The sequence below is a fragment of the Neopsephotus bourkii genome, unplaced genomic scaffold (genome assembly GCF_033783945.1).
Source record: "Neopsephotus bourkii isolate Nb327-2 ecotype Australia unplaced genomic scaffold, CSIRO-AGI_Nbou_v1 NB_1131, whole genome shotgun sequence".
In the NCBI taxonomy this organism is placed as follows: Eukaryota; Metazoa; Chordata; class Aves; order Psittaciformes; family Psittacidae; genus Neopsephotus; species Neopsephotus bourkii.
In genome coordinates this window covers 195807-336197 of record NW_026901617.1, presented here as the reverse complement: position 1 = coordinate 336197, position 140391 = coordinate 195807, and the positions used below count along the sequence as shown (strand labels likewise).

The window sequence follows — 140391 nt, the reverse complement described above, 5'->3', positions numbered from 1 at the left end:
TTATAAAAGGTGGAAGCAAGGACAGGCGGCCTGGGAAGAGTACAGGGACTCCTCTGGGAAGCTGGGGATCAGGTCAGGAAACCTAAGGCCCAGTTAGAATTAAACTTGGCTAGGGATGTGAAAGATAAGAGGAAAGGATTCAATAATTACATTGCAAATAAAAGAAAACTAGGGACAACGTGGGCCGTCTCCAGAAGCTATCAGCAGAACTGGCTACCCTGGATTTTTAGAAGGCTGAGGTTCTGAATGACTTCTTTGCCTCTGTCTTCTGTAGCAAATGCTCTGACCACACCACCCAAGTCTATGAAAGCAGACACAGGAACTGTGAGAATGAAGACCTTGGGCCCACTGTAGGAGAGGATCTGGTTCAAGACCATCTGAAGAACCTGAACGTACACAAGTGCATGGGACCTGATGAAATCCATCCGCAGGTCCTGAAGGAGCTGGCAAATGAAGTTGCTAAGTCACTGTCCCTCATATTTCAGAAGTCATGGCAGTCAAGGCGAGTGAAGTTCCCGATGACTGGAAAAAGGGAAATATAACCCCCATTTTCAAGAAGGGGAAAATGGATGACCTGGGGAATTACAGACCAGTCAGTCTCACCTCTGTGCCTGGCAAAATCTTGGAGCAGATTCTCCTGGAAGGCATGCTAAGGCACATGAAAAACAACAAGGTGCTTGGTGACAGCCAGCATGGCTTCACTAAGGGGAAATCCTGCCTGACCAATTTGGTGGCCTTTTATGATGGGGCTACAGAACTGATGGACAGTAGAGCAGTTGATGTCATCTACCTGGACTTGTGTAAAGCGTTCGACACTGTCCCACACGACATCCTTGTCTCTAAATTGGAGAGACATCAATTTGATGAATGGACCACTCGGTGGATAAAGAACTGGCTGGATGGCCACACACAAAGAGTTGTGGTCAATGGCTCAATGTCCAGCTGGAGACCAGTAACGAGTGGTGTCCCTCAGGGATTGGTGTTGGGACCGGTCTTGTTTAACATCTTCGTTGCTGACATGGACAGTGGGATTGAGTGCGCCCTCAGCAAGTTTGCCGATGACACCAAGCTGTGTGGTTCGGTTGATACGCTGGAGGGAAGGAATGCCATCCAGAGGGACCTTGACATGCTTGTGAGGTGGGCTGATGCCAACCTCATGAAGTTTAACCATGCCAAGTGCAAGGTCCTACACCTGGGTGGGAGCAATCCCAGGCACAGCTACAGGTTGGGCAGAGAAGAGATTCAGAGCAGCCCTGAGGAGAAGGACTTGGGGGTGCTGGTCAATGAGAAAATGAACATGAGCCGGCTTCAGTGCGTGCTTACAGCCCAGAAAGCCAACCGTATCCTGGGCTGCATCAAAAGGAGCATGACCAGAAGGTTGAAGGAAGTGATCCTGCCCCTCTGCTCTGCTCTCGTGAGACCTCACCTGGAGTATTGTGTGCAGTTCTGGTGTCCTCAACATAAAAAGGACATGGAACTGTTGGAACAAGTCCAGAGGAGGGCCACGGGGATGATCAGGGGCTGGAGCACCTCCCCCGTATGAAGACAGGCTGAGAAAGTTGGGGCTGTTCAGCCTGGAGAAGAGAAGTATTTGAAGGGGTCCTAGAAGGGTGCTGGAGAGGGACTCTTCCCTAGGGACTGTAGCGATAGTACAAGGGGTAACGAGTTAAAACTTAAACACGGGAAGTTCAGATTGGATATAGGGAAGTTCTTTACTGTAAGGGTGGTGAGGCACTGAAATAGGTTGCCCAGGGAGGCTGTGAATGCTCCATCCCTGGCAGTGTTCAAGGTTAGACAGAGGCTTGGGTGACATGAGGTGTCCCTCCCCTGCAGGGGGGGTGGAACTAGATGATCTTAAGTTCCTTTCCAACCCTAACTGTTCTATGATTCTATGATTCTACTCTTCTTAGCCTTGCAGGATTGCTTTCTACATACATAGTGGTCCATATGTTGAAGGCTTGCTGCATGGGGAGTGAGAAGGTGAATCATAAGCAGCAGATCTCAGTTCACACAGAGGAGCACTGAATGCTCTTTGTCAGCACCTGTTACTGTACTGCGCTTTGGGTACTGGGGAAGGACAGGGCATGTTATATACTGCCCTGCAGTTTTACTGCTGCCTTTCTTGAGATTGCTCACTACTGACTGGCATCCATTACAATAAATACTTAGAAAGATGCTTCCAAAAGTCCAAAAGAGTGAAGATATGGATGTACCACATCCAGAACTGTTTAGTGACAGCTTAATTGAAGCAATTTCTGTTCATGCAGTTCTGAGTGGAGGAGACCTGCTAATTCTGACCACTGTTCCTGCTGCTACATTTTGATGTTAGTGAAGACTTTAAAACAAAGATGTAGCTTCAAAAACACCAGTCGAACTTTTGCCCATCAGAAAATTTCAGTTTTTTTCATGTAATGACACAAAAAAAATATAAGAATTCTCCAAGAAAATAAAATGGTTTGTTTCTTTGTTTGTTTTCCCTTGCTGGTCAAATCTTGTCAAATCTGGGCTAAATGGTTGAATATACTCCTTTCAGTGCCTTCTGCCTGCTTGTTCAGTCCCCACACATTTTTCACTGCCTCCTCTCCTCATAGGGCACTCTGCCACCAACTTTATGCTCCCCTTTGGAGTGGAAAAGAGCTGAGTGATGTGCAATCAGTTTATCTTGTCCCTGTTTGCAGCAGGGGTGTAATACATGAACCTGCTGTGGATCTCTTGTGGATAAAAGGGAGGCTGTGAGAAAGGATACTGGTGCAGAAACAGTATTCTTGCTGCTATGACAGAGGTGCATGACATCCTCCATGCAGGTAACAGTGCATTTCCTGGCAGTGCTGTCTGTTGTACAAACCTGTGGCTGCATACTCTGGGTTTGCAAAGGCCCTGATGTTCAAGCTGTGCTTCTCCTGAGAATCCAGAATCACCCTCCCAGGTTTCATAGAGTTATAGAACAGTTTGGGACCTTCAATATCATCTAATTCCAACCTCCCGCCATGGGCAGGGACACCTTCCACTAGACCAGGTTGCTTCAAGCCCGTTCAACCTGGCCTTGAACACTGTGCCCCAGGGATGGGGCAGCCACAGCACATCTGGGCAATCTGAGCCAGTGCCTTGCCACGTTCATATAAGATACATGGGTTCATTTCACTGGTTCCCCATGGTTCCACCCTCACAGGGAAGAACTTCTTCCTGAGATCTTTTCTAAATCTCCCCTCTATCAGCTTAAAGTCATTACCCCTTGTCACTATATGCCCTTATGAAAAGTCCCTCCGTTTTTCTTGTAGGCCCCCTTTAGGTATTGGAAGACTGTTAAAAGGTCTCCCTGGAGCCTTCTCTAAATTGAACAAGCCCAGCTCTCTTGGCCTGTTTTCCTTCTGTTTCCTTTGAGACACGAAGCAGTGGCTGTCTGGATGGGTCAGTTAGCTGTGCAAATACCTGGCAAGTTTAGTTTCCTCTGATAGAATTTAAGGATCTTTGTGTATTAAGGTGGCAACCCACTCAAGCTGCTTAGTGTTGTGTTCAAGGACAGGTAGGAGAAGGACTCAGGTCAGAGCTTTCGTATGACAATGACATTTTTGAAGCAAGCAGGAGGTGCCAGCCGCACATGCATGATGGCTCTGTGAAAAAGCTAGGTAATCACGTCCCACTCAGTATACATGCAAGTGCCTGTGCATCCTAGGGACACTATGAGAAAGAAGGCTGCTGCCTTGTGTTTTGCACTGTTATAGGAAATATCCACATCTTCTGAGAAGCTTATTGTTTGACTCAAACCTTAATGGTTTACTAAAAGGGCAAGGTGGTTAGTTTGTTGTTGGTTTTTTTTTTCTTTTAGCATTCTGTCTGTAGTTTTTTTTTAAGCATTTATATTTATTCTTAAAGGTTTTCCTCTTTGTCCCGTGGGATAAGAGACTTTATCTGGAAATTCTGTTTTGTGAAGCACAGCAGACTTACAGAAAGGAAAGGCTGTCCTTTCTGCAAAGGAGTGAAAGATGTGGGGCAGGGGCAGAGGCACATAAAGGTAGAGAGAGAACCAGTGAACAGTTGATCGTAATGCATCAGCAGCTGAAGCAGGTGTCTGCTAGGCATCTGGAGAGCCGCTTGTGAAGAAGGACCAGTTGCAAGCAGGGCTTTCCCTGTGGCTCATAGGGGAACGTTACAGCATTTGAAGGGATGTAGGAAAGCCAAATGACTTTATGCTACTGAGAAGAGTCTAAGTGGAATTCACAAGATGGTTGCAGCTACACTGTTGCATGAGTGTTACAGTGTCTACAGAGCTGACTGTCGGAATCGGTGGAATACGAAGGCTCAAAGGAAACATGCTAAGCATAGACGATGACTGCTTAAGCCTTGTTTTGTATGTCCTATGCGTGTCTTTCAAGGCTGCAGAATTCTTATGTTTCTATTTGGTCTGTGGTTTCTTCCCAGTCACTCTCTGGAAAGGGAGCAGATTTCCCATCCTATAAGCTTTAGTTTTCTTCAGAAAATAGCATTTAACTGCAAGGGTAGTTGTTTTTGATCAGAGATGCTGCTCAGAGCCAGTTACAGCAACGGTGTGGCTGAAAGAGCAGTTTTGAATTGTGTTGCATAAGAAAGAGCAGCCAGGAGAATACTCAGTGAAAGAACTCCTGAAGGGTTGAATTTTATGGACCTCTTTTTCTGTCCATTGCTGTGCAGCCAGAAAGTGGGCCAGAATGGCTTCCTGGGAGTGAAAGAGACATCAAGAAATGTTGATCCTGTCCTCTCATCCTTGTTAGAATATGTGAGTTAGGGAGAGCATTTTGAGTTGGGTTGGTGCTGATGAAAAGAGGTGCAGTTTGTGTTGAGATAAAGTTTTGGCCTCATTTCTGTCAACTTCCAACCATCTTGTTTATATATTGTGATTCTGTAGTAGCTTACTAATGTACCTGCTATAGCATAGCTCCTGCAATGGACCAGCAGCACACTGTCCTGCGTACTGTCCTAGCGTAAGAGACAATGTCCCCAACGTGCAGAACTTACTGTCTGAGCAGAAGACACAAGAGTGGAACTCAGGACATACAAATCTTGCAAACTGACCAGAAGATACAGTGTAAAAGGTGGATAGAATAATTCTGTTTCTTTGCTGAAATACTGTTGAAACACAAAGAGTTGATATTCTTCATGGCTTCTTGTAGATGAAGATCTATTTTCTGTTCATTTTGGTTTGGCTCACTTTCAGCCCAGTGAACAGTTCTTTCCAGTGTTTGAATGAGTAAATGAAAATGATATGTGGCTATAGGCTTTCTGTATTTTAGAAGGCACAGTGTTAAAGTGGCAAATTTCCTCTGTCTGGTTTGATAGAGGAAAAGTGGACTGGTGAGTTCAGTTTGGGGTCTGGAAGCTGCCCTTGCCTTTACATCTTCAAAAGAAGGGATGTTGTTAGGTGCAATTTAAATTGCCATGAATTAATCAGATCTGAGCCAAACCTTTTTAGTTCTGCAGTTCTTCAGTTCACTAGGACTAAAACCACTCTGTTAACAGCAGGAGGTACACACAAGGAGCAGGTTGGGTGAGCAATTATTTTGATATTGATATTACTTTTATAATTCCTGGAACCACATATATTTGCAGAGTACCAGGATGAGTAAACATCAGTACACTGGACCATATTTGTCATAAACAAATTTGAGTTGATGACCTTAGTTTAGAGACTTCTTCTTCTAGTGCAAACAACAGTGTTCAGCAGCTTGTGCTGGCCACTCAGTTTCTTGCTTCATTACTACTGTCTGTAGAATTCCTGTGACTCTATCAATCCAAGAGCTAATCTCTCATAGTGAGGAAATACACCAACGCTCTGCCTCCCCAAGGCAGACAAGATTTGGCTGTAAACCTCATTGTTGTGCCCTGAAGTGTTTGATACAGATAAAGGCTGTGTACTTGTCCCTGAAATGATGGTTAATGGAAGAAAGATGTCTATGTTGGTAACACTTGCCTGTACATTGATCAAAGCTTATCCTTCAGAGATCCCAGACTAAAATAGAGAAAGGCTTTGCTATGACTAGGTATAGCAGCTTTATCTTGTTGAGAAAACATATAACTTGATCCAGAAACCATGAAAAAGGACTGCAGAGGTTACTGGTTCATTGTCTGCCACTATGACCATCAACATGGACTAACAAAAGCACCGGGCATGAAAGACTGGTTGGGCAGGAGGAATCATAGTGTTACAGATGTTAACGTCTTCTGTTAAAGAACATGGTCTTCCCAAGGTGCCAGTGGATCTCTTCATTGTTTAAAAAAAAAAAAAAAAAAAAAAAAAAAGTGATTTTGTGTTGGTAATTCTGAAAAGTGCCTAGAAGATTTCCTCAATCTTTTGTCATTCTGTTTTCCTGTGATTTCTGTCACTTTCAGGTAAATGGAAGATTTGGAGACTAACTTAATCCAGACAAGCAAAGCATGTAGAATAGAGCAAATGGTAGCAAAATGGCTTCACCGCGCTCTGGATGGTGCATCAAGGTAAGCATGTTTTCTGTGAAAGAAACATATGTGGATCACCTTTGATCAAAGACAGTGCAAGCTTGTTCTCAGCAGGAACAGGTTTCAGATCTTACTCGTTGTTTAAGCTGTTTGTGGGAAATATGCATACAGTAGTCCCTAGGGTCAGGAAGGAAAAAAAAGAAGGTGGATTTAAGCATCCCTCTTGGCTTCCAGGGACAGATGTTCCTGCTTTAAGGCATTCTTGTTTTGCAAGCCACAAAATTCTGCAGAAATACAACATTGCTTAATGTAAAATGTGCTTTTCTTGAAGGAAGGACTGTACTTCTCTTTGTGTCTTGCCATGGGCCCATGTTTTTAGCTCAAGACTGAGTTACACTTACAAGGGATCCTGGCCCACAGCTCCCTTACTTTCCTGAAGTCTGTGAATCAAAATTAAGGTAGAACAGATCCTGACAGAAGCAGAGACCTGTAAATTTTGGCACTGCCTTGCTGGTTAAAGGTGTTGCTGTGATCTTTGGAGGTCAGGGCTTACTGCGGGGCACACCTAGATTTCTCCCTCTGTGACCACTGGGTTGGGGTGGCTAGAATAGTTGTGGTTACAACCAGCTAGTGCCACTGGTTTTTTACCTTAAGCTTTCTGTGGAGCCTAGAGGATCATTTCTGGCCTGCACATTGCGGGGCCACCTGTGGGTACCCAGAGAAGTGCTGGCCTCTCTGTGTACTGACGCAGTCCACTGAAAATGCATGTGGATCTATGACCCTTCTATAAAGTATCGTCAGATTGTATCCTAATGACCAGTTTTGTGTCTCACAGGGGCAGCGTGTCTGTGACAAACAGCAGTAATGATGGCAGTAGTCAGCCTGCCAGCCGTGTCAAAATTACTGTCACAGTATATAAAGATTTGGTCCTCCATCATTATGGCTTTGAGATTTGTCCAAACCTTCCTCTTACAATTGCCTCTGTTACTCCAGGTAAGCACCATTTCCTTGTCCCTACAATCATAAGTATGAGAAGCCTGAATTGTCCCAGTTGGCCTTAGTGATGAACTCTGGCCAGTATTTGAGTTTTTCAGGTACTTCTGGTTCGCATGTAATCCCTGAATTTTAAGGGCAAAAGCCTGTGTGCCTATGGTGTGGAGAGTGCTTGAACATCTACTGCATTCGGATGGCGTGGAAAAATCTAAACTAATGGCAACTTCACTGCCAATTTTTAGCCTGCACTCAGACACAGCTGATCATCAGGGACGTGAAGATCTGTTTTAAAGCAAAGTTCTTTCTTGTGTTTTACCTGAAATACAAAGGAAGAGTTTAATCTAATCTTAGGAGTTTTTATTCCCTAGGAACTTATATCCGTGTAACACAGAGATCACTGCTAGTTACAGGCAGTCCAGGTGAAATTCTGCTTAAGTTGGGCAGATCAACTCTTCCAGTTATAAAAGGTATAACTCGGCTTTTAAGTTGGCTTGGGGGTTTTGAATAAAAACCTGTGAATCTGGTTTTTTTTTATATACCTTTTTCTTTTTTAATGAATGCACAAAAATGTGTGCTTTTTTATCTGTTGGTATGAGTGTGACATCCAGAGAAAGACTATGCTCAAGCTGGGCAGGTAGGTGCTGGGAGGGTGGCAGGAGGGCTGGCTTAGGCTCTGCCTCTAGCTGCCCAGTTGGGCTGTGGCATCCACCATCTGCCTGAGGGAATGGCCTGTCCAAGCTTGTGCTTGTGGGATGTTTATTATAAAGGCACTACAGTGTGGTCTCTGTCCTTTCACAGTGATTTTGAGTGAAATTTTCTCTTTTTGCCTCTTCCTATGGGAAACATGGATAAATTAGCTGAGGGTATTGGGGTCTAAGAAATGGGGAAGGAGGTTTTCTGTCACACTTTTTTCCTAATCAGAAAGAATCAACATTTTGTTAAAACTGAGGCATGAAGAAACCTGTCCATTTAAGTCCTGTCCTTTGCTGTGGGAGTCCATGGCTAAGAGCCATTTGTTTAATTCTAGGTGAGCGTGTTTTGCCTTTCATATATGCTATCTGGCCCTGGGATCTCCCTGAGGCGCAGGTGGAAGGTGCTGCGGGTTGCATGCTCAATCATTCATCTCAGACCAGAGGTCCACCTGCTCCTTAAACCTCTGGCATTTTCAGCTGCCACTCTCCTGGAAAGCAAAACTCAGAAACCATCTTTTCCCCTTGTTGTGGGTTCTCCCATCAACCAGCGAGGTTATGAAGACCTCCTCTCCCAGGTTGCACAGGGGGATAACCATGCTGGAAATCAAACCCACATCTCTCAAGGACTGCTGCATCAGTCTGGATGGTGGCATAGATGGTGAATCCTTGGTCTCGATAGTGGCATGCCAGGAGTGCCAGGCCCTGGCCCATGCACTGTATGTGGTCAGCCACTGGGATGTAACCAGCACGGTCAGGCCAGGGTGCAGATCCCGCAGAGAGGAGCACCATGGTGTGCTCCAGAGGCCTCTGTGTGCCCAATGCCTGCAGGCAGGTCAAGGCACTGCTTCTACCTCCCAGTCCTCCTGTGGTTATCCAAGAGCCTGTGAGCTATCCTGCTGCACCCTGGGCAGGGATGTGTGTTGGGCTGCAACAAGGAAAAAGGCAATGCATGAGAGTGATTTTCTGTGGTGCAGGGGCAGCTCATGGAGCCAGAGAACAGCCCAGGAGAGGTGGCATGGACATGGTCAGGGGTATACTGGCTCCCATCAGGATCCAGCATCCTATGGCCCCTTTTTATTTTGCCATCCAGAGGCAGTTGCTGAGGCAAGTGTGTTCCAGGCAGGATAAGGAGCTCACAGTGAGCATCCCTGATGGGAGGAGGTCTGCTGGTATGGTTCTGTCATGAGTAACCGTGTACCACTCACTCACAGGGAGCACTGCCGAAGGGAAGCTGCAGCCAGGTGACCAGGTCCTCCTGATAAACTCCACCGTGGTGGATGACCTCTCTGTTGAACGAGCGGCTGACATCATCAGGTGTGGTTCCTCATGGCCTGCAGAGAGGGCTGAATGGAGAGGTGTAGGGATGAGTTCTCACTAGGGGTTACAAGGGTGCACAGTGATGTGGGGCTGGCTCAGTGTGGGCCAGTCCCACAGGAACAAGTCTGCCCTGCAGCTGAAGGGCACAGCAGCCCAAGAGAGTGGGTTCCCTCACTTTTATCTGTCTTGGTTGGACTCTGCTGAGAGCCTTCCCTCACAGTGGGGATGGAGGGGCTGGAGGCCTCACTGGAACTATCTGCCATGAGACTGGGGGGAAGGCAGAGGCAGCTGCTGGCCCTGGCTGACTACATGTCTCTGTTACAGGGCAGCCGGTGATGAGCTCCTGCTAACGGTCCTGCGCTGCACGTCGGTAAGTGGCCTTTCTTCAGGCCTCAGCACTCCCAGCAGCACTGCTGCCGTGTGGCCCACAGGGAAGATGTGGCGGCTGGGCTGGCACACAGGGTACAAAGGCCTGACCAAAGCTGGAAGAGAGCTGCACAGGCTCTCCCCTTTTATGCATGCCCTTTGAAGAGGTTTTGGGGAGAATCAGTTGTAACTCCTCATAGCTCACCTGGGTGAAGAACCATGGTGGCTTTCAGAGCCCACCACATGCAGAGGCTTGCTGAACTGTTTAAGCCCATACTCATTGGAGCTGGAGGCTCCATCAGGAGCTGTGAGAGCCTGACAAGGCTCCATAGGGGACAGGAGGTCACAGTGACTGGAGCACAGGCAGGTTTCTTCAGCAAGCTGTGACCAGCCTGCTAAGAACAGCCTGGTGTGCTCCCCATGTGATGGAGCTACCTGAGACACGGGGACCATCCTAACATGAAAGATAGGTGCCAAGGCTGCAGGCCCAGCATCTGTCCTAGGTGCTCCTTGGAAGCTCTTGAGATTCTCCTTTTGACTGCTGGAAAAACTATTTTCTTTTTCTCCAGGCTCCATGTGGTTAAGGGCTGGGAACTGGGATTGGCTCATACTTTATTACAAAGCTTTGTTATAAAACTTTGGTGCTGACTGCCCATTTCTGTAGCATTAAATTCCCCAGAAGGCATGTACTGCCAATATGATGTGTTCATCCATGTGGATTTCAATGTGTATGTGTAAACACTGAGCTGCAAGGCAAGGTCAAAATTGGGTTTGTGTGCTTTTTGCTTTCTTGTGATGGCAAGTGGCCTGAGGGGGGGTTGCCCTCCACACCCTGGAAAGCATTCTGGGAGTGGTTTTTGTTTGTTTGGGGGTTTTGGGTTTTTTTAATTTATTCCTAGAAACAAGAATGAGAATTCTTTCAGAAGAGTTACTGAAGTTCTCAGGCTTAATGTCACGAAGTTTCTTGCCCGTTCAGTAAAGATACATTAAAAAAAAAAATCTCTTCAATGAATTTTTCCTGCCCAAAGTTTCCCATTCAACAGGTTTGCACAAAGCCAAAGTAACCACAAAAACTTTAAGCAAACCCACTTAACAGTGGCTTCCCTCTTTTGTTAATCTAATCTCCCTTGCATAGTACATTGACTGTCAGTCTTGCCAGGCTTGATCTGGCTCTGGAGACCAAGGGAAAAATGAATGAGTTTTATGAGGCTTAAATGCCTGCCAGAAGGGTTTCAGAGAGAAAAGGGTTTTGAAAACCCTTCATAGGATTTGGAACACCCTTCATGCATTGTTGAGAAGCAAATGGGGCAGAAACCCCTTTTTGTTTTTCCCTTTGCAGGTCATTTAAGGACACCTCTAAGTATGGTCAAGGCTGATCTTTGTTTTGGGGTTGTCTCTTGCCCCACTCTGAAGGCAGCTGTGCTTAGAGCTTAGAGGTAACGCCTCTCATCAATGGATACCAGACCCTCTGCTGGGGCTGCACTGGCCATACTAGAAGAGATATGGGAGGCCTTGGCACTCCTCAGGGCAGTTGTGGGGCATGATGCTCCATACAGCCCAGCAGACTCTGGAAGGGCTTGCTGGCCAAGCACAGAGAATCCTGCCTGTCTCCCGTCCTCTGTCCTTCCCAAATGGCCTCAGGGCAAGATGGTGCTGTGTCAGGTTAGGAGGTACCCGCGCTTCTGACAGGAGTGCAGGGATTGAGGGATACTGCTTCTGTTCTTCTTAGGGAATGACATGTTTTAAAAGATCTGGACATTTGCGAACAAGAAGTCAGTGGTTCCTAGAGTCACGTGGTGTATTGTGAGGTTGGTAGACCCCTGTCATGGTGAAAGCCTGGTTATGTGATATGGTTATGTGACAATAGTGTAATGGAGTCAAGTTGGCTTTTTAGTCTTGGGCAGTTTTCTTAAACATTTGCAACATGAGAGTATGGTCTAGAAACCCCAGCTGAGCTGGGGTATGCTGCATACATGGCTGTGTTCTTGTGATACACTGATAGGGGATTTTGTCTGTCACTGCAAGGCACTCTGCATGTGTTCATTTATGGTGCTGTGTAGCCTTACTGCAAGCCAGCTGTTGGTAGATAAACAGTTGTTCTGCAGGATTCTGGCTTCCTTGCAGGAGCTGGGGAGATGTGTAAACACAGTAGCTGGTTAACATGCAGTGAAATCAGGAGTGCAACAGGATGTGTTGCATGTGTCCACTTGGTGAACAACTGGGTCTGGGCTCATAAGGCAGCAACCACCCAGGTAAGTCTTGTAGCCCAGATAGGTTTTGCCTGTAGCAAGCCTGGAGGCTGAGAGAGTCCCAACATCACCTGTTCCTGTAAGTGTGCGGCAGTGTGGTGTGAGCAGCTTCAGTGTGGGCTGTGCTCGCACCCCTGCGTGTGCTGTGGGCCTATGCATCTTGTACCTAACCACAACAGACTGAGTTGCCAACCAAGTGCTCTTATTTTTTGTCAGGGCGGGCCCAAGTCATCATTTCTTACTGCAGAGAAGAGGGCAAGGCTGAAAACAAACCCTGTGAAAGTACGGTTTGCAGAGGAAGTGCTGGTGAATGGACACACACAGGTCAGTAGGGTATTGCTACAGCTGGATGCCATGAACAGTGCATGCTGGGAAGAAATAGGTCCCATCTGGGGACCGATACCAGGCTGGCTTAGTGTGGCCAAGACCTACAGAGTATCTGCACCTGGATATACATCCAGCCGTCTGGTGCCAACTTGTTTCCTAGGCCCATCTGCGATCAGGGAGGAAGCACTAGAATCTGTAGAGGGGCTCATGTTTTGTTTGCTTACTTAGACTAATGGAAAATACCTAATGAAGAGTCCCTCTCCAGCATCCTTGTAGGCCCCCTTCAGATACTGGAAGGCTGCTATGGGGTCTCCACATTCTCCATCTGAACAGCCTCAACTTTCTCAGCCTGTCTTCATACGGGAGGTGCTCCAGTTCCCTGATCATTCTCGTGGCCCTCCTCTGGACTTGCTGCAATAGCTCCATGTCCTTGTTATGTTGAGGACACCAGACGTGTACACAGCAATCTGTAGGTGGAGCTTCACATTAGTATCTGCCTGAGAGCTTCCATGGAGCTGTTTCAGACAGAGACTGGGCACCGGGGTTGTAGCAAGTGCAGAGGAGGGAGACAATCAATATGTAGTTTGTCATTCATTTAATGAGAAATAAAGGTTAGAGAAATTCATTTGTGTGTTGGGGTCCCACCGGCTCCAAGGTCAGGAGTGTTGTGTCCCAGCTAAAAGGATATGCGGCAAGAGGGCCAGGAGGCCTCTGTGGATGGATAAGGAGCTGCTGAGAAAACTTAGAGGGAAAATAGAATCTTACAGAAAGTAGAAGCAAGGACAGATGGCCTGGGAAAAATACAGGGATGTCATACAGGAAAGCAGGGACAGGGTCAGGAAAGCTAAGGCCCAGTTAAAACTGAGTCTGGCAAGGGATGTGAAAGGTAACAGGAAAGGCTTCTATAGGTAGATTGCAAACAAAAGACAGATTAGGAATAATGTGGGCCCTCTCTGGAAGCTAATGGGAGAACTGCCTACCATGGATTTGGAGACGGCTGAGGTTCTCAATGACTTCTTTGCCTCAGTCTTCACTGGCAAGTGCTCTGATCATGCCGCCCAAGTCTATGAAGGCAGACACAGGGACTGTGAGAATGGAGACATTAGGCCCGCTGTAGGAGAGGGTCAGGTTCAAGATCAACTTGAGAACCTGAATGTGCACAAATCCATGGGACCTGATGAAATCCATCCGCAGGTCCTGAAGGAGCTGGCAGATGAAGTTGCTCAGCCACTGTCCATCATATTTGAAAATCATGGCAGTCAGGTGAAGTTCCCAACGACTGGAAAAAGGGAAATATAACCCCCATTTTCAAGAAGGGGAAAATGGATGACCCAGGGAATTACAGACCAGTCAGTCTCACCTCTGTGCCTGGCAAAATCTTGGAGCAGATTCTCCTGCAAGGCATGCTGAGGCACATGAAAAACAACAAGGTGCTTGGTGACAGCCAGTATGGCTTCACTAAGGGGAAATCCTGCCTGACCAGTTTGGTGGCCTTCTATGACAGGGCTACAGAACTGATGGAAAGGGGCAAAGCCATTGATGTCATCTACCTGGACTTGTGCAAAATGTTTGAATCTGTCTCACATGATATCCTTGTCTCTAAACTGGAAAGACATAAATCTGTTGGATGGACCACTTGGTAGATAAAGAATTGGCTGAATGGCCGCACACAAAGTGTTGTGGTTAACTGCTCAGTGTCCAGCTGGAGACCAGTAATGAGTTGGGTCTCTCAGGGGTTGGTGTTGGCACTGATCTTGTTCAACATCTTTGTTGGTGACATGGACAGTGGGATTGAGTGTGCCATCAGCAAGTTTGCCAACAACACTACGTTTTGTGGTTCAGTTGATACACTGGAGGGACCTTGACGTGCTTGAGACATGGGCCTATGCCAACCTCGTGAAGTTCAACAATGTGAAGTGCAAGGTCCTACACCTGGGTCAGGGCAATCCCAGGGACAGCTACAGGTTGGGAAGAAAAAAGAGATTCAGAACTGCCTGAGGAGAAGGACTTGGGGATGTTGGTCAATGAGAAAATGAACATGAGCTGCCTTCAGTGTGTGCTCACAGCCCAGAAACCCAACCGTATCCTGGGCTGCATCAAAAGGAACGTGACCAGCAGGGCGAGGGAGGTGATCCTGCCCCTTTATTCTGCTCTCGTGAGACCTCACTTGGAGTATTGTGTGCAGTTCTGGTGTCCTCAACATAAAAAGGACATGGAACTGTTGGAACAAGTCCAGAGGAGGGCCATGAGACTAATCAGGGGACTGGAGCAGCTCTCGTATGAAGACAGGCTGAGAAAGTTGGGGCTGTTCAGCCGGAGTATAGAACGCTGTGTGGAGACCTCATAGCAGCCTTCCAGTATGTGAAGGGGATCTACAAGGAAGCTGGAGAGGAACTCTCTATTAGGAACTAAAGTGGTAGGTCAAGGGGTAATGGATTCAAACTTAAACAGAGGAAGTTTAGGTTAGGTATCAGGAAGAAGTATTTTACTGTGAGGGTGGTGAGGCACTGGAATGGGTTGCCCAGGGAAGTTGTGAATGCTCCATCCCTGGTAGTGTTCAAGGCCAGGCTGGAAGAAGTCTTGGGTGATGTGGTTTAGTGTGTGCCGTCTCTGCCCATGTCAGGGTGTTTGATCTTAAGGTCCTTTCCACCTCTAACTATTCTATGATTCTATGGTGTTAGCTTCCCTTTTCAACAGTTGGATACACTATAATATTAGCATGAAGGAAGAGTAAATAAATGTGTTATATATTTATGACTATTTCTGGAAGAACACTGTTCATCATAGACAGCAGCTACTCTGCTTGAGTGTTCAGAACTGTTCTCCTTTCAGTGGACTGATGTATTAAGACAGCCAAAGTGGGTATTATGGCCCCGAAAAGCTGCAAAGCTTCCTGTTTCAGTAAATAGACTACTCACTACTCTTGTCATCTTAATGGAGCATTGCTAAATGATCTCTGTGGCAACTGCAAGGAGCCCAGAGGCTGTGTTCTGCAGTTGAAATCTGAAACCCCAGTTTGGGAACATAAATTGTTAATAAGCCTCAATGCTACACAGCCTTCATTTTCTATTGCAAACTGATTATGTATTTCTGTATAATGGAATGATATGCAAGACACAGGTCCCTCAGGATCCTCAGGCAGCATCAGTCAGTGTGTTATTAGAAGCTGTGGGCCTAGCTGTAACATGGAGTAAATCAACCTTGCACCAGACAAAACAGGAGGGGTACATCTGCTTAAGACATAGCAGAAGCTTTCAGAACTAATTCATAGTAGACTATTAGAACCTCAAAAATAGAGAGAAATCCCATGTGGGTGCTCTGGCCATCTGATTGGATCTGGCAAAGGGAGTGGTGATACTTAATTTGTCTATGAATTTCTATATAGATTTTAAATTCTTGTATGTGCTGACTGTAGAAGGCCTCATTCATATGATAACTTGTGACTGTGGGTCAACCAGAGAAAATGTGCAGTTAGTGTAAACCAGCATCACTTTTCTTAAATTGATGGAGGACCCAAAGCCTGTTAAAGATGTGATGTGTTTGTGCTACTCAGCATGCAGTTACAGCTTGGTCTCAGGAACAGTGGCAGTGTTCACTCTTTTTTCCTCAGTGATGACTGTAAGCAGCTTGAATCCCATGAAACACGGAGGGGAGGAGCAAGATTCAGATGTGGCTTATGTTTGTTCTGGTAATACTTCCAGGGTATATGCGCTCTCTGTCAAGATAGGCCAAGGTTGTGAGATTTACAAGGTGTTGCACAGAAAATGAACATAGGAGAGATCATCTTGGGAATGTGTTCTCAGCCTCGACACTGTAATGGCAACTAGATAAAGATTGGAGGAACATGCTTGTCCAAGAACATAAGAAGGACGTCCTGAAAGGGAAGTCCAAGGGTGGAGGAGTAACTTTCTCAGCACTGGAAAACAATAACACTGAAAACAAGAAGGAATATGCAGATGAGTTGTTCTAAAGAAGTAAGGTGGAAAGCTAAAGGTTGCAGCTCTCAACAGCCCTAGAAGGACAGAAGCCAAGTTCCCAAAATTTCAGAGCACCCAGTGGAGGTGCTTTTGTTATGGAAGTCAGTGCCTTTTCTAATGCATTTGAGATCCATCTCAAGAAACTCTGGTGGTATCATCTCCTGTTTGGGAAGCCCCAGAGACACAAATCCTGAGGGAATGCTCAATAAAGTAACTTGCATGTTTAGCTGAATCCTACAGCTTTCTTGTGGTGTGCAAGATCCATTCATGGAGTGTTTAGGTAGCTCTGAACTTGAAGTCATTTCTTCTGCTATTGGGAAAGTGTCAGCAAGGTGTTTAGTGCTGCCTGGTGCCCAGGAAGATGTCTTTTCTGGCAGACATCACTGCTTTTCTGGTAATGGAGTTGCATAATAGTCCGGGTTGAAAAGGATCTTAAGAGCATCTAGTTCCAATCTACCTGCCATGGGCAGGGACATCTCACACTAGACCATGTCACCCAAGGCCCTGTCCAACCTGGCCTTAACACTGCCAGGGATGGAACATTCACATTCCTTGGGCATCCTGTTCAGTGCCTCACCAGCCTCACAGTAAATAACTTCCTTATATCTAGCCTGAACTCCCCCTGTTTAAGTCTGAAACCATTAGCCCTTGTCCTATCACTACAGTTGCTGATGAAGAGTCCAGAGAAGATGGCCCTCAGCTTTCAGTATCTGCCAAATCTTCCTATATCATGTGGGAAGTGACCTGCAAGCATGTATAGGCTATGTGTATCTGTTGCACTGGCTGGAATTTTATGGTAAAGGCATTTTGTTATGCTCTTTCCTTTGTTCCATGCCATAAGCATCATCAAGGAATAAAGCTTGGTTCCACATAAGAGGTTTGCAAAAGCAGATAAAGATTTTCGTTTATACTAGCATGTGCTGTGTCATGCAGAGCAGACTAGTGCCTCGAGGCTTAACATCCAAGGATTAGTACTGTTGATTTTGTTCTGCAGGGGAATTCTCTTCTTTGTATGCCCAACGTTCTCAAAGTATATTTGGAAAATGGACAGACGAAGGCTTTCAGGTTTGAGACAAGCACTACTGTCAAGGTAACAATGCTTGGTTGTCTGCCTTTATTCCCACCATCTGAATTCAACCCAGTAGTAAAGGTACATCCAGTGGAATTTGCAACCTCTTGGTTTTATTGGCCAACTAGTGAAACTGGATTGCCAGCTGATGCTGAGCGTACTGGATTTTCCATGTTCTCTGTGCAGAGGAAGTGTTGCTTTAATTGACCACTCTTTTCTTCTCAGCAGCCAATTTTCGCAAAACTTGCAAGAACTTGGCTATGAGACCATTACACTTCGTGAAGTGTGATTGAAGTTGGGCAGGAGTATATAGGTTGGTGGGAACTGGCAAGTCAGCAGCTGTCCACTCTAACATTGATTTCTTTGGAAACCACGTGACAGAATATAGAGGAAGTTGTTTAATATAGCAGTGACAATGTGCATCCATGAGAGGGAGAACAAGACCTAGAATCTGAACAGTGGAGTCCAGGTTTGGCTATCATGTGGATATCATGTAAATTCAGCAAGTGCAATTGTGATGGTTGTTCCTTAAAGTTCCTGTCTGTGCAGCCTCATTTTTGCACTGGTGAAATGTTTATGTTTCCCTGTGGAGACATAAAACCTGATTAACCTCTTGAGGGGGAAAAGCAGTACCATCTACCTAAAATCACTTGTGCTTGGAGGCATAATAGACAGGTTACTGCCATTCTCTTCAAAATACAAGGTGCTGCTTTCCAGAGCCACTAACAAGCACTTTCCAGAATTTCCATGCTTAGACATAGACTTACAAACCTTAAGATTTTCTAGCCTGATCTTCAGAGTTGATTGGAGTTTATGTTGGAGTTAATAATATTTGCCTGTGCATAGTGATTGAAGGCCATATTTTTTTTAAAGGATATATGATGTCCTGCAGCAGTGCAGTTACTGTAGAAAAAATACACCATAGACAGGCTTTCTGGAGTTATCAGGCTGAAAGAATATTAAGGGGAAAAGCAAGGAGATTTTATTTATAATGCACTGAAAACTTTTCTCAGAAAGGAGAAATTTATTGTCTAGTTCATCCAAACTTCACATAACTGTTGTGGTTACCTATGCAAGTAAGTCTATGCAAGTCTTGTGACTTCCATGGCAGAGAAAAAGAAAATAATGAAATAAAGCAGGGAGACAGTAAGGAAAGGGGAGATGAGTTGTAAAGAGAGATCTGAATGACCACCTGCAAGGGATTAATTTCCAAAAGATGGATTAGCTCTTCATGTTAGGTTCAATTTGCTCACCTCTGATCTGGAACAAATTTTTCTGTACTGGAATTGAATGCAACCCTCACTAGCATCCTAACAGAAACACACAAATGGGTAAAATGCTTCCCAGGTTAGGTGCTTTCAAAAGTTCCTCTGCTGTTTAAGAGATCTTTGCTTAAAACTGAGGTGAGTCAAATAGTTGTGCTTACCTTAACAGTCTTGACTGAAGAAAGGGACTTCTCTTTCAATTCAGTCAAGCCTTTTATAATGTTTTCTGTTTGCCAAAAACAAACCCAGTTATTTTCATGAGACTTAGTATTCCAACAGAATTCTCCATATAACAGGAACACCAATTTCAATCAAATTAGGTAAGATTTGTACAGTTATGCTCTCAAATTCTTGTTTATTGTTGGGCCACCAGTTCTTTGCAGTTTCTTCAAAAAGTGTCATAGAGTTCTAGAAAGCTGGAACAGTCAACAGCAAACACTTGAATCAAGGGTGACAGAAAGTGCTCAACACCACCAAACTAAAAACTGTAAGGCTGAAACTTTCAGCATGGCTGGCTCTGAACACCATCCTGCTGACTGCCTGGCTGGCATGTTCTTGTGTTGCTTAGACATCTGGCTGGGATAGCATAGCAGCCAACTGCCCAGCTTGTGCTTGGTGTCCCAGAGAAGTTGCCATCTCCTGTATCTCCATTTCTGATGAACTTGCAGGCTTTCACTAGCTTTGAGACCTCTGTGGTTTGTTTAGGTCAACGTGCTCAGAAACCGTTAGTGAAGAGGGAAAGGCAATACATAAAGGCACTGGTTTCCTGTGAAACAGTGCTAAAAATTTCACTGTGTTGTAGCACCAAGCATGTTCTTGGCTGCAGAGAATTTTGTCTGGCCACTGCCCTTTCAGAGCTTTTCCACATGGCTGCCAGCAGCAGGCTAGAATCATCCACATTCATGCGATATACTAGCAGTGTTCAGCAGCTCTGTCTAAATTCTGTTTGACTAGCTATGGACTTTCCCTTCCCAGGACATTGTTCTCACCTTGAAGGAGAAGCTCTCAATCCGGAGCATTGCGCACTTTGCCCTTGCTCTGGAGGAGCAGTACAACGTGACAAAGATCCACCTGCTGCACGAGGAAGAGTTCATCGAGCAGGTGAGAAGAGCCCCTTGCATGCCCCTGCAGTCATGCTGTGAGGGGGAAGAGGGATCACCAGCACAAATTAATTTTGGCCAGTGAAGTGCAGAGAAAACTTGGCTCTGCAGGTATCACAAGAGGGTGTGAGCTTGGCCCCATCTCCAGAGGTGCTGTCCTCTCCCTGTTGCATGTGTTACTACAGCATTAAGTAGAGCTCCTGGAGAAATGACACTTTCAGAAGTGTCTCACTCCATTCAGAGTGCTCACAGAACGATACCCACGGGCTGTTTGGACTGCGTAGAGCAATTAAAGGGATGAGCATGTTTTGTGCCACCTGCCAGATAGGCCAGTCTACAGAGGACTGTTCCAGAAAATCTTAAAATAGCTGTGTAGCCAGCTGTTTACTGTTTCCTAGGTGGTCAGAGAGTTAACCCAGCCAGGTGCCACTTTGATTAAATTCTAAATCAAAAGCGTAACCTCTGCAAACATGAGGTTAGTTCTCTTAGTAATTCTATTGCGCTGCTACTAATTCTCAACTAATCTAATTTGTGAGAATGTGCCTACCTGGGAGTCTTATGTCCATGCTGTTGACTTTGTTGGTCAGTGTTACACTGTGATGCAGAGAGGTTCAGTAGCTAACGCTGTCCAACCACTGAGCATGTGTGCGTGAGAATTTCTGCTTCATTTCAGATGGTAAGTCTGCATGGAATTTTCCCAGACTAAAATATGCTAATGTGTAACCCAGGGGACATTGTATTGATATTATGATGAAGATCCGAGTGTCTATTTAGGGCTGCTGTTATCTTAGACTGAACATAAAAGCAGGGAAGCTTTGACCTTTCTCTGTCATTATCATATGGCCTTGCAGCATCTGTCCTGGTTATACTGCAAATAGATGAGATCAATGGATATTTAACGAAGCTTTGCTTTCAAAGAACTTCCAAGCTACCACAGGGAGAAGCAAAAACCAGGACAAGAATCTAAGATAAAATTACAAACATTAGCAATGTCTCCTTGTATTTGCTGAGGACAAATGGCTAATCTGCAGTCATCCCACTTGACAGTATCTTTAAATTATTTCTGAGTTCATACAAGGCAGAGGCTTACTATGCATTTATGAAGTGAAGAACTACTGCAGTCCTTTGGCATGATGCTGTTTGTCTGTTGCAGGTGGTCCAAAAAAGAGAATCTCAGGACTACCGGTGCCTCTTCAGAGTTTGCTTTGTCCCAAAGGATCCCTTAGACCTCCTGCAGGAAGACCCAATTGCCTTTGAATATCTCTACTTGCAGGTAAAATCGAGGCAGTCCGTGCTTTTGGATCTCTTCTCATCCAGTTCTCATTTCTGCTTTAAACCAAAACATACTTCAGGCCAGTTCATTTACATGAATGTGAAATGCAGAGCACTTAGGAACAGAGCATTCGGATTCAATTTGTCTTAAATTCTTAAATCAATTTACATTCTTGTCTTTTTTAACAGAATGAGATTGAAATTAGCTGAGTGGCTCCCTTTATGACTTACAATAGTTATATCAGAGGCCTTAATCTCACTTCTTGATCTCACATCATCATGCTAACTCAGCCATATTTGTTCCAGAGCTGCAGCGATGTGCTTCAGGAAAGATTTGCTGTGGAAATGAAATGCAGTGTGGCATTACGTCTGGCTGCTCTGCACATACAGGAGAGGATCTATGCTTGTGCTCAGCCACAGAAAGTATCCTTGAAATACATTGAGTAAGTTCCCAAATTTCTGTGCTATGTTGTAGCTAAGTCTGGCAGAACAGGGAGCCAACTAAAAGTGGCATCAGCTCTATGTTTACCTGTGTTTAGCTCTGGATAGAAGCCTGTCCCTGACCCAGAAAGACTGCAATCTCTTAGTTGTGCCAGTCATTTTAGGTCAAGGTGGCTTCAGAGCCTGTCTTTAGCCTGCTGAGCTGCTTGAATAATATGTACAGTATAACATCTGGACATATGCCTAAGCAGAGGGAGATTCTGATCTGTAGATAGAGCAGGGACATAAAATCTCTCAGTTATGGTTACTCAGGCTGCCCCTGCCACTATACTAAGATTTGCATGCAGTAGTTGAGAGAGAGGATATTAATCAACTCTGCACAGCCACTACACCCTTTCATCCACCATAACTGTTTTAGAAATATCTAATTTCAGCATAAGTAGTAAGTCCTGTGAAGTAATGGGATCTAGAAAAACAAATACCGAAAAATGCTTTCACAAGCAGTGAGTGTGCTGTGCTGCATGTCCATGATGTTAGACTGCACTTGCAACCTGAAGAACAGCCCTGCTTTAAGAATTTGTGATGAGCCAATCATTAAAAACAGACATTTGTGTCTGCCTCCATCAGCCTGGGCAAGTGCTGCTGATGCCTGCATACAGGCAGACATACCCAACAGTGTGCAGTTAATGAAGAGTGAGAAGTGACTTCAGACAACTGCAGCATTCTTAGTTCCTGGATATTTAGTCCTTGGGCTGAATAATGATCTACATTTTTGGGTGTAGGGAGCTGGAGATGTTACATAATGATCTTGTAACCAAAGTAAAGTTAAAGAACCTTCATCCTCTGGGAGGCACAGACAGACTGGGACCATTATGCTGACAAAGCTTGTAGATTGTCTCCTGTATAACCATGTAAAAATGGCCATTCTGCATGAAAGTGCATGTTCCTCCAACCCATCTCCTGTCTCAGTAGCAGAAGCACATAAAAGTGAATTTGAGTAAGGTAGTCATGTTCCATGAGCTACACCCAGACATGTTACAGCACCCTGATCTAGTTGGAAGATGTCCCTGCTCATTGCAGGGGTGTTGGACTAGATGGCCTTTGAAGGTCTCTTCCAACACAATCTATTCTATGATTCTATGCTTCTATGACTGGCATGGTGCCTTTGCCCTTCTCTGCCTCTGGTCAGCTGTTGTTCTGCACATTGTTGTGTTGCTGGGGGACAGCACAGCTGGGACCCCCTTTGCTCCCTTCCCATTTTTCTGGCAGGAGGGACTGGGGAATTGAAAATTTCATCTCACCAACTCTGCTTCGAAACATGAGAGGGAAGGATATTAAGAAAGCCATCAGCTACCACTTGAAGCAGAACCAGATGCTACTGGACCCTCGGCAAAAGGTAGCGTTTGTTCCCTGGGTTCAAGGTGTCTCCCAGGATGGAGGCAGCATCTCTCACAGTCAAAGAAGCAATGTCTTTTCTCCATGGGTCTCTCCTATGTGGGATCACTTGGGGTTTTTCTTCTATCTTTTCCTCTTATAACTTCTTTTGCTGTGCACACACTCTAATTTCCCTACAGAGTGTGTTCTGTTGTGGGGTTGCCACATGGCAAATGTGGTAATGTGGGGTGGTCCTGTACAGATCAAATGCTTATCCAGACCAAGCTAAATGTGTTGGTCAAATACTAAGTCCTGTATGAAAAGAACATCTTCTACCCCATAGGCTACCTGGAAAACCTTGTTTGTCTGTCATGTTTCTAAACAGTATTTCTTCTCTTGCAAAACGAAGCATATGCTCACAGCAGTCCAAGTGCGCCTGACCTACCTGCAAATACTGGGAGACTTGAAGATGTACAATGGGAAGATCTTTAACGCCACCCTTATGGTACGAGTGCATTTATTTATGCAACTGGGCTTTGGCATACTGTCTTATTGCCTTGCTTTGTGCATCTCCTATTGTACTTGGACAACAACGGCAAAGATAAGGACACAAGAAGGAGTTTTAACCTTTTTATTTCACCAGTGTGTAAGATCGTATCTTAACCAAAGCAAACCCTATCTAAGGCAGAAATGTTTCCATATTTTTCTTAATTGACTGTTGATGTGAGACTAGCAACCTTTTACTGAGTCTCCTCACTGTCTTTGCTTTGATCCTTGTAGAAAATGTAACATTAGCTCTGGTGGTGCTGTTTAAGACAGTTCAGTCACACTACTTTTCCCTACCCTGGGACTTCATGAGAAGTATTGGTAAGGGACTCTGCTAGGATAACTGAGCATAATTCTATTGAAGTGAATAACACACCAGCCTACACAATAATTCTCCATATTTTTTCAAGTTGAAAGCTGTGACTCTTCCTCTTCAGATGACCTCTGTTTATATTTTTTATGTTGTAAAGTACTTAAGAGATCTGGGGATATTTCAAAAACTCTTGAAGAGATATTGTCTATCTTTAAAGCTTACTGTAAAAAAGAACACTGCTCTTTTCACAGTCCCCAAGAGTTTCTTGCGTTGTTGTTTGCGTTTTTTTGCCTGTCCTCATTTGGATCTCTACTGAACTATAGACCACAATCTGTTTTGTACAGCACACCAAGCAATGTATCAGAGGAAGACCTTACTGAGGGGTTACAGTAATGCCTAGGTTTACAGTTCTGTGCAAATTGAAATAGTTTTGCCAAATTATTTGAGTGTTAATTTATTTCTAAGTGTCTGATCCCAACATAAAGTGTTAGGAAGAACTTCGCAAAGTTCTTCCAAAACCAGAATGCCTTCCTGAAGTTTCTAGCCAAATCCAGTAGGTCTCACTTGGTCCATCTGGCACAGCCTGCCAGGTGATAATTCTGATAGCAGTCTGCTGCTGATCTGACCTCTCTGGATCTGCTAGATGGCTGCTGCTTCTCTGGGACCATCTGCCTTGGGGGTACAGGAAACTGGTGGTCCCCAAGGCAGAGAAGAGAACAGCTGGGAGCAGGTGACCTGAAAGCCTGTAAGTAACAAGGGGCTCCCTTTGCAGCTGGTTACAGCACAGTTGTGAAGAGAGTCCAGTGTTAAAATAGCACACAAGATCAGGTGGCTGAGGAGTCCCTGCCCAGCACAGGCGATTTGGTTCGTGATCAGATTTTGGTTACAGATTTAACCTCTCCTCCTTACAGCTACAGGACAGAGAATCGTATGTTGCCTTGCTGGTGGGTGCCAAGTATGGGGTGAGCCAGATTATCAATAATAAGCTCAACATCATAACAAGTCTGGCAGAGTTTGCAAACATCAGCAGGGTGGAGCTTACAGAGGAGTCTGAAAAAGTGAGCACTGTCAAAATCTATCTGCAGGATCTGAAGGTAAGTTCTTGATGGTCGTGTCAGGGCTAGAGAACAAGTGAGGAGTCATCCACACCATGTATTCTTTTCAAAATCTGACATTTAGCTGGTGGTATCATCAGTAAAAAAGGCTTAGAGCAGACTTGGAAGGGGAAGCTCATAAAAGGAATATAAAATTACTGAAGAAAGGTGATTCTTCTTGCTATCCTCCATCAGTGAGACATATCAAAGAAACAAAATATGAGAAAACCAATGTATCTTGTCCCTCTGTGCCTCATGCATAAACAGTGCTTTGGAACGATGGTGGTATGGGGGAGAGGGAATGTCTTTTCAGTGTGCACCATGTTCCTGCAGATGGCGATACAAATAGCGATATTTGTAAATTCTAAAATATTTTTACTGTTCTCTTCCCTCCATGTCCTTAAACAAACAACAAGCTGCTGACTCTGCTCCTGGAATCCAACAGTGCAAAAGACCTTGTCTGTCTCATCATTGGCTACTACAGACTGTTTGTGGATGCAAATGTCTCCATATTTACCTGGGGGGAGAAAAAACAGCAACTGCACCGTGTCTCAGCCGAAGAAGGTTTAAAAAACCCAGCTTGTTCGTTTGTTTGTTTGGTTGGTTTTGGGGTTTGGATATTTTGTGTGTGTGTGTGTGTGTGTGTGTGTGTGTGTGTGTGTGTGATTTTTTTGGGTGGGTTTTTTTTTGTTGTTGTTGTTGTTGGTTTTTGGGGGGTTTTTTTGGTTTTTTTTTGTCAAAGGATGGGGAGAAAGTGGGTGGATCCTCCAGCACTGGAAGTGTTATTTCCTCCTGGGAATAGTGTCATGCTAGAACAGTAGCCCAGTGGCATCTGCAAGTTATTAAGACTGTCAGCCATGGTGCAGGCAGTGTCAGGTTTCCATCAGCCCCAGACTGTCAGACAGCGGAAGAGCAGCAGTAATTGGCAGCTTTTCCCAAGAAGAGAAAGCTGAATGCCTGTCACCGAAACGGCAGACATATCACTGAGCACTTGTGTTCTTCTGCCAGCCTCCTGAACAACTCCCATCTGCTGGCACCCCTCTGCCAGGAGGGAGAGGATCCTTTTGCCATGCTGTCCTGTCCCTTGTCAGGATAATTGCAGCGTCATAGGGGTTACAGACTGAAGCTTTAGGCAACGAGTTAGCTGGCTGCTGTTCCACAGCTCCCCCGGTAAAACCAGGCAAAGCAGGCAGGAGGGACCAAACCTCCACTGACAGGTTGTGTATGGTCCTGGAGGTCTGATTGCACCTTCATCTTGTTTGCTAATGAGCAAGTGAGGGCAGAACTCTCTGGGCTTTAAGGCTCTGCTCTGCAGACAAGTTCATAACCCTTGTCTGGCCGTGCCTTCTTGCCACTGTAAGGGACAGGCTGATAGATGTGTTTAAATCCCAGGATACGAATCTCGAACCTGCAGTGACTCTGAAGACTCCTGGGAGCAGGATTCCTCTTCAGACCATTGCTTGGACACTCCTACAGCACACAGCAGTGCCCATCCTGTGTGCAACAAGGAGGAGCTGGGAGAGCTCCACAGTCTGGAAAAGGACAGCACAAAGCCCCAGTCTGAAGGGAGTGAGCAGTATGATGCGTGTGACAATGCAACAGACAGCGCATCTGAGGCTTCAGATTCAGCCAACACTGAGAGCCGAGGATTTAAGACAAGTGGCTCCAGTGACTCTATGGATGCACTGGAGGAAGATGAGTTGGAAACGTGCTCTTCCTTCAGGCCAGAATTCTTCCACTTCTACATACCAACAGTTCAGGAGATGAGCCACTCAGACAAGAGCTTCTTCCCCATTCATGCTGAAGGAGGCTCCATCAGGGCAGAAAATGGAGACTACTTCTGCTTCTTGCAGGTACCTCATGCAGAGGACCTTGGGTGTGAGAACAGTCCCTCTGAGCAGAGAGGGGAGGACATTGGTACATCTGTGGTGAAAACCAGATTGTCTGAGAAAAACACCATGGACTTCTACAACTTGTGCTACAGCATATACCCTGCAGGCAGTGTGGAGAGGAGCAAAATCAGCCACAGCCCTCAAAGAAGTCCTTGGAAAGATGAGTCTTCCCAGGAAGGGGCACCATGTGGAGCAGATGTGACTGCAGAGGCAAGCGACCCCATTTTGGAGCCGCCCCCAGGCTTTGGTGACACCAGCTCTGAGGAGGAGGAGTTCTATGATGCTGCAGACAGGCTTAGCCCTCCAGACGCCTTGGCAGGTAAAAGGTCACCTATATGCTGCAGGCCACCTTTCTTTCACCCCATGGACTAGGGTGTTGCCTTTTTCCCATGTCAGTCTTCCTAGAGAGATCATCTTTCAGCTGTTCATAGATTTCCCAGGATTTTTAAAGGACCTTTGAACACCCATTCTTTATAAACCATTATTTTTTGGGGCGAGGAATATAGAACAGTTGTTAGAGGATGTAGGGAGGCAATGAGGACAACTAAGGCCTCCTTGGAACTTAATCTTGCTAGTTGGGTTAAGGACAATAGAAAGGGTTTCTTCAAATACATAGCAAATAAAACTAACACAAGAGGCAATACAGGCCCACTGCTGAACGAGGTGGGTGCCCTGGAGACAGAGGATATAAAGAAGGCAAAGGTGCTGAATGCCTTCTTTGCCTCTGTCTTTACTCCTGCAGACTCTCCCCGGGGGGCCCAGATTCCTATTGCCCCAGAAGGAGTCAGGGCAAAGGAGGAGTTTGCTTTGGTAGATGAGGATTGGGTTAGGGATCAGCTATGCAATCTGGACATCTATAAATCGATGGGTCCGGAGGGAATGCACCCACAGGTGCTGAGGGAGCTGGTGGAGGTCATTGCTAGGCCACTCTCCATCATCTTTGGTAAGTCAGGGGAAACAGGAGAGGTGCCTGAGGATTGGAGGATGGCAAATGTCACACCAGTCTACAAGAAGGGCAAGAAGGAGGACCCGGGTAATTATAGACCGGTCAGCCTTACCTCCGTCCCTGGAAAGGTGATGGAACAACTTATTCTTGACTCCATTTCTAGGCATATCGAGGATGAGGGGATTATTAAGAACAGCCAACATGGTTTTATGAGGGGGAAGTCATGTTTGACCAACCTTATAGCCTTCTATGAGGAAGTGACTAGGTGGAGGGATGATGGTAGAGCAGTAGATGTGGTTTTTCTTGATTTCAGTAAGGCATTTGATACTGTCTCCCACAGCATTCTCATAGATAAGCTAAGGAAGTGTGGGCTTGACGATCAGGTAGTGAGGTGGATCAAGAACTGGTTGGAAGGAAGAAGGCAGAGAGTTGTGGTCAATGGTGCAGAGTCTAGCTGGAGATCTGTGACTAGTGGAGTGCCTCAGGGGTCGGTGCTGGGACCAGTGCTGTTTAATATTTTCATCAACGACCTGGACGAGGGAACCGAGTGTACTCTCAGCAAGTTCGCTGATGACACTAAACTGGGAGGAATGGCTGACACACCAGAAGGCTGTGCTGCCATTCAGCGAGACCTGGACAGGCTGGAGAGTTGGGCGGGGAGAAATTTGATGAAATTCAACAAGGGCAAGTGTAGAGTCTTGCATCTGGGGAAGAACAACCCCATGTACCAGTACAGGCTGGGGACTGACCTGCTGGAAAGTAGCGAAGGGGAAAGGGACCTGGGGGTCCTGGTGGATAGGAGGATGAACATGAGCCAGCAATGTGCCCTTGTGGCCAAGAAGGCAAATGGCATCCTGGGGTGCATTAGAAAGGGTGTGGTTAGTAGGTCAAGAGAGGTTCTCCTCCCCCTCTATTCTGCCTTGGTTAGGCCGCATCTGGAATATTGCATCCAGTTCTGGGCCCCTCAGTTCAAGAAGGACAGGGAACTGCTTGAAAGAGTCCAGTGCAGAGCCACAAAGATGATTAAGGGAGTGGAACACCTCCCTTATGAGGAGAGGCTGAAGGAGCTGGGTCTCTTCAGCTTGGAGGAGACTGAGGGGTGACCTCATCAGTGTTTACAAATATGTAACGGGTGGGTGTCATGATGATGGAGCTAGGCTTTTTTCAGTGATATCCAGTGATAGGACAAGGGGCAATGGGTGTAAACTGGAGCATAGAAGGTTCCACGTTAACATCAGGAAGAACTTCTTTACTGTGAGAGTGACAGAGCACTGGAACAGGTTGCCCAGGGGGGTTGTGGAGTCTCCCACATTGGAGATATTCAAGGCCCGCCTGGACAAGTTCCTGTGTGATGTACTCTAGGTTACCCTGCTCTTGCAGGGGGGTTGGACCAGATGATCTCTTGAGGTCCCTTCCAACCCTTGGAATTCTGTGATTCTTCAGCAGAAATACAGCGGATGTGCACATAGGGGTCAGAGCTGCAACTCTGCAGGGAAATCTGTCATCGCATCCAAGCATTAGATCCCAGAAAAAGTCAGTTTTCAAATGAGTTTGGCATTCTGGAAGGTTCCCAGGTTTCTGCAGGAATTCCAGAATACTGATGTATGGCTCTGCCCAATTCTGAAGCCAGCATGCTGCATGAGTAAGTTCTGTGCATCCTTCTATGTAGGCTGAATCTTCAGTGATTAAAAGAGCGTTGCACTAAGAGGAAGCTTTATGGTAAATATTCCCACTGGCAGGCAGCACCTTCACTCTCCTACCTTCCTTCAAGCTGAGGAGAGCTAAAAGCTGTAAAACATTATTGTCCCATGTACCCACAATATAATGATCTTTTGGGGTCAGGAGCACATTACATAACTGGGTCAAGGAGTCCTGTGACTGAGCAGCTCCCTGGTCATTGTATTTTCTTGGAAAGGATTTTTGTTTCTGAAATAATCAGCTCTTTCAACATTAACTGATCTTCTTCATTTGTTTTGTGTATTTAGTACAATTTTACATTTTGCATTCATTCACAGTAACAATACCATGTTCAGACACAACACTGCAATCTCTAGAAATTTTTATCACCTAAGTATCCAAGCTGGAAATTTCTGATCATGTTAATAAATCTCCAGCTGTAGGCACTACTCACTGTAGCTGCTGTTAATACCACCAAATTAAATTTGGGAATTACAGATGTACCTGCAGTCAGGTTAAGTGGCTCCAATAACCAAAGGGTGAGACTACCCTTTATCACTAATGCTGGACTTCAGTCTTTGTAGCCATAGGCACAAATTCTGTTTTTCTTGACATATCTGATTCCAAGATGGTGCTTGATTGTAAGAGACAGTTTCCTTTGGCACTTGGGACCCAGGCTTTGCAACCAAACATTTACATCTGCAATTGCAGGACCTGTGTTAAGAGCTTTCTGGCTCACTGCATAGACGCATGGATATTCTGCTGCCTGGGGCTATTTTCTGACTTGCATGGTTCTTTTTCTTGCCAACAGGCTACAGTATCACGTCCCAGGAGAGTACAGACAACTGCTCCAGCATGCTGAAGCAACCAAGGTGTTACAGCTTAGGAGAAAGCCTGATGACAAGGCAGACAGCAAAGGAGAAACACAGAAAGGAGGAGATGACATATGCTAAGAGCCTGAAGAAGAGGAGGTCTTTCCTGAAAACCGATTACACCTCACAGGTCACTTTTCCCTTAGCTTTACCAGGCCCTCTGCAAAGCTGCTGCTCTTGGCCACCCACACCAGCACTTCTTGCTCAGCTGCCCTCTTCACCCTCCTCAGAGAACATCAAGAATGCAGAGCTTCAAGTTCCTGCTGCAACCCACGCCCAGAGAAACAGTGCTAGCCCAAATCCATCCTCTGGCCTGGTGGAAATGGAGCCTTATACCATGGAAACAAAATCAGTGACTGACTCGTTGATTTCTTCCATTTCAGCTGTTCGCCTGCAGGGTGTTGCCATGCATGTGGACAGCAGCCTCCAACCTACACATGCTGTATGTCCACCTTTCCTGTCCCTGGAGGAAGGTGTGCCCCTTCCTGTGGGCACATCTTGTTTACAGGCTGTCAGGTCACCTGCTCAGGGAAGTTCCTCCATGAATAATGGGTTGCTGAGTGAGGAGAGATGTATGGACACCAAAGGCTGGCTGGCCCAAGTGGCACAGGAGGAGATGGGTGAGGTGATGGCAGCCCAGCAGGTTGGTGATACGCACCCATGCCCTGGCCAAGAAGTGACTTGCCCTGCTAACAAACACACACTGCCAGCTCATGGCTCCAGCATGGGCTCTCCCCATGAGGTGGACAAGGACCAGGCCCAGGAACCGCTCCTCACTGCTGAGAGGGAAGCAGTGTGTAAGGAGCCTGTCCCAGCTCTTTGTGAAGAAGAAAAACCTAATCATGACAGCTGTGCTGAAAACAGCAGTGACAGTGCCTTGTTACAGGCAAAAAGCAGACCAGCGATAAACAAGGAGGCCTTACAGAAAGCGAACAATAAAAAACACATAGGTTTTCCAGATGCAGCTCAGCTCTTAACAGATAGCAGCAGCACTTCTGGGGTTGGAACTCACCTCTCATGTGGGCTGAGGACAGACCTCACATTACCCAGCCCATCTCAGGAAAGGGTAGACATCCCACTAGAGCTTTTGGCCTCTGAGAAGACTAGTGGGTGCCTGGAGGCTGATGCTGTTGGAAAGGAGATACAAACATCCCCAGCCGGAGCACTGTTTGCGAAAGAGTTGCTAAGCAGCCAGGAGCTGGATGGAGACCCTAGAAAAGATGCAGGAAATGTGGCTCTCACACAGCCACAGCCTATTCAGACTCTTCCCAGAGAACAGTCTACTGAGGCGGGAAAAGACTCTCCTATAACTCCATCTGTAGTGCTTTCCACCTCCTCAGGCCCAGTTTCCTTTGGCTTGCTGGAGAAAAAAGCAGACCATGGGGCTTCAAAGCACTCCTTACTCTGCTTTAACCACAAGGAGGATGAGCAGAGTCCTTCTGACCCCATCATGACCAGGTCCTTGGGTTTTTCCACAACGAAGAGGACATCTCCACCACAGCTTGGGATGGACAAATGCAGCTGTCGTCTGTCCTATATCAGCTGCTTCCACAGGTCTGATGACAAGGGGGAATGTGAAACTACCATCCCCATGTGCAACACATTTCTGGGGCCCCTCACCACTCCACCGTCCAGCAGCTGCAGTCTTCCTGGGACCCCTGTGAGCAGTTACCCAGTCTCCATTGCTAGGGACATGGCATGGTGGGACCCTTACGTCCAAGCCCTCAGCAAGCTGAAGGACCAAGCACAGAGGAGCCCTGAAGATTTTTCCTGCTTCCTGGCTTACACCACAGAGCTTCAGGAGGTTGTGGGGAAGCTCTCCAGGAACCAAGCAACCCATCTGCAAGGTCAATGTTCTGAGCAGGGTGCTGAGAGCAAGGGTACCCTTGGCTTAGTCTCCCAGGATCTGCTGTCCAGTTGCCAGGAGCTCCTGAAAACAGAGCAGCCCCTAAAAGAGCTGCAGGGTGTGCTGAGGGTGATGTTCAACCACCTAGTTCAGCTGGCAGTGGCCTGCTTCCAGGTGACACACTGCCAGCTGTGCAGGCAGAGGCAGCAGAGGCTTGGGGCTGCACTCATGGATGTGGTGGGAACCTACCAGCAACTTGTGCAGGCTGGTCACCAGCAGCTTTGCAGTCAAGGCTGCCCGGATATGGGTGCCAACCTCCTTGCCCGCCAACACACAGCCCTCACAGCTTCCATCTTTTGTCTTCTGCATCAGCTCAGGGAACCCCCGTTGTCGTGATGGGGATGTTTGGTGGCACAAGTGCACTGGGTGGGAAGAGCCCAGCCATGTTCCTTCTGTTCACTATCAGGCTCTTCCCTACAGGGCATTTAGCCCCACAGTTCAAGAATCGGCACAGAAGCATGTGTCCCTGGTGTCAGCTTAGCTCCACCAAGAGCCACGCCTGTGCAGGGGGTGGTTATGATGCAGGGTGTACTGCCCTCCAGCCTAGCTTTGCGCAATTTTGTGTACGCAATCTCTCTATGTAATATGCAAATTCATAGAGTACTTCAGTGGCTTATGTATCTTGCCTGGGGCTTGTCCCTCACCTCTCAAAGGCCTTGCAGGTGGCTGGTCTCAAGGTGTTGTCTTAGCCTTCTGTCACCTGTGAAGCCTGCCTTTCTTGCCACTCCATACTCTCCAGGCAGTTTCCGAAATAAAATTATGTCAGATGCCAACCTGGCCCCATGTGAAGGAAACCAGGATACTTTGTCCACCACGTGTGGCTAAGGATGTAATGGAAATCTCTTTGGGAAACAAACCATGCTGTATTTAACTGCCTTTTCTTGCAGCCACAGAAGAGGCTTGTCCCAGGCAATGTAGGCAACACCATATCCTGCTTTTCTGATCTGGTTTCTGTGTGTCAGCCAGCTCTTCTATTTACATTTGCTGATGCTTGAGAAAGTCCCTAACACTCCCCTGCCCCTGGTCTGGGCTAGCATATGTTGCTGCATAGCAAACTCAGGGGCTCAATTGTAAAGTTAAAGGCTCTTACATGGAGCTGAAGTGCAAACCTCTAACTACACACCAACAGCTAATGAGAGGGGGAATGTGAAGACTAAGAATTGGAAGGACACATAAGGCACAGCAGAGCTGCAGGCACTGGCAAACACAAATTCAGCAAAAATGCGGAGAAAGGCCTGGTGCAACAGGTGCTACTGATACTGCCTCATGGCACTGAATTCCAGGTGTTGTAAAAGGCTCTTGATATGAAAGAAAAATGAAAATACATATGCAAATGAGATAGCAATTTACCTCAGAAGACCTTCAAGTCCTTCCACTGGTGGTTGGAGCTAGTCATTTACAGCGACATGGAGGCTGTTTGGTGGTTTGTTGGGGTTTTGGGGATTTTTTTAGCAATAATGGCTGAGGTTACATATCAACTTAGATGCATCAAAGATGCTTTCTGCTGTGGCTATGAACTATATCTGTTCTCTTTGTGCAGGGCAGAGTCAGATCCCAGATACCCTTCCAGGAGGAACTTCAGGGTTAGTGAACTTCGCATGTCAGTGTGTGATGACGCATAAGTAACCATAAGGATGCAATGGGAGTTTAAGAGTAAACATTTTATTTTAGGTTTTTAAAATAGAAGCACAGGATTAGCTATAGGCTTCAACAACTCCCCGAGTCTTCAACTGATTTAAAGTTGTCAGGACACAGTGCACCTGGAAACAGTTTCTCCATCTGGGAATCCCATCTTGTGCTCCCCCATCGGAACAGCATTGTCCTTTTCCATGGGAAGAAATTTTCCTCACCAGGGAGCTTTGCAATTCTAACTTCACCTTACTTACTGTTTTAGCAAGATGAAAGAAATATATTAAAGCACTCCTTGCTGCCCCAGAACAAGTGTAGATGCAAGAGTCAGAAACACTCTAGAAGCATCTGTAAAGAAGTAGAATTGAATCCCTGTCAGTTTCCACTGGATCCCAGGGCTCCATTAGCTTATGTTTTATGTTCAAGAGGAAAAAGTATTTTCCAGCATTGTACTGCTGAGTCGAAATGCGTCACTCTTGATAGGGTCCTTGAACAAGATTTAAGCAGAGCTATCCTCTCTATGCATATTCATGCTGGTGCCTCTGCTCAAAATTTGGAGTTTGTCTCTCTTGTCTGCACAGCTCTTTAACATTACAAAATAAAGAATTTTCTTGTGCATTATCATGCTGAGGTATTTTCACTTATTTCATGGCCTCTGGTAGCACATAGCCTTTTCCAGAAGAAACTCCAGCTTTCAAGGCTGCTGGCCAGCTTCGAGTCTCATAGTAAGTTGATAAGATATCAAAGACTGTCAAGAAGAGATGTGATAACGGTATCAATAGCAAGCTCTATTAATACACACCCCATTGGCTGCAAAGCATCAGGAAGTTACAATAGCTGATGACAGAGAAGGTTAGCATGGGATCTGGTGGTTTGCCTTCCTCTCATTTAAAATCTGACACATAAGTGTTTGAGGCAGCTTCAAAACAGCACATGAAACCATTTTGAAGATTACTTTGGGGAGCTCTGGGTAGGTAAGGCAGAGGCTGTGTCAACTATAGCAAGGTTCCCCAGTCACCGTTTGACTAACCTGTACTACCCATTGCTGCTGACCATGATGGTGGGTTATACCTACTGCACTTCCACCATTGTTTCTCAGATGCTGTGTTTCCACATCTCCACATGGTGGTCTCTAGCAGCTATGCTTGGTCCTTTGCAGGGCCCTCCACCACCTCCTCTGCCTTGTGCTGATGGAGATGGCAATGATGTCCTCACGCCAGAGGTAAGAATTTACTAGAGCTGGCCTAGGACACCTCTCTGCTCCGTAATCTATAGCAGAGAGATGTTCACATTAAAAAGCCACAGACTGCCGGTGGAGGTAGAGCATGGACACATCCACTGGTGTGACTGGGTGGCCCAAACCATAATCATGACATGAAGCCATCGCAGTGGTGGAGCACATCACATCATCCTGGTGTTGTGAGCCTTGCCTTGACTGAGTCTGACACAGGCAAGACAATTTCTGTTCTCCCTTGCCTGGGACCTTGTATGACTCATAGCAACAGCAGCCTCCTCACATCTCCCTCACACTAAATGCTCGCTGCTTTGTGCAAAGCAAGTCCTGTGTCCCTGAGAATGCGCTGATGCAGAGAAGCACACAAGACCTTTAAAAAGGGTTATCAGGAATAAATCCTATTAAGAGAAACCTCTGATCCCAGTGCTTCCCCCATTACTCAGCAATGGGAAATAATTCTGAAAATACCTGGCTTCAGTGCTTGATAGCCCCCTCTCCCTGCCCAGTCAAGTGAAAGGACATGGTTCAGCCTCTCACCTTGATTAATTGCCAGGGTCTCTGAGTGGTAGTTCTTGGTGTTAACAGCTTTCACCATGTACTCGCGAATGGGGAGACGGGCTGTTTGCAAGGACTGCTCTCGTGCCCTTTGCAGAGTCAGCTTCTGCAAAGGAAACAATAACAAGGTGCCCCATGTGCACAAACTTGCATATGCACAGCATGCACAATATTTTGGGTGCAAGCAGCTACGAAGCTAAAAGCTGTCCTGGGGCATGTTTCACCCAGACTGCCACAGTCTCTCAGCCTGGCACTGGATCCAGGCAGAACCTTGGGGAAAAAATGTATGGTGGCACAACAGTGATGTCTCAAATCACGGCAGCAGGAGCACTGGGTACTACAAGTGGGATGTCTCTGCTCTCAGGAGATAATGGGGGAGACAGCACCTTCAGGTTCCAACAGCCTGCTACCCACCTTGTGAATACTTTCATCCACCAGGCCTCCGAGGATGTATACTTTATTTGGATCAATATCTTCAAGGACTAGAAACAAGATAAGCACTCGCTCACCACCATACAACAGTAAAATCCTGTGTTACACCATTTTCCAAGCAAGAGCCCACTTCCAGTAAGAAACTGTGGCCAGAGTCTCCCTTTACCCTGGAGCCTCAGACCATGCAGGAGGCTGAGACTTCAGAGACAGACGTGTCTGCCTGAACCTGCAGGCAGCGTGAAAGGGAGAAATGCTTTTCTCAGCCTTTTCAGAAAGGCTGAAAGCACAGAGCACCACAAATATCATACATTGCTCCCTTTAACCACTGTTCGTTATAAGATGTGGCTAATTTGGTCAATCTGATCCCAATCTGCTCCAGTGTTCCCACTACCAGGGTTCCCTACTAAAACCTTCGCCCACCAGTCCCAGATAATTTAGCAGAGTACGGCACTTTTGTAAAACAAGACAAGGGATCTATGCCCTCAGCAACACATGGCAGGTTAGAAATAGAGGAAGAGGAGAAAATAAACACAGTAGCAAATTAAGCAATAAAGAGAACATAGTTGCTGCTGCATTTCAGAGAAAGATGTCATTTAGACTGTAGCCAAAACTGCCACAGCATCTCTACCACTTCCTAGTACTACAAGCTGCAAAGGATGTACACGCAAGTTTTAGTTAAGTCTGCTGCAGATCACACACAGCCCTAAGTTGAAACCTCATTTCATAAAAACAGATTGAGATAGGAATAGATTGAGCATCAGATTTAAATACAAAGTACATCTCATACAATTTGAGACAGTGAATACATGGAATTGCATCACATGAAGTATTAAATAGTCTGAAAAAGAAAAGCATAAAAAACACCCATTTGCCCTAGCTCCCCTGTGCCTAAAGCATGTGAAATATTTACCATTCTCAGAGTCAGGAGTGAGATAAACAATTGCATCTAAAGGAAACAGGTCCAGGTAACTTTCTTGGGTCGTATCCATCTGAAAAATGCAAGACATGGAGAGAAGAAGCCCATGAGGCCAAAGTCCATTTGCCAGAGCAAAACTCACTCTCGGACACAGCAATATGCGGATGATACTGCCTTAGGTGTTTACACTCCTGGAGATAGTGGATTTTGTCTTAACTGAAAAATGTTTCTATATGAGCATTGAACAATACATATTTCAAAATCCCTTAAATTCTTTTCTAATCAAAATCACTATTCTTTAAGGAAAGGATAGCAGAAAAAAAATCACCTAATTTTAAATGAGATTCTAATTCTTAAGAAATTCAGGAATCTCCACCTTGGTTTGTCCCCTCACTGTTACCAGGTGCAGACCCCACATGTGCTGTAGAACACACAGCTTAATGTCACCACCATGTGTGTGTGTCTTGTGCTTGAGTCAGACCAAGCTCAATGAAAAAACGCAGGACATGAATATGTGACCTGCCCAAACCCTGATCAAGCATATACAGCTGCCTGTCCCCAGTATCACAGGTCTTTTTACAGAAGTAGCATCTGGAGAAGGAATTCTCCTGCAAGCAGGAAGGACAGGAGCTCTAACCTGAAGCCTTTGTACATTCCCCATTATCTGTCAGTCTTCATCTCCTGTCAAAAGGTAAGAAGATCTGAACTTAACCATTGCCACTAAACTGAATTCCCACATAACTCCCAGCTCTCATCTGAGCGCACCTCAGCCTGTTGTGGGTCAACACTGAAGGCCAGGAGCAGCTACAGGGTGCTACAAGCCTTGAATGCACTGTCATCAGAGACCCTTACCAAATAATTGGAGAAGCCGTCGTTCATGCGAAAACACTCCTCATAGATCAACGAGCCCACAACAAACTCCGTCAGACAGAGCCAAAATGGCTTCTCAGCCCGCCTGTTGGCCCCATAGAGTCTCCTGATCTGGGAGGCGAGGCGGCTTGTTTCCTTCCAATAAATAACAAGCACAGTGACCCACAAGTCAAGGGGCAGGGGGTAACACGGCTCTACTCAGGATCTGCAGACATCCATGATGCCCGAGTCACCGACTGCTCGCTGAGGCTCTGGAAAGGCTGTTCCTGTGGAGCACAGTTCAACTGCCTCAAAGAAACACAGAGTTGGGTGCGCAGCCAGCCAGGAAGCCGCGTGCAGGCTAAGGGGGTGTAAGGACAGGCAGGGATGCGAGGGGACAGCATCCCCCTAGAGGCTGAGCTCAGGTGAGCTGCTGTGTGGACCCTTCTAGTTGAGCTTCAGGTCAACTAGATCCTTCAGCTCTAGTTACGCTGAAGCACCGGTGCAGAGGACGCAGCAGGCAGGGTGCCCCGTACCTTCTCAGTCATGCGGTCGGCCACCCCGAGGTCCACGCAGAGCCGGGGCCCCGAGGTCTTGGCCTGCAGAAGGCGCTCCTTCGCGAGGGCGGCCGGGACCTTCCCGCAGTCCCGACTGGCAGCTCCTGGGAGGCAGAGCAGCGAGAGGCCAGCCTGAGCCCCGGCAGGCAGCGGAGCCACGGGCGGACCCCGTTCCCTCGGCCAGGAGCCCCTCGACGGGGCCACTCCGTACAGCGCCGTGCCGTGTCGTAGCGCCCCTCACCTGCGCCACCAGCCCGCCGGGCCCTGCTCCGCTCCCGCTCTTGCGGCCTCTTGCTCTTCTTGGCCGCCAGCACCCGCTCCCAGCGCCTCCGCTTCCGCAGCACATTTCTCTGTGGGAGCAGCGGGGCCTCAGCCCTACGGCCTCCTGCCCATGAGGAGGCCGCGGGACCGGCGTCAAGGCGGAGCTAAGCCCTGCCACCCCTCGCCCCTCCCGCGGCACCTACCGAGCACCGCGCCGCGCCGCCCGCCCGCCCCGCGCCGGAGCTGACGGCCGAGGGCTCGATCCGCAGCAAACGGAGAGCCTCGCAGGCTACCGCCGCCTCCCCATCAGGCTCCAACGACAGACAGCCGTCATCTACGCCGCCACCGGCCATCGGCGCCACTCTCCCTTCCCGGGGTGGGACCTTCCGCGGGAGGCGCGGGGACCGAGGAGTGCTCTCTTGTGGCGCCGCGAGAGCTAGCGAGCGGGCCCGACAACCCAGTGCACGCTCGCAGCGCTCGGAGCAGGCTCCTGGACGCCTACCCGGGCCCTCCCGCCTCCGAGGCGGGGCGAGGCGGGGCGAGGCGGGGCGAGGCGGGGCGAGGCGGGGCGAGGCGGGGCGAGGCGGGGCGAGGCGAGGGAAGGCGCGTTAGGTCAGGTGGTGCTCCGGCAGCCGTAGTCTGTGGCTCGCAGGGAGAGGACGGGCGATGAGGAGCTCTTTGCTGCGGGGCGTGCGGTTGTGCCTCGGCTGCCCGCCCGTGAGTAGGGGCTCGACCGGGGATCCCCGGGGGACGGTGGGGAGGCACCGTCTGGAGGAGCCACTCCTCCGGGCCGCCCGGGGCCTGTCCACTGAAGGAGTGGTGAAGCGGGAAGGGCTCATCGGCCTCTACGGTCTCCTACCCTTTCATCGTTTCATCTGTAGCCTGAAGCTAAGATGGTGCATAAGAGGGGGTCAAAGGATGCTTGCTGGATGTCCACACAGCAGCCTAGGGCTACAGCCAGGAATGGGACTTGGGTTTCTGTCTTCCAGAGCACAGATTCCTTTGCTCATGGAGCACCAAATGGCTTACAGAGGTGCCCCTGAGTCCTGCCAGGAAAACAATAGTAGCTGAGGAAAAGTTCTCTCTCCTCAGGCTGCCAAGATGGTAAGTGGCCCTCCAAATAACTTTCCTGCCTCCTTTCTTCCCAGTTTCTGCCTCTTCTAGCCTCAGGGGGACTCCAGAGGCAGCCCTGGGTGGAATACAGCACCAAGGAAGAGAACACTGCAAGGTTTGTTGGGCGGTACTGATACCAGGAAATAAAGGGTTAACATTGTGCCTGCTTGCTTAAGCAGTCGCTGTGCTTGGTGAAGCAGAACCGTAGGAGTTAAAGTTGCTAGAATGGTGAAGCAAAATTGTAGTGTTAGAAAAAGAGTGAACTTTTACGTTGAAATGATTACATAAAGTAATAGAAGTGATTATATCGGAGAAGTTTTCGAATCAAAAGTAGACTTCTGTATATTACAAGAATGTTGTAACTTTGCTGTTCTGTATTTTAGTTACTCTGTAACCAAAAATATCACAATGGTAGCCTTAGCAGTAGAAACTAACATAACCACAAGAAGAGCACGGGCTGTCTGGCCTAAGACTTTGTGGTTTTAAACAAGGAACTGTGCATCTTGATAATACAAATGTTCATAATCTTTGTATTGCTTAAAAGGAAGCTCTGTCTAGAAATAGGGACTATGTATCTTAAGCAGCAGACAAATTTGTAATCCCTGCAATATTGATAGCTTTGCGAAATCATTGCAACATAGAAACAGCCAAGTGAGGAAGTTAGAATGCTGGCGTCCACATAATGGTTGGGGCCTGTCCAAATAACGGAAAGGTGAAAAGCATAAGGTGAGGAAGGCTCCTTACTTCATCAGGACGACCACCAGAGGGGCTGCGCAAGCGCAGAGGAGGCTGATGTAATGAACTAATGAAGTAATCCCTGATGCATATGTATTAGTTAACGTAGCAACCCATGTTGGATATACATTAATTGCGAAACCTTTATGCCTAAAGTGCGAACGCGATGTGACGGGGTCGGAACCGGATTTGGGTGCGTACCCCTGGTTCCCAGTGCCTCAATAAAAGCACCTCATATAACCATTCCGGTGGTTATGTGTCAGTTCTTACGCTAACAGTAGGAGTTACAGCTGCTAGGCAGAATTGCAGTGGATAAGATTCATAGCTTAATATTTAAGACGTTCTTGTTCAAATAGTATCTTTAGAAAGAAAAGGAACAAAAGCTAGCCAGAGTAACAAAATTTACAAACTTGACAAGTTTCTACTTTAAGAGACATAAAACCGGCTTGTACCGAAGCTGAGGTTTGCACAGGAGCCGAAACCCTATTGAGTCTGCGTGAAGGCAAGAGGTTACTCGCGGTGATGAAGGGGAGCTACAGGCCTTCATCCTCACGACCCCCTAATGATCACCACAAGGAGGCACTGCACAGGTGCACCAATGGGACAAATGCCAGAAAACTAATTATAGTACTAGACAGGAATAGGTTTTGCATATATATTAGGCGTGAAGCAATCTCATGTTTAGGTAATCATTATATGTAATATAAACGAACTGAGTGGCAAAGAGGGGTGCACATGCTTTTGTGCAGGAGGAGAAACCCCTATGCGTCTCAGTGCTGAATAAAGCATACCTACTTTACAACTCTTAATGAGTTGTGGAGTCAATCCGCGTATCAGTACCCAGTACCCAAAAAGAAGGACATGCCATATGACATCACGGAGCTCATGGAGGAAGTAGAAAGGAAGGTAAAAGAGTTGCAAGATTCTGTCAGTGGGAAGGGTACAAAACCTGGGTAGGTTACACACAGTAAAAGAGAAGTTCTTATCCACTCTGGTACAGAAACCTGACAGGAAGCTGAAGTGAGGAGCATTTCTTGCAAAGCTCCTTACAGTGTACAGGTTGTAGATTTTACTGGAAATCATGCAGTGTGTTGAAAGGGTTGTAAGTCTGCCTGGTTCCACAAGACTAGTGGGTTGTTTCAGATGGGTATTGCACATGGGTTAAGCTGGAACGCTTTGAAAAAAACTTTGTTTTTCTGGGAGAGCAACTGTGTTTACTTGAGACACTATTAGGAGTATTTTTAACGCTTTTAAAGGAGAAAAAACGAGAAGCTGTTTTGATGACAATATTAAAAGGCTCAGGAGCTATTTCTGCTTTTGAGCTTTGACATTTTTTCCCCAAAGCTAAATGGGCTGCACAGTAACAGAACAGTAAGCCTAACACAGAACTGTGTATAAAAGGAAGAAGAAGGACTTGGACAAGAGTGTCCTTCCCTACTGCTGCAGAGGAGGAATGCCACATAGTCCTTCCTGATGTCTAAAACACTCCACCAGCTACAGCTGTCTGAAAACTTCTCTCTCCCAAAAGCTTCTTTTCAGGCAAGTGCTGGTCCATCCCTCCCTATCATTCCCGCCACCCTGTTAAATCTGTGCTCTGCTACCATTGCAGTGGCCTGGTGAAATCTGCGTCATGAAAGGAGTCAGCAAACTGGAGGGTAAATGTGGTATACTGGGGAAGAGTAAGCTCAAAGTTCACACAGTGTGACACAAACCTTTGTGTGTCAGTGCACTGATGGAGTCAGAGAAGACCTGCATATAGGATCCAGTTAACCTGCTGGACTCAGACAGCTGACCTCTGTTGCCAGAGGTTCCTGAGCAAACTAATAGGTTGTGGATGAAGAGGATAGAGCTTCCCCTTGGTTAACTAACAAGCAGACAAGTGAAACAGGAGGAAGGTTCAGGCAATTGTGTGGCAGTGACGGGAGGTTGCCAGAGAGGTCTGTGACACCTGAGCTACTCTCCTTTTTCATTTACTGAAGAACTCGATTCGAACTTACTCGATTACTGAAGAACAGCAGCTGGTAAGCTAATGGCATCTGTGGGCAGTTACCACAATCACAGTGAATCTAGCTTGTTTAGTAGAACTGCAGTGGGCAGCCTGGCACTGAGGCTGATAAATGCCTGCTGCTGGGACCCAGACACAGGTGGGTGCAGCATCGGCTAATCCTTCATATGAGAGGCAGCAAGCCTCTGTGAAAGGCAGCCTCAAAGACTATCAGGTAGACTGGGCACTGGCACTTGTCAGGGGAGAATGGGGAGACAAGCAGAGCAGCATTGTTGTGCCAGCAGATATATCCACTGTATGCTAGCACCTCAAAAGATGTGCTGTTCAGATTGGGCCAGCCATGTCCTGTAAACTTGGAGGTAAGAAGAGAATTAAGAAGGTTTAGGATGGTCAGATGGGCATAGCAGCATCTGGGCAGGGACAGCAAGTAGAGGCACATCATTACATGTTCAGTCATATACATAAATGGGTTCAAAGGGCAAGAGAATGGGTCTGCAGAGATTCCCCAGCACTGCTGTGCTAACAAATTGTTCTTTAAGCCTAGTGCACAAATGTCACCTCTGTGCTCTGTGTTAAGTTGCAGCTCTTGTCTTGTTTTTCCTTGAACAGACTGGATTTCTGCCCAGTGTGTTCAAAGCCAAGTCTCATCGACCTGCTGAATTCAGAGCTTTTTTTGCTTATTACAACACCATTATGAACAAAGACACAGGTAAACCATACAACCACTACATTGCCCTTCCCTATATAGATGCAAAAATTTACAGATATATTATTTCACCATGCCTTCCCCCAGCCCATAACAGTGGCTGGCAGAGGCTGGAACTGCACACAGGTGCTTCTGGCTTTGCTTGTACTGCCTACAGCTTCATACTCTTTAGCTTGTGGTTAAAGGCAGCTCGCAAGCCAAGCTCTGCTGCCTCACTGCACTGTACTCTGTGTCACAACAAAGAAAGGACAGGCTGCTGCCTATGGGAAGATGAGCTGGGAGCCAAGTGTGCTGGAAGGGCACAGGCAGAGGCTGGGGTTTCATGTGCAAGGCTGCAGCCCTAGACTATAAGAGTGAGATTAGCAGGGCCGGTCAAGCAGTAGGGACCAGGGCCAGCCAGGATTTCCCAGCCAAGTCCATGGTGACAAGGCTGATCCAAGATCAAGCCAGAAAGTCATCCTCAAACAGGTCACTCAGGTTCCAAACCAGTATGGTTACGCAGCCAGGCAACACAGTATGGCTCAGATCAGGTCACAGCCAAGGATCCAGCATAAAACAGCTCCTAAGGGAGAGGCATGTCTTTGCTGAGCCTGTCTGCAGCTCTTCCTTCACAATGGTTCTTGGCAGTGAGCAGCCCAAAGCAGTGGAAGAATTTGTGTGAGGGTGGCTGTGCCCTCTGGCACCTCATGTGCTGCATCAGGGACTTTGAACCCAGGGGTATCTGTCTCCTGCAGCAGCAGGGAGAGGAGCAAGGTGCTTGCTGTACGCTAGGATGCCTGTGCAGAGTGCCCTGGTGTAGAGGTAAGAGAGGGCTGGCTGCAGCTGCTGGACAGGGCTGTAGGGAGCTCTGCATAGCTCTCCAGCTTTTGAGGAAATGCAGTTTAGGTTCTGCCCGTTTCTCATTTCCTGTGGTAGCCTGTGGTAGAGGGCACCAAGAGGTCTCTTCTCATTGCTTTGACTCTTGAAGATACTGTAGTAAACCCCAGATTTTGTAAAATAATCTGGTGCATGCAGACTGCTCCCTCTGCATTTGGGAGGTGTGGGCTAGGGCAAGAGTGTCTCAGCAAGTTCTAGGGGCAGTGAGGAGTGCAACCTTATTGCATCTCTCACATGGTATGTGCAATCTCTGTATGAAGCTTTCTGATCTGCTTATGCTGCTGGAATGAAGCCATGCCCCTACCTGTACCAGGGTCTCTTTTTCCCTTCTCATTCCCATGCTTCCTTTTAATCTGATTTAAAGAATATAAATACTCTGGATCCCATCCTCTTGAATATTTCTCCTGCAGCATCACAGCGTTGCCGCTTTCTGAACTGAAGCAGAGCAAGAAGGCCTCTCCTGACTCCTTAACTCAATAGGTTTTAGCATTGTCTTTCATGTTCTTAGAAACACTTGTTTATGGAAATATTTTCAAAATCCAGTAAAGCAGTAGTTTTTGTGGGGAAGGCTCTTGACCTTCCCTGTGAAAGGTAGTTTTTAAAGAAAGGTAGTTTTTAAAAAACCCTTCTGCTAATTATCTTTAAAAAGGCAAAGAGCAGCAGTGGTGATGTGCAGCCAGGCAAGTTCCTCAGGTCCTGTGCACAGTCCTGTTGTGGATCTGTTTGTGAAAATAACTGGGATTCATTCTGAGTATAACAAAGCACAGTCTTCTTTTCCACAGCTTCTTTAAAGCAGTCACAGAGATAGACACTCTGTAGAAGTCACAGTTTGTCTGTCTGGTGGTCACTAGGACTACTCAAAACCACAGTCCTAGGGTACTTCATTGTTCCTTTTGTGGAGGCTGTTTATTTACTTGCTGAAACCTTTTTAGTGGGTTTTAGAACACTACACTTTTCTGTAAAAGCAGCAATAAAGTATCAGAAAATGAACAGACAATACCCTTCCTAGCCATTTGCCTTTGAGGTGTACAAAGAGAAGTACCAACTGAGCTGCCTACGCAGTGAGCAAGTAATTTTGCTCCTCTGAATTTTCCTGTTACGCAGAATTGTTGTGTACCTGTTGACCAAATCTCATGTACCTCATCCTAATTAGGTGCCACATAAGCAGCTATCCAGGTAAACTGGTTGAGTGGATGGATAATTATAGAATCACAGAATGGTTTGGGTTGGAAGGGACTTTCAAAGGTCATATAGTCCAGTGTCCCAACTGCCATGGGCAGGGACACCTTCCACTACATCGGATTTCTCAAAGCCTCATTCATCCTGGCCTTGAACAGTTCAGAGGTGGGACACCCACAACTTCTCAGCACATACCTCTCTCAGTGTCTCACCATCCTCATTGTAAAACATTTTCTCCTTATGTCCAACGTAAACATACCATATTTCAGTTTAAACCATTGCTCCTTGTCATGTCACCTGGGAGCTTTGGTTGCAGGACCCTGATTGCTCTCTGGACCCCATCTCCTATGCTGTAGTGTAGGTGCCGCTTATACACAGAGCACTCCTCTCCCTGTTTCTCTAATGGTACTTGCTGTGATGGATGTTTTAATACAAAAGTGTGTCAGATCTTTTGCTCTTCCTGTAGGAAAACTCAGCAAGGCAGACAAAGAGCTCATAATTGTGGCTACAAGTGTTGTGAACAGATGTCCCTACTGTGTGATTACACATGGAGCACTTCATCGGATATATTCCAAGCAGCCAACACTGGCTGACCAGGTCAGTAGGATTACAACAGTGTGCTCCCCACTTCCTTGGTATAGTCCTTTGGGAGGTGGGAATAGTCCTCTTGTGTCTACTTTTTCACATGAAATTTTGATCCTTAAAGTCTATATGGTTCCCAGCAATCTTGACATATCTGAGGCCCTAACTCTACCTGGCTTACTGGTGAGCAGTCAGCCCAGTAGCCAGTAGGGTAGGACTTCGAGGTAGGGGTCTATGTATTGTCATCTACCTTCCAAGCAAGATGCAAGGAGGGATGGTTGGCCTGCAGAGCATTCATGCTGCTGCCCACATTCTTTTCTGTTTTAATCTGGTTTGTGGAAGAACTTGCTAACAATGGGGAGATGATGTGTGCTGATGGCATTGGGTCATTTCAAGAACTCCTCCATAATTTGCTCAGCAAAACTGTCATAGTCCCTGAAACAAGAAGGGTGATAAAATAGATGAGTTTTCGTTTTGTTCGGGTGCTGAACCCTGCACCCTGTGTATTGCCACTCTTTGGTTTGCAAAGCAAGAGGGTCAGCGAGTTATTTTTTGCTGGGCCCATCCGTGCTGCCTCTCATTTTTGCTTTCTCATAGGTCACTGTGAACTGGCAACTGGCTGACCTGAGTGACTGGGACCTGGCAATGCTGGAGTTTGCTCTTGCAGTCTGTTGAGCTGATAGTATCACTGAAAAGCATTTCCAGAAGCTGGAGAGGCATGGTTTTGACCGCGAAGATGCCTGGGACATAGGCATGGTTTCTGCTTTTTTTTTGCTATGTCTAATTATAAGCTCATTATATTGACCTACACCCAAACAAAGAATTCTACACAATGGGCAGGGTGCTGTCTGGAGAGGAGAAGAAGGAGGAAGCTTAGCATGCCTAATGGCCCCCTGATGTCAATGCATCTGAAAGGTTGATCAAGCTCTTCATGCTCAAGCTAGTGTGGCTTATTTCTAAATCTGTAAAAGGCTTAAAAAATGCATGCCATACAGTAGGCATAAGGTACGGTGGGCTTCCCTTTTCATCAGTGTTTGAAAGTCACAGAATCCTGGAATGGCTTGGAAGGGATCAAAGCTTTAATCTTATCCAGTTCCAGCCCACGGGCTGGAGCACCGACCACCAGAGCAGGTTGCTCCAAGCTCCGTCCAACCTGGCCATGAACACTGCCAGGGGTGGGGCAGCCACAGCTTTTCTGCACGGCCTCACTAGTCCCTAGTGACTAGTCCCAGTGTGACTTCTGCTGACTGCAGCTCTTCTCTCCGAGAGCTGGAAGAGTCCAACTTTGGTGTTGGTCTTTGCCTGGCTGTGCAGGCAACAAGCTCGTTGGACCATTACGTGACTTAGCACAAGCCCTTCCGCAGCATTTTGCAGCTCGACAATGCGCGACCTAGTACACCTAGGTGTCCTGGCCGTTCCCTTAGCAGGGGTCTGGGGTTTCCTGGGCTAAGGGAGGACGAGGTGCCCGACTCTTCCTCGCTGACCGGCCGCCGCCTGCGGTGCGCTGGACCCGAGGCACGGAGACCGCCGGTGACGTGTGGCGAGGGGCGGTGCGGCACAGGCGCGGTGCCGCCTGTAAAGGGCAGGCAGCGGCGGGGCCCGGCAGTATTAAGAGTGCGGAAGCCGAGGTAGCACGGCAGGGGGTCGGCGGCAGCGGCTCTGCGGCCCCTAGGCCCGGCTCGCCCGCCGCCATGGAGCCGGCGCTGCCGCCTCCTTTCTCGCGGGCGGTGCCGGGGGCCGGCCTATTCAGGTGGCTGCGCGGGCGCTGCCTGGGCCGCAGCGCCGCCGTGGACCCCGCACGGGACACTTTCCGCGCTATGACCGGGCTTTACGGCTCCATCCAGCCCGCTGACTCCATGTATCTCAGCACCCGCACGCACGGCGCCGTCTTCAACCTCGAGTACTCACCCGACGGGTAGGCGAGCCCCTGGGTCCCTCTGCGCTGCCCGCTCCTTTCTGCTGGTACCAGCCGCGCCGGGCGAGTGGACGGGGAGCCCTCGGTGCCTGGCTGCGGGAGGGCGCGGCGTGTCTCGGGCTGCAGCAGCCCAGTCTGGCTGCGGGAGGCTCTCCCGGGTGCTGCCTAGGGCTGGGGACACTGCGCCTCGTCGGTCTCTGCTGAGGAGGAGGCCCTGCTGTAGTGACCCGAGGCTGTAGGACCGTGGGGTCCAAGGCAGCTCCGCAGAAGGAGCAGCGGGGCTGAAGCGGGCACCAGCGCTGGCTCGGCAGGCCCGGACGCGACGCCCTGGCGCTGCGCGGTGGCTGCACCCGGCCGCGGTTCCCGCTTGCTGTCACAGCGGCAGCCCGGCACGCTGCAAGCGGCGTGGCTGGTGTTTAACCCCGGGCATTGCAAACAGCAGGCACAGGACGGCACGAGTGGAGCAGAGAGCGGTAACAGGGAGAACACTCCAGTATGGGGTGCGCTTCCAGTGCCCGGCGGTGTGCCAGCTCCTTTCTGTGGGAGAAGGGGAGGCGATAAACGGGCACACGGTTGAGCTCAAGGCGGGGGCAGCCCCTTCTTTGTTCGTGTCAAATGTCTTCAGACACCGAAGTTTCTGTTTGAAATGTGATATTTATTCATTTAGGGTTCTGTGAATACTATGGGTCTGCACTGACAGATGAGTTTAGACACTTGTAGCAGGGTAGACAAAAGCAAGTGACAGTTGGACTCGTTTAGAATAAAATAAGCCCTTGCACACCAGCTTAAAGCAGAGTGCAGTTCAGAGATATCTGCACAACTGTATAGTGCAGTGTGCTTGTAAGTGAAGTTTTCTCACAGAAAACTCTGCAGAAAGACCTTGAAAACAAGGGTGGTCTCAACAGGTATTTTTCAGTTTGGATAGTAAGAATTGAGATCTTTGTTACCCTTAATGGCTAGTCAGCTGCTCCATTCACATTTCATCAGAACAGAGTTCTGGTTTCCTTGAACACCTACCCTGTGATGTTTTTGCCATAGTTGTCCATTAAAGACAAGTTCCAACTCCATATGTATTCCTCTGTTTTTTGAAGAGGACAAAGTTAAGCTCCAGAAACTATCAAAACCATAATTGGGTGACTGTTGCTGGGAAGTAATTTCTTTTGTACATTCAGGGTGTCCGGGGCTGCATCAAAAGGAGTGTGACCAGGGTCGAGGGAGGGGATTCTCCCCCTCTGCTGCGCTCTGGGGAGACCCCTCCCTGCAGTCCTGTGTCCAGCCCTGTTTCAACAACACGAGGGATGTGGAGCTGTTGGAGCAAGTCCCGAGGAGGCCACAGAGATGCTGCAAGGGCTGGAGCAGCTGTGCTCTGGAGACAGGCTGAGAGAGCTGGGCTGGGGCAGCCTGGGGAAGAGAAGGTTCTGGGAGACCTTAGAGCAGCTTCCAGTGCCAAAAAGGACTGACAGAAAAGCTGGAGAGGAGCTTTGGACAAGGACCTGTAGTGACAGGACAAGGGGGAATGGCTTTAACCTGACAGAGGAAAGATACAGATTAGAAACTAAGTTCTTGACTGTAAGGGTGGTGAGGGACTGGCACAAGTTGCCCAGATAAGCTGTGGCTGACCCATCCCTGACAGTGTTCAAGACCAGGTTTGACAGGGCTTGGAGCAGCCTGGGTCTAGTGAAAGGTGTCCCAACTCAAAACCATTCTGTGACTACTGGGGAAGAGTGCTCTCCTTTAGAGTTTGGTTTAAAAATTTTGCTCCTGAATTTACAGTCTGAATGTCATCTTTATGCTGATTTTGGGTGGATGCCAAACTAAATAGCCATTGAAGTCAGTGTGACAAAAAGAGATGAGGAAAGCGTATGTCTTTGCCCTGGAGAATTTGGTGGTTGCACTTCAGCACTGGCTGCCTGTTACAAAGAGGTGGTGTAGCTGGAGTAACATCTGTAAAGGTCTTAGGAGAACACTATTCTAGTTAATGCAGTGACAGAGTATAAGTTATATGGAGGTGGCTCACAGCTGGTTGGTTCACACACACGAGCAGGCTGCCAGCACTGGCTGCTGCAGTGCAGTACAGCATCTTTCAGACCCTTGCATTTTACAGAGCTCTTCAACTTGTCTTCTGACACCCCAAAAAGCAAACTATGGTGTCTCAGAACTCTGCAAAAATTGTTGCCATTCAACAGGTGTCAGAGGAATACCATGACATGGGCACAGTCAGATGGGAAGGCTGCAGTAGAATGTTCAGAGTGGATGCCTTTCCACTTATTCCTGGGTGCTGTTGTCTTTTTTTGTTTTTTGTTAGTGTTGGGTTGGGTTGGGTTTTTTCCCTGCAAAATCAAGCAGGTATCCTCACATGAACAAAGCAGTGGGTTTCATGTCAGAGCTTTATTCTTTTTTTCCCAAGACAGGAACCATTAGGTTCATGCACTTCACTGCACAAATCGGCCTCAAGTAACTTATAAATAAACTCGCTGATGTTAATACTTTTAACTGTGTGATTTAAATAATGTCATCATTGGATCTGGGAACTGTATAGCTATTATAAAAGAACCACCTTATATTTATTTTTTTTTAAGTGGTTTGAAAGATGATGTGTTCTGTCCAGCAAATGCGTCAGCTATGCATTAATTATGCCAACTGCCAGGCAGAAGGGTCATGGTCTCTTGAAAAGGGAGCTAGAAGGTGATTTCTCTGGAATAAAACAACATGCTATTTTCTTCTGTGTGTTTTGTGTATTAGGCACTTGCGAATAGGCATCTGCAAGAAGGCATTAAAAAAAAAGTAAACACTGCAGATTAGTGCAGTGTAAGCAGAAAACCAAGCTAAGTAATGGTGAAGCTGTGTTTCTGTGAGAATAGGGAAGGGAGGTTCACTGGATACCCAGAGATCTCATTTCTTTTACTAAATACAAATATTTCTGCTTTGCCTTCCTCCCCTGCAGGTCAGTGCTGACTGTTGCTTGTGAACAGACTGAAGTACTGCTTTTTGACCCAATATCTTCAAAGCACATCAAAACTCTCTCTGAAGCTCATGAAGACTGTGTAAATAATATCAGGTAAGTCAGAAGGAATATTTTGTCTTACCATAGATGCTTTTCTTGTGACAGTGTGGTAAGTTTGTGTTATATGCATTCTCGGAGGGTGCGGGTTTTGTGAAGCTGTTAGGCTGCAGTTTGCTTTGTGCCATTTTTCTTCTTTTGGGTATTGGAGGTGCGGAAAGGCTGAAGAGGGGAAGAAAAGGAACCTGAAAGTGATGGTAGCGGTATGCAATGCTGTCAGGTACTGCAGTTTATGGGAGGCAAGAGTATTAAGCTGTTGTATTATCACCTGTTTAAACTGGCCTTTGGAATGCCTTGAATGAATGTGGTAAATCAGAACATAACAAGTAGCATGTGATTTACGTTTGAAGTGCAAGTCTGAGACCATAAAAAGATTAGGTATTTGTATAAATATGGCTGGTATTTTGAATTTTAAGAGTAATTGGCACAGTTGCATAGAAATTTCCAGGGAAAGATTGTCTGCTTTAAATGCAGGTATGGTATGGAAGAGCTGGGAAAGTGAAATGGCTTCTGCAGTTCAACTTGAACTCAGTCTGTGTGATTTAAATCCACTGACTCAGGATGAAATAGGAAATGGCAAGTGCAGAAACCTAAATCATCAGTATTTTTGTCATCTAATGTTTTTCCTTTCAAATTCTATTATTTTTAGCTGTTTTGGGTCTGAGGGTAGACTTTGGAATGTGAAATTAAGGCTCTTTTTGACCTTGTGAACAATATTGTAGCCTCTCTTCACTCAGATCCTCAAATAAAGAGTTAAAAAAAACCCCAAACCAACAGAACAAAACCAAAAAAACTAAGCCCAAACCAAAAAGCCCTCAAGAAATCCACAGAAGTAGTCTGAGAGTTTCTCCTCGACAGAGGGGGATAAAATAAGAGGCCACAGTGTCTTCACATAAACTGATGTATTTGCCTGCTTTAAACACATATTTACAGGTATACTGGTGTTTTTCACAAGCTCTCTGTCCTTGCTAGAAGAGACTGAAGTTTTACATCATTTGGATGTCTTTCAGAAAAGCTAATGTAAAAGCTGGGGCTAGCTGACACAAATAAAAGAGGAGATGTTTAGAACATGCTTTTCCCTATGGAAATATGGCTTTTTGTCTTGCCTGACAGTGGTTGTCCTTTAAACATGCTTAGTTTTTAGGTAAAGCAAGGTGAGAAATAAAGCCACCTATCAAATTGCACACTTCTATTGGATGATTCCATAAATTTGGGCAGCTTGTGCCACTTGAATCTGCTACTTCCAAAGATGATCTGGAATTCTTGTCCTGAGTAGTGCTCTGTGCACTCGCACTTTGATACATGTACCTGTTTTTGTGCATTTGAAAAGCCCAACTTCAGTGTGCCTGCTTCAAATGCATGAACTGTAGTGTGGGGAAAGGAAAGGCGGAAACATAGGCGCAAAATCCCCTTGCTTTTTGATGGACACTGTTTAGACTGCCCAGGTGGTATAAAACCTTCCTGAGTGCAGGAGGTCTGTATGGCTCCTCCTAGCAGTGAGCAGTTGCTCATGGAGCATTGTGTTGCTGGACAGGCATCCGAAGGAAGAGATGGGCAAAGGTGAAATGAAATTCAGAGTCTAGGGAAACGTGCAAACAGTGGTAGTGTTCAAATTTCAATTTCCTACATGTTTCCAAGATAGTAATACCATGTGTAGTGTAAACCATGTAGTTAGTAATGTGAGCCATACATCAGACAGTTAATCTGCTGGATTAAATCTCTTGGAAAAACACTGTTGTGTGTCCTGTGTAAAACCATGGGGCCAGCTTCTTAGCATGGTCAGTGCAGACGTGTGCCTCAGGAGGTCTGGTTGGAAAGGGCCTCTGAAAATCCTGTAACAGGCTTCAGGTAAGAGAAGACTTTGGTTTGCCTCACTGGCACATCAATAAGCCTGGCACTGAGTGTTTCCAGCACAAGTGGTTCCACTGCTGTCTGGGCTGCACTGGCTAGGCACAGTGTTTGTAAAAGCAGGTCCTATTGCAGTCTTTGCAACAAAAGTGTTGCAAAGTGTTTTTGTGTTCTGCCTGTGCCAGTGATGCAAAGATATGGTGAGAGCCTTCAGCAGGGGCTGACTGCGTCAGACGCTGAGCAATGATGTGTGGCACGGAGCAGGCCTGGCAGAGGGGGAGCATTCAGGTGTTAGTTAAAGGAGGCTTGGACATTATGTGTTTTGGCTAAGCTAATGGGTTATGTGCCATATGGGGCAGCAAGGCTTAAAAACACTAGAGGCCTTCTAGTAGCAAGGAAAGTGATCTGTCTGTTAAAAACTTTCTGTGACTGCAGAGAGCTTATGCCTGTGGTGGGGAAGAGAGGAAAATCTGCAGAATAGTAGGGGAAGAATGAGGGTGGATATGTGGGTAGAAATGAAAAGAGTAAAGAGCATTGGTTTAATTATGATCCAATGGGTCCTTGTGTAGTCAGAAATTTAGAATTGCTGTGTCTTCTGGTGCTGCCTGGCAGTAGCAGCAATAGGATCTGGCAAAAATGGGTTAGAGGCATAAACCACATTCAGCTCAGGCTAGCAGACCTTTACTGCAGAGACTGCCAGACCAGTCAATAGGAGTATCTTGCCAGTGGTCTAAAAACTGACCAGTCATGTCCTGTGTGTCATATGAAGACCTGTTAAGTTTAAAGCTGAGCATTGTCCAGATAGGTAACTGATATATTTTTTCCACTAGTGGTTGTGTAGATGTGTGATCTTTACATGATTCGTTAAAAAAAAAACCCAAAATGAACTCTGCTATGCATCTACAGGCTTACTAGTTTACTACTACAGATGTACTACTGGTTCATATCCCAACAGCACTATTTTGTGATGGAACTGTTCTGTTGGCAAACATTCTGCTGTATCTACTATCTGTTCCGGTGTTTTGTGGGTGGTTTTTTTGTTGGGTTATTTTTTTTTTTTGGTTCTGTTTTGGTTTTGGGGGGATTGTTTAGGTTTTGGGGGGGGGGGGTTGATTTGTTGTTTGTTGTTTGTTTTTTTCTCTGTGGCCACTGTATTTCTTGTGTTAGCTTAAATTCCTGCTTAAGCATATTTAAGTTAGAAAAGGCACTAAGCAGGCACAGTATTTCTTTCTTATTTTCAGGTTTCTTGATAATCGACTGTTTGCAACTTGTTCTGATGACACTACAATAGCACTTTGGGATTTAAGAAAGCTGAACACTAAAGTGTGTACTTTACATGGTCACACCAGCTGGGTTAAAAACATTGAGTACGATACCAATACAAGGTTACTAGTAACATCAGGATTTGATGGAAATGTGATCATCTGGGACACAAACAGGTACGTGGCTGTGTTCATGCTGTTATGTTTCTGTTCATGTTCTTCACATTCTATTCTGTTCATGCTGTTATGTTTCTAGAAGGATAGAGTTATTCTGTACAAGACATGCTTTCTTGCATGGTGCTATACTGTGTTCATAAATATCATGATCAGTTTATAGCCCTTATCAAGAATTTGAATCTCCATTATATGGTTATTGTACAGTAGCTAAAAAGAGCTTTTCTTGCTGATGTGCCAAAATGTAGTTCTTCCTTTTTGAAAAAGCTCTGTCTTCATTGTTGTGATAGAATGAAAATGTGATTTCTGCCATTTCATTCAAATCTCATTAAGTAGGATAAACACAGTACTCAGAAAAGTTTTAGGATGAACAGGGATGCTTAGTATATTTTTGACTGTTCTGGAAGTTATTAGGGACTTCAGGCAAAGCTAATTCCAGCCATTTCTTGTGCTTTTTTTTTTTTTTTTTTTTGCTGTCAAGGTGCACAGAAGATGGATGTCCCCACAAGAAGTTTTTTCACACCCGTTTTCTTATGCGAATGAGGCTGACGCCAGACTGTTCCAAAATGTTGATCTCAACCTCCTCTGGGTATCTTCTGATTTTGCATGACCTTGACCTAAACAAATCTTTAGAGGTTGGTAGCTACCCAATTTTAAGAGCGAGGAGGACTACTTCATCAAGTTCAGGTGAATGCTTTTGGAAAAATGTGTGGCAGCTTCTGTGTTAGAGGTGTTTTATGGGATATTCTTAGCTATCAAAAGAAGTCAGAGATGGAGTTGGCAGAATCCTGCCAAGGAACCCTTTGGCATGTTAGCTGTTCTGTTGTTCAAGGATCACACATCTGTGCTGTTGAGTGGTAATTTTCGGACTTAGGTGGAGTTCTAGGGTGATTTTTGATATCAAGATTGTAGCACTACAGGATATAGTGCCCATGGAGTTTTGTTATCTCAAGCTGGCCATCTTTAGCTTTATTTATGTTCGGTTCTTGTCCTGTAACAAAAGAAATTAATCCATGTTGAGAGAGCTGACTCTGCATGAGCTCCAGCAACTAATATTGACTGCTGTGTAGTAGTGTGGTTGCTCTTAACAGCAGACCTGGAAGAACTGCATGCTCTGAAATTTCACTGCTTGCTTCCTCCTGCTTTGGGACAGTAATAGAGTAAAATAGTGACAGAAACTGCCATTTGGGGTGTCTGGATATGAAAGGAATGGCCTGGAGAAAAATTCTTACCCAGTTTCTAGCAGAGACAGTGTATAAGAAGGAAGGAATACAGCTTGGCTCTTACTCCCAATAGAGTCCTGTGGTGGCAGTTTATTTGTATGAGGCACAAATAGAATGGTACTTTTAGACTATAAATTGAGCTTTGGAAAGTATTTTCTTAACAAGATGCCTTACCATTTACTTAACACTTCTAAGGAGGGTTAAGTGAACAACATGCACAGGATGTGGACTGTGTTAAGCTGTTATGTTCACATGGCTGATGCTGTTTGCAGATGTAACTTCATCAGGTTCCTCTGGTCCTCGAGCTGTTGGTTCACCATGTCACCAGAATGATTCAGGTCCACTGTCTGAGAAACATATGTCACGGTCCTCCCAGCGAGAAGGTAGGAAAAGACTTTTAAAAAGTAAAAAATCATGGACTTGCGGTCATTGTGTCCAGAAGAGGCGAAAGTGTAATAGTGAAATACTGTGGGTTTGGCTCTTAAGACTTTTTTAAAAGAGTAGTGTTCCTATGACTTCTATTAAACCAATAAAATACCATTGCACACCAAATCTGGGCATCTATTTTATTTTTTTTTCCCCAAGAAATCTGATAACAGCAACAAGATCTTTATTTTATCTGATTATGTGATTTTTATGTAGAAGAACAAAAAAAACCCCACCCAACTCAAAATCAGCAGTAGACTGATGAGGAAGGTGAAGATCAATGTCTAGACTTCATTGATACTTCCAGTTGACTTCCCCTTCTAGGTGGATCACCTAGAAATAGTTTGGAGGTCTTAACACCAGAGGTTCCTGGAGAAAGAGATCGAGGCAATTGCATTACGTCACTACAGCTGCATCCAAAAGGTTGGGCTACGCTTCTTCGATGCTCAAGTAATACAGATGACCAGGAGGTAAAACAAATATTTTTTGATTTCTTTTTTCGTTGTTTGGGTTTGTTGGTTTTTTTTTAATACATTGAGATGTATTGATCACAAAACTATATTGACATTTCCTTGTTTTGTGGGTAAATTTAATTAATCCCAAGCAAAAACACAGGCTGGGCAGAGGCTGTTTTGAGAGCGGCCCTGAGGAGAAGGACTTGGGGTTGTTGGTTGACGAGAAGCTTCTCATGACCAGGCTTCAGTGTGCACTTGAGTGCAGAAACCCCACATGTGATGGGCTGCATCCCCAGATTGTGAGATGCAGGTCAAGGGGGAGGAGGGATTCTCCCCTTCTGCTGCGCTCTGAGGAGATCCCCCATCTACCGTCCTGTGCCCAGGTCTGGGCCACCAACATAAGAGGGATGTGGAGCTGTTGGAACAAGTCCAGAGAAGGCACATCTCCTATGAAGACAGGATGTGAGACTTGTGTTTTTTCAGCCTGGAGAAGACTCTGGGCAGACCTTATTAACAGCCTTCCAATACATAAAGGGAGCAACAAGAAAGCCAGAGGATTTTTTTGTAAGAGCAAGTAGTGATAGGACAAGGGGGAATAGTTTTAAACTGACCAAAGGGAGATTGAGATGAGATCTTAGGCAGTTCTTCCCTGTGAGGGTGGTGAGACACTTGCACAGGTTGCCCAGAGAAGCTGTGGCTGCCCCATCCCTGGCAGTGTTCAAGGCCAGGTTGGATAGGGTTTGGAGCAGCCTGGTCTAATGAAAGGTTGCCCTCCTTATGGCAGGGGGCTGGAACTCGGTGAGCTTTAAGATCCCTTCCAACACAAACCATTCTATAAGTCTGTGATAAAATTGCATTTGAATAAATTAGACAGTTATTTCTGCTTACAAATGTGTTTAATTTTAGACCAAAATGAAAATTTTTTTTTTTTTTTTTTTTAATGGCCTCATACAACTTTTTATCCTGAATTCAGTACTTCTGTTCCCAGTTTTTCCACAAAATACAGTTTATGGCTCTGCGAGAACTTTTCAAATAGTAGTTGTGCTGTGAAATGCATGACTTAAAAATACACACCTGCCAAAATATAGGAGATGTCAGCTTGGAAAAGACAGAGGATTGGACAGTTGTGTACTGGTGAACATGGTTTAAGTTGAGCAGAGAAGCTCCTCTGAATTCAAGTGCCTTTGCAATTTTTTCTGCCTCCCAGGATGAAGTGCTCCTGCTGTGCTGATGAATGCTTTCCAAAGGCTGCTCCTGCACTGCTGTGAAAAAAATCTCATGGCATATTTCTGCATCTACTTAAAACTGCCACAGTGTAGGACTGAGTATGGTGAACTCCAGTGATGTTTATGTAATGTCAAAGTGCCTTGATCTCAGCTCTCACCCTAAAACTCTGCAACTTAAATATAAATTGGATATCGCTCATCTTCGTGGCAGAATCCATTTCAAGCCTTTACTTGAAGTACTAAGTCATAAGACCAGCTACAGCTCATCTGCAGCTTGCAGATTTCACTTCCTAAAACACTGCTTTAAAGAAGTAATGGCAGACTTTAAGGCCTATGATTGATTATGTTTCTCAAATTGTTTGTGAAGTGTCACATCATTGCTGCACTCGGACCCTGTTTAAAGACAAAAAAGCAGTGTCTAATGCACTCAGAAATATTGAAAAAACCCTGACTTCTCATGGACTGTATACAAAAAGTAAGAATCTCCAGGTTTGAGCACCTGCTCTTGAAGTTATCCAGGTTAACTCAAGTTCACTTGTAAAGCCCAGGCAGAGCCTTCAGAACATGTGGATTTTTCCACGTGGTCTTAGGGTTATATCAAAAGTAGTGCTGTGACAGTTGTGCAGACCACTCTGTTTTCAAGACACAGAGGTTTTACATTTATTTGCCAAAATCACAAATAATTATTTGAATACTTGACTTTAGTTAATAGTTGATGTAAATTTGGGTTGGTTTGGTTTGGGGTTTGTTTGGGGGGGGATGTGTTTTATGGGGGGTTCTGTTTTGTTGGGTTTGTTTTCTGTGTTTTTTTGGGCTGTTTCTGAAGAAAACCACTGTTTGTAATGGTAACCTGATAAGGTGTGTAGAGGACTGAAAGGAAACTCAGCAGATCAAACCTCTATAACAACACAGAATTTTGAGAGTGAAAATATTATATTGGGTTGGTTGATACTGATGATTGACCTAGTTATAGTTTCCTGTAGTGCTACTGTCTGCCTAGTATCTAATTAATACTTAATTAGTATTGTTCCCTTTGTGTTTATTTCAGTAGCATACATGGTAGAGGACTAAGAGCACTCGTATGGTGGTTGAAGCTGAATCTGTGAACATGATACAAACTTTGTCATAGAGCTGTTTTTGCATTTTGTTTGAGATCAACTGATTTGGATATACATTAAAATTCCAAATCGTCTCTGAAGTAACAAGATGGCTATAGAGCTGTTCGTAACACTCCTTCAAAATCTGTTTCCCTCGTGTTTTTAAGATTTCTTTCTTTTTGAAGTTAAGGGCACAAAATGCCTATGGTCAATTATAAATTACAGTAGGCAGAGTTCTACTTTATTATAGAATTCATTTAAATGTATACTAAATTAGAGTAGATGCCTGGCCAAAGGATTAGGCTTTGCTCATTTCAGATAAAAACCAGATTTTAAAGGATTATATCTAGCATCCATTTAATTATAAAAGCAGCTTTGATGCTAGACAGCTGTTTTGCTTAGGCAGTTCAAAGCACTAGAGAGGTCCAGGAACTGACCTGTTTTCAGTGTTTCATAGTAGATGCTTATTGAAGAGTAGACAAGCAATAGCATTGCCTGTTTGTGTTACTCAACATGTCACAGGAGGGAATGAGTATTTGCAGTGGTTTACTTTTCTTTCAATGTTCCTTTCTTTGCCTCTCCCTTTAGTGGACTTGTGTCTATGAATTCCAGGAAGGAGCTCCTGTGCGCCCTGTCTCGCCTCGTTGTTCCCTGCGGTTGACTCATTGCATTGAAGAAGCCAACGTGGGCCGAGGTTACATCAAAGAACTTTGTTTCAGTCCTGATGGCCGCATGATTTCATCCCCGCATGGCTTTGGGATCCGTTTGTTGGGGTTTGATGCACACTGCAGCGAACTTGTTGACTGTTTGCCCAAAGAAGCCAGTCCCCTGAAAGAAATCCGTTCCCTCTACTCTCACAATGATGTGGTACTGACAACCAAGTTTTCTCCAACACACTGTCAGATTGCCTCGGGGTGCCTTAGCGGACGTGTTTCTCTGTATCAGCCAAAATTCTAGGCACATCTTGCATCAATGGGACCTTCACGTGGTTGTGGGTTTTACTTCAGTTTAGTTGGAGTGTGTTCTTTCTGAAATCTCCAAATCCAGATAAGATCATGGTTACTATGATCTCCGAACACAATAGTAGAATGAGTTTTCAGCCCAGCACTGTATGCATTCTCATAGTGCATCCACAAATCTGCTTCCATGCGCTGTATTTTCAGCCTTCCAAGCAGACCTCTGATCCTGTGCCATCAGGTCATTGTTCTGGTTTGTTTGTACCATACTACTTGTTGATAATTTCTTTCAATGCAAATTCAAGTGGGCTATTTGAAACTAACGTAGAGGGGGCAAAGGCAGCAGTTCAGCCAAAACTCAACCAGGATCCACAGGTACAACACCTCCTTGTTTCAAAGAGCTGGACTTCTTCACGTAAACATCCGTGTACACATTGCTGAAACTACTATATGGTGATTATTAGATAAGGAGCTACTTTTCTGTGTAATAACACAATTAGTTACTGTCACAAAAAAAAAAGGTTTTTCTCATTTATGTATTCAGTTGTGATTGGCTAGAAATTTCTGTAAAGTTTTGCTACCCTTAAAGCATATGGTTTCCTGTGGTTGCATATAATGTGTTTATTGCCAGAAGGAAGAGGTTCTGTATAGAGATGTAGCTGCATTTCTTTTCTCCAGGGAATTTAGTAAGAAAAGACTGGGGCAGTGAAGCAGGAGTTGAATGGGTGAAGACCGTGCCCTCTATCCACTGCAGACAAATTGGATGTTTTGTACAGTGGGGGTGTTCTTGGTTGGCCTCTTTTAGGCATATGTGACTCCTCAGCCTCCGGGGTTACTGTTGTAAGGAGCCTTCTGCATCAGTAGCATAAACCTCCATCCTGCGTTTAAAACTTAACACTGCAGAATTTTCTGCTGATGTTAAGGCTGTTTCCCACCTGACTGTTCTTCCACATCTTGCCTGCACCGTTGCTGTGAGAGGAATTCATCTAGGATATATTCCATAGTATCACCAGGTAGACTTTTTTCACATGTACTGTTTTGGAATGGATTAAAAGCATGCCTGTCTACAGTAAGATCTATTTGGATTTAACTGGGCTTTTCATACAATGTGAAAAACATTAATGTTTACCATTAAATCATATACAAAGTATGAATGCTAAGTTTTAGCCCTTGAGTTAATATAGCTAACCTTGTAAGTAGTTATTTCAGTCTTGTACATCCAAATCAGTTTATAATATTCTCATTGCTTGTATGTTCCAAAATGTGGGTTGGATTTTTTGTTGGTTTTTTTTGTGGGATTTTTAGTTCTTATTTTTGTGTGTGTGTGTGGTTTGGTTTTGTGTTGGGTATTTTTTTGTGTGTATTTCACTAAGGTTTTGCTGCTGCTCAGTTCAGCAGGAAACCTTATCTAAAAGAGACCGTCATATTTTGATGTTCAGATTTCAGTATCTCTGACTCAACAGAGCATGCTTCTTTACAAAGCCTTCTATGAAACACATGTCCAGGGAAAAAGAAGACATTGGTGAAGGTGAGATAGCTGAAAATACTTAAGCCTGATGATCCTTTCGTAGTTTTGAATTTGTGTAGATAGCAAATATGACTGCAATGTACACTGGGTGTTGGTGGAGCAGTCATTGAAACTCAAGGTTCTTGTGCGTTATGAGAAAAATAATTTAATTTTCAGCTTGTGGAGAAATCGTTTAGTATTAAAAAGCCTTCAATATTGCGCATTTGGTAATCTGAGGACTCAGTTACTCCTGCATTAGGTTTTCAGCATGTTTATCATGTCTAGTAGTCTTTCTGCATCTGACTGATGCACTGTCAGCACAGCTGACAGATTTCTGGTTTATTGTTTGGTAAAAATCCTAACTTTTGTGTTCTCATGAGTTTTAGCAGAATGATTTGGTGACAGTATCTCAGTAGAACATTATCCCAGCTGGAGGAGGAAGAATAGTTTTTAAAGTAAATATACTCAGTTAACTTAAAATGCAAATGAATGCCCATAATCTTCCCAGCAACTTGTAAGTAGAAATGTTACAGAGCATATCTTCTGAGCAATTTTGTTGCTGAAACTATTGTCTTGAACTCAAAAGTAGATCAAGGAAATAATAAATAGAGATGGAGATGTCCCATTTTCTGTAACAGTGACTCTGAAGTTCAAGCACTTGCACCTTTTGAGTACGTTTGGTACTCTGTGCAAGGAATACAATTCACTTTAAGTTAATTGCCCAAGCCATGAAATACCTAAATAAAATATGCAAGTGTATCTGAGACCAGTTATAAATACATCACTGGAGCCCAGCTCCTTTTGCATGCATATAACAGCCTGTGATCCAAAACCACGTATGGGGCAACTTGGATCTGCTGAGGGGCAACTTGGATCTGCTGATTTGTTAGAAAGAGTTCAGGGGAACTTCTCTCATCTGTGACTTAAAAGCAGTGGAAGTGAAGTGTGCACCAAACTTGAGGCTGTTTGTGGAACACAAGTTTGTTATGCAAAGGAGGAGCTAAGCTGTTTGCAGGGGGACCCACACCAAACAGAACAAAACCCACGAAACTGTTAACTGTGTGGCAAAACTGCGTACAGTGTTCCTGGTATTAGACCAGTGGAAGTGCTAAGTTACATGTGCCTGGAGTATTTTGAAACAGAATGCGTTGTGACTGTATGAACATTTGCATTTATCTGCACTCCCCTCCATTAAAATTTGTTGCCTGTTAGTGACAAACGGGTTCTACCCCTATCACTGCAGTGGACTATGATGACTCTTCCCTAAGCGCTTGCTTCTAGGCTGCTGTTTTCTCGCCTCACTGTTTTACTAAACACCATTGAAGGGACTACAGGTAACTGAAGATATCTTACTGTTCTCATAGGCTTGAACTGTGTTCATTTTGGAGGTAAGCAGCACACAGGAAATCAGAGTTCTTAGGTCTGTTTGTTCGTTTTCATGGCTGGTTTTGTTTTTTCCTCTCAGAAATTCCTTGAACTGGTAGACTTTAATTCTATGCCTGTTAATGTGCACTGAGTGTTACTTTTTTAATTCTACCTCATGATCCACTGTTTTTTACAAGAGTATTGTGCTGAAACATTGGATACTAACTTTTCTGTATAAATAAATTTTACTCCCAAGTGACATGTCATCACAGCACTGTGGCTTGACCAGCCTTGCCCAGCTCTGGAAACCAGAGCCGCTGAGCAGGAGTGTAGGATTGATGCTAAAAGTTGACATTGATCTGATTAAGGGGTTTGATGGTAACACTGATGTTTTTGTAACGTATCCAGCAGATGCATATTAATTCTCTCCATGTATGCTGTAGAAATGTTACTTAGTTCTTCTGATTATATTGGTAGTAAGTTGAATTAGAATAAGTAAGTAATACTAGGTTTTGATAATTTGATTATTCCCTTTTAACACAACTTGGAAGTTTTCAATGAAAGTTCATTTACTTTACCTGTGAAGTTCAAGCAACACTTACTGAAACACTGTTCAGTAGTTCATAACTGATACGCTTTGCAGTTGCAGGCTTATCATAACTGATACGTCTTTCCACTGTCTTGGTGGAAAGAGCGATTTTCAGTTATTTCTGAATAGTATTACCTTAATGAAGTAATTTGCTGGTGAGCTTTGGATTATTTCTAGATAGTAAAAAAAAAAAAAAAAAAAAGGTTTATCTTGCTGTTACGTTTCAAAAGTGAATTCTTAACCTTCCATAAATATATAAACCTGAAATAAATACAAAAAAATGTTTCAAATAGTAGGTGAAAGACTGCACAGACTGCACTAACAGCTAAGTAAGCTATTGACTTACGTGAGAGATTTCTTTAAAATGTTTACTTTTGACCACTCAAGTGTTTATCACTTGATAGATTTTACAGTATTTATACTGAGTAAGAGATCTCAATTTGATTGTAAAGCATGTAGTATGTTTTTTAAATGGATGGTTTCATGTTCGTTAATTTCTGTAGTAAAAGAATTCCTCCATTCACAGCAGGGCTGATCAGCAAAAGCAGATAAACTGTGTGATTAAGATCTCTACAGGAATGTCAACATATAGCAGCAATGACAGGAACCAAACCCATGTCTGAAGCTGGTAATCTTCCGTAATAGTCCAGTGACTGTATGTTGTGAGAGAAAATGCATTTTTTGAGTATTCCATTAGAGTTCAGTCTGCAAATCACTACAGCACTGTTGGACGTTTGTGGGTAGGGTGACAAACTATTAATGGGACTGTAGAATGACATTTGTGTATATGTACTTTATCCGTATGAGGTATAATTTCATTTCAGCATGTATGCAGCCATGGGGCATGGGCCCACTTGTCAAACATGGGTAGTTCAGGGAAAAATGTAACCTCCAAACAGAACTATTGGGGATAGAAAGAAAAGCACAGTGATATAGACAGACACACACACACACGTTTGTTTGCACTCTTGTAAGTCTTGGTAAGGACAGCTGGATTGCCTACTACCAGAATTAGAATGTATGCATCAGGTTCTTCCAGAGTTTTGGGGATGGTGTGGTTGATTTTTGTGGTTTGTTTGGTTTTTTTTGTGTGGTGGTGGTGATTTGGTTTTGGTTTTTAATTTGGGTAACTGATGTGGAAGTGGTCCTGATAGCATAAAATATGGGTTTGTTGCTTTATGAAATATGAACTCTTGGAAAAAAGAAATACTCTTGCCAAATGAAAGCTTTTTAAAAATCTAGTTTACAAGATTCTAAAAAGTTGGAGTAAAAGAGAAAAGTCAACAGCCTGCAGGAAAAAGAAACTTCTCATTTCCTGATCTTAGTCAAAGGTGCATTTTTCTAAAGCACTAAGTAACTTCAGTTAAGGTTTTTATTACAAGAATAAATTGTGCATGTAGAATATTTTGAAATATCTGAGATTTCATAGTAAAAATTGTAGCCTTTTAATATAGTATAGGAAGTACCACACCTGCTCTTAAAATATTGTACTTACAGTCGTACAGTAAGTTACTATTTGTGGACAGTTTCTCTTGCTTGCATAATAAATTAAATATTTAATAATTCACTGAATTAAAATCTATTTTAATGTATTTATCTCACACCGAGATGTGTTTTGTGATGCTCACTGGTTCTTGCCTACTCCTTACAACTAAGACTTTTGCTTACAGCAAAACAACCTCTGTACACAGGTCTCTTCCCCTCCACCGGTTTCTTTGCTATTGTCCTTACTGTTGAGCATGCTTGTAAGAAGAAACAGTTCACTCATGAAGCCCAGAAAGCAGAACACATACTGGGGCTAGTGTGATAATTACAAACTAAGTACAAGTAACTATTCCATTGCCTGAGGCAGTACCTGTGGGGTGGCGAGCTCCTTTCTAATCCTTGAAGACAGCATTGCTGTTCTTTGTAAAACTGCATTCACCTGGTGAGCAGGCAACTATGTCCACGGGGAACAGCCTAAGACTGAAAATACCCTGTCTGCTTTGCCATGGATAGCTGTATCTGAGGCAGAGGTTTGTGGGCTGGCTGTGAGGAGTGACACACTGCCCTCTTCCTCTTGCAAAGGTTTGGGCTCCAGTAAAGCCACTTGTCATTAGCCACAGCAAAAACAACATCTGCACGAAAACTGAATTCTGCCTCATTATCACCTAAAGAGCTGATAAATGTCACAGTGTCATGCTGGACTGATGGAGCACATGGGGCACTGGGCACTGAAGGTACATTGCACACATTGTTACCTGCAGTTTTCTGTAAATGAGGCCTTCAACACACATAGGAGCAATGTGGCATCTGGGTTTAAATCAGGTGGATCTGAGCTTGGGCAGAGGAATACAAGCTAAGCATCTGAGGAAACGAGCACACTTTGTTGCCCTGGCTTTAGTATAAGGGTGGTAATACTTAGCTGCTGATGCAGCTCTCAAACTTGTGGGTCACAGACCCAGCTGTAGCACTTCTCCATCGAGCTTTCCTGAAAATGAGCTAAGAAGAGTCAAAATCTGACTCTAAACCTCTTATTGGTACAACAAACCTGTTTGATGCAGATCACCAGAGCAGGCAGTGATAAACAGTCTGTACCCTGCCTAAAATCAATACACTATATCTAGTTTATTTACTCTGACGCTGCAAAAATGCTGTTTGGGCTTGTCAGTGCTCATGGCTTTCTCTCACCCCCTTGTCACACACTGCATAATAAAAGAGGAGAAAGCTGTCTCTCTAGTTGTTAGAGGTGGTGTTATTTTTTTTTTTTTTTTATGACCAAAAGCTAACTGAACTGTCACAGCCTGACTGGTATGTGATGTTTACATCTTATAGCCGTTACTGGAGCCTCTTGCCTTTTCCAGCCACTGCCATTTCAGAGGTGCTGAAAGCTGTTGCCTTCATATTAGTTTACTTTCCCATGCAAAAGATTTCCCCATACCCACTTCGTAAACAGCTAAGAACTGGCCAAACTTGATTAACTGATTTGCATAAAATATTGTATAGAAAGTCTTGGAATAGAAATATGCCTGAAAACCCACAGAGCAGTATTTTGCAATATTACCCTCCTTTGCTCAAAGCACTTATTACCCAAAGTCTAGCTCTATTATTCTCTCTCTATTCCAGTTATCATTGTTGTGGAATTCCCCTTCCCAATTCCCTTTCCCTTCTTTAGCTGGAAATTATTGTTGTAGTCCACCAAGAAAAGCAACCACAGCATCAGCAATCAGTTTAAAAATTCTCCTTTAGAGGCTTATCAAAACCTGAGCTATATGTTTTCAGAGAAGGCAGCAAATGAGGCCTGGCCCCTCTAGCTGTTCAGGCAATGCCCTGGGTTAATAGCAACACATGATGAGTCATGGCAGCAAAACACTGAGGATCCCACTCCTGTGCTGTCCCATGGCAAAGGAACATAAATACTAATACTAAACAGTTGAAGCACTGCAACTCCTTCTCTGTTCTCTTGAAGACCAATTACACACCCTGTCTTGTAAACTCTGTAACTTTTGTAAGCAGTAACTTGTGTGCCAAAACTCACTGGATCCCCCTCTTCACTGATTTTGAGCATCTGTCACCTTACACATAAAACATCCGTACCTTAAGCATACAGTTCCTTTGAGTGTGCTGTAAAACTGTCAGTGGCTATAAAGGTGATACTTGAACACTATTCCATCATGACAGATCTGCACTGCACTCAATCTAACCATGCAACATAAGCAGTGACAGAAACAGATCAGGACCACACTTTCCTTTTGCTGCCAATCACCAATTAGGGGGAGGCTTATGTTAATATTTTACTCTAAACACTTCAGATTTCTCTTAGAAAAATCAGAGAAGTATGTATCATTTTCCACAGAGAAACACAGGATGCAATTTTTTTACTCCACTGAGGAATGATTTAAAAAAAACAACAGTACACAGATTCTGCCAGTAACAAACATTCAGTAAACATTTTATTTAAATACAGATGATCGCAACATTCAGATATAGGATGCTCACTTGTGCCTGGGCATTTCTGACTGTCAAGCTAGGGACTATATTATAACACACGGATTAGAATCAATGTTTTGGGACAGTTTAGCAGATGGAAAACTCAAATTTTAAAAAGTAACAGCCATTCAAAACTTATGAAAAGACCAATTCAGACCAGTTTCTGAAAGCTTTCCTGCCCCCCATTATTCAAAATATTTTCTTACATATAGAGTTTCATAAAACAAAGCCCCCAGGAAAAATCAAATGCTTTTTGTTGAGACCCTCATCTGTTTTATGGCCATGCTTGCTCTTCTGTCGCTTTCTCTAAGGCCTCAAGTCTTATCTCTCAACTCCCAAGTCTGTAAGACACATAATTCTTCCTATATCTGTTAAGTCTTTTTCAATAGTCACCTATAGAAGACTTAAACGCATCTCCAAACACTGTATCTTTCCTACCTAGCTCCTTCTAAAGTAATCTTTGGCTGTTATCTCTGCTATAAAGACCTCCACTTAAGTCAGTAATACCCAAAAACCTCATCTTTGTCAATGGTGCTACACAATTCTGCCTTACAGAACCATCAAGAGTATGTATCAAGTAGGCAGAACACCAAGCTTCAGGTTAAAGTACCTTCTTGTGATCCATTATTCCACACTCAAACGAAACAAAAGTTTGCAAGAGACAAGATAACTCGGTACAAAGAGCTGTGGTTTTGAGCTACTTTCTCTGCTGCAGGAAGCTAACTCATTTCATGAGCATTACAGAAGGGGCCATCTTCTTTCTAGCCCCATAGCTGCAAGTAACAGAAAAAGCAGCAATAAAAAAAAAATCCCCAAAAACCAAAACCAACCAACCAACCACAAAAAGCAGAACAAACTCCATGTTTACAAGTTGAAGTTTTTTTAACAAGGAAGGACACTTTAAAGCTTTAGTAGATTTGCCATTTCATTCCTTCCACTTTTCCCTTTTTACACGAAGGCACACAAGTACATATACATACAGATTCCACTCCGAAGTCAGTTTACACTGAAATTAAAACATTTGGTAACCACTGCTGAATGAAATACTCATGTTAAAGCCAAGCATCAAAACAGCTGGCAAAAAGCAGTTTGTGTAGGCTTCATTTAAGTTTGAAGTTCTAAACTTCAGTTATCCCCATCTGGATCTGTCCTTTTAGCTTTAAATAGCAGGAAGTACTTAGGACTCTAAAACATTACAAAATACAGTTCTTAAATGGAGATTTTGATGTTTATCAGGCAAAAGAATCAATTTTCATCAGCTGATCCTTGATTTTTTATGATCTACAGTGTGGATAATGGAGCACATTCCATCAAAGTGTTACAAAATTTTGGGAGTGATACAGAATAAGCTGCTGGACTAATAAAAGTATTTTTAAATTTATTTTGTTTTAAATCTTTTATTTGTCTAGTAGCTCCATTATGGGAAAACTCACCTGCCAGCAAATAAATAATTTTTAAAGTTCACCTTAGTTGCACCAAGGTTTAGATGCATCACCATTCACTCCATAAATATTGAAGGCCAAGACTAATTACCTTTCATACTACGCAGGCACTGTTTCCTGCGATTAAGTGACATTGTATGTCCCAATAACCACATGAACAGAGGAGCTGAAGGAAGACAGTGGTTTTCATGACAGCTTTAGCAAGAATTCATAGGTTGCATTGATTATGCCCCAGGACAGGAGAGAACGATGGTAATTCAGATGGGCTCCTCGGAAAAGGTGGATGAGTTTTCTATCTCGTTCCAGCCAGATCTTCACAAAAACTTTTGAAAAGGACTGAAATTCACCACCAATTTGAGCTTGCATGCGAGTTTTTACAACATTCACTGGGAAAAATAAGAATCCAAGCATGGCACCCAACAGCCCTCCGCAGATAAAGTCATTGACCAAATGAGTGCTGTAAGAAGTTGCTTCGGGCAGACACTGTTTAATAGGTCCCCGTAGGCCAAAGAAAAGTACATTACTGGGTCCATTTCGGAGCAGAATAGGCACCAGTCCCCGATAATACTCTCTCACCCCATAGACTTTCAGTACCTTGAAAGCCTGGTAAGTGTTTGTAAATTTATCGTGGTGTTTGTAGTCCTGAAGCAAAGTCTGAACTCGCTCAAAAGGTGTAAGAACAGCTTCTGTGGTCCCTGCAAGTGCTGCTGCCATGCTGCAAGCGACTAGTTCAGGAGCATTCGTGTGGCTATGGAGCAGGGATGAGACATCTTCATACAAGCCAAACATTAAAGCCAGTGTTGTCGTTTTCTGCATTAAGGGAGGAAGGATACCACGATAGAGATTTCGAATCCCGTCCTTCTGCAGCTGATGTAGTGCATCCTTTGTTTTCAAACCATACAACTGCTGTCGAAAGAGGACCTTCTGGATCGGAAAAGTGATTGCTATATTTGTGAAGGCTGCACAGCAGCCGCAAAGATAATGTCTTCCAGAGGTAGCTGTTACATCAGTGCTTAGATATTCCTTTGCCTTCTTTGGGGCAGAACCTTCTGAATCCACCATACTGTTTTTCTTGCTATAGTTCATCTCAATTCTCCTTATCTACATCAAAAAAATGAAAAGAAAGAACATGAGCAGAGCTGCATGTGACCCTGCAGCTTTTTTTTTGTTTTCACACTAGCTGATCATTCCAACAGCACCCGGTACCTTACACCTGAGGAAAGCTCATAAAATATGAAGGAGAAAAGTGACAAACACCAGATTTGACAGATGTTGTACTGTTTTCTACTCAAGTCTCAGAGACCTGAAAAAGTGGCAGTTTTTCCTTTCTATACATTTTCAAACTGAAATAGAAGGAAACCTGGAAGAAAACTGAGGTAGGAACTTTGCAAGTGCTACATCACAGTTAACAAGAGGAAGCTTATACACTGGACTTCCCCATTCACTGTGCCAAATAATTCAAACCGTGAAAGGCCTACTGTCACGCAAATAAAATATACATCACCAGGATGGTGGTGATGGGGAAAAAAGAGAGCCTAAGAATAAATAAACAAATAAATAAAATACATGCTGTAGTACTACAAATTCTGGTTATTCCACTCTGCCTTTCTCTATGGCAGAAAACATCAGATAATTTAAATAACAGTTTGTTAGTTGTGGTTTAACCCAGCCAGCAACTAAACATCACATGCTCATTCTACCCCCTCTGGGAATCAGGGAGGTAAAACTGAGCTAAAAAGTTTAATAATTAAAAAGATTTTAGAAGTATCTTTTAAGGGGCACCTCTCCGCCCCCCCCCCCCCCCAAAAAAAAAAGCAACCAAAAAAACCCAATAGAGAGAGAGAGGAGCCAGCCTCTGAGCAGCATCCCAGCTCCAACCTCCCTCCCCCAGATTTATTGCTGAGCATGACATTGTATGGAATGGAACACCCGTTTGGTCAATGAGGGTCAACTATCTTACTTTGTATCCCCTCCAAACTCTTGTGCACCCCCAGACTGCTTGCTGGCAAGGCAGCATGAGGAACCAAAGAGCTCTTGACTCTGTGCAATTAATGCTCAGCTATAGCTAAAACATCCTGGTGTTACCAACATTATTTTCATCACAAAGCCAAAATACAACCCTGTATCAGCTACTCTAAAGAAAACTAACTCTACTCCAAATCTAATACACAACTGTAATCACAGCTTTAAATTAAACAAGAAGAATTCTAATAGTTTTGAAAAATTCTGAGCATTCCAGTTAAACTGCAGCCTTATCTACAGAGAAAGATTGCTTCCTGAACCCAGACTTTGTTTTCATGTTCTGTCAAGAAGTTTAGGACCTTGAGTTTGTCTTAATCTGAGGTTCTGAAGGACACAGAACCAGAGACAGCTCTACCAAATAAAGCAGAGAAGCACTAAAATAATCATTACCAGGCAACACTTGTTCATCACTTAAAATGGGATTACTTGTTCAACAATTATAAAAATCTGTTTTTGCAGCTGATTCGAATACTAACTTTCATTACAGAACAATCTGAGCTAAGTTGGTAACAATCAAGTGAGGCAGGTGCTGGCTTGCAAACTTCAGATACTACCTGCCAGCAACCAGCATGAGTGTCCCATGATTTCAAAATTGTATTTGAAGCTAGTATTTGTAACTGCCACAAGGACCTGATTCTCAAGGTGCAGCCACTACCGGCTGTTATGTGAATGATGTGTTAAGAGAGGCTATCCAGAAACAAGCTGGATTGCTCAAAGCAACCTAACAGATTATTCTGACCAAGTACACAGTTTCTTCCTAAAACAAAACACATATTTACCTTGACTGGATTTTCCCCTACACTTACATACTATTTAATCCTTTAAGGTGTAGCAAGTGAAAATGCCACTTTAATATTTTACAAAGATGAAGTGTTTCTTTCAATATAAGAAGGAACATAAGAGACAAAGATCTGTATTATATGGCTTATACATCACCATATATGCGGTGGTTTACAGTATTATTCAGATTACTATAATTCTACTTGTATATACTAAAAAAGCCCCATCTGAAGATATGCTAGCCTTAGACAGGGGACAGTGGGTCATGTTAACTAACAGTGTGGAACAGTCTCATCACAGACAATAACAAGATGATTCAAAAGGTCTTTGACAACTAGTCATTTATATGGGTGACAGCTGAGTGAGGCAAAAACCAACAAACAACAAAGACAAAACAAAACTGAGAGAGAGAGACTTTTAGTTTCAGAAGCTACATCCTCCTTTTGGTGTAAGTAGTGGATGTGTGCAGTAAGGAGTTGTTGAGGACTGCAGGATCCTTGTCACGCTTCTGAGTTGGGAACTTGCAACAGCCAAGCATAGCAAGTCCTCCCAGAAGTGTTTATGACAGAACCCTTGTTTTCAGGCACACTTTGTATGGCCTGTACCATCTACGAGTACTTCAGCACAGCAGCCATTTTATTACAATTTAACATTAAAAAAAAAAAAAACAGTTCTCAAATACAAAAAAGTTTTGAATTAACAAAACTGCCTATACAGGTGAACACCTGAAGCTGCTGCAACATCCCATTTATACACAGAAGTTCCCCTCAATGCAGCAGCCAAGTTCAGAGTGCTCAGAGCAAGGGGGCACATGCAATTCTTTTTGTTATCAGGTTCCTTAATCCAAGGTCTGTATATCATATGGTACATATACCTAGTCTCAACCCATTTACCTGCTTAAATGGCCATGGCCTTCAAAATGATGGCAGGTGGCCCACTAGGTCTGCCAAACACAAGGGAAAAAAATAAAGAAAAAGGCATTTGGTATCTGGTATTGCATTATGTCTTTGTATTTCCAATTCTAGCAGGAGATTGCAGTGTTTCCTGTCGTCCTGACTGCCATGGAATGAATGTGCTGCCTAGGAACTCCTCCTGGGCAAGTCACTGTTTAAGATTACCCCAAACGCTTGTTAGAGCAGTAAACCAGAGTAACTCTACAAACACGCCATCGTGAGAAATATTCCCCCTAAAATACTAACCAAACCCTGAAGGCATGCAGTCAGCAAGAAGGCTGACGGATTCGTCCACTAGTTTCTCCAGCCGACCACCTACTGCGATGTCAAACACCAGATACTACCTCGGGCTCAGCGGCCCGCCGGCAGCACCGAGCCCCTCCCCAGCCACGCTCCCAAACTCACCGCATTACCGGCGTGGGACTTCCGCGGAGCCACTGTGCCAGGGCAAAACTCTCCAGGCTGACGCCGCTAAAGAGCCCTCAATGCTCTCGACGACGCTGGCAGGGCCGCCCGGCCTGGGCGGCGGTGTGCCGGGGACGTCTGGTTGCGATCGCAGCCGCTCCGGGACACGGCGCCAGGGGACCTGAAAGCAAGCAGCCAAGCACAAGTCAGTACCGCAGCAGCGGGGCAAGTGGGGAGGCCACGAGAGCAGACGCCCTGCCTTCCGTCTTAGTGGCCAGCAGCGCGGCGCTCTGCCGGGCTGGAGCCTGAGGCGTTACCCCGTTCCCGAAGGCTCTGGGCCCCGAGGGGGAGCTCAAGGTCAGGCCGGCAGCGCGGCGGAGCGGGGAGCGGCGGCTGCAGCCCGCTCCCAACGGAACCACGCTATCTCGCCCGCCCCTGACACAATGCGCTTGCGTGACCGCCGGGCCGCGCCGAAACGAGCCGATCTGATTCGGGGCTCCGGTGGCGGGGCACGCCTCAGGACGTACCTGCGGCCGTTGCCATGGCGGCAGCAGCAGGGCGGGAGCAGATGGGAGTCTTTGCCGGCGGGCTGGGCCCCCGACTTCCGCCGCGGGCGCGCGCGCGCCCGTGTAACGTAACCACACTGCCCGACGCGAAGGATGACGAGAGGCGACGACAAGAGGGCGAGGAAGCGCCGCGCCGTCTCCGCTCCACGTGACCCGGCGCTGCCAGTCAGTAAGATGGCGGTACGTGCTGCGCAGGCCCAGGTCCCATCGTGAGGCGAGCCGGGCTCCTGGCGCAGCGGGAGCGGATGTGATAGATGGAGGTGGCGCGGAGCAGGGGTGAGCGCCGGGCAGTCGAGCGCTCTCGGGCAGCCCCGTGCGACAAGTCGGCAGGGCGGGAGCGGCTCTGCTGCCGTGGATGGGGCATTCCCCCTTTGTGGGTCCCATGAAGCTGTCGGGGAGAGAGCTAGGGGAAAGCCGCGGAGGGGGGCGCTGCAGAACTTGTATCCTGGTGTCTGTCTCCAGCTTCGCAGTTCCCAGTGCTGCTCTGGGTTTGTGTTGGTCCCCGCGGCCCTGTTTGTAGGGCCTGGAGAAGCTGTTTTAGGATCGGGTACTGCATCTCAGAGGGGTGGTCCTGAGAGGACCGCAGGCGCTTGTCGGGAGAACGCCTGCTAGTTAGCCGTGCAGGTTCTGCATGCCGCATTGCCAACCCTCCTAGCAGCAAGACCTGGCCGAACACGCAGCAGCTCTGTCGTGCAGCGTGTGCTCCCAGCTGTGCATCTGTCTTCATGGCCACCCTGCCTCGGCAGCCCCTTGCTCCTGGGGTCTCATGCCATGTCACTGTGTGGGAGCTGGCAGGCGACTCTCCCAGGGAGGTGACAGCAGGGGCTGGGGCAGGGGAAGCTGCAGTGGGAGATCCGTTGCTAGGGGAGGATGGATGTGCTTGTTTACGTGCATCTTTGAACCTTAGAGTTAAACAACAAAGTTCTAAACACCCTGAAAGAGCAGAGACCTCAGAACAGGTTGTTTGGGTATTGCTGACCCATGAATGGGGCTAGCATGAGAGGGAGGAAGGGATGGCCAGGGGTGATGGTGGATGGAGCACACCATAGGATGAGTGCTGAGCCCCCCTTGGTCAGATCCCATGTCTACCTGAGGTGTGCCAGCCTGCTGCCCTTGGCATGCTCCTGTACAGTTCTGACCCTGGAGAGGTACGTTCAGCGGGGACTTAAATGTCAGTGTCAACATGGGGTCCCTGCCCTGAGCTCTCTGGACACACCACTGACTCTGTGTCCTCTCCTTTGCAGGTGCTGAAGGGGCTTGGTAGCCTCCCAGTGGAGCTGTGGCAGCTCATCTTAGCCTACCTATGCCTCCCTGACCTGGACTGCTGCAGCTTGGTCTGCATGGCCTGGTATGAGCTCGTCCTGAGCCTGGACAAAACAGGAGGCGGCTCTGCCTCGGCTTCCTTGAGCACAGATACCCCAACTGGCCTAACCAGCCTGTGGAGCCACAGTACTGGAGAGAGGCCTTCAAACACCACTACCTGACCTCCAAAACCTGAACCAAAACCATGCAGGATATGCAGTCCTCCAGCTGCATCTCTCTCTTCCAGAGGAGGAAGGGCTGGTGCCAGCTCTGTGTTAGCACAGGGGCTGAGTTCAGCAGGTGCCAGCCAGTCCTTGGCACTGCCAGCCCCTACAAATGCCTTGTGCTGCTGCCTGGTGCACATGAGGAGTAGAGCAAGGTGCTGCTGAAGGTGCCTGTGGAGGCTGTGGGGCAGGCCAAACTGGGGGATGTGGCACTGCTGGCAAGCATTGACCAGCACTGTCCCACTGCTCGCTTCCACAATGTGGTCTATATGCTGTCCCACTTTTCCTAGGTGCTCTACGAGATGAGGCTCGGCAGGGCAGAGTTGTGGGGATGGCGAGGCCACCAAAGAATTCCTGAGGATTCCAGAGTATTCCTGAGGCCACGTGAATTCCCTGGGTGTTCAGAGGGCACAGCCAGGGGTTCTTGGACTCCCTAACGCATAGGGGCTCAGGCGCTTTATCCTTCAAATGTCTCCACTTGATTACAGGTTGCCACAAATGCCACACGAATTGCCACTAGCCAAAATGCCTTTGTGTAATAAAGCAAATATGAATATCTATCAGGCTATTACAGATTAGTAGCAGTGATCAGTGATACAGTACTAATCAATAGTATGGCAGCAATCAGTAATAGCAACAACCTTATAGCAGCAACCAGTAACAGTAGCAAACAAGTAGGTAAATATTATTACAGGTTACTGCAAACTTACCACTAATACAATAACAGATGTGCTTATGATGGGTTACTTATGTAGAGAATACAATACACTTATCAGGAGAATTGGACAGATTGCAGAAAGGATCAAACCAGCTGTGAATTAGGAGAGGTCATTGTGGTGGTGTAAACTAGAGGGTTTATTAGTGGTTGAATTGTGATTAAGCGATAATCAAACAGTAATTAAACTGATTTGACAATGATTTGACACTGATTTAAATGATTTAAACGATAATTTAGATGGTGGTCAAACATTCCTGCTTACTATACTGATACCAGGAAATAAAGGGTTAACATTGTGCCTGCTTGCTTAAGCAGTCGCTGTGCTTGGTGAAGCAGAACCACAGGAGTTAAAGTTGCTAGAATGGTGAAGCAGAATTATAGGAGTTACAGCTGCTAGGCAGAATTGCAGTAGATAAGATTCATAGCTTAATATTTAAGACGTTCTTGTTCGAATAGTATCTTTAGAAAGAAAAGGAACAGAAGCTAGCCTGAGTAACAAAATTTATAAACTTGACAAGTTTCTACTTTAAGATGCATAAAACCGGCTTGTACCGAACCTGAGGTTTGGACAGGAGCCGAAACCATTGAGTCTGCGTGAAGGCAAGAGGTTACTGGCGGTGATGAAGGGGAGCTACAGGCCTTCATCCTCACGACCCCCTAACGACCACCACCAGGAGGCACTGCATAGGTGCACCAATGGGACCAATGCCAGAAAACTAATTATAGTACTAGACAGGAATAGGTTTTGCATATGTATTAGGCGTGAAGCAATCTCATGTTTAGGTAATCATTATATGTAATATAAACGAACTGAGTGGCAAAGAGGGGTGCACATGCTTTTGGAGGAGAAACCCCTATGCGTCTCAGCGCTGAATAAAGCATACCTACTTTACAACTCTAGTGAGTTGTGGATTCAATCCATGTATCAATACTTTTAAGTACACAACAGCTGGATATATAAATGTCATTAGTATAGAACATACTTTTAGGTAGGCCTACTGTAAAACATTTCTTACCTCGTTATGATGCCTCATACCAGATTACCTCATATCATATTACCTTGTGTCAGATGCCATATTAAGGAGTCTTTCAGGCTGAGGGAGTAATCTTGAGAGGTATCCCTGCTTGAGGGAGGTCACCGTGGTGCACCCCTAGAGGAGAGCTTGGTGAACTCAAAGTGATGGACTTGTCAACCCCCACTCTTCAGTTTTTGTGTAGGTGCACAGCTATAGCAGTTTTTGTTTTGTTAGCTTTAGCAGTTTTCCCAGCTGAGGCTGGCACTGTTAGTTCCTGATAAGACCCTATATAGCTTCCTAGTCCCTGAGGAGGTCTGGCCTTGCACTGTTTCCACTGCAGGTTTGACTTTAGTCGTGGCTGTGCTACCGGAACCAAAGCACTATTCACTCGATGAGTGGGTGTGTCACTCCATTTAGAAGGGTGCCCAGTCATCCCAGGGGCTTGAGAACAAACTGAATCAACCGCAAAAGGGGGGGCCAAAGGAAAAGTACATGCAGAATGAGACATTCTCAGAGAGGCTTGATTTTGGATAAAAAGTGAGTCTGTTTTAAGGGGCTGTAGCACACCACCACTTTAAACAACCAGTAAATGCTGTTGATTTAAATTTTTCACCTGCAGCAGCTAATAATGATGTTTTTTGTTATTTCATAGCGATTTTATTTTTATGGCCTGTTTCCACTTTTCCAGATCATAGGTTGCCATTGCAGTCCCTTGTATGTTGCACCTGTTGGTGGTATCTCAGGTTTCTCAGTACCCAGCTGTGCTTCAGGGATGCATCTGTGCTTCTCAAGGATGTTTCTGGCTCCCAGGCTGGTGGGCATTTTCCTTTGTTCAGTGATTTTCCCCTTCTCACCAGCCACCTTTCCAACTGCCCATGTGGTGAGGTGTGAGCAACCTAAGAAGGTGGGTGTACAAGAAGTACCCCGGGAGCTGGCAGTCCTTACAGTGTGCACCACATCAGCCCCTCTGCCCAAAAGCCTGATGCTGTCGATGTGCACTCTGCTTCAGCCTGGGCTAGGAGCCCTCAGCTGGGATATCCAGGGTCTTCTGCATACCTAAGCCAGAACACAGTGTTGTGGGCTTAGCCCTCTTGCCGTAGTCCACCCTGACAAGACTTTGGTCCCCATAGACAGTTGCTGACTGGTCTAGAGTGGGATATGCCCAGCATGAATGCTGCGCCCATGGGCTGTGCCTCCAAAAACAAGACTTTCCTTGTGATAAGTCAGTCCATCATTAGCTATAACGTACGCTTTCATTTCCTTTTCACAATTTTATGATGTCACGTATAATATCTAGAATCATAGAATAGTTAGGCTTGGAAAGGACCTTAAGATCATCTAGTTCCAACCCCTCTGCCATGGGCAGGGACACCTCACACTAAACCATGTCACCCAAGGCTCTGTCCAGCCTGGGCTTGAACACTGCCAGGGATGGAGCATTCACAGTTTCCTTGGGCAACCCATTCCAGTGCCTCACCACCCTTACAGTAAAGAACTTCCTCCTTATATCCAATCTAAACTTCCCCTGTTTAAGTTTTAACCTGTTACCCCTTTTCCTATCACTACAGTCCCTAATGAAGAGTCCCTCTCCAGCATCCTTGTAGGCACCCTTCAGATACTGGAAGGCTGCTAAGAGGTCTCCACACACCCTTCTCCAGGCTGAACAGTCCCAACTTTCTCAGCCTATCTTCATACAGGAGGTGCTCCAGTCCCCTGAGCATCCTCGCGGCCTCCTCTGGACTTGTTCCAACAGTTCCATGTCCTTTTTATGTTGAGGACACCAGAACTGCACACAATACTCCAAGTGAGGTCTCATGAGAGCAGAGTAGAGGGGCAGGATCACCTCCTTCAACCTGCTGGTCACACTATCATATCTAAATCAATTTGAAAGTCCTCAGGAGAAAGATAATGCACTGGCATATGGTGGGAAAACTGAGCTGCAAATCTGCTGAAACAGTCCCTATTTGTCCGTGGCCACATGCTGGGTTGCTAATGCAGACATGTGGTGTCTTGCTCAGTAGTATCTCCTGCATTTGGCTGGTCAGTGTGGCTGCATTTTGCTTTTAAGACTGTTGCTCTGGTCTCCATGTGCAGCTGCTGTTGGTGAAATGAGAGCATTTCCCCGCCAAAGCCATCAGTGAAAAACAAATCATAAAAAGCAAACTTACAGCAATCTTACTGGCAATCATAAGAACTCTGCAAGTTGCAATTTCAGACAGGTTTTCACAAGCAGCCTCTCAGAAGCTTATTTGATTGTATCTCTGTTTATTAGCACTTTTTAATTAGAAAAGCAGAAGCTACGATCAAGTCTGAAGCAGGCTAGTGGTCTGAAGGGATTTCTGTGTTACTGTCTTTGGGTACAGATAACTGCATTTCAAAACCTTTCCGCGGTATGACCACTTCTGAGGTTGCTCAAGGCTGCAACCAGATGTTAGGACTGTATGCTGGCTAAAGACCCTGGATATCTGTAAAATTGCCCCATCTCACTTGTCACAAGCTATTTTCAGTCTGCTTTTAGTGTGGTGCACCACTCAAGGAAGAGAAAATAGTGATTTAAGAGATTCTTGTCAAATTAGGAGCACTGAAATTCCAAGCACACTACTCAGCTTTTCTGACCTGGCTCCTCTGCACCTTGTTGCATTACAGTTGGCCTTTTCAGTACATAAGCAGAGATATTTGACCATGCACAATCATCCTGGTGGTATGCCAGCACCCATAAATTTCTATATGTATTGCTTAACAAAGCAGGAAAGCCGTGGTAGGGATGGCTCACAGTTCTGCAAGCACCAGCAAGTCAGATGGTTAACCACAGTGAGAGAACAAGGAATTGATGGTGTCTCTGCCACTGCATTGTCACAACATAATGCCTGTGCAACAGTATGGCACAAATTTTTACATTCTTTGCTTTGCGCTTGATACACTGTGGGTGCAGCATCCTTCACCAAATTTGCTAACAACTCGGGAGAATTGTAGCTCTCCAGGGCACCCACGTAATGTTTGAGGTTGTCTTAACTTCTGATTCACCCAGTAAACCCATGAGTCCATTAACAATGTCCAATAGCCAATACACATCTCTGAATTTGCAAACTCTACTGTGTAGAGAGTGTTGCTAAGGTTTAATGATCTTGGCACATCAGGCCCTGTCTGCTCCTTCCTGTGACTGCTGGGCCTCCCTGAGCAAGTGTTTAATCACATTAAAGTGGCTTAAACCACTTAAACATCGAAGTGATAAACCACGACAACTGCAAAGCTGTGTCTTGCCTCTGAAGTTAAGGAAATGTTCCCAGCATGGAAGAAAGTCGGTAGACACCACTTGTTGCAAGATACTTGCTAACTCGGCTTGCAGCACTGCATCTATGCCTGTGTGAACTTGTTTTTGTGACACCTGAATGTATATTGTGAGCGTGAGCTTGTTTGCTGTGGAAGGACTTGATAGTATGTCCAGGACCACTTTTTCTTGCTTTGTGCAATGAACTCGCTTTATGCTTACTCTCCAGACAGGCTAAGGCTATGTCCAGTTAGACAGTTGCAACTTTGAAAGTGGGCAGCTGCAAATCCATGCACCAGGGATGTGCCAAGTGAAGTTTTGCACATTCAGCCAGTCCAGCATCTACCTCCACAGCAAGCCTCTCTGCATCCTGAAGAGCTGTGAGTTCACCAGCAGTGGGAATGCCTCTGTAACTGTGGAGGGCTGCCCAAGCTCTGACTGTAACTGAGCCTGCAAGCACCTGGCCATGCTGGCCAATCCCAGTCAGTGTCCATACGGGAGCCTGACCCAGCTGGCTGCCCTTTGGCCAAGTGGGATGTCTGGGGGAGAATCACTGCTGGGGCCAGTGAGAACATGGGAGATTGTTGTAGGGTAAGGACAAAGCAGCTTCTTCTCCACTGTGGGTGCTCACGCCCTGCTCGGCTCAGCCCAGGAAGGCACTGGATTCAGAGACAACCTGCAGGCAGCAAAGGAGGAGGAATCCCCAGCCCTCAACCCAAACTCTAGTGACAGTGACTTAAACAGTGACAGTGCAGAGAATGCTCAGGCTGCCTACAAACTGCCCTCTCAAGCTCACAGTCTGAGTGACACAACTGCTAATGTTATGGACAGCAGGCTTCAAAGCAACAGACTGCACACCCTTCAGAGGGACCTTAAACCCAAGTCTCTGCAGCAGGAGCTGCAGCAGGACGAGGCCCAGTTTTTGGCCAGCTCTCTGCAAGGCTGCATCATCTGACAGTGCTTTTTTAGGGATGGGAAGGGAGGACTATTCATTTATTCACAAGGCCAAGCAAAACGGGAAGGAAGCATCTTCACGGATGCTACGCATACAGAACAGAAAGGTGCTGTGAAGACTGCTGTGAGCCCTCTTCTCTCTCCCTCCTGCTCCACTGTCTCCCTTTCTATGCATTGCCTGTGTTAATCAGCCCAAATGTGTGTTCTTTCTGCCTGGCCCTTCTTTCTAGAAGCTGGCACACATGTCACACCAGGCTTTGCAGCGCACAAGCAGCTTTCCATTCCCTGGCATGGCTGGTAGCCTGCACTGCTCTGGCAGGGTGGTAGGGGCTTTCCTGAGCTGCCAGACCTTGCCTGAGCAGGCAGCAGTGAGAGGAGGGGCAGCCATGCTGGGGCAACCAAGGACACCAAGGACACAGCTGCCTGGCCAGACAAGATGGATGGCCCCTACACTGCCTGCACTTACCCTTGCAGCAGAGCAGCAGCTTGAAGCGCAGCACCCAGACCTACACCCCCAGCCAGCAACAGTGATTGTGCATTGCTTGTGATCACATGCCACATGCACTGCTTTCCCACCCTGGTTCACTGCTGCAGAAGCTCCTCCACTCACTTCGCAGCCTGGTTGGAGTGGAGCCATCTCTGGTGAGAGCTCCTGAGAGGATGCCGAGGCAGTCTGTGGGAGGCACTGTGCTCAGTTGGTACTTTTATTTCATGATCAGCCTGGTTGCTCTTCTCTGGATCTCAACAGCAAGCCAGAGATTCAGGATCACACTGGGGAGGAGGAGCCGGTGGTGGGGTTGGGGCCCTTGGGCTTTGTTCCTTCCAACAGGAGGCAGGTGGAAGCCCAGGGGACAGCAGGTGACACCTATACTCATGCGCAGCAGGGCCCACATGTGCTCTGCAGGCTGTCATTTCCAATGCAGCACTACCTCTGCTCCTGCTACTGTGTTAATGCTTCCCACCATCAACCATGGTCACCATCTGCATGCTGGTTTTGGGGCTCCTCTCAGAGCAGCAGTCCCGTGGCTGATAAAGCCTCTGACCTCATCCCTGGTGTGAGGAGGATGGTTGAAGGAGGCTAAAGCCCAGACTCTTCTGTGGCATCAAACGAGGTGGGCTTCAGCTGCTGCATGCTGCTTCTCCTGTGCTTTTCTATGGGGCACAGGAGCCTGCAGCTTGGAGCCCCTCTGTTCCTCAGCACCTCTGGGGCAGGGAGGCTGCAGCAGCTTGCAGTGGATAGCATGCCTCCTTGTGTAATGTTCTGTGTGGTGCTGGGAGAGCTGAACAGAGGGTGGTTTTCAGGAGAGTAAGTTTAATCCTGAGGAAAGTCCAGCTCGGGAGTAGGGATAACAGTGAGTGCAGGTAACCAGTGGGGAGGAGAAGCCAGGCTGCAGGAGGCAGGACTTGCTTTTCCTTGTCAGTAGTTTCCCTGTGGCTGCAGCTGTGGCTGGCCACTCCTGGAGGCAGGACCCTGGCTGGACAGACATGGGGTCTAATGTGGTGGCTGTTTGGATATTCATGAGCGTCTCCTGCCATTTGAATACTCTTACAGACGTGTGCTTCCCTGCGCCTCTTTGGGCTTTCGCCTTCTTGAAAGTGGTTCAGCTGACCGTAGCTCTGCTCTGCTTTGCATGTGCCTTCCTTTCCCACTGTGGTTCCCTCTCCCTGCACTTCACTGTGCAGCTGCCCCATGCCCTCCTGCTAGGCGTGGGCAACAGGCCGTGACGAGTAGCCAGCCAGGGGGACTGGTGCCTCTGCAAAGACCTGCTGTGCTGGCATCAGTCCAAACCTTGAGCAGGCCACACTGCTGCTGGCAACTTTCTTCTCTTCCTCCCTCAGTGGGAACCTTGCTGCTGGAATAGCAGTGAATGATAACAGGTGAGGCCAGATCACAGGAATGGGAATGAAAATGATTTTGTTATGTTCAGTTTGTTTCTGTCTTTAATTCTCTGTTCAACTGCAAAATTTACCTTGTTGTGGTTCTTGGGTGACTTTCGGTTCAATAATCCCCTAGTCTCCATTTTCTAGTTGGCATTTTTATTGTTGATGCTGGGAGCATGTCTTTCTGCAGTGCGTCCTCCAAATTATTGTTCCCTTTGTCTCTGGCCCAGCTGGGGCATGGAACTGTGCTCTAGAGCAGTCTAACATGGAGACTGCTTTTTTCCCCTCCCATGCTATCCAGTTTATAAAACTGTGATTTCAGTGATGCTTTCCCATTGTCCTGACACCTCTGAGTGGTCTTCCACTGTGCTCTACATCTCTGACGACAGGGAGGTGATGATTACTGGAACTGCTAATGACTGGTGGCCTGTGTGGGAGACCATTGCTAAGGAAGCTCCTGATGCTCAGGCTCTGGCGCAGGCAGTGGGAGTTTTCCAGTGGGGCCAGGTCTCAGCTAGCGAGGTGTCTGCTCTTCCATGTGCAGCAGGCCTATGCAGTCACCTTGTCCTCCCTGCCTTGCCCTAGGAAATGTCATCTGCGAGAACCAGTGGGGTGGAGCAGGTATCTGCTGGTGGGTGACTCAGTCCTCAGGAACAAATTCATCTCTTACAGCTGCTTGGGCAGCGTGGTGATGGGCGAGTGTGGGAAGGGCCTCATTGAAGGGAACACCGTTTATGGTAGGGAAACAAGCCTTGCCTTGCTGGGCTGCCCTCTACCTCTGGCACACCCCAGAGCTGTGGTGGGAGCCCAGGAGAGGGTTGGCAGTGGCGCACAGAAGGCTTGTCAAGGAGCAGCAGCAGCCCAGGCCAGAGCAAGCACTCCCAGAGGTCTTGCCACCAGCACTGCTGTGCTGCTGCTCACAAGAGGCCCTCTCCCTTACCACTGCTTTCTCTCCAGTGGAGGGCAGGAACTTCCCTCTGAGCCTTGAGAAGGAAGCCAGCCTAGCATGATCACCCTCATGCAGGACAGGGTTGAAGGAGAGGATGCATGGTCCCCATGGGACAAGGTGAGTTGCATCTGCTGCTGTCCTGCACCAGCTAACTAAGGGGCAGACTAGTCTGGCAGGGTCTGTAATTCAACAACTGGGCTAACGTGTGACAGAGGCTAAGCTCCTTATGTGGTTTGCTCAGGAGACTGGAAATAGCTTGCTTTTTTTTTTCTTTTTCTTTCTTTTTTTTTTTTTTTTTTTTTTTTAAGGGGTTTTAAAGCAGCTGCGGAGAGAGAAGTGCTGCAGAGAAACCCACACTGCCAGGGCATGGATCTGCATCCTGGAGCAGCTGAACTTCTCTTTGGCCCTGTTTGGGACAGAGATATAGCACAGGTAGTCACATAGCATGGTTTTGTGTGCATCTGTCATAATGCTGGCCACGGTGGTGGTCTGTAGTGCTGGCAAACAGTGTGAGCCTCTTGCAGTGAGGGTAAGGTACACAGATAGGGAGTTACCAGTTACCAGAGGTTTGTGGATCAGCAGTGGCCAGGGCAGGAAGAAGGTGGCTGTAGAGGCTGGCTACCGTGGGCATGACAAAGCTGTGGCTCAGCCTGCTTTAGAAACTGGAGAATACATCCGGGCACATGAGTCCAAGCTGCAGGGAAACCCAGGTTGGTGCTCACAAAGCTACACACTCCCTGGCCCCAGGGACTCCCAGCCCTGAGAAGGAGAGAGACCAGAGCCACCTGTGCATGGAGCCGGTGGACAGGACTGTGCCTGGCCATCCCACAGAGCCCAAGGGCAGTAGGAATTTACCTCTTGGTTGCAGGACTTGAACCAGGGGACTTGAGCTGGGGTCAGAGCAAGGACAGTGCCAGGAAAGGGCAGAGGTGGAGAAAAAAAGGCTCACAGAGTTGAGTCAGCCCAGTGGGACCAAATCTGGGCTGAAGGATCTCTGTGAGCCCCTTGTGTAGGATTAGCTTTCATGTGTGCTCAAAGAGGAGCCCAAAGAGGACATCATCCCACCTGCATTGCATATGGACTGACTACCAGCTGCTTTGAGGCAGAGCTGGGGGTCTCCAAGCACTGCTAAATTGATGGGCCATGCCACCCTACACTGTAGGCAACAAGGGCCGTGGCATGTGGATGATGTCCTTCAGCCTCCCACACCTCATCAGCCACCAGATCAGCCACAACAGTGTCTATGGGGTGGCGGTGTTCTGCCACAAGGATGCCGGTTACTATCCCCGGGGTCAGGGGTGCTACAAGAGTTTACAGGAGGAAAGGGAGGGTGCTGCTGGGGAGAATGACCCTGACAGTGAGGAGTACCCAGCTGTCCACCATCCCATCAACGTGGCACTGGTGGAGTTGAACAGCATCGACTACAATGGAGGTGAGCTCAAGGCCTGCCACTTTTCCTGGGCTCCAGAAGAAGAGGTGGTGAGCAGAACAGTGTGTTGTCCTGGCCCACCAGCAGTGGGGCTCCCAGGGCCTACTTAAGCAGCCACTGGACCAGAAGGACCCCAGACTATGGTGGTCTCAGACCTGAGTATGGGTGGGTTGTTTTCCCACTCGGAAAGTCATATTGTGAGAGAAGAAACAGTGCAGCTTTTAGACATAGAAATACATTTGTGGCCATCATGACTGAGGCTGCAAGCTCTTGACCAATAGGTCTTTCTGTTGGCAGCTGCTGGCTTTCATGTCAAGAGCAGCAAAGTGCTCAATGTCATCACCAATGTCATTCATGCCAGCTGTGATGGCAGGGTGGTGGTGGTGCAGGGCAGCCAGCTGATATGGGTTGCCAGCAACAGCATTTCCTATAACAGCTGGGGAGGCACGTTGGTGGAGCCTGAGTGCTAGGTGGATATATGTGGAAATGGCATCTACAAGAACTGCAGCCACAGCATTGTCTCCAGGGGAGAGGGCATCATCACAGAGAATGACATCACTGGCAACCACCAGTGTGGTGTTCAGCTGCTCCAGGCAGCAGATATGAAAGTACATCCTGTAGATTGCTGATGGGGCACTGACGTGTATCCCTGCAGCTGGGAGCAAAGTGAACTCTCCATCCCTGGCAATGTCCAAGGCCAGGTTGGCTGGAGCCTTGGGCAACAATGAGCCTTGCCCATGACAGGAGGTTGGAACTAGATGATCTTAATGTCCTTCCCGATCTGAACCATTCTATTACTCTGTGATTGCATTGAATTGGCAGGCTGTGTGAGCTGTGCTGAAGAACTGGGGTAACTGGCACTTGAACTAGAATTTTTAGAAGTTAGATGCAGTGTTCCAGCATCTAGTCTGTTCCCAAGGTTAGTACCTGGCTCAAGGCTGCCTCCACTCTGTTCTTTGTTGAGATGAAGCCAGTGTGCACCAAAATGATAGATAAATGCAATTTAACTCATCATGAAGGACCCCTAAAATGAGTATACAGAAATCTCTGCCAAGACAAATCTCTTCATGAGTCCTGCAGGGACTGCAGACTCTTTCTGAAAACAATGCCTGTAGAAAAACATTGTCTTCTGGACTAGAAACTAAAACCCACTGCATTTTTCATGGTCCTGGCTGTCTGGTCTCCTGGAGCATATAGGGAGGATTCATGTTGCAGGGTTTGTACTGGCAACAGAACCTTCTTGAAGTACTGGCAATGTCATGGTGCTGTTTGGCAGAGCCAAACAGACAGCCTGAGAGCAGGTGGGATGGTCTGTGCTGCTGGGCTGGGGAGAGTGCTCAGCAAGGAGCACTGCAGTAGCTGTAGCTGCAGGGAGGAGAAAGGACTGATCTTCCAGACGATGGCACAGTGGTTCTTGGGGAAGAAGAGACTCCCAAGTAATTTCTTTTCATATACAAAGAAGTGACAGCCTCTAAGTCTACTCTGAATCTCGTAATTCAACAGGAGGGTTTCCCTTACCCTTTGTGACTTTGGTCCCTGTATCAATCATCCCTAGGTCAATTTTACCTTGATTTTCCTTTGTATGGGTCATCCATGTAATACGTAATAGAGTGAACCTTGCCACTGAATTCTGTTAAGTCGTGCCTTTATAGATCACATTAAAACTGCTCGTGCTAAAACCTCTGAAGAATGGTCTTTAATGCTAAGCTGCTCATTTCACAAAAGCACCTAGCTGTGGGTGGCCCTGGTTGCACAGGGGGACTGGACAAAGTGACCACAAGAGTTCCCTTCCAATATCAGCAATTCTGTGATAGAAACATTCCTATCTACAGCCTACAATTCCCATGGGATTAATTCTCCTTTACTCACAAATTGGATGTTTCTGTCACTTCTGTGAGTGACAGAGCTGTGAGTAGTGAGTCATTAAGATGTGCAATGAGTTACTCTTAAATCCCACAATTATGTATTAAACTCAAATTACAATCTGGAGCAAAAACACCTCAAAGAGAAGACTGCTCTTGACAGCCCATGTTCCTGTTTCACGTAAGCTTTTTCTCTTGGAGGTGATCCTCAGCTTTTCACAAGCCCGAGATTCCTACAGCTTTGCTTAGTATACACTTGGAATGAGCCTTGCGGCCCAGGACTAGACTGAATAACCCAGCAGTCTCTCTCCCAGGTACTGGGAATCCTCAGTAGTCAGTGGAGGACCTGCAGTTTCAAACCATGTTTTCTTGCTCCAGCACAACCTACATCTTTCTCCCCTTATACAGACAGGAAAAAAGAAAAATGTTTTACTACAGCTTTTTCTACATAAATGAAAAAAATAAGCTGTTTAATGAAGTGAACATCTGTTGCAACCCAGCCTTGAGAGAGGATTTCAGCAGGGTTATGTGCTGATGCTGGACAGCCAAACCCAACAGACAAAACCACTCTTATATGTGGAACAGCTGTTGAGAAAACAACTGCTTTGCCCCTCCCAGACATTTTAGTTCATTTTCTTGCGCTTCATTTGGTTCCCTGATGCCTTCTGAACAGGCAAGGGGAGAGAAAGAGTGCCCATCTTGTGGTTCTGATCATTTTCAAATCCTGGCAGTCCCTTTGCCTTGGAAACCTTCAACCGCATGGCCTTTGCAATGTCCATCATCCTGGAAAACACCAGAGAAACACTGTGTGAGCAGGGAGCACAAGTCTTCTGTCCCATGATACTGCACAAAAAAATCAGCTAACAGGCTTTTGCCACAGGGCAGATGCCAAAAGGCACGCACAAGCAGGATGTGTTCTCTGCACGTCAAGGATAGCATGGAGACAGATGCTGAAAGTATTCAAAGACTATGAGGTAGATCCTTCCTGGAGAGACTAGAAGGCTACTGAGTTCAGCACCAGCACCTTGGATAGCATTCTAAACCCACACTGCTTTACTCAAGCTTACTTGAGAGAAAAATAATGCTTCCCTATGAAAAGAACAGGCAGTCTGTTCAGATGCTTCTGCTGGCAGCCCATGGTTGCTTCCCTGTGCACTCATCTCTTGTGTGTTGTATGATGAATGGAACTTGGTACAGCAAGAATGTCTCTTAGCAACTAAAATTGAGCATTCTTACCTGTAAGAAGAGAGGCTTGGCTGAGATGTGTAATATGAAGAGTTTGGGCAAGAAGGCACAACCGGAACACACCTTCAAGCTCGTCCAACAGAGAGAACAAAGTGCAACTGAAGGGAAGCTAGCAGAGAAATGTATGTCCCAGCTTCATCTGGGGTCTTGAGAACACTCAAGTCCCAGAATCCTCCCAGCGACTTTGTTATCTTTGAAAGACATACAGATTGAGTTGGGAAGGGTTCTTCAGTCAAACCTCTCACTTGAAGCACGGAAAGCACGGATCATCCCATCAAGGGACTCGGGGCTATGTGTCTCTCCACAATTTTTCCAACAGGTCCTAGCCTCCTCCACCTTTTTCTCAACAGCATCCTATGGCCTGTGTTCCCAGCTTCAGTACAGTAGTTAAGAACAGAATCTTGGTATCAATTGCAAAAAACCAACACGGATTCCTTAAAAAAACTTAATTGCAACAAGGAAAAGAAAAATAAAAAAAAAAAGGAAAATGAAAAAAGGAAAAAATAATGAGAAGAACAAAAAGAATGAAGAGAAAGGGGGAAGGAAAAAAGCCAAGAGAGAAAAAGAAAACAAGAAACAGAAGGTGGAAACTAATAGCAAACACGTCTGTTGAACCCACTACTACACATCAAAGAACAAAGACTGCAACTGGGGACAAACTCAGAAGTAACTGCATCATGGCTGACTAAGGAGCTTGCAGAACCAGGAGATGACTAAGGGCTCAGATTACCTCCAGATATTAATGGACCTTAACATTACACCCCTCAGCCAGAAACCCCAGGATATGCCACAGTGTTTTTCTGAGTTGCAGTGAAGGGTTTGTGTCCCTCCGCAGTTCTTATCCAGATGCACAGTCACTAAGCAATCCTGATAAGAAAGACCACAGTCTCAGTGACTGTGTAAAGGAAGCACATGTCCTTGGTGTAACCATTGCCCACAAAACAGAGCCAGGGTGGGAGACAGATACTAATCAGGATGGCTGAGCAGTCACTAACAGAGCCACCTGATCTTTTTCCAGACACAGTTAATAAAAAAGTGCCTGATGATCTGATGTCTGCTTGCTGGGAGGCTTCTCATCCAGCACAGTGTAATTCTTGAGCAGTTCTCATCGGTGCCTGATTAATTCAGCAGGGGCCTGAGAGACAGTACAGTGCAGCATAGACTGGAATGGAACTCCCAGAGCCAGACGAGCTGGCAGCAGGCTCCGACTGACACCTGCTGGGAAAAGCAGGTCTTGCAGGTAATGGCAGGTGCATAACACTTACTCCTTAGAAAATTAGAAGTCTATGGAGCAACTGCTCCGAAGAGCTAACACAGCAAGGGTTCTTTGCCCTGAAACTTATTCTGCAAGCTGTTTTCTACCCGTTCACTTTCACTAGATGTAATTTGGCAAACATTTCAAATACTGCCAGCATATGCCATATGGCCAGCATTTCTGCCTACAACCTCTCCCCATGATGTTTGTTGCAGAGTTCCCAAGTTTGTCCATATTTCAAAAACAACCTTCTTGGAGCCAAGCCCAGAATGGATAAATTTCAGGGGCCTGGGATTCCTTCATGTAAATACAACTACATGCTCAGTGTGCAACTGTGGGAGAAACCCTGTTTCTAGTTTTCCTGTTGCAGGCAGTTGTAAACCTTACAGGTACCCAAACTGGTACCTAACAGGGACTGGAGCTCTGCAGGACAAGGGACACAGCAGGCAAGAAGGTCACGAGTGATGTGATTTATCATGCAAGAAACAGAGCTGCATGGCAGTGAACAGGTCCTGTCCTAGAATCTGCCCCACCTGGCTACTTCTATACTGCCTGCCTTTATTTCCTTCCCTGCAGAACAGCTGAAGAGCCTTTTGATGCAGTTGAGGACCTCTGTGGCAAGCACCTTTCTAAGTTTCAGATGTGCAACCACTCCCCTTTACGAATAACAGGGCTTAAAAATAATGCTTCAACAAACTCATGAAAGAGAGTCCAGTTATAACAAAAGGGACTTGCTAGCAGGTATTATTGAACTACTTAGGTACCAGAGGGGCTCCAGAGCGAGATCTCTCCTCAGAGCTCTTTGTAGGATGATCACAGCATATCATAGCAGGTGTGAACAAACATGACAACTCACCTGCTTTCTTGGAGCTTCAAGTCATTCTGCAGGACCGTGAGGTCGATTTGGAAGTTGTTAATGTGCAGAGCCAATGCAATGACATATGCTGCGATTTTAGCCTTCATTGATGCGGAGATTAAATTCTGGACACTGCATGGCAAGAGGAAGAACACATGAGATGTGAAGTGTCAGTGAACCCATAACACAAGCCCCACTAGGTGCAGACAGAACTGGAGCCCCAGTTAGATATGGTGGACTTTTCCTAGACACCAAAGAAGAGCTCAAAGCAGCACAGACCTTCAATCACAGGGGCTTAACAGACTTCTTTGTCCTCCTCAGGTGCCTGCTTCTGTTCAGAAGTGGGGGCTCCTGAGGTTATCACTATGCAGCCTTGACTAATCCACCAGCTAATGACACTTCAGTCTCTTTGGCACTAGTCTCTTGCAAGAGGAAGGCAAAAGAAAGCTGTTCTGAGGGTATTCAGTGGAAGTATTAATGGCATCTCAAATACATAATCCACACAAATCAGATCCCTGTCTGGTGATTCTCTGGGAGCATTTAACTGAATGCCACTTGTCACTGGTCAGAGCCTTCAGACAAAAGCTGGCCCATTTGGACTCAAACTCTCTGCTTCTGACAGATCAACAGTGGTAGTACAGCTATGCAATAGCAAAGCATCACCATTATGCCCCTTCTAGGCAGAGCAGCTGTCAGCTCTCTGAGCATGGAGAGGACACTGGCAAGAGTGAGGACACTCTTCACTCTTCCCTTTATTTTGGTACTTCCATTAAACAGGATTGCCAGGCTCTGTTATAACAAGAGCACTTCCCTGAGCAAGTCAGTTTCATCACCCTCTGATCCAGCAGGACTGGTCAGTGAATGGTCTCTATAAACAGGCTGGTTGGGCACAGGGTCTCAGCTTTCTTGGAGCGCTGACAAACAGACTAAACACTAGGGGTTGAGAAAATCCCCCCCCCCCCCTTTACATGATAGACCAGCATTGTCTGAAAGTGACTACCGTCAGCCACAACCCAGTGTTCTGCAGGGCTGGAGGCATGAATCAAGAAAATCTACTTACATTTTGGTAGGTTTCATGATAATGTGTCCATAGACCTCTAAACTGAATTCTGCTGTATGTCTGGCTCAAGCAAACGTAATTCCTTACCTGCTATCGTTGTAGGTCAGTGAAGTGAAATTCTTCATGAGTTTCCTGCTAATAATCTGTGGGCATTCAGGACCCATTGGATCTAGGACAGAAAAGGATTTTACAGTGGAATGAACCTACTCTTTCTTGTACTACTACTCCAGCCACCATAATAGCACACCTACCACTATGACATTCATCACTCTTCCCAGGAACATAGAAAACCCAAAAGAAACCTCAGCACTTGATTGGTCTCATCATTTTTCAGGTCTGAAAGAGGCTCCTAACAGCTTTTATTTTCTTTCTAAATGGGATCTCCTACATCAACACTACACAATCTAGAATGTGGGCATGTGCACCTATGCATATATTTCTTTTAATAGATTTCTACCTTTCAATAGATGGTCCTGTCAGAAAATACTATTAAAACTGAAACCACACTAATGAATTCCTACTAGCATCCAAGATCTGTCATTTCCATGTCATCCTTGACTAAGTTCTACAGGGTGACTCCTCTGTTTCCAGCAGTGCAGGAGGATATTTACAACCAGGCTTGCCATGTCCTCCTCCATTACTCCCTGCCATTGAAAATGCCAACAGTGACATTTTCACCACTGACAAGGAGATACACAAGTTCTATGGAAGATGGTAAGTCCTGAAGATTTCAACCAAAATATTTTGTGTAGTCATTTTGAAAACAGCAGTTCCTGACATTTTAAAAGCAGAACCCTGAATGTAACAGAGATATGATCACTGTGACTCACAGACTGAACTAATAAGCAAAGCATGATGAAGACAAAAGCACAAAAAGAAAGATAAAGGATGTACTGTGTACTGAATGCCTTTTGCACCTGTAATACGGAGGCCGGATAGCACTTTCCATCTTCTTGGCTTAGGACTAAAGTGTGAAAACATAAAACTTGTTTGTAAGTGCAGCACTATCGATAAGCTAGGGAGAACCTAAAGATTTCCAATGTAAGCTACCCTGTCTCCTGCAAAGAAAGTCTTGTGGTGCCATTCTGATGCACACCACTTACAAAGGAACTAAAAAAGATTAGACATCCATCTCCCAGCAGATGCAGATCTAGCAACCCTCAACAACGTGGAGATCATCAACCTCAGCATGAAATAGGCTGAAAGAAACTGCTGCAGCTAGCCGCAGCTGTTCAACCACTAGCTGCTTCTTTCATCACTCATTCTGGGCAGCTTCATAATTTTCTACTGCAGTAATTACAGAACAAGTCTCAGCATTAAAAAAAAATCACAGCTTAAAAGTAGAGGAGCTGAAAACTCTTACACTTCGTTTTGATCACTTTCTGGTAGCTGAACTTAATAAGGGTGTCCAGGAACCAGAGGCACCGGGCTTTGTGATCTCTGCTCTTCTCATTAGCAGGCAGGAACTTCAGCTCTTCTAAAACAAAGCAGCAATGGCTGAAGAAGAAAGGAGAGGCTGAAGCTCAAAGAACCAGGAATCAACTTACATCATCAGAAGGACAGGAGACACCTGTAACTTCAATGCTCAGCTGTTTGAGAACTGCTCCCCGGACACCTCTAAGGACAGCCCAGGAGACTGCTTTGTGAGCATACTTTCCTGTCAATGCCCACCATGTTCAGCCAGCCCCTTTTAGTGTGCAAATACTAAGAAGGTCCCTGCACTGCAGAAACTGGAGGCTCTTCATGTGGCACACAAACCTCTACTTCAGCATAGGCAGGAAGCACAGGTGCGGTTTGTGTTCTTCCTGCTCACTTCAGATCCTTAGCACAACAGCCTAATAGCTCTAAACGTATGCCCATGCCACGCCACAGCAACCTCAACAGCAAATCACTATTTAGCTGTGACAGTGCCCAGCCATGGGAGTACAGTTCTGTGGTCCATATTCTAGGCACCTGCCTTCAGACCCCACTCTCTTCCTCTGCAATCAGATCCCCAAAGAGCAACCATGCTGCTGTGCACACAGTTTCCTCACATGTATAAAATTATAGCACATACTCCCCAGGGTAAGTGTTGCTCAGCTGTGGCTGGATCAAATGTCCTCCCCTCTGCAGTGAAAAGGTCAGCCTGGGTACATTGGAGCTGGCAGCAGTAGCCATCCTGACCCATAGATAAACTACAGCTTCACAGGGCACATCGACTATTAAGAGGCTGTTTGCAGCAGCATTACCTTCTCTCTTGTGTTTTCTTGGTGATTTCTTCTGGAGTGATGTTAACAAAAGCTGCTGATGGAATCCGCAACGCTTCATACTCTGCTGGGGACAGAACTGGAGGGATTTTAAAGAAAAGAACAAAAATACCTTTGCTCTCCTTTCTGGTCTGAACAGTCCACAATGAGATAAGCTACATCCATTCTAATTTTGGGAGATATGGGGCAGGGAAAGACAACATGAAATTATAAATAGGCAGGATGTAACTACAACACTTGGAAGCTGGCCAATAACAAAGGTCTCTAAAGGACTGTAACTGTACCCCAAGTCATGTCTGCATAGCCAACTTCATTCCTAATCTCAGTCGAACTACTGCCAACAGCAAGGCACAGCATCCTGCTCTCTTGCAGCAAAGAGGAAGGATATGGGAGAAATCTCAACGCATTGTGTCACTGCTCTCAGCTTTTGGCTTGCGAGGGAAGGCGGCCGCTCATTCACACACTTTGCAACACTCACTCCCACATGTCAGATCACTGGCATCAAGGCTTACAATTATATAAGAAACCGCTGTGCCACAGAAAAAGATACTGTCCTCAAACTTGTAAACATTTTCTGGTTTGTCAGCATCTTCATTACATGGTGGGAGGAAGGTAGAGATGTTCTGTACATCATCTTGGGCCACATCCTGGATCAGAGCTTTGGAGGGAAGCAGGAAAGAAAAGTATTTGCACCATACAAACAAAAACACTGAGAACATGACCACAACCCAAATCCTTTCTTTAAATACAAGTCTACTCCATGGTGGTTCTTGCATCAACACCAGTTTAGTCACTAGTTTAAAAAAACAGTTCAGTTTATTTCACTTGGGAGAGTAGTAAGGAAAGGCTACAGCTCTTCCACATTTTGGTTTGTTCCTGACACATGTAGGTGGTAACTGTACAGAAAGCATTCCCATAGGCACAAAAAGGCTGACTGACATGCATGCTATGTACTCAGCATCCTGGGCTTAGCATAGTGTCATCATTTCCACCAAGAACTTCCTGCTCCTTAAAATTTAGAAAAGCCTCTCCAGACTAGATAAAAATATGGGAAAGAAGTGCAACAAGATAAACTGGTTGCTGCTGCTGCTGCTGCATCTCTTGCCTGCAGGGTGGACAGTATGTTTTTTGCACTGTGGGTTCCACTGGAGGGCCATTTGGCACAAAGCAGCTCCAAGAGCACAGACATTATCCAGCTGGAAAAGCATGAGAGCTGATGGGTTCTATAGTCAACAGACATCTCTCCCATTCATAGCCAATGAAACTCACAATCCCAGAAGCATTAGTGGAAAGGAGCTCTGGAGGTCTCCTGTCAAACTTCCTGCTCAGAGTAGCACTGTACAGCACGGTATCAGTGCAACCCTAGATTTGTCCTCCGAAAGCTTGGAAGTCCCAAGGATGATGAGTCTACGCCTCTCTGGGATGTGTTCCAGGGCTTTAAAACCCTCCAAGGCAAGACAGTTCCCCTAGTCTCACATCTCTTTCTCCCAAGGTTCAGGTACCGCTGCAGCTTGTGCTATTGATTCTTGTACTGCCTGGTACAGCTGAAAAGGGTTTGGCTCTGACTGCCCTTCAGGTAGCTCTGGGCTGCTGTTAAGATCCTCCTTGGCCTCCTCTCTACCAGACTAACCAAGCTCAGCTCCTTCTACCTCTCCTTGTCAGTTGCGTGGCCCCTGCCTGCAAGTTGTGTGGCCTCTCCTCTGTCATTTTTCACCTCCCTCTTGATCAGGACAGGGTAGCATAGGCTGGATGACATGATACAGATGCAGCTTCACCAGCACTCAGTAGTGGGTTTATCAACTCTCCTTGAAGCTTCAGCTCAATACAATGCTTTGGAGAGTGAATATTGCCTGCAATAGTGACAATAACTAGGCACATGGCAGACTGACTATTTGCTGCAGGCTCCTCCATAGCAGAAGCCTAAGTCCATCAACCTATCTCACAACAGCACAGGGGACTGCACTTGATGGGGCTGTGACCTGACTTAGGACATGGACCATTTTACATAGACATGCCACTGTGAAGCCAGTGGTACAGTTCACCTTAATGAATGTTCAGTGTCTCAGTTCAGACCAGGTGAATGCACTGCCTTTATCACAGAACACTGAATCCCAGGAAATCCCAGAAGAGCTCCCAGTAATGGCCAGGGACATTGATGCCACAGTAACCTTTCCTCCTTCAGGCAACTCCCACAGCAAGACTAGCAGGATCAGAAGGAAGCAGTTCCTTTCCATTAGAAAGACCTGTGAGTTCTTCCACATGTGCCCTTCTCCAGCTGCCTCCTTGGTCACTCAAAGTCAACCCCTTTCTTCTTCTCACCATACTTGGCAAGGAGCAGACAGAAAAAGGGACATCTGCTTGCCTTCATTAAACCCCTGATACAATAATATTACCTGTTACTCCCTTTGCATCTATAATGTTTGCTGCTGCTTTTGTCACAGCTGTGTTCAAAATATCACTGCCCACTGCATTCATTCGCCGAGAGTTCAGAGCTCGCTTCTGCTTGCTTGTACCAAAGGCCTCAATGCACAAATCCATCTAGGCAAGAAAGATACAAACTGAAACACACTGCTGAACTGAAGAGACTCTGCAGACAAGAAGAAAACCCAGCTAACCACCACTTGTTCCACAATCACACTCCCTTTAAGAAAACTTCAAACATTTTACTGGCCACAGCCCAACCATGCAACAAGCGCTGATCCGCAAGGGTCAGGAAGTAACTGAGATTGCAATCAAACCTAAAATAATTATGAAAATTCTGCAAGGTAGGCACTAATAATGCATTACCTCACAGACCTGTAAGGCGCAGAGGGAGTGCTGAAACTACACAGGTTTACCCAGCAGTAAACCAAACATCACAATCTAAGATAAGTATCATCTGCCACTGTTAGCGGGATCACAGCAGAATATGATACAGGATTTCAACTTTACCTTCTCCCTGTAGGATTTATTCTGATAATCCTTTGTGTCATCAGGTACTAAGTTATCTGTAAAAGAACAAAAGTTAGTATGCTTGGATTGCAGGAGCAAGGACAGCACAGTTATTTGGTATCCCCTTAGCTATAATCCATTACTAAAACATTTAGCACATCACTTCAAGATCTCCTCCACAAGGCTTTGTCAATCACAGAACACATCAAACAAGAGAGCATGCACCTAGAACACAAAAGGAAAGACAGGCCAATTATTGCTATAAAGTCTATGAGCATAACATGTGGACTGCAGCACGGGAAAAATAAGCTCCCAAAAGACCAAATTCTTTCGGTTACCCTCCTGAGTTCAATAACAAAAAGCAGTTCTGCTGAAGAAAAGTGTTCTTCCAGTGATCCAGCCCCTTGACCTGGCAATTTCTAGGCTTCCCTCAGCAGAGCACACCTAGACAAGGCTACACTATTCTGAACAGTGACAACTTTGTTACCAACTTCAGAACCTTCACCCTCCCACCCATAACGCTCTCTGGCTAACATCCACCCTAAATTTCACCTTCATTTATTCCCCCTGTTTTCACATCATTCAGTGCTTCGGAAGGAGAGTGTAATGTATCCTCCTTCCTTCATGCTAAAGGAATAAGGCAGAAATGAGGAAGAGCGAGCAGCCAGGGAGAAAACAGTTCTACTGTCAGCAATCAAGCAGCCAGTAGCTGAATGCATACATAGGTCTAGCATACTGTGACTCTGGTGCCGGGATTAAACACAGTATCTTCTTACCTGACAGCAAGGGCTGCATGTTGAATATTTCAGCATTATACACTTCCATTTGCCCAGAGTCCTTGTCTAACACACCAATAAAATACCTGGGAAGAAAAGGGGCAAAACATCAGTGAGAGACAGTCCAGTGGAAGTGATGTTTTAAAACATATAGTGCAAAGCCATGTGTATTCCTCACTCTCTGCCAATTATTCTGCTTTGCAAATACAAGTTTTCCAAGCACATTTAGAATGTCACAGTAAAACGAGTTAGTGCATGCATGCACATATATAAACATATAAAGACTTGTTGCCCTGAGTAAATGTAGAATTTTTATGACAATTAAATTAGCTCCAGAATGCTATATTGTCTTTTGCCTTTTCTGATGTGCCAGAACCTTTGGTTTCTCTTCTGTGTTATATATATGTTATGTATAGTGCTTCTATGCAGCTGCCTGTGTTTGTAAGCTTTGGTTCCCTGTGGCCAGTTCTCTGCTTAGTACAAGTCACTTTTAAGTCCTCAGAGCTCCTTGGAAATGTGACTTTGCCATTTCTGAAATACGATAATTTCTCTCAGGTAACTTCCTTTTCATCCCACATCTCAGAGGGGCAAGCCCAAATGGTTTATGCAGCTCCTCACTATGTCTCATGACACACCAAGAAGAACATGCTGTATGTCACCCTGGTCTAACATGGATCAAGTTATCACCTGCACCAGTTTCTTATCCAGCCAGAAGAGTTCATTCCATATGACCCCTTCTGACCGGTACCTGAACTTCTTCCAGCCCATAACACGTTTTCCTAGAAGTCAAAACACACTTCCTGAAGCAAAAACCCACTTGCACAACAGGGTGCCTGCTGCAGTGACAGCAACACTCTATGCTCTCAGAGGAGCTGCCCACATACATTAGGAACCTCAGCACCTCCTGGCCAGAAAGGGTTTCTGGGCAGTTCCTGCTGTTCCAGGAAACCAAGAGGTTGAGTGGACTCAACTCAGAATAAAGAGGGTGGTTTGATCAGAGCTAGTTTCTGCTCCCTGTTACACTTATTTGAGCAGTTGTGAATGCACATTTTTAGGCTAACAGTTGCTAAGAGCTATAGGAATGGACCCACTGGAGGAAATCCTCATACATGCAGCTGAAGCAGATGTGGGAGAAAAGGGACAGAAGGATGGCATGGGAAAACTTGAAAGAAAAGCAAGAAATGACTTAACTGATTCTTGCCTGCATCTCTGTGGATCCTGAGGCATGTGCACACATAATGCAAAACTAATACCTGAAGTTGAACATATTATCAGCAGTTAGCTTGCCTTGTTAGTGTTGTCTTGCAGAACAGGTTTTGGATTTTACTGGTATACACCCAAGGGAAGCAGGGGGCTTCTTCTGGTTTGGGTCCTGCAAGACGCAGGAGACAAAGGGGCACAAAATGGAATATAGAAACCTTTATAATTAGTTTTAAGTAATGTTAAGTTTGATGGCTTTGTAACAGTAGCAATGGAAAATTACTGAGGTGCATGATACATAGAGAAAAAAAAATAGAGTACAGCTAGAGAATATACTGAGAATTCTCACAAGATAAATCGTTATAGTTGGCCTAGTTTTAAGAAAAACAGTTTAGAAGAACAGGACACAGGGATAAGGAGTATCTGGGAACTGCAGGTGTCCAGGATGGGCTGCAGTTAAACTAACTGATAAGTAGGAGGATAGGAGGATTATTATGTCTCTGGTGCTAACAAACCAATTAAACTGGTATGAGCATCTACTGCGCGTGCTTCAAAGGCTGCCAGAAGTGACGAAGATTGTTGGAAGAAGTAAAGGACCCTCAGAGACCACCACCACAATTCTGTATGCATGCGGGGGATACTCTCTGGAAAATGATGTAATCCATACGTAGCCTCATGAATATGTATGTATGCCCAGGGACTATATAAGGATGGCTTACATAGCAATACGGGGACACACGTTAGGAGGATTTATCCCCCGTGTCTCCCGGCGCCGCAATAAAGAATACCTGCTTGTCAGCTTGAAAATTTTGTTGTCAAGTTTGTTCCTGGAGTTTTCTCCGAATCAGTGTCCATAGCTCAGGATCTTCAGAGGTGCAGGTAAGAACAATTTAAGGCAGTAAAACCATCTCTTAATCAGTGCCTAGAGATAAGATCGCTAAATATGTCTAGGAATAATACTGCATTGATATCTGTACCATACATACTCAGAAAACTAAATTTATCTTTCAAACTCAAGAAGAAAAAGCTCCTTGATGCCTTTTTTCAGCTATAGTATCTTAAACTGAAGACTATTACATCTGAAGGTGCAGTTCTCCGTGTTTCACTTCCCAGAGAAAAGACTAAAGAGCAGTATTAGTATTGACCGTTTGCAGAGGTGAAACCTGTTCCTTTTACAGAACAGAGTATTTCAGCTGGAAGGAGCCTATAGTGACCACCTAGTGCAACAGCCTGACCAACTCAGGGCTGACCAAAAGTTAAAGCATGTTATTATGGGAACTGCCCAAATACCTCTCAAACACTGACAGGCTTGGGGCATCAACTAGCCCCCTAGTAAGCCTGTCCCAGAATCTGAACATCATCTCTGTAAAGAAATGCTTCCCAATGTCCGGTCTTACTCAGAACACCGAACCACCAGGGTGCCAACATCTGAAAACACCTCCTCTCTCTAAAAATTGTACACAGCTCTGCTTTTTACTCCCTCACCTGCATTTTAACTAGTCAGATATAAATCACATCAGTACAGTCCAACTAGAGAAGAGACGACCAATGCAAGCAAACCACATGGGTCAAGTGGAGTGGATCTACAGAGCAAGGCACTTGGTACCAAGATCCTGACATGCACATTAAATGCATTTCAGTCTTGTGTAGGCTAGAAGGAGCAATAATATGCATCAAAGGAGAAAATAAACACCTTCAGGTATGACATGGCAAGATTATTTCACACTGGCTCTCTACCCTTTTGGTGGTGGTTCTGTTAGAGACTGAGAAAGATTTCACATACAAGATACTTAGAGGAGACCAGTGGGATCTGCCCCAATGCTTCAAAGGTCATACTGCTACACCAGGACATGTAAAGGCTGGTGCTCTTTTTACAGTGTGTGGCAGCTTGTTATTTCTCATAGCAACACCGTGCTGTGGCCCTGAAGTTAAATGGTGATTAATGACCCAGAAGGTTCCCAGGCAGCAGCAGATGATCTTGGCAAATTTCTTAACATTAGTTTTATAGCTTAATAACAAAACTATTATTTCTACACCTCAACTACATCAAATCATCTCCTCACCTTTCCCTTCAGAAGACCTTTTCAAACACACACCATATGAAACATCACAACTTCCAAAGGGATGTAAAGTGCACAAACTATGCAGCTGCCAGATGCTGGAGTCTCCCAACAAATCAAATCACGGCCTCCATGGGAACTTCTGAGCCACATTTAAAAAAGGCTACCAGGAACTTTGTGTATGAGCAACACCTCTGTTTCTGCCTCCAAGCTCGTGCCCCCATTTTGCTAGCAATCCATACCTGCATAGGGAATTACATTTCATAGCTCCGCTGCCAAAGTTATTCCCCACATATGAAAGCCTTTCAGTTTCTGAGACCTAAAAAACAAAGGAAAATTACTTGAGCACAGGACTGTGAATAACCTTCTCTGCATCTCATTTTCCCTAATGCCACACAACTCTACATTCCTAGGCATTAGGCACTAGCTCACCCTGGGTACACTCCGCATCAGGTCAAAATCTTTAACAGACAACATTTCTTGAGCTGAGACCACCAATGATACATAATTCTACCTCAGCTTTCACCTCAGCCAGAAGATGAGGAACCGCTGCAAAGAAATCATGTGAATAGTAACGTTTACGTAGAGTCTGTGTGTGTAATATAATTTTCAATGATCTACCTAAAAGTCTAGTATTGCCAAGTGACTGCAATTCACTGACTATAAAACAGCCAGCACTACCACAAACGCCTCAACCACCTAAATGCATTTCAAAATACTTGTGTTTCTACTGTACTACAGTGTGTTTCCCCTGAGTAACTGGAATTACCCATAACTGGCTGAAAAGCCATTTATTCATTGAATCATTCATGTAGGCAGCTGTAAAACTTACCAGTAGCAGAACAAAGCAACTTCTGACTTTAATCTTGGCTCTCCCTTCAGTGAAAAGATATAAATTTCCTTATAATGTAACTTAACAAAAACAACAAAAAAAAATGATAAAGAATCCACTGTGTTCACTGCATAAACATAACACAGCAGATTTTGTGATCAAATGGACATGACTAGTACTTAAGTAACAGCTTTTCATTTTCAAACATTTTTTCCCTCTAGGTTATTAAAATAAATCATGAACACATGCAACTTCAGTGCCTCAGCCTTTGCCTAAGAATACCATGTATACATCAAATTTTTGTCAAATAAGCACATACTCAGCTCTGATGGAAATTTACTCACACATCCGTCTCGATATCCTTAATCACAAACGTTCATATTGCAATTTTTGGGATTCCTTTCTGTTCCAGGAGTTAACTCACAGTGCCAAGAAGGCGATCATGATGTGCTCCACAGAAACCACACTGGCCCTGCAGAACCTGCACCCATTTCTCCAGGGTCCAGCACTCACCAGCACAGCGCACTCTGCAGGGTGAGGGAAGGGTTCTCCCACCCCTGCCAAGGGCTTCCCTGCTCTGCCACACCCCATCAAGCCCACCTACATTATGGCAGCAGCCCACATAAGAACCAGAACTTCACAGCATGACAAAATCAAACAAGTTGGAAAAGACCTTTAAGACCATCAAGTTAAATTGTCCTCAACACTGCCAACGCCACCACTAAATCATGTCACTAAGGACCTTGTCTACGCGGTTTGTGAACGCTTCCAGGGATGGTGACTCCACTGCCCTGGGCAGCCTGTTCCAATGCCTCACCACCCTTTGGAGAAGGAATTGCTCCTAATCTCCAGTCTAAACCTTCCATGGTGCACCTTGATGCTGCTCCCTGTTGCCCTATCCCTTGTTCTTTGGGAGAAGAGACCAGCCACCTCCTGGCTCCATCCTCCTTTCACGTAATTGTAGACAATGATAAGGTCCCCCCAAGCCTTCCCTTCTCCAGACTAAACCCCCGCAGGTCCCTCAGCCATTCCTCATCATATTTGTGCTCCAGGCCTTCACCAGCTCCACTGTCCTTCTCTGGACCTGCTCCAGAAGATCAGTGTCTCTCTTCTAGTGAGGGGCCCAGAACTGAACACAGGATTCAAGATGCGGACTCATCAGTGCAAGAACAATCACTACCCTGGCGCTGCTGGCCACACTATTTCTCATACAGGCCAAAACGCTGTTGATGCCTTAATCTCTGAAATCCCAGAAATTCTGTGAAATTTGGAAAACAGTCCCACAAAGCCTGGGGCTAAGCTGTGAATATGTTTTGGTTTTCTGGTTTTATTTTTTTTCTAAATTTGCAACAAAGCAAAGCTCAACACAAATTTTCTGAGCCTTGCGTACTGTACAGTAAGAACAGCTGGCGCAGGGTAGCAGGCAGGTATCTCCAGAGAAACAGCAGTTTCCTGCAAATGGGCCTAAGTGTCTGACTGAGGTTTCTAGCTCCTACTTGCAGGAGCTGCCATGACTACAGACACAAGGGAAACAAAACCAACCAACCAAACAAAAAAGGCAAAAACCCTTTGCTGCCTGCCAAAGCAGGGATCCCTGGTGCATCCTTGGCATGGGAGTGGGTGCAGCCCCCTCCTGGATCCAGAGGGTACTGGTCAATGGCTCAATGTCTGGATCCACATCAGTGACAAGTGGTGTTCCTCACGAGTCTGTATTGGGACCAACACTATTTAATGTCTTCATCAGTGACATAGTGGGATTGAGTGTACCCTCAGCATATTTGCAGATGACATGAAGCTGAGTGGAATAGCCCAAGGGAGAGGATGCCATCCAGAGGGACTTGGGCAAAGTCGAGAGTTCGGCCCATGTGAAACTCATAACAGGGCCAAGTGCAGACTCCTGCACATGGGTTGGGGAAATCCCTAGTATCAATAAAGGCTGGGGGATGAAAGGCTTGAGTAACTCCAAGAAGGACTTGGGGGTACTGGTGGATGAAAGACTGGACATGAGCAGGCAACGTGTGACTGCAGCCCAGGCCAATCGCATCTTGGGCTGCACCCAGAGGAGAGTGGCCAGGGGGTCAAGGGAGGTGATTCTGCCCCTCTGCTTTGGTAAGACCACACCTGGAGTACTGTGTCCAGCTCTGGAGTCCTCAGTACAGGAAAGACATGGACCTATTGGGAGAGGGTCCAGAGAAGGGCCACAGAAAGGTTCAGGGGGATGGAGCACCTCTGCTATGAAGAACTGAGAGGCCTGGAGTTGTTCAGACTGGAGAAAACTCCAGGAAGGTCTCTTCCAGCCCAAGCAATTCTATGAGTCTATGCTTCTGTACTTCCAACAGGAGCTGCCACCTCCCGGCACGACTCTCCATGTCTACGCTGCAAGAGTGCAGACCTTGTTACCCGGCTAGACAAGGGCGGGTAGACGGTACCAGCTGCACGGTACGTACCGCAGACGGTACCATTTCGGAGCGGGCGCAGCTCCAGGCTTCCGCGGCCGCCCTCACAAGAGCCGCTGCCCGCACGAGGTCCGGCTACACGCGGCCGCGGGAGCGTGCTCTTCAGGCGAGCCCTTACCAAAATCCTCCGGAGCTTCTTCTGGGGGTGTGCCATGTCTCTGTTTCGGTAGACGGTGAACTGCATGGATCCGGTCCGCTGCAGCCTGCCGTTGGAGAACTGCACTGCAAGGTGGCGAAGAGAGGCCGTAAGCCAGGGTGGCCTGGCCTGGCCCTGCCTTGCCCCGCAACCCCGATCCCGCTCCCGCCCGCCCCATCTTGGCTCCCGCCTCACCCAGCACCGCCGGCTGTTCCGAGTCGGGGTCCCCGCGGTAGCGCCAAGTGGCGGTGGCGGCAGCCATGGCGGCAAAACGCGGGGTCTGGAGCTAGCTCCCGCTGGCTCCCGGGAAAGCGGGACTCGCCCAATCACGGCTGTGCTTATTGTCGTATCCGGAGGGAAGCAGGGAAGAAGATGGCGATGCCGTAGCCTATGAGTAATGAAGGCACTGATTGGTTGATAGGCGGGCAGGCCGGCCCTCCCACGCCCACCGAGGGTGTTGCTGCCTGATGGCGTCACTTCCGTCCGACGGCGCTGCAGCGGAGGACCCGTGAGGGCGGAGCTGCGGGAGCGGGGCACAGGGCAGCAGGGACGGCTACAGCAGCAGCTGCCTCGCCCGGTCCTTCCTGCCTACCAGGGCGCCCCGCCGCGGCCCTTCCCGACCGGAGAGCAGAGGCAGCGGGGGGGCGGGGACCGCAGGTGAGCGGTGGCGGGCCCGGCGGGTGGTGCCGGCGCCAGGCAGCGGGGGAGGGGCGGGTGACGCGGGCGGCCAAAGAGCGCTCCTGCTACAAGCGGCCGCCCCTTCCCCGTCTCCTGTTCCCACCCCGGGCAGAACTCCTAGGCCACCTGGGAGCGCTCGATAGACCGAGGTGCCTGGGAGGGTGGTGCGCTGTGGTGGAACAGAGCAGCCGCCGGAGCCACCCCGGGGAAGAGCGCAAGAGGTCATAACGCCGCGGAATGGGCAGCTGCGGGTGGCAGTAGCATTAGATGCTCAGTTGGTGGCAGGGAACTCGGTCCTGTTGTGGAGAGGAACCCCCAGGGCAGCAGGCGGGCCCCACGGGCTGGTGCTGGCTTCGCTTCTCTCGGCGCCGCAATTCCCTTCACGGGATTTCCATGTACTGTCAGGTCCGTGGGCTAGTTCAGTCACGGGCTGGTGTCTGCAGGGTCACACCGGCGAATGCAGGGCGCCTGCAGTGGTCGGGCGCTCCTTCAGCCATGGTCCGGTGGAATAGAGCTGGTGCCTTGGCCTCTGCCTCAGGTCTTCTTGAAATGCGTTTGGCTTCGACCTTCTCACGACATACCCAGCGGTTATGCTGAGCTGAGATGCTGCGTTTGAGAAGGAATATCTGGGGAGGGCTTTTTTGCTGAGTCTGCAGTGATGTTTGTGTGATGCCTGCAGTGATGTTTGATAATTGAACCATATCCTATCTGGTGGAGGACAGCGTACTAGTGGAGAGGTGTTACGTGTACTACTGGTGTGCAGAAGTTGTGTGCACACCAGTTGCTTCTCTGGAATGTGTTATCTCTATGGCACTTACACCCATAGATGCCAGTTTTCCTCATGGTTGTGCTAACAAAGGCAAACTCTGCAGTGTTCAAGCTGGTAACTATGCTAGGTTCTGCTGTAAACCCATATGTTAAAAGAAAAGGTAGTCCTGTGCCAGAACTGAGAAGGAAGTTACACTCTCTGGACCAACAAAAGCTGCTTCCTGCACCTTTCAAAAATTATTAAGAAGGAATTTAGTTAATTCGCCATAACGCATTCAGACTACGTAAGTTGTAACCCTGTACTGTGACTTTCAAATCGTGATTAGGACGTGTTCTTTCAAATTCTTCATTAGCACATACCTCTTTTGGGGTTTGTAGCAAGGTTTTAGTAGGTGAGAGGCTGCAGGAGTTTATTCTGTAAGAAGACACCAGAAGCTACTCCATATAGGACAAAGCCTGTTCCAGCCAGCTCCAAGATGGACCTGCTGCTGGCCAAATAACATATTTAAGAAAGGCTAGAAAACACGGGGCAAGAGCAGCCGAGAGGAGTGAGAAAAACAGCCCAGCAGCCACCACGGTGAGTGAAGACTGAGGGGGAGGAGGTGCTCCAGGTGCCAGAGCAGAGATTCCCTGCAGCTGGTGGTGAAGACCATGGTTAGGGATATTGTCCATCTGAAAATAAGCAAGGTCCACAGTGGAGCAGATGGAGTGCCTTGAGGGAAGCTGCAGCCTATGGAGAGCCTGCGCTGGAGCAGGCTCCTGACTGGACCTGTGGCCCCATGGAGACAGAAGCCCATGCTGAAGCAGGTTTGCTGGCAGGACCTGTGACCATGGGGGACCCGCACTGGAGCCATATGCTCCTGAAGGACTGCACCTTGTGGGAGAGACCCACGCTGGAGCAGTGAAAGAGTCTGAGGAGGAAGGAGCAGCAGAGATGAAGCACTGTGAACTCACTGCCATCTCCACTGTGTTTTACCTTGTGCTCCTTGAGTGGAACAGGTAGAATTGGGAGTGAAGTTGAGCCTGGGAAGAAGGGTGGGGGGAATGTGGTTTTGGTTTTCTTTCTTTCTATCCTACTCTTATTTATGGGCAATAAATTAAATTAATCTTCTGCAAGTCAAGTGTTTCAGATGGTAATTGGTGAGTGATCTCCCTGTCCTTATCTCAACCCCCAAGGCTTTTCATCTTTCTCCTGGATCTTGCTGAGAAAGGGGAGTCAGAGAACAGCTGGGTGGGGTCTTATAAACCCCTCACAATGCCAAAATAGACAGAACTGTGCAGTGCATCCATGAGGATAGAAAGACAATGTTAGAAGATGAGTTTTGGAAATGAGTTTGGGAAAATCAGGAGCAGACAACTCAACAGTTCTCATTTGAAATATAGCAGTCAATCTGTTGAATTGGTTATGTGGATATAGTTATTTGATTGGCTAAAGATGTATAATACTAATGAATCCATTGTGGTGGTGGCAGACTAATATTTCTTACTTCAATCTAAACCATTTTCTGGCAAAAGTGCATGTGTATGCAGTTAACTTTCAGTTTTACTGGTGTTAAAAGCTTAGGCAAAGGAATCAGCAAGGAAGGTTGTTGAGCAGGGTTGTTTAAAATTCTTGAATCTCTGGTAAATAGGGAAGTTGAAGAGCTAGATTTAGAAATTATTGCCATATTAAGCAAGAACACAACATACTGGTGCTGAGCTGCCTTTGGGATCTGTGTCTGAAGACCTTTGCTTCTGCATGGTGTTTCTTGTTTGATTAATAAACAGGGGTGAAGGTAGGCAGGAGAAGCTGGCAACTAAGTTTGCTTTGCAGCACTGGACATCGTTGTGAGAAAACCATGGCAGTGACAGAGACTGCCATGGTACCATGCATCTCAAGAGAGTGTTTTTGAACTGATAATGTAACTGAGTTCAAACCAATCCTTGTTGGTGGCAGCTTATCTTCCCATGCCCTTAGATGGCTTTACTGCCAGTTCTGTGTAGCAGCATTCTCTGCTTTTCCCTTTAGAAATAAGTCAAATAGTGGTAGTGCCCAAACTCCTGTCTTCAGGTGTTTATTTGTGCAGTGCCTGTCTGGGGAGCAACCATTTTCTTATATCTAGGTACAGGTTTTTTAGCTTCCCAAGATAAAGAATAGAATCCATTATCACCACCTGTTTCTTATTGATACCTAGGAAACACTGTGCCTTTATAAGTTGACTAGAAAAGCATATGTGAACTCTTGAGAGAGGCTGATGCCTATGAAATCTATGATACTGACCTTGAAGCTCGATTAGTGAAGGGGTTAGCCAAGAATTACAAGGGGACAGTGTTCTGTGAGTTAAGCATATACAGCAACGTAGGTGTGTTAAATAGTGAAATTAGAACAAGAAAACAGCCCCCTTGGTGACAAGCTGAGATGGTGAATCAAAATGTGTGTCATATTTCAGTCTCCTGTGTCTTCCTGTGAACTGTCAGCTACGCTGCAGGATCTGGAGACCAAGATCCTGCACTCGCTTCCTCCCAACCATCAGAGGGTTGGGAGGAAGTGAGTAGAAATGTCAGAAAACAAAAAGATGGCCGTGTCACAGGTAGCATCTCTTCAGTGTCTAGGAAAAATTTAGCCATTTTTAAGAAACGTTTTGTTGCTTCTTTCATAGATGTTTTTTGCTCCTGGCAAGCTGTGCTGTTACTGTTTGTTAATGACTTGGTGTTGCCATGAGGTAGACTCTCTTTCAGATGATGAGAAAATACGAAACCATATTTTAATCTCTTCTCTGGAAGGCTGGTGTAACCAGCAGCAGCTTTTGCAGTGCAGTTTATCCTTTCTGATTCTTACACGAGTTTAACTCATCCTCCTTGACAATACATAGGGAGATAAACTCTGTGAGTAGAACTATATATAAAACTTGGCTAGGGAAGCACCTCAAATGAGATGCAGTAAGCTCAACTGTCAGTTGTGAAAGTCAGTAGTTGCAGGTGCTTGTCAGACACACACAAAATGCCTTTCATGTTTGTCACTCACTGTATTTAGTCACATACACAAAAGTGATGTAACACTGGAGTCTGCTGTAGTTACATGGCACAGATACAGAAACTGTTTTAACAACTGTTAACTAAAGTTTTGCCATATATTCAGATTGAAAACACTCTCAGAGCACAAAATGCATACCATCCATGTTTCAAAGTGACAAAACTTGCCAAAGATGTCAAAGCGAAGACTTCAGTTCTTCTTGTCTCTGTGCTCCCACTGCCCTGCTGACTTGTTAAAAACCCAACTGGTAGTTAAAAACCTAACTGATAGTAGAAAGCATTTTCTAAAATAACACATGTATCACTGACTCCTATCTAAATTTATATGTATAGGTCAGGCTTCAGGGGAGCTTTATATGAGGTGTATTTTTTTAAGCATGTTGCTTAAGCACAGTACAAGTGCATTGTAATGTTTTGTAAAATGTCATTTAAGCTAAGGGAAAGCAGTTACGTTGGCATGCTCTCAAGTTTTGGTTATATGCCAGGAATTCTTGCAAGCTTGGTACCTAGAATATTGACTGCGTTTAAATACAGATTGTTGGGAATGGGATTTGAGATGCAAGTAATAAATGTCCTTCACTTACCTGATAAACAGAGTACCTAGTCTGAAGATTCCATTAGTGTATTTGTATGTGAGATTTCTTCTCATACCGTTCTAATTAATCATATCGTTGAGGCAGCTTTTGTTGGTTTAGTAACACAAAATCAGTTACTTTGCAAACTTTTGAAAGCTTCCTTAGGGGAAACTTGAGGTTGCATTTAAGTTTTTTATATGTTTGACTGTGTGTGTTTGAATTCTTAACAGTGGCTCAGGATTATAGTGTAATCTAAACTGTGTCCTGTAGTATTGGGCATAGTAATAAAATTGTAACTAGATCATTATTTGGAGTTATTTTTCACACTATTTTATAGTGAGTTAACCTTAAATTTTTTTTTCTTTTTTTTTTAAGAAGTGGAAGAAAAGGTTTGGATTCTGCAGCAGTTTCAGTTCAGGTGTACTTAAATACTTGCCTTCTCCCAGCTTGCTGCAGCTAAAGTACTAGAGCAGAAGGATTTGCTGGAAAAAAGGGCTGTAACTCTACAAAGTATTCTCAATGCTAATCATACAAAAAATAGAAAGAAACCATATGAAGAAATTATTACTGTTAGAAGAAGTAGAAATATGTGCTAATAAAATCTGATTTCCTATGGAAAGATCTAGTGTCCCTTGTCGTGCTACATGATTGCGTTACCAGCTGTCCCTTGTATTTCCTGGCTGGGCAGATGGCTGCATCAGTGCTTTATTGGTAGCTGTGTGTTCAAACTGGTCAGCTGGCTGGGTTTGGGTGTTTTGTGGTGTTTTAAGAGAATATAAAAAGTTGTCCTTATAAATCTGGCTGCTTCTGTAACCAGGCACCAACAGAAGATATGGGAATTCAGTATCTAATCTCATCTTTGTTAAATTTAGTTGGAGCTGACAGACTCTGAGGTTAATAGCTAACGAGAAATGACTATAACCAGGCTGTGTAACTGTAAACTGTAGGTATTGTTCCCTAGAATTTTAGAACATTTGCATATCATCTTCCCAATTAGGTATTTTTAGTCCTGATGCTTTCTTAATAAGGAAAGCTTAGTTTAAGAAATTTAGGCCATATATTCATCCACACATACCACATATATGAGAAATATTATACTGTGTGGCACCATGAATGTCCAGTAACATGATCAAAGCTCCTCTGCATAGCCCTAAGGGAGCTTGGAAAGGCAATAGCGGGAGGGGGAGCCTAAATGCTACCCTGCAGAGCTGCTCCCAAGGCCATCCCTGGAGCTAGCCCATCACAAGCCGGTCTCTGCAGGCCCAGAGGAGCATAGGGGAACAGTGGGAACATAAACCAAGAACCCCAAGAAAGGAGCACCCTATCCAGGCCCCTGGGATAGGGTAGTCCAGCAGAGCATCTGCCCAGTGTCCCGTCATACTTAAAGGGATTGCTACCCACTGCAGAGATACAGGGGCTGCAGGGAAAACCGAAAGTCTCACAGGACTTACTATGGGATGTTTACATGAGAAACTGAAAGTGGGGTAAAGTTGTACTTTAGGAGATTTGAGGAGGAACAAGTGTGGAAATACAAAGGAGATGAAAAGGGCTAATCATGTGTAGGCAGTTGGCTGGTCATTAAGCTTGCCTGACCATGCCCTGCATGTGATCAGTGCCATCTGTCCTGCTCCTCACGGAGTTCCTTCCTGTTTCTCCTGTGTGAGGGATCTGTGGTTACTATGAATGCAGGTATAGGGCAGAGGGTCACCATGTCTGTGGGGCATTGACTGAAGCCAGTGTGGGTATGCGAGTGTCTAATAGCCAGCAGAGATCAAACTGGATGAGCAGGTGAAGGGGCCGGGGAGCAAGGGGGTTTGTGAGTCTGGTTTGCAAACAGGCAGGGTACTCAAAACAATCACATGGTAGCTGTACACAGTTCATTAAACAGGCACACTGAAGCGAATAAGCACACTAATGTGAATCAAATATATATCTATAGTAAACAAGCACAATAAAGCTATTCAGAGATATCTGTATGTATATACAGCACAGAGGAAAATTAGCAATGCATCAAATCATTACTGCAGAGAGAAGAGAGATTAAGAAGAAATACATTGCCAGTTACCACGAAATTATCATCTATGCACACACTTCAAGCTGGGAAGCCCCATTGCAGGTGATGCTGTGAGTCTTGGGTAGCTGGGAAAAGCCCCACACAGTGCGTCCTTCTATAGGTGAGGTTGCCTCTGAGGCTTCAGAAGCCTGCTTTGTTTCTCAGAAACACAGCTGGCTTTATGCTAAATCTATAATTTTTTACTTGTGAGGCTGTGCAGTTTCTCAGCTTCTCACTGTTGGCCACACCAAGAGCATTGGTCAGGCCCTCTGGCATGGCCAAATGTGATGGTCATAGAACAGCTGCATGCATGTTTTCCTGCCTCTTTCCAACAAATAGTAATAATGGATAATAATGTGTATACTTTCTCAAATACACTTTGTAAAAACCTGCCTCATTAATGCTTCTCGTGATCATGAGAGGGAATCGACTCTCAGTTAGGTTCCCATCCATTACAGGGTCTGTAAGGGCAGCTCTGGGTGTGACAACACCTGTATCTACAAGATTGTTTCTGTGTACCTGTGACAGTCTACTGGCAACTGGAGACAGGCTGTGGCCTAGGGACTTGTATGCATGCAGACTGGGAATGGGGAGACTGGGACCCACAGGACAGCTACTGGGAGGACCAGCTGCTGGAGGAGTCTTGCCTGTATGCGTCCTCCAGCCAGAGAGGAGAGCAGGATGAGGCCTTTGCTGCTACCTGTGTTTGTGTGAGTGCTGAGTGTCTCTCGTAGTGTATACATATGATCCATGCATTTGTGCCTGCTGGGAATCCAACATCTCTAACTTTCCCGCTGCAATCTGTGGACATTTAGCAATAGCAGCAGTCTCACCTCTCGTGGGCTGTTGGTGTATTTTCCTCTAGCAGTGAAGAGGCAAGTTAAGTATTTAAATATATCCTGAGCATATTTTTTTATTCAAGGACTAATTACCTTTTTAAGTGCATAATCAGAATGCTAGGTAGAAGATGTTTCCGTATTAGTTTTTACCAAATTATTCTTACATTAAAAAAAACCCCTTAGTTCTCTCCTAAAACTCTTCAGAAATAACAAAGCAAGCTGTAAAATATAAAGCCAGAAAGGGAAGTGTATTTAAACCTGTGCCTCCAGTGACTTGTGGTTTAGTGACTTCCCTAGGTAGAGGTGGCATCTGAATATTTAATAGCTCTCAGTTGGTTATTCTTCAATGCGTCTGCATAATTGCTGTTGAATTCATGTGTACTTGCCCATGGTGAGGAGTTCTGTAGCTTAACTGCATTATGTGAAGGAATATTTCTTTGGTTCTTACCCTGCTCGTTTCATCTCATAGACCTTAGTCCAGGGACAGGCAGAACATCTGTATTGTGGTCAGGATTTCATAGAATCATAGAATGGTTTGGGTTGGAAGAGACCTTAAAGACCATCTAGTTCCAACCTTGCCTGACGCAGACCAGGACGCTTTCCACTAGACTAGGTTGCTAGATGTTTTTTCATGGCTTGCTCTTAAAATTTTGATGGCTCTGACTATTTTTACTTATTCATAAAACTGTTTGTATAGTTTTGCTGAACAATTATAGTATTTGCTAAACAAGTATAGTATATTTGTATAGTTTTACTAAATAAATTACAGTTTTACTCAGTATTATACCAAACAATTTGGTATAGTTTCTTTTCAATTGTGGTCATTTGTTCAATTATAGAACTAAGCTGTTCCCTTTCCTGCTGCTCTTCAAAAGGCCGCTGGACTCAGTGTGTACTGTTTGCACCACTGATGCTTCCCCTGAGTCCGACAGACTGGATCTGATTCACCAGAATGTTTCATCTGACTTTCCCTATGTCCCCAGGATATGAACTGGAGCTGGCTGTGAGCCTCCTGAAGGCTGCAAAGACTGCCTGCTGAAACCACTCGCTACTCAGTTGGGAACGTCTCTATCCTTCATCTGAGTAGGCATTTGTACACCATGTCATGAGATACCATCCATCGTGTGCTTGAGATGTTGGGTTGCTTGACAGGAGAATGATGAGATGTGCAGCCTATCAGCGTTTTTACAGCCAGTTGTTGCTGATGGGTGAGGTATCAGTGGAACAGGAGCAGAAGACAGGCAGAATGAGTGTGTCCCGAAGTATGCCACTCATACATATTTTGATAATGACATAAATGCTTTGCATGTATTTAAGTAAGCTGGAGTAGCTGATGTCTCACCAGATGTGGTATGTGGATAGTATACGATATATACAAATCAAATCTGGTTTATAATTTTCAGTTTATCTTGCAGAAGATCTCATGATCTTCATTTGTGGGGTCTGTTTGTTGATTCTGATTCAAGGACTTCAGCCTTTATGGGCTAGTAGAAGTTAAATACCAAGTCAAATTAATGTTAATTGAAGCAAAACTGGGGTTTGTATTATTTCAGATGCATGAAGGATGCAGTCACTTTTGATGACTCTAGGTAAGGACTCTCTGTGACCTCTGAAATCCCAAATCATTGGTCAAAACAAGTTCTGACTGTTTTCTCTGGTTCATATATATATTCCTGCCTGGGCAGAAGTATCTTGGACCATCCCTGTAGCCTGTCTTCCTTTCTGGAGTCCGTCTCAGTGTTTTTACTGATGTGAAATCCTGTCCTCATGTTGCTTAGTGTTTTACACTCCAGCCTTCTCTGTGCATTGGTTGGAATGCATTATTGTACAGCCTTCTGAAGAATGCTACCCCTGGGATTGGCTTGATAAGGGCAATGCATGAGCTATCAAGTATTTTGTCTTCTGCAGTGTGTTTCCTCCTGCAGTGTGTGTGGCATAAAGCATACACAGACTGGGAACTGCTTGAGTGCTTGTGAACAGCTTGCTTCTAATGACCCTTGAAGCTGGAGCAGTATCTACTGGGCCTGTGCTTTCTGCAGTGAGAAGGTACAAGTAGAATGATTTCATTCTTGGTTGCAGATGGGGCTCAGCAAAGTGCTCCTGTCTTAGCTGCCCTTGTATGTGGTGGTGCTAATGGTTCAGCACTGCTGCATTTTGGAAAGTCACTGTAGTTAAAACTACAGTGCCTTCTGGTTCTAGTCCCGAAGGAAAGGAGATCCCTTGTCTCTCCTGGTGTGGTGTGTGTCTGGTGTTTTCCAGGGCATCTGGCAAGTGGGCTGCAGCATTGTACTCTGTGTAGATGAACCCTGCATATAGCCACACAACTGTTCCTTGGAGCTGTCAGTCTTGACTGGGGAGCAAGGTGAAAAAAAACGTCAGCCAGCATCTAGGCCCCCAAGAGCACACTGATGCTTAGTGATGGTACTCTAAAAGGAGCAAGAGTTTCTTTGTTACTCTGGCAACTGTTGCATCTACCAGCCTCGCCAGTCTCTTCTCAAAATTCCCCCTCGATATTTTAGTCCCATGAAATCAAGAACAGACTGTTATCTCTGGTGTACCACCTGGCCCATCTCGGGGGTGAGCAAAAGAAGATAAATGAACAATTATTTGGCAGCCCCCTCTCAACTTTGCAGAGATGGCTAGCTGGAGGGGACCTTTCCTGACAGAGACAACTGTCTGTGCGTGGTGCTTGCTGGAACAAAGGAAGGCGTAAGTTTAACCAGGTGTGTCGGGCAGCAGAGACAGACAGCAGTGTTAGCAGCAGTACTCGGAAAGCAGTCCTGGACTCTGCCACATCCCAGACGTTTCCTGCCAGGACTTGTGTCTCTTGTCGCAGCAGGCTCCCAGGTCTTCTTTTTGTCTGGCTGCTGGAGATGAGTTTCAGGGTCTGCTCTTTTGTTCCTCCTTCTTCCAGGAGGGCACCAAGAAGTATTTCCTCCCTTTCCCTTGTCTTACACTTCTCTCAGAGGAAATGTGTAGAAATAAAAACTGTGCAATTACAAAGTTTGTCTTGTTTAATGTTTTTTTAGTTTGAAAATGTTATCTTATTTTTAGTGTCAAATATGCATTGGTAGTTAAAAAGAAATAAACTCAGGTATTATCTGCATTCCTATTATTTAAAAATAAAGTGTCAAACCCAAATTCTTCTGGTTTATTACACAGCTTGATAGTGATAAGGGAGTACTGTGCCACAGTACTTAATTAAATCTTATTATGGTGTTATTTCAGGCATCATAGGCTTAGTGCTGCCAAGTTAGTGGATTTTTGATGCCACTAGTAAGCCTGGACTGTCTCCATTGCTGGAAGACATAAAGTGTCATTTATTTATTTCTTCTTTCTAAAATATTCAGGAAACAATTCAGGAAACAATTACAGTTGAAGGCAGCAGATAACTTGCCAGCAGAAAGTCCAGCTTTTCAGTGTTTAGGTACAACTGAAGTTCTTTGTGAGCCTGTATCTGTTGGAGAGGGCAAAGGTTCTTTGTCCAGTGGACTATGTCATGAAATCCTTTTCCAGCAAAGACCTGCAAAACATATGTTTTGTCTCATTACAGACAGAGGAGGTGGGTGAATGCCGGCTGCCTCTCAGCTGGGGAACAGTAGCTACTTTTGCAGTAGCTACAGCCTGACAGTTGAGGTGGTCTGGGGCCATTCTGTGACATCTTTTGTGACCTAATGGTTTTAATCTTCATGTTTTATGTTAGTTTGCCACCTCTTCTGTCATGAATTCAGATCTCTTCACCTACTATAGTACCAATTCCATTAATTTTATATCGTCTGATGTTAGTCAAGTACTGCAAAAGCTGCAAACTTGAGCAAGTCCCTTTGTTTGTCCAGGTTGCCCCTAAGGCATTTCATAAGCCTGGGAATCAGAAAATGGCAGCTGTTCACCACACACTAGTGTCTATAGTAGCCTCAAGACAGGCTTAAGACCAGAGAGTATCTGTAAGTCTTTTCTGCAGGACAACTGTCTGTAGCCACCTCTCCTGGCAACACAAAACTTTGTTATTTAACGACAAAAAGTGTAGCAGGGCATGGTTCTCTGCCCCCTCCTTCTGTAGCTATTGGAAACACTGGCAAGTTTTGACTGAGGATACCTGTATTTAAGTCCAACATGGTTTATAGCTGTGGGACTAATAGAAAAGGTGGGAGGGGCTAGCTTTGTCCCCTTGCTGGATGGGACCAGCATGTATACAGCATGTGCTTGTTCAGTTCTGCCAGTGGCTGGTGTGACTGAGAAACCTAATCACATGCTGCTGGCAGAATAACCTCCAAATGAGTTCAAAAGAAGTATGTTCTTAATAAAAGAGGATCAGGAACCTTTCCACTTTCCCCTGACATGTTAATAGTGATAATTCAAGGCTGGGGAGCATTGCAGAGGTACTTTCCTTGTAGGAACCAAGTTGCTGCTGCAAAGCCACAGATCCTCCTAATTCCACAGCTGCCTGCTTACATATATGTAAGTGTGTAAATCCATCAGTGGTCTTCAGTGCATTGCTTGTCTTTCTGACCTTTAACCAGCACAGTCTTCAGTATGTGTCTCAAAGTTGGTAGTCTCTGGTCTGTCCTGCCTTCCTTACTGCCTTTAACCTTCAGTAAAGGAGAGCACAGAGCTTTGAGATGCAGCTTGAGACAAGAGCTGTCTCCCTTCTTTTCCATGAACTCTTTTTTTTCTGTGTTTCTGTGTTGAAAGTAGATACCTGAATGTCAGTTCTGCACAGTATCTGAGAAACTATGCAGAAAGTCATTTGCAGAAGGTGAAGCTGGATTAAATGAGATGAGAATTAAAGGTCAGACTTTTCAGCAGGAGGTTATCAAAGGATGCAGTACATTATTCACAGATTTAAAAAAAAACACCCAGGATTAAATGTTTTACTGAAGAGTGTGTTTTAGTTTGGACAGGAGCTAACGGAGGTGAAATGACCTGTGTTACGCAGTTTGCAGCAGAACTGCCCATGACATGTCTGATGCCGAGGCGGCTGTTATTCTAGATCAGCTCCATGGCAGAACCTGTATATTCTTATTCCTAGTCTGCTCCTGCAAGATTGCCAACTTTGATGCAGTACCAATGTGACAGTGGTAAATTAAGATCCGTTATTGTTCATTGGTGTTTCAGCTGCCATCTTGCATTGTTAAGTCCAGTTTGGCTGTGGTCTGAATAGGACTTCAATTGTTTTTTATATTATAGTTTCTTCTGTTCTGTTTTACAGGATCATGGATTTTCCAGGACATTTTGAGCAAATCTTTCAGCAGCTCAACTACCAGAGGCTTCATGGCCAACTTTGTGACTGTGTCATTGTGGTGGGAAACAGGCATTTCAAAGCCCATCGCTCTGTTTTGGCAGCATGTAGCACACATTTCCGAGCTCTGTTTACTGTAGCAGAAGGAGATCAGACTATGAATATGATTCAGCTGGACAGCGAAGTGGTGACAGCAGAAGCTTTTGCTGCTCTGATAGACATGATGTATACTTCCACACTAATGCTTGGGGAGAGCAATGTTATGGATGTCTTGCTGGCAGCTTCTCACTTACATTTGAATTCTGTTGTTAAAGCATGCAAGCACTACCTTACTACCAGGACACTGCCGATGTCTCCACCAAGTGATAGAGTTCAAGAGCAAAATGCACGCATGCAGAGGTCTTTCATGCTGCAGCAGCTTGGACTGAGCATTGTGAGCTCTGCCTTAAATTCTACTCAGAGCACAGAGGAACAACCAAATACTATGAGCTCCTCTATGAGAAGTAACATTGAACAGCGCACTACTTTCCCTATCCGTCGTCTCCACAAACGTAAACAGTCTTCTGAAGATCGGGCCAGGCAGCGCATTAGACCTACCATGGATGAGTCTGTTTCTGATGTGACTACAGAGAGTGGGCAGTCAGTAGTTCATTCACGGGAAGACTTCTTCTCACCGGATTCACTGAAGATTGTGGACAACTCTAAGGCTGATGCTGTTGCTGATAACCAGGAGGATAATACTATTTTGTTTGATCAGTCTTTCAGTACTCAGGAAGATGCTCAAGTGCCCAGCCAGTCTGACAACAGCGGAGGAAACATTTCACAGATGTCTATGGCATCCCAGACAACACAAGTGGAAACCAGCTTTGACCAGGAGGCTGCTTCTGAGAAGAACAACTTCCCATGTGAGAATCCAGAGGTCAGCATGAATGAAAAAGAGCACATGAGGGTGGTGGTGAAGTCTGAGCCCTTGAGTTCCCCAGAGCCTCAAGATGAGGTGAGCGATGTCACTTCCCAAGCGGAGGGGAGCGAGTCTGTTGAAGTGGAAGGAGGAGTAGTAAGTGCAGAGAAGATAGAACTGAGTCCTGAGAGCAGTGATCGTAGCTTTTCTGACCCACAATCCACTACTGATAGGGTGGGAGACATCCATATCATGGAGGTATCAAATAACCTGGAACACAAGTCTACCTTCAGTATCTCAAATTTTCTAAATAAAAGTAGAAGTGGTGGCTTCAGTGCCAATCAAAACAGCGATGACAATATTCCAAATACCACCAGTGACTGCAGAATGGACAGTGATGCCCCTTACCTAATAAGTCCAGAGTCAGGGCCTGGTGTTGGCCATTCATCTGCCACTGTTTCTCATGTCGAGAATCCATTTAGCGAGCCTGCAGATTCTCATTTTGTTAGACCAATGCAGGATGTGATGGGTCTCCCCTGCGTACAGACTTCTGGGTACCGTGCAGCAGAACAGTTTGGCATGGATTTTCCACGGTCGGGCTTAGGCTTGCACTCCCTGTCGAGGGCAATGATGGGCTCAGTAAGAGGTGGAGCTAACAGCTTTCCTGGTTACCGACGCATAGCCCCTAAAATGCCTGTGGTGACTTCTGTCAGGAGCTCCCAGATGCAAGATAACTCATCCAGTTCCCAGCTGATCATGAATGGGACCACTTCTTTTGAAAACGGGCATCCATCGCAACCTGGTCCGCCACAGCTGACACGGGCGTCTGCAGATGTCCTTTCAAAATGCAAGAAGGCCTTATCGGAGCACAACGTCTTGGTTGTAGAAGGTGCACGCAAGTATGCATGCAAGATCTGCTGCAAGACGTTTTTGACCTTGACAGACTGCAAGAAACACATCCGTGTGCATACGGGAGAAAAGCCTTATGCCTGCCTCAAATGTGGCAAGCGGTTCAGCCAGTCCAGTCACCTGTACAAACACTCCAAGACAACCTGCCTGAGGTGGCAGAGCAGCAATCTGCCTAGCACTTTGCTTTAACCTTATCCACTCCAGGCCTGAAGGAGCATGCCAGTGCAGACATCTAGCTCCCTGAAGTACCTGAACATGAACACTGTTTTCTTGAAGGCTGCAGGCTTAAAAGCTGCTCTGGTCAGTCAGTGAACACAACATAGGATTGTGCCACACACACAAAAGTCTTGGTTCTATAAATTGGGGATATTACTGTACCTACCTCACAGGGATGTTGTGAGGCTTAAACAGCTGTAAGCAGAGAACTTGAGGATCATCAGAAGTCACACTATAGGTGTGTGATTACAGTGATGTACATTCAGGCCTTGGGCTGATGGGGATAAAATCAATAAAGCTCAGCAGTTCCTTTGCAGGGCAGAGGAGTGAGAGCATAGTTAATCTCAAGAAGTAGCATGTTTCAAGAATGAGAAACTAAGTGCAAATTTCCTCTTTCTTCTTTTTTTTAATTCTCCCCCCCCCCCCAAAGTATTTTGTAAAATTTCAAGCATTTAAATAAATGACCTGTAAACCAAGTTGTTGCATTATGTGTGGACAGTAATGCAAGCACTGTTTACTGTAACTGATGCAGACCATGTATCTTGAAAAGAGAAAACTTTGGATGCACCTGTCTGACATAATGCTTTAAAATATGCTAATTATAAGAATAGTTTTAGGGTCATGAATGTATGTTTGGCTGTTTTGTAGTAAAGGACACTGTGTAATGAAGGTGCTTAAATTAAATCCAAGACAAGTAACTTTTGGACTGCCAGATGTGTATATGATTTGAATACAGCAAGATCTGGATGTTTGATTTTTTTCTGTAGAAACTTGTAAGTGGTAAGTGAAGTACTGTTTCTTGTTCGTGCTATTCTTAGCAGTATTTTAACCAATTTGTATCTCCTATGTTAAAATTCTATATACACGGAAGTCTGAAAAGAGCTTGCCTTTGTCTGCTTTGTTATTTTCAAGGAGAGAGATAATTTGTGATGGCTTTTTTACTGCGTAAGATAGTCTCTTGCTGTTTCCAGATGCTGTCAATCTGATCCCTGTTATTGCAGAAACATACTGTTTTTTTTCTGACACTCGTATCTTTAGGCTTTAATTTCCTCCTCTGTACACTTACTTACTTTTCTTCACAAATGTGGATTGTTCTTCAGGTCAAACTAGTCAGGGATAATCCTCATCTGCCGTATTTATCTATGTCTTTATAAAATGTAGTTGTCAAATCTAGTCCTTCCTGTTAAAGCAGTGTCAAAAATGTACTTTTCCACATACATTTATAAAAAAAAAATTAATTTAAAAAAATAGCACTGTACACTTTGTATAGCAGAAATTCAGTGATCATTATTCATCAAGTGAGTTGTGTAAATCTTGCTTTAATTTCCTTTTCTTTCATGCTATTGTAACTAACACTGTCTGCAGTGGTTTGTTGTTTTTGTTTTTTTTTTTTTAATTAAAGATACACATGAACTAACTACAGGCATTCAGCATATTAGATTTGTAAATAAAATTTTTGGGCATTTCTGCTGATAAATACTGCCCTGCCTTATAGGAGCTGGGTCAGAGCTACAGCATGTCTTTTCTGCTCAGGAGAGACAGGATTTACATTTCCTAGTGTCTAAGTCACAGAGCAACAGCTTTCCATTAATATTAAAAAAAGAATGGCAAATCTTCTGCTCTTTTATTATTCCGTGTAGCAAATGTATCCTCTGTGATGATATTCAGCAGTTTTATGGAATTTGTGCTACCTAATAGTTAGCTTTCTTAAACATCTCAGATTTATATTTAGATAAACTGAAAATAAAGTCCTAATCCACAGTTCTGTAGGTCATTTAACAGTATGATATCAAAACTGTTGAAGCACAGAAACCAAACAGTCACTAAACTGTCACAAACCAAAGGAAATATAGAAATCTTTCTGTACCTGGCTTTATGTGAAACAGTAGTCCACTAATAGGGAAGTGTGTCTTCATCTCTAATTACACTGCTTCATGTTTAAGAAAATTGCCAGATGTCTGTCAAAGTGTCATTTGTACCTTGAGCATCCAAGTTAAACAGGAACAGTGAATGACTGGATTAATTTGTTTAAAATATTAATATGTTGTCATAGGATTTATTTAATGGTCATATTTCTGGCTCTTGATTTTATAAGCATTAAGGAAATGTGCTGCATTTTTTTAAAGCATTAGGATGTGCCGTATTTTAATTTATAATAATTTTGGTATCAGGGGACTAACAGCATTGAGCTATACTAAGCAATCTCACTGAAACATTAATAAACTGCAGTATTTTGTACTTCAGTATTTTCTCGTGTAGCCTTATTAGTAATGTCCTGACATCGTTTCAACTCCCTTGCATTTATAGTGTTTTGTTTTAAAAATAGGGGGTTTTTATATTTTCTGTCTGGTCCTATAGCACATCTGAATTCCTTGAATTCTTACACATCACAATAAAGCATCTATCTGAGTAACGAGATTAGAGTAATTAAGAACTAATATGAGCAGATAAATATACTTAACCATGCTTTTGATCTGTTTTTGTAAAAATGATATTTCAGAATACCAGAACTTGTGCAGGAGGACTTCTTTCTTTAAGAAAAGATTCAACTTAGAGCATTTTTTGGAAGTAGCAATTTTAAATTTCATTATTCATTGACATCTAGTGCATCTGGAGGAGCACACTGCAAACCTGGGAGCCTGTGGCTGGCTTGCTGCTATCTTAGACTTCCAGTATGAAGCAATACCTCAGAATGGTTATCTCCACTTAACTGTCCTCTACAGTAAAACGAGAGTCTCTCATCTCAAAGCCTAGTAGCTAGTAGCTTTGTCAGAATTTATCACCCTGACTTTTGTTCAAAATTTAACTTTGCAAATGCTACAGTGACATCTCATGTGAAGATGTCCGTATGTTAGTATTATGAAGCATCTGAAAATAAACCCTGCATTTTTGTGCTGCTGTGTCTGATTTACTTGTTTATGTGTTATCCTGAGGTCTTTGCCCAAGGCATATAATGTATTGACTAAACAAGTAATGCTTGTGTGTTAGCTGACTGGACTCTTTGTGTTACTAGATCACTTGACAGTGCAAAATAATCCTATTGAAATGTAGGCACACACATAACGCATTTTTTGTGAGATGAGGTCAAGCATGTAGTGCTGCCCATGGCTGGCATCCTGCTTCATGCTGAGGCTTTGCCGATTTTAAGAGGATGTGTAGTATTTGATCAACTAGAAGTGGTTTCATACTTGAGCCAGTATAAAATCTCAAAGGACTGTGTTGTCCCATCAACACTTCAGCTTATAGCCAGAGTGTGGCTGTACTTGACTGTAGTGGTTTTGATCAGGCTCAGAGTGATGATGTCTTATGGACCCACTGCCTCAGTGCGATGGGCTGTATTCTGGCTAGCTCTCTGCTCTGGAGGTGATATTAAAGATGTTTCCTGCAGATCATTTGAGATGCCCTGCAGCTGGCTGACCTACTTACAGGGATTTCTGCCACAACCTGGATGGGAAGGGGTGCATTGCCTGCATATCCCCCATAAGACAAAGGCTGTAAAGCCTTGGGATTCTGGGAGCATCCTTAGTTGTGCATGGAAATTATTGACCTTTTTTTCAGCTGTCTCACCGACACATGTGCTTGTGCTGGCAGGGTCAGTGGCTGATAATGGTGCAATTAATTTTGATTATAACATCTGAATGCCCATCAGTGACCTCCCGTGTCTGCAGCTCATGGCAACTAACAAAGACTGGCTTGGTGACTTGCATAATAAAATGTATTAGTGCTGACAAGACTAAATTTCATGACATGTCTTGAATAGACATCAGAGTCATTAAATAGATTTTGAAAAGGCATAAAACCAACAGTCTGTAGTTTAAAAGCTGTATTCCACTCTTAATTTTTCTTAATAATAAGTGAAGTTCAGTCTGGAGCTTCCTGTAAAAAGGAATGACTGAATTAACGTGTCAGTTGGTAGAAATCATAAATCAATACTACATCTGTGTAACCCTGCGTTTGTAGGAGTGCATGCTTAGCTGAAGCGCAGTGTTCAACTTACACTGTCGAACTTGCTGTTCTTGCCAGAAAATGTACTCTTGGAAGGGCTGTGGCAGTTTCCTTTTGGAAAACTTGCATCAGGCGAGGCTTCATGTTCTGTCCTCTGCTAGTTGTACCTGCAGATGGCTGTTACACATTGGTGACTTCAGCAGGGTACTGCAGCCTCACTAGGTCAGTCCACAAGCATCTCTGACTCCTAATTCAACCATGTAAAACACTACCAAACCACAACAAGAATTCAGAAAGCCCATGATTGTTTAAACAGCAGTAGGTTCTTCAAGGGCCACTTCTGTGGCATTTTTACCACCTTTCACTGCGTATGTGTTACACAGTGTGGGCTGACCCCTGTAAGCAGCTGAAAAAAGCAAGCAAGGTACTCAGCTCCACAGACACTGGCTACCTGTCCAGAGGGTCTGTGTTCCCATGCCTCTTCCTTGCTGTGTTCTGGGCTCTTCCTGCTGCTGTGAGCATGCTGTGAATGAAGAAATCACTGCTGGTGTGAGATGTTGTTTCCCTTAAAGCAGGTTAAGTGGTGCATGTCTCCTTGTTTGCATCAGCCAAATAATCACCGAAACAGGACATGCAAAAGGCACCTGCAAAGTGATTATTGCTCTTTATGCAAGGCTGTAAAGAAATACTTGTTCTTAGCAAAAAGTAATCATGAAAGCCTGTACTTTACTCATTAACAATTTTGTTCCTGGTAGAATATACTTTAAGAGATTATTATTATGGTTGTTTCTGAAATAATGTTAATATCTACATGACATCTGTAAAATCCATAATCCACTATGGTTGCTGCTCTCTGAATTCCCATGGGAACATGTTGACACTGGTCAAGAAGCTCAGTGCATCTACTGAGATGCTGCTGCTTGCTCACCACACTGGCTAGCGATTTAGTTGGTGGCATAAAGTTTTGGCTAGGGATTGCTGGTATGGGTTATGTCCGTAACTTGCTGAGCAAGAAATCCTGTTAAGAGGTGTTTGCCTTTGGACAGAGATGCAGCAAGGCTTACCTGTGCTGTGCTGTCATTAGGCTCAACTCTGACACTCAAGACTCACCCAAAAAACTACAGGTTCATTGAAGCTGGGGCAGAAAGATAAGGTTATCATTTTATCATTTACAGTTGTAAGTACTTTTAGAAAGCAAGACCTTTTTGCTAAGGGCATACTGATGATTTCTCTGTGTGGCAGAGCAAAATGATAGCTGCAGAAGGTTCCCTTCTCGAAGAAATTCGAAGATGTGACACCTGAAATGTGCTTCAGTCACTACAGCAGCCTTATTTACAAGCTTGTGTCTATTTCTTAATGTGCTCAGGAATCTAATACAAGTGCTCAGGTACCAGTCCATTTACACTTAACTATTTCTCACATTATTAGGGGTCTCAATAATCTCTCAAATATTTAGTTAACATCCTTCAGCATTACAGTAACTTTACCAATACCAGGATCTTTAGGGTCAAACCTCAAAAAATCATGCAGACCAGCAAACTAACTTGATGGACTTACATCCATGTAATACAGCCAAGGTTTTCACATCAAAGTAAGTCCTTCTGTTAAGTCACTTGGAAATTTCCAGCCAGTTGAGATGCTCAGGAGCCCATTCCCTTCCTATCTACCATGGCTATCAATGTTTCCTTGGTCAGCGGAGGTCTTACTAGAAACTTCCCAAACACTCTGCTTCTGATGGGCAGTACTCAAGCAAGGCTTGTGAATCAAAACATATTGATAAACACGCCAGATACTCTCTGAGGCATGAAACAAAGGTCCTCCTTTAACTAGTCAGCATCTATAATTAAGAAACATCTTCCAATAGCTATTATTGCTATCAGAGTATGGTTCACTTAACATCAAGAGAAATTCAAGTAGAGCATTCAGTATGAAGAACACTTGCAATGGCACAGAGACAGAAGTTGAGTGTACTAGATGACCTTTAATTCCCAAGCACAGGCTTTTCTCCCTGTCTTCCAGCTTCCTCCCTGGACCAGGCTTACACTGCTGCCAGCTGCTGCCTTCCCCTCTCACCTCTTAAGTAATGTTCTGGATTATTATGCAGGACCCTGCTCAGTTTTTATATATGATGAGAACTGGAGACAACAGTGCACTGCTGCTCTCAAGAGATGCAGCCTTTTTCCTCTTGCCAGAAACCTTCCTGTGCTGTACACTAACAAGCAGTGAATTAAGCAGCTGAGGCATGTTACGGCTGGTTACTGTCTTGGGCTGTCTTCCAGAGGCTGTTCTCTGTCCATGTGGCTGCATTGCTACCTCCAGGCTTGAGCACCTTTGGTGTCATGCCTGCCTGGTGTGCACTACTTGCCTTGTGCCTGATGTGCTGGGAGAAGTGAAGCTGCACTGGGCAATGGTTGCCTTCCAGGAGTGGGATGGCTGGGTTGTTCGGTGGTTTTTTTTTTGAGTTCTCTTTTTGCTATCTCTGTTTTCATTATTAGTAGTAATTGTATTTTATTTTAACTATTAAACTGTTCTTATCTTAACCCACGGTTTTTACCTTTTCTCTGATTATCCTCCCCATTCCACAAGGGCAGGGGGTAAGTGAGGGAGTGAGTGGCTGTGTGGTACTTGGCTGAAGTTAAACCATAACACTGTCTCTTAGCTGTGCTTAATCCCAGCTGAAGATGGCTCCTCCAAAACCACAAGCTCCTGAGTTGTGTTTAGGTGGTGTGCTGTGGAGCACATGGTGGGCTCCTGTGCCCATGAGGCCAATGGAGCTGCTGCAGTCCTGTCTTTGGAAACATAGTATGCTGTCAGGGGTAGTGGCCAGCTGGTTGGTGCAGGTGCTCCCTTGCTGTCCAAGCCTGTAACTGCTCAGCAGCCTCAGCACCTGCCCTGGCGGAATACACTGGGCATGCTTTGTGTTCTGTGTCTGTGGGACAGATTCCCCTGGGGTCAAGCAAACTGACATGTTTACTTGCTTCCTCCTCTGCTCCACACCTCCCACAGCCTTGGGAATGAGGCTGTCCTTTGCTCCATATGCTGCTCTGAATGCTGAAACCTGGGGAGAAGAGTGACAAGGCATGGAGAGAAGGATGGCCAGTGGAGAGCCACAGCGCACAAGGAACCCAAGTCCAGGCCTGCTTTTCACCACTTTCCACAGCACAGTGGCTGGGAGCACATGGGGTTGGGAGGAGGCTAGTTTAACACTGGTGAGAGCCATCTCCACACCATGCAGCAGGGGCTGGCCAGGGCAGACGGCACCATGCAGCCATGACCGGCAGGTGTGTGAACAGATCCTGCAGTCAGCAGGCAGGGTGATCCATCTGCCTCGTTGTAGTAGGTGCCAGGAGGGCACAAGGGGATGGGACCATGGCAAGACCACCCTGCACCTCTAAGCAGCCTTGCCACCACTGGGCAGTGATGGGCCATCTGGACCCCAGTCTCATCCCCCACCAGCTCTAGCACACTGCTCTCACCAAGGCTTTCCCCACAGCCCTGCAGAGGTAGAACACAGAAAGAAATTAAATTGAATTGGCTTCCTCATTATACATTTGTTCATAAATTGAGAACACAAATTAACAACTTGCGGATGTGTCCAGCTCTGGCAATGCTGTTGCTGCAAGACTAGCTACAGAAAAAGTTTCTGCTAGATCTCCAGTGAAGTAACAGCAACGTGCTTGTTTAATGCTGTTGAATTCAAAATGCAGCATTCCTAGACATCAAATCCTGTCCTTTTACTCCCAGTTGGGTGTTTTCCTTTGCTGTGTAGTAACCTTTTAACAACTACTCCCCGAGTGCTGGCCGTACAGGATGGGAAAATTTCTGGTCTATACCATGAACCTGTGACCCTGCCTCCTAACCAAAGAACATTTCCCATGGACCCCAAAGGGCTCAGATCCCATCTGAGGAGAGATGCCTGACCTGGCCTTGCTTGCAGCAGACTGGGAAAGACTGCTGCAGGGGACTGTGAGGAAAGCTGTCCCGTTCAGGCAAGCTCCCAGAGGTAGCAGGGTAACACTGGGAAAGGGGCTTACTCACTCTATTCTTGGAAAGAAAAATGCAAGCACACAGCCAACCCCTCTGCTGAAGAAAGTAAGGGATGAGTTGCTCTTGTCCTCAAGAGCATGGCTGGATGCTGTAGGGCTGTGCACTCCCTGTGCAATATCCTGCTGCGTGTGGCTTACGGGCATGCCCCCACAAAACTGGAAAGTGTCCTTGACCCTTTCCACCCTTGCAGCAGGAAATTGCTTGGAGATCACACTCTACATGTACCCATTCGAAGCAGGATTTCTAACAAGCTTTACACGTGTTAAAGTCCTCTTGCAACTGCAATGCAATGTTGCAGCCACCTTTCTTTTTTCCTTAAGAAAACAATGTCACTGGGACATGCAGCCCTCAAACAGGTAAGCAGCATAAAGCAATCCAAGGAACACACCTGGAAGCCAGTTGTGTCATCAGCTGGAGCAGAAACTCGCTGTGGAGGACTGACACAGAGAGATGGGTTCCAACTCCCGTTTATGGGACAGTACTAGATGAGAGATGGACCCCTCAAAGCCCCTGAAATGTGCTCACCCAGGCCTCTCCTGGCAGCTAGAGGCTTGGCACCTGCTCAGGCTTTCCCCTGCACTAACCTGTGTCATTGCATATCTGGGGAAAAACAAACTAAACTGAGAAGATGAGTTGAAACCAGAACACACAGGAGGATGCAGAACCTCCCAGTGTGTATTCCAGTTTGCAATTCACTTCAGAGCTGTGCCAAGAATTAGTTAGAGACAAAAGCAGACCTGAAAATGCCAGGGCAGCCATACAGGCCTTTCTGCTTTTGACATCTGACAAATGGAAATATCACACCTTAGCGCTGATTCAGCAAGCCCCCTGAACATGTGCTTGGCAGCAGCTCTCTTGGCAGCAGTCAGCCTGGGCCAATTGAGCAATTACCTCTCCTCCCTCCCTCACTATGAGGCTGGGAGCTCCAGTATGGAACTGCATGGCCTCTCACTGTGACCCCAGGAGCCAGGCTTCCGAGGACAGGTGCTGCTGCAGCAGCCCTCTTACATATGACACATGCTGGCTAACATTCAAACCCCAACACTTCAAGTGTTTTCTGAATGGGACTTAACACTATCCATAGCCTGCTGAGTGTAGCAGCAACATGACCAGGGGACTTGCAGCCCCCTGCAGAGCTGTGTGCTATGCCATGTGCACCCTGTTCTCAAAGAAAATAAGCACGACACACTCATTGCTTCTCTTTAATGGCTATGGTGCAGCTCCCTCACCACAGGCACTGCTGGCATGCTGCTGCAGAGGCAAGGAGGCACAAGACTGGTCTCCAAGACTTCTCCAGGGGACGGTAACACCAAGTCCTGCTGTCCTCCAGGATGGGGACTCTGGTCATCACAGCAGCAGCTCGTGGGGCATGGCCTCCCCTCGCAGCCCAGCCAGGAGGTTGTTGGCTGCCAGTACTGCCATGGTGCTCCTTGTGGCGTATGTGGCACTCCCAATGTGTGGCAGAATCACTGCGGGGGGACAGGAAAGGTTACTTGCTTGTTCCTTACCTTTGCTGACCTCTTACAGCCTCTTTCAGGGTCTTCCTGGGATGTGGGCAACCTGGGTCCACCACCACCAGGAGCTGGCAGCAGACATGGAACAAGAAACAAATGGCTAACTGGGCTTTTTTAAGTCACCCAGGCCAAAGACAGTCAGCCAAGAGCGGGTCCTCCTACTATCCCTGTGGCAGACAAAAATGCAGTGAAATGTACACATTATTGTGTGATTACCATATGGCTTTAAGGAGGATCAGCTCACTGACAGGCATGAACCAACACACATTGCAGCAAGAAACTGAAGACTACTGTGAAACATTATGGTTCACAGACCCATGGGTGTACTGGAAAGGCACACATAGAGGCAAATGGCCCTTGCAACAGAGCTGGTACGCTGTAGCATAGTCAGGGCTGGGATTTCCATCCACCTGTGTGGAAAGGCTCCTCTTATGCAATGCAAAGGAATGAGCCAAAGTTGTTTTAGTAGTAAATTATTACAATAGTGAAGAGTACTTGCCAAAGGTAAGTAAACCTCTGCATCTCTGCTTGTTTCGTAACAGACAGCAACTACAGGCAATGCAGAAGCCTGAACACCTGACATGCTGCTGTCTGGGGATAAAAGGCTCTCTCAAGGACTGTGGGGCCACATAGGTCCTTTCTCCCCAAGCTGAGAACAGTCTGGGCTCCTTGTTTGCTGTGAAAGCAATGTCAAGTCTTTTTCCTGTCTACTATGGGAATCAAAGCAAGCACGTAAAAAAAAGTCTTAAAAAAAACCCCAAAAACCCCAAACCATAATGCCACAGCTATGATCTTGTACTTCCGAAACAGACTCAGCCACTGGCAGTTCCAAATTTTCATGGATGTCTCTATGGTTTCATTTTGAAACAGACATTTCCTGCTCCATAAACCTCCTTCCTGGAGAGAGGACATACTGCTGCGGCCTGCACAGCCACTCTGGTATTTTGCCTACATAAATGAAGGCTCATGCACCATATCTCCTGCTTCAGGTGCAGCTTGAGCAGCCAAAGCACTCAACCACATGAGAGGAGGCTACTCTGGCCCAGCTTGTGCCATCAGCTCTTAGGAAGGCTGGTCACCCCAGCAAAGCTGAGCATTCAGGCAGGAACAGGCACCCTGCCACTGCACGAGCAATGGGGCTGCAGACAACTGCATACATTCACTTTTCAACTAGAAAGCCGTGTCTTCTCTGTGTTGCATTTCTGTTTTATGTATTTTCTGCCTCAAGGGATACAAGTGAGCTTTACTGGCTTGTGTCTGAGTCAGTCCCACTGAGTACCTAGCCTGGCCTACACATTCCCTATCTGAAGCAGCAAAGCTCCTCGCCCCATTTTACAAGGATTGGGCCAAGTTACGCACTGAAGGCCACATGAGGGGAGGCAGTGACTACACACCAGAGCTGTCCCTAACTCATCCCACGCTGCTTGTGAGCCTGTGGTGCCTCTGAGGATGAAGCTGCACTGGTGTGCAGTGAGGCCATGGAAGATGCCACCCTGCACAGTCCCTTCAGTCTGCTACAATGAGGATCCCAGGTAAACTCTGAGAGATGCTAATGTCTTGCACTAAAACATCATTGTGCCCCACATAGCAGCTCTCAGCAAGCTTTCAGGAAAGCACTGGTGAAACTAACAGTGATCAGCTACTGCCCCTAATGGCAGGCACTCCCACTTCCAGCCCAGCAGCCTGACAATACTGAAGCGCAAGAACAGCTGAGCAAGCACCTTCCTAACCAGCCTGCTTCATCCAACCCAATCTCCTCTGGAAAATACATGCACTAGTCCAACATCTTCCTACTGGCCTGACACTTGTCACCATATAGAAAACAGGCTGCCTGAGCTCACTGGGCTCCACTTTACCAAAGTTACCCTAGTTTGTCCAGGGGATACAGCTAGATCTGCAAAGGAACCTCTGCTCATCCCATAGCATGAACACCTGCTGGCCTCTTCAGCTCGGGGCTGTTTTATTTGCTGACATCTGATGGGGAATGTGGATGTCAGGACAAGGTCAGCACTTCAGCACTTAAACGAACTGTGCTTTTGAGCATGTATGCTGAACCTGCCCCTGGCACCCTAGGCTCACAGTGGATGAGCTAGCTGGAGAGTTCTACAGTGGCTGCAGCACTCCCAAGGCCAAAATTCTTCTAGGCAGACTCAGCACCCAGATTTTTAGCCACATGGGAAATGTTTCTAACAGAATATATGCTAGAATACAAATATGTATTATCTATATATTATACACATCATATATTCTAGGTATATAATGATATATTATACATTTTTATATATGCAATTATTATATATATCTTCTCTAGCTACTCAGTATGTATTATGTATCTACCTATGTCCTACATATATATATATATATATATATATACCACAGGGCATGAGCAGGGATTCAGTTTCTCATTCAGGCACCCACTGGTATCAGACTCTTCCATGAATTTCTCCCCATGCCTTTAATGATCAAATGGAGATCCATCAGGAAGGTGTTAAAAAATGAGCCGACCTCAACTACTTTCTGAAGAATCAAAATACCTCCCACATTTGTTTTACATCATGTTGATGAGGTCTTTCACCCTACCAGCTCTCTGCATTGTGCAGTGCCTACCTACAGTTTGCTTAGATACACTTGACCTTCCTGTCCTTTCACATTTCAGTGCTTGGTCACACTGGCAGGCTAACAGGGGCAGGGAATCCCTGTCACTCCAGCTAACAGGTCCCCAGCTATGGGCACACAAGGCACTCAAAGCGCAAGCTGTCAGAACAGAATGGGGGCCCAGCCACTCACCACAGTTCTTGAGGGAAAGCAGGGGGTGATCAGTGGGCAGTGGCTCCGGTGTTGTGACGTCCAGGCCAGCTGCTGCGATCTGGCCATGGGCCAGTGCGTTGTACAGATCCTCCTGGTTCACCACAGCCCCCCTGGCAAACACAGAGACCCCATGCTGCTGAGGAGTCCCACGGGCTCTGAGGGGCACATGGCCAGGACACAGCCCATGTGGGACAGCCTCAGTAGAGGCATCTGGATCCCCTCTGCCTGAGATTTCACACTCTCTCTGGATCTGCCTGAACCTCACAGCACAATGAGCCGCTATTTCTTCTGGTCCAGGCTGCTCAGCAGTGGGAGAGGAGCTGAGTGCCCAACCACAGGGCAAGTCTGGGGCATCTGTGTGATGGAATAACTTATCCTGCCTTTGCCTTGGTCCCAAGACACCTTGGGCTATGAAGGTTGTACAGACTGCCTGGACCTGCAGTGCAAGCACATCCCATCCTACCAGATTGCCCATGCAGCTGTAATCGTCAGAGGGTGATGGTCAACCCCCAACCCCCCCCGCCCTCTGCAGAAGACTGGGTTGTGATTACCTGCTTGTGTTGACGAACACAGAGGTCTTCTTCATTCTGGTGAAGAAGTCCTTGTTGCACATTCCTTGGGTGGCTGGAGTCAAAGCACATGTCACCACAATGAAGTCTGATTCTTCAGCCAGCCTTGTGAGTGGGACTGAGTGGAGAAAAATAGGTCACAGTTTGGCCTGGGGTATCTCACCAACAGACCTCAGTAACCTTCTTTATTCGAAAAGTTCACCTGCAAATGAGTGCTGCTCTCGAGAGACCCCTCTCAACAAATGGGGAGAAACATGGGCCATCAAACACCCAACAAAAATCATACACATCCCTACAGATACTACTGCAATGTTTCATTTCACTTTTGAATTAAAACCAAGCCAAAGGGGAATCTAGCAATGCTTCAGCCATCTGGCCTAAAGGAGGCTGTGGTACATACTTCACGTTTAGGCAGCAACATATGGCAACACCAGCTTATGCCAGCATTAAATCTCTCTATGTGTTACCTACAGATGACTTCATAGAATCATTGTAGAATCATGAAAGAATGGTTTGGGTTAGAAGGGGCCTTAAAAGATCATTTAGTTCCATCCCCCTGCCACTGGCAGGGTCACTTTCACTCCTGGAGGTGAGAGGAAAGTGCAAGGGGCAGCAGAAGTCCTGCCAAAGATCCATCCCCTCCTCAAAGGCAAAGCTGCCACTTTCCCTTCCCTGTTACATTCCACTTCCTTGCACAAATAAAACCAACTGAAAATCATAAATGGATGGACACAGGAAAAAACCACCACAGCCCACAACAATGGTTGGCTGTCAGTTGGAGCCCAGCTATGTGCAGCTTACTGGCTGGAATCACCTGACTCAAAGAAGGCAGGTCACTCTCCCTGCCATCCAGTAACACTGCATGAGAAGCGTTTGGGATTCCTGTTCCTTCCTTTGCTTCCCCCACCGTAGTTCATGCCAGCTACACCGAGAAAACCACCTGGAACCTCCCTTCTCTGCGGGACCACTCCCAGGGAGTGACAACTCCCCAGTGAGCCCAAATAGTTCTTTGTGCTGCCACGAAACAGATGCTGCCGCTGCTCCTGGAGCCTTGCTTACCAAACTCAGCTTCAAACTCCATATCACTCTCTGGTTTTGGGCCACTGCCTGTGTACAAAAACTTCTTGACCCCAAATGGCTTTAGGCGGCGGGCAACTGCCTGTCCTAGAAGGAAAAGAGAGGATTGTTTAGCCGCTGTGCCTGCACGACGCATGCTGCACAGAGACCCGTGCTGGGTTGCAAGGGTCTGTCAGTACTCTCCAGGCAATCCATCCTTCAGCGAGCTCACGCTTAAGAGTAGAGAGCTCATTGCTCGCTGAAGGGTCATTGTGGTGGGATTCCTCCTGCCAGGCTGCTTCCCAGCCTGGAGCATGGCAAGCATGGGGTGCAAGTCTGCTGCTTCTGAAGTGAGCAGGACTGAACTCCCATAGCGAAACTGGAATTGGAGCAATGGGATGTTAAACCTGAAGACACCCTAGGGAGCAAACTGGAAAGTGAGGAAATAAACAGCCATCTGACAAAGTCCACAACTGAATGGATGACAAAAATGTCACCTTGGACTTTGTCAGGGCTTTTGTTTACCTGAATATCGACAGGATGACATCCAGTTTGCTCTACCATTTACATGTACTGGATGCGTTTGAACGCTTTAAACTTTCAAGGTTTAGGCCTGATGAGTCAAGATCACTGCTCAGAGATCTTGACAGCTCTCCTTGTTGCTGTCATGGACTTTAAAAGAGGTGAGCAACAGGGACATCACCTTGGCTGAACACCTCCAGAACCACCTTGCCATCGCTGGAGACATACAAACCTTGTGCATGACCTGGACTTACCTATTCTCCCCAGACCTATGATGCCCACCGTACTATCAGACAGACCATAACCACACATCCACAAGGGCTTCCATGTTGTCCAGCCACCACTAACAGACAAAGTGAGGCAGAAAGAGATGTCAGATGGCAGCAAGAGAGAGCCTGCTCATAGCCCAGTCCAGCATTTGGGCAGGTACACTAGAGTACAATGCTGGGGGTGGCCAGTCCCTCTGACACAGCCAGATGATCTTACAGCCAGCTTCTGAGGTTCCTGCTTCAAGGGACCTTGGTGGTCTCCTGCAGGTCTCCTTGGGTACGCTGCAGAAGCAGCTGCCTTGGGACTGATTTAAATTAGGCACTGCTATCCCCAGCCCTGGAGCAACTGCCATTCAGGGAGCTCTGGACAGACCTTCCGTGCGTGCCCTCCTAGAGGGGTCTGCAGTGGCTTTGGGTGCCCTTTCCCACAGGTCCTCTACCTAGCATACAGAGGGGAGCTCTGCCCCTCTTACAGCCCCTGAGCAGCATGTCTATGAAAAGCCATGGAACTGCAGGGGACTCCCACCTTGGCCTGCAAGGTGGTTGGTGCCAGCCCTTGCACCAGCTGGCTGATGGTGATACTCACTTCTTTACCTGCTCCACTGCTTCTGGCAGCCGGCGGCATGCAGACAGAAGTAAAGCTACAGACAGCTCTGCGGTGGCATCAGTCAGGACATCAGGGGTATACCCCACACGGATCCCTCTGCAAGGCAAGCAAAAGTCTCTGGGCAATGCTGCCAGCCTTGGGGTTCTACCTCAAAATTTCCAGGCAAGTCGCTGATGTTCTGGGCAAGTTGCTGAAGTTCCCTCTTCTATGTATCTGCAGTACTACATGCAAGAGGACAGCCCTTTTGGCTTCTCAACCCATCCTCCAAAGAATCATCTCAACAGCAGTTGGGGTGAGATCCCAACCATACTCTGACATCCAGAGGCTCTTCCAACCCCAGCTGGGCTGGAGGTGACCCTAGCCATACCCTACCAAGAGGGAGGTGCAGGTCACAAACCCTATCCACCTATCCAGCCCCATGCTCTGTCAGAGTCACCCACCACGCCTGTGTCAAACAATACACAGTGTTACCTGCTGTGTGACCAGGGGGATGAGCTCTGAGCTTCACCCTGCTTCCCCACCACCTCCCCCGGCTGGACCCCATCCCTCAGAGGGCAGGGTGAGGTACAGCGCAGGGAAAAGTTACCGCTTCTTGATTTCCTCCAGGGCGAGGTGGTCAAACCCCACGGACATGGTGCTGATGACTTTCAGGCCGGGACCTGCAAGACATTCACAGCACGCTGCTGCCCCGCGTCGCCCCGGGAGGGCGAGAGAACGCTGGTACGGGCACGGGGAAAGGAACGGGAGAGGGGCATTCCGGTCCCGCAGCCCGCAGCCCGCACCCACCTGCGGCCTCCAGCACCTCGCGGTCGATATGGTCGGAGAGCAGGCAGAGCAGCCCGTGCTTCCCCGCCACTCCCGCCAGCAGCTCGGTCCGCGGCACCGGCTCCTCCGAGTCCCACTGCTGAACGCGGCACCTGTGAGAGAGCGGCCCGTCACCAAGCTCCCGGAACGGGGCCGAGGGCGGAACCGATCCACCCGCACTTGGACCCAGACCCGCGCTCACCCGCCAGCCTGCGACAGTACGCGTAGCCCCTCGGCCGGGATCCGCCGCGTCACGAACACCGCCATGGCCGCGACACTGAGCCGAGCCAACCCAACCCCTCACCGCCGCCGCGGCAGCGCCCCCGGGCGGCCACTCCGCCCCGCCCCGCCCGGCCCCGGAAGCGCCACCCTGCCCCGCCTCTCGCCGGCTAGGCAAGCGAGCGCGGAGTGTGAGCGGCCACTGGGGCAGGCTGGAGGGGCCTCTGCAGGGTGTCTGTGCGGTGGACATACGGACAGAGGGCTCAAGGCCTGTCTGCTGACCCACCACAGAATCACGGAATCAACCAAGTTGGAAAAGGCCTTTTGAGACCGTCAGATCTGAGCGTTCCCCCAGCACTGCCAGCACCCCCACTAAACGGTGGCACTAAGGGCCTCATTTACACTTGAATGCTTTCAAGGCTGGCAATTCCACCACTTCCCTGGGCAGCCTGTTCCAATGCCTGACTGCCCTTTTGGTGAAGAAGTTGTTCCTAATCTCCAGTCTAAACCCGCTCTGGAGTATCTTGATGCTGTTTCCTCTTGTCCTGTCCCATGTTACTTGGGAGAGGAGACTACCTCCTGGCTCCATTCTCCTGTCAGGTAGTTGTGGAGAGCAACGTCCCCCCTGAGCCTTCTTAAGACTAAGTGCCGTAGGTCCCTCAGCCGTTCCCCATCACACCTGTGTCCCAGGCCCTTCACCAGCTCCGTTGCCCTTCTCTGGACCCACTCCAGCACCTCAATGTCTTTCTTGCTGTGAGGGGCCCAGAACTGAATGCAGTATCCGAGCTACAGCCTGAACAGTGCACAGTACAGGGCTCTGCCATGGTCCGGCTGGCCACACTGGTGCTGATACAGGCCAGGATGCTGTTGGCCTTGGCTGCCTGGGCACAAGCTGGCTCATGTTCAGCTCTGTCAGTTGGCACCCTGTGGTCCTTTCCCACTGAACAGCTTTCCAGCCACTCTTACCCAAGCCTGGAGTGTTGCATGGGGTTGTTGTGGCCCAAGTGCATGACCTGGCACTCTGCCTGTTAAACCTCAACCAGTCATGTTGAATCACCATGCTGGGGCTGGTGTTGGTGCCTTGCTAGTGGTGGGCTGGTGGCTGCTGGTCTGGTGGTGGTGTCTTGGAGGGCTTACAGCCTCTCTGCAGCTCCTTCACCTGATTAATGTTGCCTTTTCTTGCTCCAGACTGAGGTGTGTATTCATGATGCTGGCAGATCAGCAGCTTGTCATGAGGACAGCCAGTAAATGACCATGAGGTTTCACGTGTGGGTTGCTCCCTGCAGAGAGCTTTGCCATGCCCACCAGAAGAGCAGCCTATCTTTGCCCTCCAAACCCACTGGTCTGGAGGCTTGTGTGGGAGCTTCACTGTTCTGAGCCACCACCTCCACTTCAGAGAAACCCTCCCATTGTGCTGCTGTTGGTGCTTGTGTAGGTGGCAGGAGACCAGAGCCAGGAGGGGCCAGCAACACCTCTGCACCATGTCAAGTCTTGCAGGGGCTGCTGGGGGCCCTCCCTCAATGAAGCCACTCCGTATGCAGCCTCCCATTCCTGCCTTGCACAAGACAAATGTATCCAAGGCCTAACAGTGGCTGCAGGAGGGAAAGGCTCTTGCCTTTCAAGCTGCTGGATTGGTGCCCTGGAGAAGAGGGGGTCTGTCGGTACCTGGATTGCCTAGGATCCAGGATAGGGATGCTGATGGGTAATGTTTAAAGATTGTAGAGGGAAGGGTGGATTGTATCACGAAGCAGGAGATGGAACCTTATGTAAGCCTTTTGGAGATGAGCAGCTCCACTGGACATGTGGATGCTGCAAATCCAGAGAAATGGAGTGAAGGCCTAGCTGCTGTGCTACAGCTTGCAGACATCTGCATGCAGAGTATACCTGCTGCAGATCTGCCTGCCTGCTCTCTGCCTGTGGGCTGGCAGGGGACTGAAACTTACACAAGTTCTGCAGGGCTTTTAAAAGATTGTTTAAACCTAAGATGAAGTTTTAATAAAATCTGCCTGTATTCTTGCAGGTATCTGTGCACTGGTGGCTCAGAAAAGCACAGTAAGCAAATGGAAGGACAGAGAGAACAAACTGGATGCATCCCTCTGTCAGTTCTTCATGTATGCACGTGCATACAGGTACCCATGTCAACATAGAGGGCTAAGCAGCCCTTGGTCCCAGGGGGCAGCTGGTGTGGACGAGGTATACAGTTATGCACACACATACAGTTATGCACACACATACATGTGTATCTGTATTTGCATACATTTATTTGGATTCCTTTTGATGTTTTTCAAATTCCCTGCAACATCAGCGTTTTATTTATGAGTCCCAGTGTCTTCTCCAGAACTGTTAGAGGGGCTACTACCAAATACTGCAAACTATGACACTCACCTCTGTCTGTCACCACAGTGATGATTCCATACCTTTGTACAGAAGTAAGGCTATAATATATAATGCTGTTATCACCGCATCACCAATCAGCCAGGTGTCTGGTAATCTAGGTAAGCAAGGTGGGGCAGGAACTGCATAAATCAGCATTTAGTTACCACCTGCAGAGGGGTAATAGGATCTGGACCTTTGCCAATAAACACCTCTGCACAAAAGGTGGAGCTCATTGCACTGACTAGACCCTTAGAAATAGCGAAAGGGAAGAATATAAACATCTGTACAGACTCAAAATATGCATTTGGGGTCGTACATGCCCATGGAGCCATTTGGAAAGAAAGAGGACTATTGAGCTCGCAAGGGGAAAACATCAAACATGCACAAGAAATAGTGAGACTGTTGGAAGTGGTCCAACTACCTGAGGAGGCAGCAATCATGCACATCAAGGCACACCAGAAGGTGAGCTCAGAGTTGGAGGAGGGAAATGAGCTGGTGGACAGAGAGGCAAAAGAAGTGACAAAAGGTGAGATAACAATTGAAGGAGCTTTAATTCTTGAGGGGAAAATTTCCTTGGAAGGTAAGCCAGATTACAGCAAAGGTGACCAAAAATTAATCACAGACACAGAAGGAATATTCAGTAAGGAGGGGTGGGCCAGCACAACACAGGGAAGAATAACTGCCCCCTCCTCTCTGTTATGGTCACTAATCAGGAGCAAGCATCAAAAAAAAAAAAAAAAAACCCGCACTGGAGGCTAGATGCCTTATATAAATATCTAACCAGGCAAATTGTATCTAGAAACTTGTATAGTACAGTACAACAGGTGACTCAACCATGTAACCTTTGCCTCCAAACTAATCCCAAAAACACTCCCAAGCTTGAGATGGGCCAAACTGGGAGGGGCAATGGGCAAGGACAGCGATGGCAGATTGACTTTACAGAACTCCCAAGAAAAACAGGGTATAGATATTTGTTGGTATTAATGGATAGCTTTTCAGGTTGGGCAGAAATCTTTCCAACTAGAAGTGTGAAAGCCTGGGAAGTAACACAATTGATGCTGAGGACATATGTCGTGACATGGAGCGAGGCATTTGTCATTTTGAAGCCCATCCAGATACTACTCAGAAAACTGTACTTGTATATGTTGGCCAAGGCTGCGTATGCCTAAGAACTGCTTATACTTTTGTAAGGATAGATAATGATAACATAACTGCTAAGACTCATTCTAATATTTGTATTTGTAATTTTGTTAGAATTATTGGATGTGACTTCACATATTTAGCACCAGTCATATCCCACCAGTTGATAAAGTCTAATTACACAATGTACCACACATTATCACCTGCACCCATCGGGATTGACTTTACACTAGTGAGGCAACTGTTGAAACACCAAGACCTAATTAACATTTTAAAAGGAATCCAAGAAAACGGAAAGAAAACTTCGATTACTGTTCATCATGACAAGGAAGAAATAAGCAAAGCCTTGCTAAGGGTAAGACAAGATGTAAGCCATTGCTGGTGTGATGTACTTTTCGGATGGTCACCCAGTGCAACTGGCATTCTAAATACATTGTGTCACCCCACTGCTGTTTTTCTAGTATTAGTTAGTATTAGCTTTCTGTTGTCATTGGATTATTTGTTTGGAATTGGAGGATGTTACAGCACATAATGATTTTGACCTCTCTATCAAACGCACATGGTAAAGCACCAAAAGATACCTTTCACAGGAGTTGGTCAAAAGAACTTGTATGATAAGTAAAAGAATTTACTAATTTTATAGAAAAGGGGGGAATGATGCGAAGAGTTAACCAAGGTACAGGGGGTGTTAGGGTTAAGCCACTTGCTTAACAATGTAATTGCTTGCCCATACTCAACAAACATTTATCATGCTCATTATGCCATGCTAGACCAGGATGGGAGGACAAGGCTACTGATGAGAGGAAGGAACAGTAACTGACTCCTGCTTTCTGGTCCCTGAAACTGGCCAAAATCAGATTTGTAGTTTGGACAATGACCAAGTCACCAGGGAACATGTGCAACTATTAGAGGTAAAAAGTTTAAGCCAAGGAAGACTCATCTATTTCATCTTGAGACCCTTGCCCATGACCACCAGGAGTTACTGTGCAGGAGCAAAGGACCTTTTAGCTCATTATAATACAAAGCCGGGATAGGACATGAATATGTATAGGCATGTTGTGTAACCTAATGAATATGTATAATTGTAGAGAATAAATGTGAGAGACAAGGTTGCGACGCGCATGCCTTTGGGGGAACAATCCCCCATGTGCCTCAGCGCTGAATAAAGCATACGTACTTTACAACTTTAACGAGTTGTGGAGTCTATGCACGTATCACAGGCCAGTAAAATACATTTTGGCTTGCCCAAAAGGACTGCCCCCATTCTCTCTTCCAAAAATGTAGGTCTTCCTTTTTTTTTCTGAGGGGAAAATTGAGTTTCTTCTCAAGTTTAAGTGGAACCTCTTGTGTTCCAGTTTGTACCCATTGGCCCTTGTCCTATCATTGTTTGCCACTGAGAAGAGCCTGGCTCCATCCTCGTGACACTCCCCCTTTATATATTTATATACACTAATAAGGTCACCCCTCAATCTCCTCTTCTCCAAACTATAGAGACCCAGCTCCCTCAGTCTTTCCTCATAAGGGAGATGCTCCACTCCCTTCATCATCTTAGTTGCCCTGCGCTGAACTCTCTCCAGCAGGTCCCTGTCCTTCTTAAACTGAGGGGCCCAGAACTGGACACAATATTCCAGATGTGGTCTCACCAGGGGAGAGTAGAGGGGAAGGAGGACCTCTCTCGACCT

At 46.0% G+C, this 140391-nt stretch overlaps 8 protein-coding genes across 15 annotated transcripts; 4 read left to right on the top strand and 4 right to left on the bottom strand.

Moving 5' to 3' along the window:
- Positions 1-6367: 6367 nt before the first annotated feature.
- Positions 6368-34370, top strand: FRMPD1 (FERM and PDZ domain containing 1). 2 transcript variants are annotated; one of them, XM_061362622.1, is made up of 15 exons: positions 6368-6468; positions 7265-7422; positions 9326-9428; positions 9756-9801; positions 12263-12370; positions 17345-17440; positions 19660-19785; positions 20938-21057; positions 21363-21499; positions 22767-22893; positions 23281-23376; positions 24642-24824; positions 25241-25388; positions 26217-27035; positions 30151-34370. In XM_061362622.1, exons 1-15 carry the CDS (start codon positions 6368-6370, stop codon positions 32451-32453), a joined length of 4671 nt encoding a protein of 1556 aa, XP_061218606.1. In that variant the 3' UTR covers positions 32454-34370. The 2 variants fall into 2 exon arrangements, with proteins under 2 accessions (XP_061218606.1, XP_061218605.1); XM_061362621.1 differs by having other exon boundaries at positions 23257-23376.
- TRMT10B (tRNA methyltransferase 10B) lies at positions 33764-38972 on the bottom strand. 2 transcript variants are annotated; one of them, XM_061362623.1, is made up of 8 exons: positions 38754-38970; positions 38531-38639; positions 38269-38393; positions 37736-37888; positions 36878-36956; positions 35950-36017; positions 35518-35641; positions 33764-34494 (listed from the first exon to the last, which is right to left on the bottom strand). In XM_061362623.1, the coding sequence occupies exons 1-8, from the start codon at positions 38901-38903 to the stop codon at positions 34388-34390; spliced, it is 915 nt and encodes a 304-aa protein (XP_061218607.1). In that variant the 5' UTR covers positions 38904-38970; the 3' UTR covers positions 33764-34387. The 2 variants fall into 2 exon arrangements, with proteins under 2 accessions (XP_061218607.1, XP_061218608.1); XM_061362624.1 differs by lacking the exon at positions 37736-37888 and having other exon boundaries at positions 38754-38972.
- Positions 38973-47302: 8330 nt separating this feature from the next.
- DCAF10 (DDB1 and CUL4 associated factor 10) lies at positions 47303-61726 on the top strand. The gene is made up of 7 exons (XM_061362607.1): positions 47303-47661; positions 50606-50719; positions 53812-54009; positions 54488-54693; positions 55502-55612; positions 55980-56125; positions 59022-61726. The coding sequence occupies exons 1-7, from the start codon at positions 47438-47440 to the stop codon at positions 59388-59390; spliced, it is 1368 nt and encodes a 455-aa protein (XP_061218591.1). The 5' UTR covers positions 47303-47437; the 3' UTR covers positions 59391-61726.
- Positions 61727-66765: 5039 nt separating this feature from the next.
- On the bottom strand, positions 66766-72996 carry SLC25A51 (solute carrier family 25 member 51). 5 transcript variants are annotated; one of them, XR_009726847.1, is made up of 3 exons: positions 72263-72873; positions 68353-69362; positions 66766-67592 (listed from the first exon to the last, which is right to left on the bottom strand). XR_009726847.1 is itself a non-coding variant. In XM_061362602.1 (3 exons), the coding sequence occupies exon 3, from the start codon at positions 69345-69347 to the stop codon at positions 68448-68450; it is 900 nt and encodes a 299-aa protein (XP_061218586.1). In that variant the 5' UTR covers positions 69348-69362; positions 72263-72602; positions 72949-72996; the 3' UTR covers positions 66766-68447. The 5 variants fall into 5 exon arrangements, 4 of the variants coding, with proteins under 4 accessions (XP_061218586.1, XP_061218589.1, XP_061218588.1 ...); XM_061362602.1 differs by adding an exon at positions 72949-72996 and having other exon boundaries at positions 66766-69362; positions 72263-72602; XM_061362605.1 differs by lacking the exon at positions 72263-72873 and adding an exon at positions 72949-72966 and having other exon boundaries at positions 66766-69362.
- A 796-nt stretch (positions 72997-73792) lies between these two features.
- Positions 73793-85357, top strand: FBXO10 (F-box protein 10). Its single transcript, XM_061362626.1, is given in 8 exon segments — positions 73793-74364; positions 74367-74825; positions 79755-80593; positions 80944-80996; positions 82309-82347; positions 83023-83087; positions 84462-84731; positions 85026-85357. Coding segments are annotated over 8 exon segments (2265 nt in total). The 5' UTR covers positions 73793-74156.
- A 1672-nt stretch (positions 85358-87029) lies between these two features.
- On the bottom strand, positions 87030-103914 carry POLR1E (RNA polymerase I subunit E). Its single transcript, XM_061362601.1, has 12 exons — positions 103839-103914; positions 103626-103729; positions 100462-100538; positions 96960-97045; positions 96184-96239; positions 95646-95790; positions 93803-93910; positions 93235-93331; positions 92370-92503; positions 91094-91175; positions 89947-90078; positions 87030-87373 (listed from the first exon to the last, which is right to left on the bottom strand). Exons 1-12 carry the CDS (start codon positions 103903-103905, stop codon positions 87214-87216), a joined length of 1248 nt encoding a protein of 415 aa, XP_061218585.1. The 5' UTR covers positions 103906-103914; the 3' UTR covers positions 87030-87213.
- Positions 103915-104187: 273 nt separating this feature from the next.
- Positions 104188-121743, top strand: ZBTB5 (zinc finger and BTB domain containing 5). Of its 2 annotated transcripts, none has more exons than XM_061362600.1 (2): positions 104188-104300; positions 116778-121743. In XM_061362600.1, exon 2 carries the CDS (start codon positions 116782-116784, stop codon positions 118804-118806), a length of 2025 nt encoding a protein of 674 aa, XP_061218584.1. In that variant the 5' UTR covers positions 104188-104300; positions 116778-116781; the 3' UTR covers positions 118807-121743. The 2 variants fall into 2 exon arrangements, with proteins under 2 accessions (XP_061218584.1, XP_061218583.1); XM_061362599.1 differs by lacking the exon at positions 104188-104300 and adding an exon at positions 112756-112918.
- Positions 121744-128014: 6271 nt separating this feature from the next.
- On the bottom strand, positions 128015-135290 carry GRHPR (glyoxylate and hydroxypyruvate reductase). The gene is made up of 9 exons (XM_061362597.1): positions 135177-135290; positions 134957-135087; positions 134757-134829; positions 134150-134266; positions 133549-133637; positions 132776-132880; positions 131699-131834; positions 131127-131257; positions 128015-128294 (listed from the first exon to the last, which is right to left on the bottom strand). Exons 1-9 carry the CDS (start codon positions 135239-135241, stop codon positions 128173-128175), a joined length of 969 nt encoding a protein of 322 aa, XP_061218581.1. The 5' UTR covers positions 135242-135290; the 3' UTR covers positions 128015-128172.
- Positions 135291-140391: the final 5101 nt, after the last annotated feature.

Bases quoted from the DNA above. Each gene is read 5' to 3' on its own strand.
- TRMT10B (XM_061362623.1), bottom strand. From the start codon at position 38,903: ATGGCCGGTGGCGGCGTAGATGACGGCTGTCTGTCGTTGGAGCCTGAT. The intron at 36,957-37,735 runs GTAAGGGTCTCT...TGCATTTTTCAG, and splicing joins ACGGCTTCTCCAATTATTTG to ATGGATACGACCCAAGAAAG. The intron at 36,018-36,877 runs GTAAATATTTCA...TCTTGTTTCTAG, and splicing joins CACTCCTGACTCTGAGAATG to TCCTTGAAGATATTGATCCA.
- POLR1E (XM_061362601.1), bottom strand. From the start codon at position 103,905: ATGGCTGCCGCCACCGCCACTTGGCGCTACCGCGGGGACCCCGACTCG. The intron at 95,791-96,183 runs GTAAAGTTGAAA...TTTCTTGCCTAG, and splicing joins ATAAATCCTACAGGGAGAAG to ATGGATTTGTGCATTGAGGC. The intron at 93,911-95,645 runs GTAATATTATTG...TTCCCTCCAAAG, and splicing joins AGATGCAAAGGGAGTAACAG to CTCTGATCCAGGATGTGGCC.
- GRHPR (XM_061362597.1), bottom strand. From the start codon at position 135,241: ATGGCGGTGTTCGTGACGCGGCGGATCCCGGCCGAGGGGCTACGCGTA. The intron at 134,267-134,756 runs GTAACTTTTCCC...CTTGCCTTGCAG, and splicing joins CTGGAGGAAATCAAGAAGCG to AGGGATCCGTGTGGGGTATA. The intron at 131,258-131,698 runs GTAATCACAACC...TGTGTTTGCCAG, and splicing joins GTGTTCGTCAACACAAGCAG to GGGGGCTGTGGTGAACCAGG.
- SLC25A51 (XM_061362602.1), bottom strand. From the start codon at position 69,347: ATGAACTATAGCAAGAAAAACAGTATGGTGGATTCAGAAGGTTCTGCC.
- FRMPD1 (XM_061362621.1), top strand. From the start codon at position 6,368: ATGGAAGATTTGGAGACTAACTTAATCCAGACAAGCAAAGCATGTAGA. The intron at 12,371-17,344 runs GTCAGTAGGGTA...TTTGTTCTGCAG, and splicing joins TGGTGAATGGACACACACAG to GGGAATTCTCTTCTTTGTAT. The intron at 23,377-24,641 runs GTACGAGTGCAT...TCCTCCTTACAG, and splicing joins TCTTTAACGCCACCCTTATG to CTACAGGACAGAGAATCGTA.
- DCAF10 (XM_061362607.1), top strand. From the start codon at position 47,438: ATGGAGCCGGCGCTGCCGCCTCCTTTCTCGCGGGCGGTGCCGGGGGCC. The intron at 55,613-55,979 runs GTAGGAAAAGAC...TTCCCCTTCTAG, and splicing joins ACGGTCCTCCCAGCGAGAAG to GTGGATCACCTAGAAATAGT. The intron at 56,126-59,021 runs GTAAAACAAATA...CTCTCCCTTTAG, and splicing joins GTAATACAGATGACCAGGAG to TGGACTTGTGTCTATGAATT.